This window comes from Stylophora pistillata, chromosome 1 (assembly GCF_964205215.1).
Source record: "Stylophora pistillata chromosome 1, jaStyPist1.2, whole genome shotgun sequence".
Lineage (NCBI taxonomy): Eukaryota > Metazoa > Cnidaria > Anthozoa > Scleractinia > Pocilloporidae > Stylophora > Stylophora pistillata.
In genome coordinates, this window is record NC_142519.1 from 19,141,010 (window position 1) to 19,269,741 (window position 128,732).

Below are 128,732 nucleotides of genomic sequence, written 5' to 3' on the forward strand. Positions count from 1 at the left end.
AGATGAGTGAATGATTGAGTGTAACAATAGAATTCCCATAACAATAGTTTCCCGGTGCTTATTGTTTCTTTATTCGGAGTATCCTAGAAGTTCGACATTCGAACTCCATACACAGTTGAGTTCTCTCCTTCGTGATTTCTGGTCGAGTGCCACCAGCACATTATGTTTCCTGTTCTTGCCGTGGCACTAATGAAGGCAGCTGAACGCGATAATCATCCCTCAATCATTTTAGAATTCCGCGCGATTTAAAACTCACAAGAGTTTTCCTTGTAGAAAATCTTGATAGGTGTGATCGGCAGGTCATAAAACTTAAGGGAAATTTTTTTTCTTTGAAGAGAGAGCATTTTACCGTTTAAATCAGCATATTATGTAGACCCGAAGTTTCTGCCGTACGTAAAACTTCGGTTTCCTTGCAGAAAAGATATGATCTGCACATCGTGGAAGGTTTAGGGACTTTTTTTTTTTCTTTGAAAAGAATGCATTTTACTGTTTGAATCAGCGACTTATACCTAATCGGGTTGCTAAATTTGCGAAGCGAGGAAGCTGCGAAAAACAATACCTTGAGTTATTCAACAGAATGAAAGAATAGATGAACGGTGGATCGGCGGAATAACGGGAAAAGGGAATATCCTAAAAAGCAAAATGCCTTTACTGTATGAAACAAAAGCCTTGTAGTAAGATAGGAAAACTATCGACAGTTAACAGACGAAATTAAAAGAAGCATCGGGAATCATGCATTGTTGGAGCCCAGAGGATAGGGGAACCTTGAGGCTTCCGACCTAGCTCCTTCAAATCATTATTTTATTACTGTTGTAATCATTGTTAATATTATTAAAAAACGGCATGCTACGGTGAAATAGGATACCTGTCGAAGTCGGTCTCGTGAAAGGTCACGAACGAATTTGTCAGCGTATCTAACAGTCATAATAGGCCTTTTGCAGCTGGGGTCACGTGATCAACTTTAGATATATATTATGGGATACAACTTGAAGAATACCAGAGATGGAAAGAGCATATCGAAAATACGAAAACGGCCAAGTTTGGGCCCCGGGAATTACAGAGCTTTGTTTTTACAGCGGTTTGAACTTTCGGAAAATTTAGAGGATTTGTATGGCAAAATGTTGCTAGAGAGCAAGGCCTTGCTCTCCAGCAACTTTTTCCATATAAACCTTCTTATTTATTAAAAAATTCAGAGTGTCATCAAATCTCATTTTTGAATAATGGAGGCCTCAAACTTGGCCATCTTGTTAGTTTCGAAATGCTTTTTCCTTTCTGAATTCGGCTAAGTTATAGCCCATAATTTCATGAAAAGTAGGTCACGAGATGGCTTAGCTGCAAAAGGCCTATTCTTCGTAATTCGTAATACGTAATTGCTACATCAATTTTCCACCGGTTAAGATTTGCGTTTACTTCATCGGTTAAGACAGCTCGCAAGGAGTCCCACACTAGCAGCGACTATTCATTGTGAGGGTTCTAAGCAAACACTGGCGAATCCACTCCTTCACCCTTGACTCATCCATCCACCTTTTCTTGTGGCAGGAAAATGGATATCCTAAAGCGGACTCCATAAGCTGTGAATAAAGGCTGATAGTTTCTAAAGAAACTGTTTGGCACTGCGTCGGTGGGGATAACGAAATAATTTGAATATATCAACAAAGTTGAAATGGTGGCCAATTTACCATTTCAACTTTGTTGATATATTCAAATTATTCCATAGGCTGTGGTGGTGTTTACCGTCGGAATATTACCTATATTACCTATAATACAGCATCAGTAATTTTCGGCGCGGCAGTAAAAAAATCAGAAATTTAGTTTTACCTCTTTGCCCTTCTGGCCGACAGCTCTTAATTTAATAATAATAAGTTCTTATATAGCGCATTAAAATTGAACTCTATGCGCTGGTTTCCCGCATCTTGCGATGGGTTTGCTAAAAATCAGATAGATAGATAGATAGATAGCTTTATTAGGAAGTAAAATCATTGCAGCTTCCGGGCCGGCTGAAATACGACTTACTTTACAATGGGAATAAATTATCTCTTACTCTAAGATAACTACAATAAGAACCGCAAAGTGTAATCTACAATAAAATACAATAAGAGAAGTATAAAAAACCAAAATACAATTAATTAAGATAGCCACTAATAATTAAAACTGTTCGCCATGATAAAGGTGTTTTTGAACCTAGTTGTCTTACAAATCGGTAGCTTGAAGTATCTCTGGCTGCGGGTGTGATAGGTGGACTCGTTGCGTTGAGGCAGCAGATCATGGAGCTTGTGGTTTTCGTCCCTTACAATCTGATCAAATAGAGCATCACACAGGATCTTCCTCCTCTCGTACAGTGACGTAATGTCAAGAGCTACTAGAGCTCAGCAACTTGATCACAAAATAAGAATAAATTCCTTATTCTTTCTGACAAGTTTCATTCCTATTTCTGTCGTAAAAGTAATATCAGTTATTGAGCCAGGCGTAAAAAAAAACAAAAACTCTCTTTGAGTGTTCTCCCAACATCCCGTCTAGTTAATGACGCCGATGAATCGATAGAAAATGCAGTTTTTCCTAAAATGATATATGCCAGACTCAACAAGCGCTCTGATTGGTCAAAAGATGTATCAAAAAACTAAAATACCTTCCTTTCCTGAGGAATGGCGTCGCGTGCTTAGCTTTCTCGGAAAGCCGCAAAACTCTTGAACAAAATTTTCTCTTTCAAATCGGCACTCTTAAACCCATAATTATTAACGAACGCTTTTTATGAGGGCCCGTTCTGGTCAAAATGGTGCATATAATTTTTAACTGTGCATAAATTAATTTTACACATTGATAGAACTAATATTTTGCGTTTCTAAAATATTTTATTTAACCGCCAAATTAATTTTATGATTCCTATTAATTACATTTTTAGAAGACGAATATTTTGTGTTTCTAATTAATTGTTTGTGTGTTTGGAATTAATTTTGTATGTTTCTCAAAATTCCTTTACCCATAACACCTTGCGGTAGTTCTCTACCTGTGCTGCCAAACAAAGATGGCGACGGCCCCTTCGATTCCCGAGCAAGTGAAAGAAATCGCACAAGCTGCAGTAGACAGTATTAATCAGCTAAGCTCGTTAATTGAGCACGGGCCGTTAACGACAAGATTTTCTAGTAACGAACGTCAACAAACAACATCGGAGATGACTTTCGTTCGCCAAACCCAGCCAGCTAATAGCGCACTAACAGAATTGCAGGGGAGGTTTCCGACAGTTTCAAGAGGAAGATACAGAAGGCCTTCTAATTCTAGCTCGCGGCCGTATCCAGTCCTTTAGAATGCAAGGCGTCCTGCTGGTCGATCGTTAACATCTGAGATAGTTTCTAAGGATGTTATGATACTAGAAATGGGAGGAGAGAAAATACCCACGAAAGCAGAAAAGCCTGATTTAGAGAGAAGTGGACGAATTATATCAGGCGTTGACATTGATAGAAAGTGGGATGCCGCAAAAATTCACAAAGAGTTAGCGCAACTATTGACAGGTGAAATGGAGGGCTTGTATTTCGAAATAGTAAAGAACTCTGGTGGTACTTTGCTAACACCAAACATCCAGGCAGGAAAAGAAATTGATTCAAAGCTGCTGCTGAAATCGATTGCTCCATCTGGCTGGATCTATTTCAGACTCCTGGAGGAATTGCTATCCATGATTGATCCCAGTCATAAATAACTAGAAGTTCCTGTGTTTGAATTCCCTGAATCTGACATGCTCTCAAGTGATGCTAGTGGTAGAGACGACTTCTCTCGACATATGTCTGACACCATTGCTGATAACTCTAATACAAATGTAGGATCAGTGTTCAGTACAAGTAAGAGTCAGCCACCCTCGAGTTCATTTGATATCCAGTCAGTAATCAAAGGTGCTAAAGATCAGGGTTTGACTGACCCTGTAGAAGTGCTTAAATTTCTGCAAAAACAGATTGTAACTGGCCGAGCCCTAGAAATTACAAGCTGCGAAGAAACCATTGAGGGAGAAACAAATTACATTACTTTTGACAGGGCAAATATATTAGAAACAACAATTAGTGAACTAGAATACATTACAAATTATAGACCCACATTTCAGGTGGACTTCATGGGAGAGGAATGTGTAGATCAGGGTGGGCCACGTAAGGAATGGATAAGACTAATGAATCAAGCCATTAAAGAAAAGTACTTTGGCCATGGCTTGAGGACATTATTAGCGCAAGATTACTATTTTGTTGGAGTGATGATGGCAGTTGCCATGCTTCAAAATGGACAGTTGCCTGTATTTGTAGAAGAAATCATTCTGCAGCAAATTGTTTCTTTAGGAGAGTGTTTTGACCCTTGTGTTTGTCAAATTAGGCATGGACTAGAAGAGCTTGGAATGTTGTCAGCTCTTCAGGAACTGCCAATGTTGGCTCATCTCCTGAGACCCCAAGCACAAGGTAAGTTGAGTGTACAAATGTTACTTCAGATTTTGAAGCCTAACTTTTCAGATGAGGGTTCTAATACCCTGAAAAAGGAAAAAGAAGTTCATCAACTCTTTGTCAAGTATGTTCGAGAAGTGGCAGCTTCTAGGAGGGTGTGTGGGCCGACTACCCTTAATTTGAGTCACATACTTCAATCTGCAACTGGTACAGCAGAGCAGCCTGTCCTTGGTTTCCGCCTTCCACCATCACTGGAGTTTATACTACCCTCAGAAATCGTGAAAGGTGCAAGTCAGGAAGGACTGAATGATGAGCAGAAGAAAGGAGAGAGTGATAAGCAGCAGGGATATCAAAGGGAAGAGCAGCACCCACCGGTGGAGGGTGGCTTCCTCCCTTTAGCTCATACCTGTACCAACTTGCTTGAAATTCCAAGGCCAACTGAGAAAGTTCCTCTGCCTCCTAGGGATAGATATTTTGCTCTGTATGACTTAGCATTTTCACAGTGTTACTTTGGCAAGAAGTAAATGGCCTACAGTCTATTGTTGATGTTGCCAGTTTTGACTTTAAAGTTGTAAGACTGCTAATGAGGTGCTGTTTTCCTTGACAAACATTGAGTTATGCAGGTTGAGTTCTTTTGGTCTTCATGGGTTTTTTTCAAATATATATTGATGGGTCTGTATACAAGCAATGTTGTCTTTCTTGTTGCCAGTTTGAGTTGTTAGGTTTGATTGACCTCAGTGCAATAATTACTCAAACTGAATGACGTTATTCATTTTATGTTGCTGTTAATAAAAGAAGATAACTAAATTAATGCAATAAATCAGTTCTGAGTTTTCTATGACTGATACTGTTATAATTTACGGATGAAAGCAATGATCTATCAAAATCAATTTAACAGAGCATCACCACTCAATTTTGTTGAAATCTATACCAGGGAAAGCCTGTGACTAGGGATAGTTAAACTTAATATTCCAATGATATAGATCGATTCTATCTATGATTTATAGATCTATCTATCTATGAACGATGTCGATAGCAAAAAAAGAGAAAGATATTAACAAAGTGAAGCATAAGTATGATGCAGATCCTTCGCAGTAGATAGCGCTATTAATGTAATAGCGAAAATCAGACATGAAAAAATCAGTCCTGTACGGGATTCGAACCACTGACCTCTGCGATACTAGTGCAGCGCTCTACCAATTGAGCTAACAAGCCGACTGGGAGCAGGCCGTTAAGTTGATTCGTAATAAACCCGTGACGATAAATCAGATAACGTCAATGAATATATGAAGTTCATATATTTTGAACTGCGGTATTAAATAGGTATGATGCACGATCCTTCGCAGTAGATAGCGCTATTTATGCAATAGCGAAAATCAGACCTGAAAAAAATCAGGCCTGTACGGGATTCGAACCACTGACCTCTGCGATACTAGTGCAGCGCTCTACCAATTGAGCTAACAAGCCAACTGGGAGAAGGCCGTTAAGTTGATTCGTAATGAACCCGTGATGATAATAATGGATACAACTTGATTTGAAACTCTTGTTTGTTGTCAATAAAATTCATGTTTGGCTAGTTTGCACACAGAAAACTGCCTCACCTTTGTGGCAGATCCAATGGTTAATCTACTTAACCACGGGAAAACTGCTTCCACAGCTTTCCTTTAAAAAACCTATTGGGGATAAACCTTTCTATGGGGGCAGGCAGGAAGGCAAATACCCCCCTCTGCTCTAAAAAAAACTGTGCAAAGCAAAACATCTTGCATGTCAAAATGTTTCAATTTTAATGATCAAGTAAAGAAGTTAAGGGAGAAACTGGTGAATTTGTTGTCCAGGATATCTGTTCCTATGGATGAGAAAACAATTTTTATTATAGTGGCACAGTTTCGTTCTTCCTTTTAGGCCTCAAGAGACTTCACTCGAGGTCAGAAACATGTTAACGACATCAATACATTGCAGGAAGAGATCTGCTTTCGTCGGTATTTTCTCTCTTCCCATTTCTAGTATTATAACATCCTTTGAGACTATCTCAGATGCTAACGGTCGACCAGCAGGACACCTTACATTCTGAAGTACTGGATACGGCCGCGAGCTAGAATTAGAAGGTCTTCTGTATCTTCCCCTTGAAACTGTCGGAAACCTCCTCTGCAATTCTGTTAGTGCGCTATTAGCTGGCTGAGTTTGGCGAACGAAAGTCGTCTCCGATGTTGTTGGTTGACGTTCGTTACTAGGAAATCTTGTCGTTGACGGTCCGTGCTCAATTAACGAGCTTAGCTGATTAATACTGTCTACTGCAGCTTGTGCGATTTCTTTCACTTGCCCGGGAATCGAAGGGGCCGTCGCCATCTTTGTTTGGCAGCACAGGTAGAGAACTACCGCAAGGTGTTATGGGTAAAGGAATTTTGAGAAACATACAAAACTAATTCCAAACACACACAAAATTAATTACAAACACACAAAAAATTAATTCCAAACACACACACAATTAATTACAAACACACAAAATATTCGTCTTCTAAAACTATAATTAATAGGAATCGTAAAATTAATTTGGCGGTTTAATAAAATATTTTAGAAACGCAGAATATTAATTCTATCAATGTGTAAAATTAATTCACACACAGTAAAAATTATATGCACCATTTTGACCAGAGCGGGCCCTCATACTTTTCACTCTACTAATTTATTCTTGTTTTTCCCGTCACCATGTTTCAACCAATAGTATAGCTCAACTTTCTGCATCTAAACCCACACACAACTCACAATTCCTTCATTCGCCCTGACTAACGCTCGAAACGTCAGCTTTTTAACACTTTACAGTGGCCAATTTACGATTTCAACCTAGTTGATATAACCAATATACCTTGTTACCTCCACCGACGCAGCACCACAGTTTCTCTAGAGACTTACTCCCTTTATTTAGATACAGGATCATTGTGCATCATTGTTAACAGTTGCCAAATTTGTTTTCAAAAATTTATTTTAAAAAGTAAACTTACAGTTTATATTCTCTTAAGCTAACCAACCACGTTTTACGACTTAAAATGGTGAAGTAAATCAATTTCTTTCAAGCTGCTATTGTGAGTGGTCACGAATTCTGTGATTCTTTAAAGTCCTATTAATAAAATAGCGTCCATATTACCTCAGATAACGGAGCTGAGGAACCACATCCGATAGAGGAGCGATTAGAACGTAGGCCAGACAAAAACCTGCCCAAAAATCCTCACGAGGAAAAAAGGGTAGGAAATCTGGGTAGGAACCATGTCTCTGGCCCATCTTACGGAGGCTTTACTAAGTCAAAACTAGACGATAGTAAAGTGAGATATAGCTGAATTATTAAAATTGAAAGAAACGGAGCTCTGAATCGTTTGATTCAGAGGACTAGATGACTACAGCGTGCTACACCCCTTCTTATCATACAACCTCGTTCCCAGGGCTTTTTCCCTCAGCTGGGGTGGGGTGGGGGTGGGACCTGGGAAAAGGTCCTGGGAACGAGGTTGCTTATCATATAGTACCTCTGAATAAACTTCAATGATACACCGGCCTGGGACCCAGGCTCTGTAGTGTCTCGTGCCGACAAAATACTAATTTCTCTTCTTCACAAGCTCATTCGTCAAAAATAGCATGTTACTTCCAGGGCAAATTTTATCATTCTCTAGGGATGAAATTAATCTTAGAAGTCAGCCGATTTCTCTCCAGAAGGTGTTTGTACATTCTTGTCCAATTGTGGATCGGCAACACCGTTGTGTTGGGAAACTTGTGAATGCAGGACTGCTCCATTGGTCTGAGGAAACAAATACTATTAAATATGAATTCATGGAAACGCTGTCCAACAAAAAAATGTTTAAACGAAAACGAAGACAGACCGCTAGGTAAAGTCTTCGTATAACACATTTTCTATTTAACAATTATTCCACGAGCGCGCGTTGGATATATATGAGATTATAGATAGCCAACGAGGCGCGTAGCGCCTCGTTGGCTATAATCATCTCATATCCAACAAGCGCGAATGGAATAATTGTTTTATTAAAAATAACGCCTCCAAGATATTAGACAAATCTTCTCGACTTTATTTTGTAAGAAGAAACCGGATGTTACAATGTACAGATATTAGATTATGGTATATTGGTTCATATACCATAATGGCTAAGCCAATAAAAAGTCTTTAATTGCATTATCCAATGATCCAGTTTTTAATAAAAAATTATTACTACTGAAGTTCTTTTTTGATTGAAGAAGCAAATAATTTCTAACCTGTACAGCATGATATATTTTTTCCATCGTCTCCAATATTTTCTCCCTCGTTTGTTCTTGTTGGTCAATTTTGTCGCGAAGCTGGTCAAATTTATCAGCTAGTTGGTCAATTTTTTCCTCACCTGCAAATAGAACAGATTCTGGCGTTATTGTATATAAAGATCTAATTGGGAAAGCCTTGGTGAAAGTAATGTGGTGTGAAGATGAAATAATTTCGTTCGGCCTCTATATCTTATAGCAGGAAAACGGATATCCTATATGGGACTCCATAAGCTGTGATGGTGTTTACCGTCGGAATATTACCTAAAAAGTTCTATATTGTCTTTTGTTCGTGTCTCTCAGATTCATTTTGGCAAACACACATAAGAAGCACAAGGAATCTGGTCAGACCGAATGAGTGATTTTTATCACAAAAATGAACAGCGACGTCTACTGCAGGGGCGGATCCAGGATTTTTTTGAGGAGGGGGTGCACCGCTAAAGAATGGCGTATCTGACTGGTGACCGGACGTAACCAAATTGTAATAGCAAATACGAAGAAGCCTTTTGCCCAGGCAATAACGTAATATGAACTGCTGAGAATATTTACGCCGTTTAAGATAAATTCTTCAACCTCGTCTCTTGCTCTACTTCAACACAATAAACCACATAGTTTTTGTTTTGCAGAGCACCACTTGTATCAGAAAGCCGCAGGTCATCTCAGGGGGGGTGCGCACCCCCTGCACCCTCCCCCTAGATCCGCCCCTGTACTGTCTTATTTTCGATAGAAACTTCGAGGTTTGAGTGAGCCAGCAAAGATATAAAGGAATCATCTTCTCTTGAGTCAGTTGAAGCCTTCATAGAAGCTCTTCGTATTATCAAGAATAATAAAGTTCTAAAACGTCACTCAGCTTATAATCTCTGCTAAATCTGGAAGCGGATATCATATCTCACTTACTTGACAATGGAAATGAGGCTCCATGTTTATTAAGGTATCGCCTTGTGAGTGCAGGGAAGAGTTCTACTCTGCAGTGGTCTTCGTGCCTTCTTTGACGTTCTTCAGCTCTCTGAGATCAGAATTGAGATCATTATAACACAGGACTAAAATAATTAAAGTCAGCTACGCCGCCATGGATAAACCTTTACACAAAAGACAGTTTGGACTGCCAGCAGAAATTCCTGAAAATCAGACAGCCTTATTTGAGATGAGAATATATACACCGCTACATAGTTTGTCTTACAGACAGCTTCTCGAAAAAAATTAAAAGAATGGTGGGAAGGTTTACGTATACCTGGCACTGTAATGGACTAATATCTCATCCAAGTGAAATAGGAGTACTCTCAATTCGTACTGATGCTATAGGCTTGTATTTCATCTCTGATTAGCATACTCTCTAATATACTTTGTCTTGAAGAAGTTGACTATGGAAATTAAAAAAAGGAAATTTTTAACATTATGACATCAATCATACCTTTGCCCAGTTGTCTCCATACTTTTTGGTGTAGAAGAAACATACCGGTAGGGAAATGATATTGAACGGAACAACAATGGGATGATATCTTCCGTATTCTTCTGCAACTACCGCACGAGAAAATTTCCATTCCAGGTCCGCATTAGTCTGAAAAAACAAAAGACAGTTGCGTTAGGAATTGTAAATTTGAATAGGGATCAAGAATAGAAATCATCCTGAAGTGCTGAGCCTTTTCATTTCATTTATCTTTGATTAGCAGTGAAATTTCCTGTCAAGCTCGCACTGAAAGTTACATGCATTCAAAGGGTGTTGAGCATGTCTTCATTGGATATTTCTAGCCGGATAGCTCGGTACCTTAGCTCTCCTTTCCACGAATGCAGTTTGGCATTTGAGCCACTGACAATTTGAAAACGCGCTTCAAAAGCAACCTTTAGTTTAAAATTAGTGACAAATTAATAAGTTTAAAATTAAATTTTGGACGCACTACTTTATTTTAAGCTGAAATAAAGGGTGGTTGGTGGATGCAAGGATGAATATTTTTTACCTCGACCTTGTTGTAAGTATTCGTGAGCAAGGCAATCAGGATGTTGACCAGCATAATCACTGAGATGATTAAGAAGGAAATGAACAGGATACCAACAACATAATCGGACCAATCGTCGTGAGCCTCCATCGTATCCAATTCGGTCAGACCAAAAACAGACCATACAAGATATTTAGCTGTCTGGAGTAAACTGCAAGATAAGGGAGGTACAATAGAATTTCCGTCACAAAAAAGTTAGAAAATATCTTAAAAATGCATTTGCAGTATTTGATTGGAAATCGTTCCAATTTCCCTCATTTGTGTTTTCCTCGTTGCTGGCGCTCGAATTGATATATTGGTTAAGAAGTCTTCTTGGCAAAATTTATCATTTCTGTTTTGATAGGAAAAGACAGTGAATAGTCCAAAGAAATAAAGAGTAGGAGTATAATTATGCCATATATAACAGTGGTACATATTCAAATCCAGATCGAAGTGTTCCGATGAACTTCACCTACCAGGCTGATTTTCCTTCAGTACAAAACCTGAAAACGAACAAGAATATTAAGATGACTTATACAACAGAAATAGAAAGCAAAATATGCAGACAAAAATTCGGTCAAACGGGAATACTAAAGGTTACGCACTAGAGGTATAATGAACTTGCAAAGGCTCTTTTCTTAGTAAAAGTAACAATTTAAAAAGCGTATGAGCCCTGTATACCTACATACTAGAATTTTATAATAATTCATTTATTTGCTACCGGAACTTTTTTCAGAAAATGAGCAAAAACAAAAGGGGAAGCTTTCATGAATAGAGAAAGCATCCCCAAGGTCTACTTGGTACATGCTATTAAACACTTCTCCTACAGTTGAAATTCTTTCTACAGACCCTCCTATCTGACCGGATCCGCTGAATTCTTTAATTTGACTCGTCTCGTTTGACTCCTTTCGGTGTGGAGGCGTCCAAAAGGAAATCTCGGCAATGTATACCTTCGTGATAGCTGCAGAAAAAGCCATTATGACGAAAGAGAATTGCGTCAAAATGATCAGTAAGTCGATACACATTCGGAACAGAGCAAGCTGAAGAGGTCCAACTGTTTTGTTCACCTCCAGAATGCTTGAGAACCTTAGTGTTAGAAGAAGAGTGCTGATGCCAAAAAGGAAGTTGACCAGTTGTAGTAATCGACTTTGATGTGCGTCTGCTTCGCTAAGAGTAACGCATCGAAGAACGAACATCATAAAGAACAAAACCAGGATTATCAAATCAACGTAATTCCACATATTTCTGCAAAGAAAGAAACAAGTAGATTATTCTTCACTCCCTAAATATTTTGAATGAGATCCTGGGTGGACGACCTGTAAAAAAATATAGAAGTACTTGTCAGCAAAGAGAAAGTGAGTCTGTAAGACCGCGTATTGGATGGTTGTAATTTTCAGGCGATCGTTTGGTATTATCCTCTGATGTAAGGCAAGCTATGGGTGTGTGTCGGGGGGGGGGGGGGAGGGGAGGTTTCATTGATGATTAATTCAATCGCTTTAAAGATCCAAAGATATTGAGCAAGTAGAAGACTACCCCGATTATCTTACTAACCGTAGGTAAACCCGAACTCTTTTTTCTTTACAACTCCGGTATTGCTGAAGTTCGGATAACATGAAGCCTATGTAGAATATCAGTATTAGGTATTCCTCTGTTCTCACTGAGACAGACGAGGCAAGAACGCATAATCTAAAGTGCAGCACTAAAAGAACAACTTGACTGAGCCGGTCTTTTATAGAAATTACGAACGGTGTTCTCAAGTAATTCAAGTACAAATCTGCAAGAGGAAAACACAAACGTTTTTTCTGATAGTCATTGTATGCGACAAAAGTGATCGATCACACAAAGAATCATTTGGGAGATAGTTTAAAGCCTTCTATCTACAGCATAAATTTAAATAAATTGGTTGAAAAGAAATAGTGTGAAGTACAGCTACCAATAATATCGATCCCAGTGAAGTATCTATTTTAAGTTAGGTACCAGGGGGTCTAAACAGTTTCCTCAGGTATTGCCTGAAAGATGCAAATGAAAAAAGAAGGAACATAGAAATATAAATCGTTTCATAAATGGGAATCGATATCGTTTCTAGTATGATGCAAATACATAGGTTTAAAAACTTACGACCAACGAATAAGTCGAAAAGAACAGGTATGAATATAAGTTACGAAATTGGTCTGGTTAGTTGCGTGGTAAACAGTTGTCATGACGACTGCCATCCGGCATTAGATAAAACCCTGAGTTAAGAGGAGCATTTGCAAAACTAAATAATTTGGATATATCAGCAAAGTTGAAATGGTAAATTGGCCACCGTAACGATTACAAAAGCTGACGTTTCGAGCGTTAGCCCTATTATTCGACAATATTCACCGAGACGAAGGGCTACCGCTCGAAACGTCAGCTGTTGTAATCGTTACGGTGGCCAATTTACCATTTCAACTTTGCTGATATATCCAAATTATTTCGTTACTCCCACCGACGCAGCCCCAAACAGTTTCTTTCGAAACTATCAGCCTTTATGCATTTGCAAAATTGCTCATCCTTGAAAAAGATTTTTGCATTCTTAGATAATTGTTGAACTCTTATCTACACAAGAATAGTTATCTGATACCAGCCAATATTCCGGTATTTTCACTTAACTCAGAGTATTGCATGATCTTTCAAGAAGTGTTTGTAAGAAAAAAAAAAGGAAACAAGAAATGATATGTGTGCAAAGGCCCTGACCTCTTGACCTTCTGGAGTTGCGCAATGGCTGTTTTCGAAAGAAGTTCCCATACCTCTGAGTAGTTTTTTCTCGAAAGATTGTTCCATGTAGAAAAAAAAGGCGATGAGGGGAAGTAAAATGGGAGTCAAAATCGTCTCCAGTATGGTAAATAAAATCACCATCAATCTCGCCTTCATTCCTTGTCGATATTTGGATGGCAAACCATGCTTCCATCTATTTTTAAACACCCTGTACACCAGACGATGGGAAATGAACTGCAAGTAATTAGATGCGAGGGAATTAATAAGGTATATGTTAGAGTAGTGCAAAGACGTCATGGGGGTAAATTAGGGCTGCAATCCCCTGCCCCCTCTGCTAGGATTGGATTAACCAGCTAATTGCCTATCCACGGCGGAAGATCGCCCTGCCCAGGCTAGCACTCTACCCCTTGGATATATTGTTAGTCTTCTTCGACCCTCTACGGAAGAACAGCAAGGTCAATCCGTTTTCCGCGCGAATGAGTAGAATGTATGAACAAGAATACTTAATAATACTTAAAAAATGGTATCCGGTCGTTTCGTATCCACGGTCGTTTCGTACCCAAATGCAGTCGATTCGTATCTAAATTTGAAACAGTTCGTGTCGCTTCGTAGCCAATGCCAACTGCTGGTAGGTTCGTACCCAAACCACCCATCGATTCTCACCCGTCCCATGCCAATATACATTTATTCGAAATACCTCACTCGAGAGCATGCGAACAGATGCCAGTTGTTGCATACGACAAGTTGGTAGGGTCAAGTGAGTAAAACAAAAACAAAATTATGTTTTTTATATCTGTAATCTTCTTAACAAGAACGGTTTTTAAAATAACATAAAGATAAGGTTGCATAAAAGTTTCTGGTGGAGATTTTCTATATACCTGTCTTATGACTCCCAGATCCCGCATTTCCGTTCCAGTCCTTACACCATTTGGCCGTATTTCAGAAAGGATACCATACTAACAGAACTTATTTAACGAAAGTACTATTGTTACTCATAATAAGAAACCGACCTTACTTAAAATGGAAAACACGACTTAATTGATTGAGAAAGAAACGACCGGTAACCGAATAAATAGAACCTCAATAACATATCTAGGTAAATGACCCGTTTTCAGGTGAATTTTAGAACTAGTTCCTAAGTTACTAATCCCGCTGGCTTTATTTGAAGTGTGCAGTTTGTAAATCGGTAGTAAATGTGACTTAATACGTTCAATTAATTTCAATTTTCTTTTTTTGTCTCCTTTGCTTTAATCCTCTCAGCCTCAGTACTGTGCTTTATTTTTCCAGTGTCTGTTTGGGCAGATGGTGGAAATACCATTGCCCTCGAAAAAAGAACTACTGACATTAACAGGTAAAGGTAAAGTTTGTTTACGAGCCTAGTGGCCCATTAGGACGATGCTTAACTCCGGTTTCTGTAGCATGAAGCGACCAGGAGTATTTCTACTCCCCCTTGGATGGGATGCTAGTCCATCGCAGGGTTACCCCCAGCATTAAATTGCCGGTACCCATTTATACACCTGGGTGAAGAGAGGCACTGTGAGAGTAAAGTGTCTTGCCTAAGAACACAACACAATGTCCCGGCCGGGGCTCGAACCGGACCACTCGATCCGGAGTCGAGCGCACTAACCATGGGGCAACCGCGCCTCCACACTGACATTAACATCAACCAACCAACAAGATAACTGCAACAATAATCACAACAATGCTTGAAAAAATAACTATAAAAATCATAAATATGATAATAATAACTGACAATATTAAGAAAAGTAAATTTATCCCACCTTCTTCTGTTGGTAGTAAATTGCTGGCTGAGTTATACTATCAAGTAGAGATGCACTGTTTATAATGGATTTTTCTTCTGCTGGGGTTACTTGGTCCATCAACGCAACAGAGAAGTCTTGAACCTTTCTCGCCAGATTGTGGAAGATTTCCGCACTTTCGTCTCGTTCTTGAGCAACTTTCTTAAGCTTTGCATTACACTATTGTTAAGATGGCAAAAAGTTATACTTTAGAGTTTTGCCTCTTTAAACTTGCAATTTAACTTGGAGTGGGGCCCCTCGAGATAGTCCTCTCTTTCGATTGGATGCTTTAACTGCTACTGACATATCCAAGTCTGGTCTTACAACACTCGGTGCGTATACCGCTCTATGATTTGTTATCACCAGTCCCCTTTTACCTCCGTGTTAAATCTACTAGTACTCTGGGATAATTAGCTTGATACCTGTTTGGTTCTTAAATACTTCCTTATTTCTGTGATCAAAAAAAGAAGTTGGAGCCCTATTGGAAACACTTCTTAGCAGACAGCTCCAGAAACGGACACTGTCTTCACATCGTACGGGACCTTCCTTTTTATTTCAAGGATTTTAAGACAACGAATAACTACTGAAACGAACAAAACTTTCCCAACCCAAACTGTGATCTACTTGATATGTATAAACACACACGTACGGATAAAAAAATATGACATCGAACTCAATTCTGTTTAACTGTCACTGAATGACATTGAGACAACTTCAGTAATGTTATACCTCTTCCGTATGTTTTTTCTTAACAACCTCGTACTTAGCAGTCATTCAATGGATTTACAAACCTGAAAGGATGTTTCTAAGGGGTTTTGACAGGAGCACAAGTTCTCGGCTGTAATGACATCTTTAATCTCTGCAACCGTTTTTGGAAATTGTTTAAGGAGGCCTTCGATTTTTTCCTCACCTGCACGTTGAGACATGAAGTTTGTTAGTAAGAATTAGACTAAAAATTTGAAAAGAGAGGGAATAGATGGATGGAAATGTAACTTCACGAAACTGAAACTCACGTGAATCGATATTACCTCTATGAATAACAACATCATCGCCCAAAAACCAAGTACTAGTTTTTCAGTCTGTTATTATTAAATGCTTTCACCGAATAAGGAAGCTTTTCCCTACAAGGTAATTTTTGTTTATCAGCTGAGGCAATAATGTGCATTGGCCACCGTAAGGAGTTTCAAAGCTGACGTTTCGGGCGTTAGCTCTTCGTCAGAGCGAATGTTACTCTTCACTGAACTCAGTTGATAAAACTAAAATTACCCTGCTGCTCCCACCGACGCAGCACCACAGTTTCTTTAGAAAACTACTCCCTTTATTCATTTACCTTTTTCCTACAACCAAGTACTAGTTTGTCGGTTTCCTCTCGGAATTTGTAATTGAAAAAATTCAGAAACGTCTGGTTTCAATTCATAAGGGTTTTTTTTAAAGCTGTATGACTACTGTATAACAAAATTACCCTACTTATCACGATCATAACCCTTCAATGGTGCACGCTGTTTGCCCTAGGAGACATGCATGCACATACCGTGTAATGCTAACAAATATTGGACGACTTTTACAATGCGTCGTTGGTGAATTCATCGTCTATGATGCTGACAAAGACAGATTAAATTACCGTACCGTAAGTTTGATAAGATGGAGGTTTGTTTATATTTTAGTACATTTCTTGAACGGTTTTCGTCAGATGTAACTTGATCGAACAAACACAAAGCGTGTTTCTTTGAAGAATTGATAAACGCTCTCTCAGTTTTTCAAAATTTCCTTTACTCTTGATGTTTCTTCTTTTCCTTGATGCCCTCTTACTAGGTAGTTTAGCTTTAGCGGCTTTCTTTCATTAACAAGACCGTCTTTTAAAACGGGTGGCACTAATTACAGCCTGAGGGGATATCCATTAGCTACTTGTACTTTTACATCAATGAATCAAATACCACGCATATCGTTGCCTGAATTCGGCAACCGGGCTGTCTCAATGATATGGTGATGCATGACACGAGTGCCGTGCCGGAATTGCATAGTATTCAAGCCTTTTTGAACGAAAAAAAAAATCAAAAAACATGCAAACAGACAAACAAACAAATAGACAAACAAACGTACGAATCAAGTCACAGCCACGAAAATAATAATTAGAAAAAAGCATCTGTAACATATTCGATGACTTTCATTCATGACAGGCGCAAATAGTTTTACCTTCTTTCGGCCTTGTTGGTATCCTGAGGGGCTCACTTGCGCTTCCATCTTCTTCGTTTATCACTGTTGAACAAATCAGTTCAGTCATCTCCCCGTTGTGTACGCGCTGGATCAATGAAAAGTTTAAAATCTCTTCAGTATCGACACAAATTACATAACGTGATCATAGCTAGCGTAATCTGTCGACTGGTACATCAGCAGGATGCAAGCATGCATAACGTCTTTGTTACCGAACAATCGAGCAAACCATATATGACATAATTAGCCGAATATATCCAGTATGGGCTATATATATATCTTATTAACCAAGTGCGAGGGTCGTACTGGGAGAATATCGGCCCGAGGTCTTGACAGTACGGACCGAGCGCAGCGAGGTCCGTACAAAAAAGACCGAGGGCCGATATTCTTCCAGTACGGTCCCGAGTAAGCTTGGTTAATAAGAGATTTACTACACGACTGAAGTGCGAAGGGACACAAGTGCGGTATCATTCGGGTCCATTCGGGACAGTGCCCGGTCCAATACTGAGAGAATATTGACCGGCAATAGAGCATTTTGATTGGTTGATTTTAGTTATTGGCCCTCTGACTGCCCGAGTCGTGTAATAAGAATGAATCAGTCATGACACGGTGCACTAACCTGTGAAAGGTTTAACCTTTCGTAATCTAATGTCGGAGATTTTCAGGTTGGAAGAAGTGTAAAAACTGCTCGTGCAAATAGGTGTACACAGCGATTCTGCTCGAACTCTTCTTGTCCACGCGAATGATTGAATGAATGGGTCAGTATGACCATCTATCGGTAGATAATAGGGACCTTAAGAAACCACGACGGCGACGCCAAGGAAGACTTCGATTAAAAAATGAATTTCTACTCTTAGTTAGAATTTCAAAAACGGCTGCAGGAGCTTACTGTCTCATACAGCGCCACAGCTCAACTTCAGCATGACGTATAAAGTAGCCGTTAAGTTCCAAATGGAAATTAAAATAATTTGCCGTCGCGGTTTAGGTTCGCAGACGACGCAAATTTTGGCGATTTCACGTTGTTGTTTTGCATAGGACGGCTAAGAAATGTACAAAGTTTCAAAAAGGACGTGCTGAGCTATTGTTCTGCAAATTAGATCTCTCGTTTTTCCACGTCCTCGTTGCTGTCGCCGTCGTGCTTTCTTAAGGTCCCTAATCACATCACAAAGGGGGAGGGGGTTCTACTATGTCGATTTTTCATTTACTTTAGTCGTTTCATAAAACAAGTAGCTAGACTTCATTTAGCCTTGCTGCTGTGTATCATGATCTAGAATGAACTAAAACAGTGGATGGCGGTAAAAGCGCTCTGATTGGCTACTCTAACTCTGAATATCCTTTGCTATTTGCCTCTGAGAAACTCGCGCGGGATTTGCACCCGAAAATATCGTAATCATTGCAAGAATAAATCATCTTTTTGTGCCATATTATCTAACTGGGGAATATTTACCTCGCTGCCTCGTCGTCAGGTAAATATCGACCACTCATCGATTCTTCGGTGAATAGTTATTAAGTAACGTCATTTTGATCGCTCATCCATTATCAGGTCGATCTATGGCAGCGAGGAACTGAAACTCTTACCCATACGGCGAAATTAACTATCCGATCCGTTTTGCTTCGTCCAGATGACAGTCAGGCAGCAGGCGATTGTGTTACTAATGCCCAAAATTCTTATAGCGAAATTCAAGTCACTCTTCGTAATATGATCAAACGAAAGGGAGTTCAATTTGCCATATTGAACCAACTCTAGGACCTATATTTATTTTCAAGTTTGAAAATCAGCCTTCAGCTTCTATATACCGTAACGATGTATCAGGTGGAAATTTTACTGGTCATGGTAATAAAAGAACAATTTTTGTAAACTGATGAGTGAGCTCATTAAAATATCTAACAGCGGCCACTAAATTTCAAGATTTGTTTTGCAAACGTGTGGCGTATGTGCGTTCTTATTAACCAAAGCTTTCGTCTCAGTATACACGTGCGAAGGGACAAAGCTGAATAACGTCAAAGGTATGCGGTCAACAACGCGGGCTCAAGCGTGCGAGGTTTGAAATTTAGCGAATTTTGCGAAACAATAAGGAGCTGGTATTTAAAAACGAGGCATTTTGTTGTTGTCGAAGGCATTTTCCTATTTCCGAAGTTTTTAAAGAGAAAATAAATTTTCGAAAATATCTAGGCGCTGTACAAAGTTTTTGGAAGTTGTTCTGCAAAAGAAAAGCGGCAAGGAAAAGAACGCCTCGAAACAACAGAATAGAAATTAACTGTGCAAACGACTCAAAAATCCGTGTTTCCGCACCAAAACCTGGCGCGTGGCATACGTTATTCAGCTCTGTCGTGCGAAGGTTTCTATAGAATCTGAAGAACGTTCTTTTCTCCCCTTCCTTTGCCATGATTACACCTGCTGGTGAAATAATATCTTCAACAAATGTTCCTTTATACTTGTATCACTGAGTTTTTCTTAGCATGCATTACAGTGATACTTATTTACCTAAGATAAGAAACCACATTCGCGATAATTGTTTTAATACTAATAGCATTGTATTAAAAAAAGATGACAAAATATTTCATTTCATCTGACTCTCCACTAATTGACAACAGCCTCAAAATCCCATTCAGTTCGAAAATGCTCGTTCTTACATACAAGGCTTGAAGAATTCTTTTCAGAAGTTTCGAAAACGCTTCCAAGACTCTTCCGAGGTACAAATCACACGTGTATTGTTTATTAAAGAAAGCAAAAGGAAACAACTCGTTTTAACTCCCGAAGTTTTCGGGTTATTTTAAAGGGTCTTTTCTAGGTTTGAAAAATCTTAAAAAGGTTTGAAAGATCAAAAATGACACTATTACAGTTATGACACACTTTACACCTAGAGATACACGACTAGTTTCGTCGGTGATCACTTTTTAACCTAAACATGTTCAAGATACAAGTTGCATCAAGAATCCTCCTTCGTGAAAATCACTCTTGAATCTCAGATGCTTCTACATAATCACAAAAAATCACTCTTGAATCTCAGATGCTTCTACATAATCACAAAAAATCACTCTTGAATCTCAGATGCTTCTACATAATCACAAAAAATCACTCTTGAATCTCAGATGCTTCTACATAATCACAAAAAATCACTCTTGAATCTCAAATGCTTCTACATAATCACAAAAAATCACTCTTGAATCTCAGATGCTTCCACATAATCACAATCTTCGTCTCTCGCTGGTCAAATTGCGGACTGGTAGCACGTGTGCTCTCTTTGGGAAACATCTGTTGTTTGGACCTGACACGGAGTCTGCACACGTTAATAAGATGTATTGGAAATAAAATAAAAGAAAAAAAGAGAAAAGACAATGTTAGAACATTTAATTTACCATTTGTACCAAGTTAACTGCATAAAACATTGATCGTTACACTTTGTTTTTTGACCAAAGGCTTTAAATCAGTGGGAATACAAATTTCTTTGCATATAGAACAAACAAAACAACAAACAACCACGAAAAAGAAAAAATTATGAAATTAAACCAAAATAACCAAACAAACATATCAACAAAATCGATTTAAAACAAACAAGAGCAGAGTTAACGCTGGAAAAAGAGAGGAAAACAGCGAGGACAAACAAGAAAATATGAAATAATCAAAAAAGCAATAACAACAGGAAAACGAAAAACAGGGCCTTTTGAAATGTTTTTAAATCAAAGCATGGATTACTTCTAACCTGACTTCCAGATTGATCGGCTTTGACCACTATAAAGGTCTGCAAATGCTCGATCATTTTCTGCATGTCGTTTTGAAGCTTGTCAATTTTTTCTTCAGCTGCAGATAGAATGTATTTTAGTATTATACCTGAATGGAAGAGGGACGCAAAAGATAAGATGCATGTAAATATGGACAGACTTCAAGGGAAATGGGAGAGATTAAGGAGGTACCAGATGGAATTTTAGGCAATAGTATATTCTAAATATAGGTAATCATTAGTAATAATGACAATAACAATAAGGAAAATTCATATATTTAATTCAATAGAACCAACTTACGAGTAACATTTATTTCAGTTTTAGAAAAATCTACTGCCTGACGAGGGCATCCCGTGTTAAATTGCACGTGAAAACCGCTATAGCACGAATCGCGAGACAAAAGATTACTGAGTTTGGCATAACTATGATGATGTCCTCACTCTCGAAATAGTACAGTTAAACATCCATTCGTTGAAATCATGGTGAATATTAGATTGTGAGCTGTGTTCTAAATTTCTTATCAATCAAAACCGCACTTAAATATATTTAACAATTATTCGCCGAAGGCGAGGTGAGTATCGTCGAATAATCCCCTCGACTTCGTCTCGGGATTATTCGAAAATATTCACCGAACCTTAGGCGAATAATTGTTTTAGTATAATTTCAGAGCTGAACAACAGAGAAATTTCCAAAATCATAACATTTTAGTAACATTTATTAACATTTTATTTTGACATTTTATATAAAACGCGTGGAGCGGTTTATATAGCGTTTTAGTATAATTTCAAAGCTGAGCAAAGAGTTTCCAGCAATCTGATTGGTCGAGCGGTTCCTTATATTTAACAACTATTCGCCGAAGGCGAGGTGAATATCGTCGAATAATCCCGCTCGGTTAATAAGAATTAAATTTTGACGGAGGTCGCCAGTACAGATCGAACGCAGTGAGGTCTGTACCAGCGACCGAGGTCAAGATTCTCCCATACAGACCGACCTAGCTCGGTTAATTAATAAGATGTTTATTATATGGCTGTGTCTTATATGCCAATTTTTATATTCTTTGTACCTTTTTGTTTCTAGACCGGTCTAGATGCCGGTCTAGATGGGAAAATCTACACCGCTTTCAATAATGATTTCAGCCAACCAAATTCGTGAATTCGGTAATGTCCAGTCCTTGTGAGGCACAGCCATATAATAATTAACATTTATTCGCCGAAGACGAAGTGAATATCGTCTAATAATTCCCGAGACGAAGTCGAGGAGATTATTCGACAATATTTACCATGAATATTGTCGGTGGCCTCATGGTTAGTGCGCTCGACTCCGGATCGAGTGGTCCGGGTTCGAGCCCCGGCCGGGACATTGTGTTGTGTTCTTAGGCAAGACACTTTACTCTCACAGTGCCTCTCTTCACCCAGGTTTATAAATGGGTACCGGTAATTTAATGCTGGGGGTAACCCTGCGATGGACTGGCATCCCATCCAGGGGGGAGTAGAAATACTCCTGGTCGCTTCATGCAACAGAAACCGGAGTTAAGCACCGGCCTAATGGGCCACTAGGCTCGTAAACAGACTTTACTTTACTTTACTATACGGCTGTGTCTGGTATGCCAATTTTTTATATTCTTTGTACCTTTTTTCTAGACCGGTCTAGATGCCGTCTAAATGGGAAAATCTAGACCGCTTTCAATATTGATTTCAGGTGAATTCGGTAGTTCCCAGTCCTTGTGAGACACTGCCATATAATAATCTCCCATACAGACCTCCCGCTCGGTTAATACGAACTAAATACAAGGAACCGCTCCACCAACCAAATTGCTGGAAACTCTTTGCTCAGCTATGAAAGTACACTAATTAACAATTACTCGCCGAAGGCAAGGTGAATATCGTCGAATAATGCCCGAGGCGAAGTCGAGTTGATTATTCGACATATTCACCGAACCTGAGGCGAATACTTGTTTTAGTATCATTTCAGAGCTGGACAACAGAAAAATTTCTAAAATCATAACATTTTAGTAACTTTTATTAACATTTAATTTTAACATTTTATATAAACCGCGTGGAGCGGTTTGTATAGCTTCATATAAGGGACCGCTTGACCAATTAGATTGCTGGAAACTCTTTGCTCAGCTCTGAAATTATACTAAATAGATATATATAAATGCAGACAGTACTGTTTCGGCCTACTGGGCCCCATCAGTGCACTGCTGATGGGGGAGAACCAATATGGTCACCCCAAATGATCCCACATTTGTGGTATCGTCTAAGCCATGTCAGAGTGCTCAAACTAGGAAAGCCTAGTGAGCTATGCGCAATGCTAGCAGCAATGACTCATCCCACAGTGTTCAATTTGGACATGAAAGCAGAGCTTTGTATGCCAAAGAGCTATATCTAACTGCAGACAGTACTGCAATTTCGGCCTTCTGAGCTTCATCAGTGCAGTGCTCTCATATCCAACACGAGCGCGCATTGGATGGTTATAATCATCTCATATCCAACAAGCGCGAGTGGAATAATTGTTTTATTAAAAACGTTAATTTTTAATTTTAAGCTGACGCGTACGCTTACCATATTTGTAGATTATGGTATATTGGCTCATATACCATAATGGCTATACCAATAAAAAGTCTTGAATTGCATTATCCAATGATTCAGTTTTAATAAATTCTGTATGCGAGGGAAACCCTGACCCCAAGTAATCATACTTAAATAGAATAAATGTTTGAAAAGAAAATTTAAAGATACCTTCAGTCCTGACAGCATCTATATTTATTTAGGAAGGGATTTCTCTTTCCTCGTTCCCTTACTTACTTGACATTGGAAACGAAAGGCCGTGTTTTTCCTGGTAGCGCTTCTTGATGGCAGGGAAAAGTTGTTTATTATAAAACTCGTTATAATATTTGCGTCGATCTTCAGCCATCTGAAGTCAGAGACAAAACCACAAAAGTTTTACTCATGTTTTGAAAATAAATCTCCGATTAGCTTTCCCGCAAAGTTTAAAGCAGTTATTGACTGGAATCCACAAGCATTACGATCTTCATTTTGAACTTGTGCAACTACGTATGGAAGACTGGTAATTACGACGCCTTACTGAGGAAGAGAGAAGATACGTGGTTACATTCTAGAAGTGAGGAACATCAGCAAAAAAGGGGCAAATTTGATACTCAGGTGAACCATCTCGCCATAGTTTCAACGAGACTCGAATCTCCTACTTTACGTAGACGGTGTACTTAAAGACCCTTCCTGATCATTTGCATTTTGGAAAGTAAGTTAAAAGGTAATATTGTCGAAGTGAAGTTGTTTTGTATTTTGATCTGGTGGTCCATAAAGAGAAATGGCAACCTTAAGAATTAGAATTAAGAGGATAGCGTAAAAGTCAGTTTAGAAGATGTGGAAAAGTAAGTTGATCCTTTTAGCATTAGTTTGTGTAAAAAATTATTCATAATAAGCGAACGAAGTTCACGTGATCTCAGTTCGAAGAGTAGTCGCTTAGCCTCTACTCCCCTCCCCACAGGAGTCTATATCTAAACCTTGAGTTATTTCATTGATAAACATCTTGATGCTTTCTATAAACACCCTAAATGCCTTGGCTTATTAAAAAGGCGAGGCAAACATTTGGCTTTTCTTCGTTCAAACCTTTGCTCGGCGATCACCACATTTCTCGATATAGCAGTGGCAAAGAGGAAGAGAAATTATATTGAAGGGAGCTACAATCGGATGAAATCTTCTGTACTCATCTGCTACCACTGCACGTGAAAACTTCCATTCTACGTCAGCATTAGTCTGAAAAGAAAGCGACACGCATTCTATAGTTAATCTCCTTCAATTTTAGGAGAAAAGATCAGAGTACTCGAATTCGAATCAAATGTTAAGTGGGCGATGATTAGTATAGAATAATTATTTAAACATCGTTTAAGAAAATCTTGCAAGTCACAATTCTCTTTTTCGGAAAAAAGATCACTAACCTAAACTACATAGTGTTGTTTGGGTAGTCTATATCTTACTTTAAGTATCTTGACAAAGGAAATACAAGGTCTTCAAAGTTTAACGCTAAAGAATAATAAGAAAGTTTACTATAAAAATAATACGAGTAAATTAATGCATCGAAGTACTGCAAAAAAAAATGTCTTGTTCAAGCATCCTGTAATACTCCAAAGCAACTTTTATTTTTCTTGAGATTACTTCACTTTATGATATGCGACAAAGAGACAGTTACACTGAAATTAACACAACCAATTAGGCAATATCAAAGAAATTAAAAATGTTGCTTCTGAAACAACCAAAAGAATGGCATACCTCGACCTTCTGGTAGGTGTTTGTAAGCAATGCCACAAGCATGTTTACCAACATAATAACTGAGAGAATCAAGAACAAGACGTACAGAACACCAACTACGGCTGAAGACAACTCCCCGTGAGATTCCATGGTCTCAAGATTAGTGAGGCCAAAGACGGACCATACAAGATGTGTGGAGGCTTTGACTAAGCTGAAAAAATAAAATAGAGCACCTAGATTTTCGGCCACTTTTCTACTTAATTTTCCAAATAGAAGGACACTTCAGCTATTGCTTGTAAGTGAATTTTTTTTTTTTTTAATTTGTATCAGCGAATGGTTTTTACTTTAGAGCGGGAAGTGGTAGACGGACCATACAAGATGCGTGGAGGCTTTGAATAAGCTGAAAAAATAAAATAGAGCACCTAGATTTTCGGCCACTTTTCTACTTAATTTTCAAAATAAAAGGACACTTCAGCTATTGTTTGTAAGGGAATTCTTTTTTAAATTTGTATCAGCGAATTGTTTTTACTTTAGAACGGGAAGTGGTATCTTCATGCTCCCTTGGAAGCTTACATTTGATGTTGAAATGAACCAGAAGACTGTCGCATCTTTGAATTCTGAGTATTCGCAGTGGCAGTAGCTTTGATCTTTAATGTGCACATTTTGATTCCTAAAGATCATAACTTACCAAGCTGCTCGTCCTTCTGCGCAAAAGCTGTCATAGAGAGAAACCAAGTAATTAGAATTGAGAAAAATTGATTTAAATGACGAGGATTAACTTGAAAAGATACAAAATGTTCTGTCGTTTGTTTGGTTGATATTTCAAAATTGACAGGGAGTGATTTGGAAACGGTAGTACAAATGATCTTAAAAAGCAACCCGACATAGGGAAAAATCATAATCAACTAACGAGGCAGTGGAGTTCACTAACCCGTCAAAGTGAGTCCCGTTGATCTTGTTTTCGCCTGTGGGAATTAGGTAGGACATCTCCGCAGTGTAGATCATGGTGATAGCCACAGAAAATGCCACAATAACGAAAAAGAATTGGATTAAAATAATTGCTAAGTCGATGCACATTCGAAACAGAGCCAGTTGAAGAGGTCCGACTGTTTTGTTTACTTCCAGAATACTGGAGAACCTTAGTACAAGGAGCAGGGTGGTAATACCATAAAAGTAGTTGACGACTTCCAGTAGTCGGTTATGGTACGGATCTCCTCCGCGGCTAATCGAAATGATTCGGAGAACCAATATTAGTGCGTGGAGGGAGAGAGTCATTACATCCACGTAATTCCACATATTCCTGGAAAGAGAAAAACAATTGATGGCCACGTTTTGTTTTCGTCGAATATAAACATATATTTGCAATGAAATTGTCAACGAAAGAAAGGAGAGTTACGGAAAAGCGAAAAGCCGTTTAGCGACAACGTTTTAGAGATGTTGCTTCCAAATCGGCTTTCCATCTGTTTTCGTTATATCGGTAAATAAACATAAAAGAAAAATAAAAGAAAACCTGCTGCCTTATGGATGACGTTATGTCTTCGAATCAATATATAGCATTTTCAATCCATCTGCAACATCTTCATTGGACAGCTTAAGTGAATGTCGCATGGTGTTTGATTACCAATTTGAAACTTTTTTAACAGATGCTCGTTTTACAAACTTTGCAAAAGAGTTGTTAACATGCATTGACAAGACAAAGTAAAGAATATAAAAAATGAAAACAGAAGGAAAGCAAAGAAACGAAGAAATAAAGGAAAAAAAGTAATAAAAACAAAAAAAAAAGAATTTTTGTTACCGTAGATACACTTTAGATTGAGATGTTCTGTACTGTTGGAACTCTGTGAGCAAAGAGCCAACATAAAATATCAGAATTAGGTATTCCTCTGTCCTTGGCGAAACAGAAGATGGTAGGATGGAAATTCTAACGTGCAGCACTATGAAGACCGACTGACTGAGCTTGTCCTTCAAAAAGATTACGAAAGGTGTCGTCAAGTAGCTTAAGTACTTATCTGCAAGAAAGAAGAACAATTTGGAAAGATATTTTCATTCTGCGAAAGACTGGATTCTTGGAAGTTAAATAAAGCCTTCCCAAAGCCTTCAATTCTTAGTTTTGAATATGAATTAAAAAGATTTCCAGGGACACATATAAGTAGCGGCGGAATCTACGTTTAGTCACGCATTTGTACCACTGCAGAATTGTTAAGTATCCGCATTTCATCCTCAGGAATAATCACAATAATTTCGATCACTTTACTTTAATCTCCAGTTTCAAACAAACCAATAAACAAAGGATTTCTATGACTGTTTATCATTTCTAGAGAAGGCAGACTCAACACAAGTTCATTCCCTCCATCAACTAAACTCTTGAGTTACTTTCTTTTACGGTTATCACTGTATAAAGAACATACAAACCTGGAAGTGTCTTTACGGCTTTTCCTCTTCTCGTAGTCTTAGTGCCAGATTTCTGATCCATGTAGAATACATATGTGATGAGTGGACTTAGAAAAGGAGTCAAAGTCGTCTCAAGAATGGTGAAAATGTACAGAAAAACAAGCTTCCATCCTTCAAGGTACTGCGACGGCAAACCATAGTTCCATCTCTGGTTCACCAATCTGTACGTCAGTGGATGCGAGACAAACTGCCAAACATTGAGATTTATAAAATTAGATAATGCGCTGTTTTCAGTTGAAAGAAAACTAAGAGTCATTTGGGATGTTCTTCTACACCTTTCCATTTCTTTAGGAGCACGACTGCTTTTCTTTGCGGCAATCTCAAGCCTGAACTCAGTTATTTATCAAAATTCTGAATTGAAAAATTGGCATTAGATATTGCTCGCATATACTCAACAGTACTAACACCACGCCGGATGAAAGAAACTGCAGCTTGGATAATAACAAGGAAAACACATCAATGAAAAGATTTCATTAACCTTCTTCTGTTCGTGGCCTATTGCTGACTCTGTTATACCATCAAGTAGACATGCATATGTATCCATATTTTCTTTTTCCTGAATATCAATTTTTATTTCTTCCTCAGTGTTGACCTGGTCCATTAGTGTAACAGAAAAGTCCTCGACCTTTCCTGCCAAATTGTTGAGAAGAACCACGTTTTCATTGCGCGTTTTGGCAAGTTCCCGCAGCTTTGCAGAAACCTGTTGTATTAAAAAACAAACAGTATTTCAACTTTTATTAATGCAAGTGTTCAAAACCATTTTTACGTCGAAAGATTGACTGTGTATAATACACTCACCTCAAAAGCTTTTGTGACGGGATTTTGACACTGAAAAAGATTTTCGACTGTGATGGCTTTCTTGATCTTGTCAGCGGTCTCATGAAAGATGCGTGTAATTGTTATCTCAGCTGTTAGTAAATGAAATGCCATGCTTAGATTTTGAGCAACAATTTTTTTACTTGACTGTACCTACTGCTTTTATGCTTTTAAATTATTCAAATCCTCTCAAGTTTTTAAATCAAGAGATCATTTCAGCCTTTATACATTTCTTCCCATTGGTGATATCATTGGAGGAAATCAATGCGAACAATTTTCAGTAATTTTCGCCTGAAACAAAGATTGATCATACGCCAGACCACTTTCGTTGGATAGATTCTGGTTCCATCCCAAAGGACTTAATGTACGGCAAACTCTGCCAAAGTGCTCATCCTTTGGGACTGCCATGGCTCCGCCATTGAGATTTTTACAAACGGGATAAGAAGCTACGAAGAGCCATAATTGGGACAATTATGGCTCTTGAAAGCTACCCGAGAAAGCCGGCACAATAAACAGTCGCGAATCCTGGAGTAAGGATTTGCCTTCAGAAGGCTGAGACCTCCAGAATTGAGCAACTCGCCGACAAGAGAGCTAGGACAAAGACTAAATAAACATCTGCCAAGACGCCATCCTCTCTCCTCTCTAAAATCTGAGCAAGAGACTGCCTTAGTAGAGTGGACCTTGATAACCACGACAGAAGGTGTACTGGCCACTAGACTGAACACCTTGTAATCATATAATCAGTGCTTCACAATCAGCTCCTGAGATGGACGCCCTATTAAAGGAGCATCTCTAGAGATATTCAAACTGACATTCAAACTAGATCCTAACACAACTATTGGGTGAGACTGATTTATGATTTATCGTAACTAGTGTCACTGTACACTCATTAATTATGAATTCACCTATTTCTCTGTTCTTGCTCATTTTTGGCCTCACAATTGGAAAGGGAACATTGATGAACCCGAGTGATTATCTTCCTTTCCAAACCAGAAAGAATCCATGAGACTTATCGAGGATTATACCTGGTCTGCAATGAGCAATAAACGTACGATACCAAAACGGTCTATCAGTTTAACATGATATGAAAGCCGCAACCTGGTCACCCAATCGCCACCTTGGAATACATTCATCTAAGAGACTGCTCTTTAAGAACATTTAAGTACCTTCACTTTTCTCGGCTTCCCGACCATCTGGAAATTCTATTCCCGTGTTATAATTAGGTGGATTTATTACAATGTCCTCATCTCCTACAATAAACGATAAAAGGCTTTTTTGACATTAAACTTTCTCTCTATGCGAGCCACCAGGGCATGGGTTGGAAGCTGGATTCTTGGAAGTTAAATTTTAGGTTCATTTTTAGTCTTCAGTTTTAATGCTCTCATGCTCCGATTTTTTTAATGTAGGTCTTGGGAGGTATCTCAGTTTTGCAAAGACAAACTCTTTGTTGTAGGCTAGAATTTAGAATGCAAAAATTGGTTTTGAGTAAAGGTTGGGATCGTTTCTGATTGAAAAGCAATTAACAGACACTTTTTGCGAAGGATACGAATATATGGTTGTTTTGTGCAGCATCTAACTTTTTTGTTTACTTTTTGTTTGTTCATTTGTGTTTGTTTGACATGTCTACTCCTTTTTAAAGCAGGGTAGTTGCAGGGAGGAATCAGTTCTCCACGTATTCTTTCGGTTCTTTAAATTTATAATGGACTATTTCAGAAAGACCCAAAATCCGATTTTCAAAACAAATGTAAGTACAAAGCCTTTGAATTAAAATATTTTATTTTGTTACTCACTTAAAACTCACCTTCCATATTAAGGTTTTGTACTTGACCTCATTTTAAAAGTTAAGTTTTGAGTCGATAGATCAAAATTCAGATATGATCTATGAGCTATATCATTCTCTTTACAAATTCAAACATTTTTGAGTGAAAGGCAGATTGTCAGTTAAGTGTCATACTGATTTATAACCATTCTCTTCATAACTTACAGTTAAACTTTAACCAGCTACAAAGGAAAATGAGATCATTACGTGAAATATCAGGTAAAAAGCTCAATATAAAAAGAAGGAAAACGCTAACCTTTTTCTGACGGATTTTCCTCTCGTCCATGAAAATGACGGCTCATGAATTCTTGAGCGCTTAGTGGGGAATAATAAACCACGATTAACATTGACACCATTTTATCAATTTGTGGAGATCCTCGTGAGGTTCTCACTATACCATAAACAGCCTGCGTTGTCGCAAACCCATATCCTTCTTTGCTATGGATTGTGAAGGATTGCAGAGGATGTTACTTTGTTACCAGGCGGTGCGCGCACTCTGATTGCGTTGCATCATGGTCGTAAAACAAAAATTGAGTCATTTGCACCTTGACGCGTTGGAGTGAACATCTCTGGCGGCAGGGAGATACGGCGTGAATATACGTGGATTGTAATGGGGATTCACTGTCTGTTGCTATTCCTTCGAAAGTTAAAGCGCAGCTCCTATCATTCCTCCGTGACAAATTCGTTCTTAGGAGGCAACTGACGTTATTTAGAATGATTCGAAACTGCAATCTGCCTAAGAATCTCGACATAAATGGCAACAGTTGCACTCAACCCATGGCGGGATAAATAATTCCAAAGTCAGTAATTATATTCCTAGACGCGAGTTATTCAACTGTGAATTGACCCTTGACATACAAACGCATATTAGAGAGAAAGACCTTGTAATAGACGAACTTTTTCCACCGAGCGTAAATACAGGATTTATAAAAGGATAAGCCACACGCCTCCTACGAACGAATTTGTCGCGCTCCACGTTTAGTAAAAACGTACATAGTTTTAAAATACCCTTCGAGAATAGAGGAAACCTCTATGAGGGTTTTGAGAAACGTATCTGTGAAGTTATTACTTCAGGAGAGAAGTATACTCTGAAACAAAGAAAATAGCGCGCACAGAAGAAAATATTGCCTTTTGTAACACAATCTCATCTGGCTTTGCCAAACATGAAGAACATACAGATGAAGAATTATGACACCTCAAAACTGACCCTAGTTATCAGATCACAAAGGAAAGTCATCTAAAGATATCCTAATAAGAGCAAAAGTTTGAGTGTAGAAGATTCAAAAGTCGCGCTAGCGAATGGTAGGAGACGCACAGGCCTATCAACACCTTTCAACGGTCGACTGCCTTTTGCTTTCCGGCTTTCCGGTGTGTCGCCTCACGCAAGGTAGAGGTTTTCATGGATCAAGTGACTCTTTTCATTGCTCTAATTAAACTGTCCTTCATTCAATGATCAAGATAGAAGATTTACCACACAAAACTTGCGATTGTTTAATTTTCCTTCACTTAGGAGAGTAGATTTACACGACTGATCAATGTCCTTGCAGTAGTAACGCTATGTAACGCAGCACACTAAACACAACAATGGGCCTTTTCGCTCCACAAAAGGGTCTCAAACACTGTCACTTAAAATGCTTAAAACATTTGTACCATTGGAGCGCGTTTGAGCGCGTTTGGTCAGAGCTGTTGAAGAAGGATCAAAGTGGCCATAAAAATCTTTAAAAGGCTTCAAACTACGACGTGCAACGAATTTGACCTGCTCGAAAACCAGTCTCAAATTACATGCTAAAATACGGTGCTTGCGTTTGTCCTTGCGAACGATATAATACGTGACAAATACGCCCGAAAAATACTTCTACACTTTCAGAATATATCAAATTATATATTTACCTATAGTGAAAGGAAAAAGAAACGGCCTAACGTTTACAGAATATTCAGTCAAACTCTACCATTTCTACCGCTTTTACAGCCATATTAAAAATAACGCTACCACAATGCAATGCAATCGGAGTGCGCACACCGCCTGCTTGGTTACCATGCTCGTCTTACCTTCGTGAAGCCCTTGTGACATTTCTACTGACAAAGGTACTCATACGAGTAAAGACATCTTCTCTACTGCTACATTCCTCGACCTCCATCGTGATCTAGTTGTTTTATCTCAAAAGTGTTAGTGCCGAATTGTATGGAAAGGCTTGAACAGGTCGTCTTTTGCTTAAAGTTTACAAGGATGTCAAACGTTGAGTGTACATCAATGATGCGTCAAGTTTCCTCTGCACCCTGAAGCATGAAAATTGCAAGGATTAGGGTTACCACAAACCTCAGCGAGACTACGCTTGCTGAAAAAAGTGTTTCTTTTTTCGATGAAATTTACAATTGAATTAAATGAAGTGTGTAATGCAAAACCGTTTTTTTTTAACCAACTTGTATTGAAGGATTTGTTTCCTTCAAGGGTTATTAAACGATTAGCTATCAAGGTCACGTGGAATGCAGGATTGTTTCTCAGTATGTTTTGACAAGGAAGGAAAATTATCTCTAGGTTTCGAACATATCTAATAGGCACATTCCAGAAGACTGTTTATGAATTTGAACAACGGGACGTGCAAGTTTTAAGTTTTATTTTCCTGGAGCTTAAAAATTCTCGTCAGCTTCTATTGTTCTTTTGGATGATTGTTGTAAGCACAGGTGTCCCAAGTTCACGTCTCGAGCAAAAGCGAAGGATTATTTCTTGAAAGCGTCACGCGTTGTATGATAACAAGAAAAACCGTGATGGCAAAGCAAGCCCAAAACAGCAGAAATCGCCAAAAAACACGATGGAAACACAAGGAATGAGCAAGTTTTATTATTCTAACGGGTAAAATACTCACATTTCGGAATATTTAGTGTTTTAACTGGACCATATTTGGCTAAACTTCAGAATACCCGGCCACTGAAAAATCATTCATCAAATCCTGCCACCGCAGTACCGCAGTCGACATACTTTACCTAATATCTGCATTATATTAAACATCGTAGTTAGTACTGAGGTTCGTCTCTCGATACGAACGGATGCCGACGATATTAAACATCACAAAATATACCGCTTGCATATCCTTTACCTAATATCTGCATTATATTAAACATCGTAGTAAGTGTTGAGGTTCGTCTCTCGATACGAACTGATGCCGACGATATTAAACATCACAAAATATTCCGCTTGCATCATACGAGTTGGTGTTCATCTTGTTCTTCCTTGCTACCGTAGTCCCGCAGTCGATAGAGGTTTCCCGCATGACGCCACGTTTCCATAGAAACGCATTGACGGCCATCTTGAAGGTCAACCTCTCGCGGAAAACATAAGACGAACCGAAGGGCTGAAGTAAAGATGGTCAATTTTTGCTTTGTTGTCGGTTGCTCCAACCGCTCAAATCGCGACAAGAAGGGATATTATTGTTTCCAAAGTGTTATCGTCCATCAAGGAGAAAAAGCGCTCGATCTTTCGTCTAAAAGACTCAAATCGAAATCCTAAGTAGTCCTTATTAAAGCACGGAAGGCTTTCTCAATGTTAAGTCTTGCCAATCAGGACTTATCTGTTGTTCAAAGTGAGTAATATTTCATTTGTGGCTTTCCTGAAATTGTAGTTTCTGGTATTGTAAACCAGAATAGTTTACATGCAAACTGTTTCTCTGGAGTAAGCAGCTGGCAAAATGGCACATCTTGCCAGTCAGTGCTTCTCTGGTGTTCGGAAGTGAGTAATGTTTCATTTGTGGCTTTCTCGAAATTGAACTTTCTAGTATGGGAAACCAGAATAGTTTGCATGCAAACTTTTTCACTGGAATAAGTTTGACTTTTAAGGTTAATTGAGATTGATAAACCTTGAAATTACTAGTTAATTGGAGCATATACCCATGGAAGCACATTGCATTGCAGTGTCGTGGGGACTTGTATACAAGTCAATGCATATTAGAATTAAAAATTTATATAGCTTTGGGAGGGAGTGAGCCCTGCCCCTCTTGTGTCTGGTCTATTTCATTTTCAGGGGCAGAATTTTTTGTACCAGAATATCACCTGTTTTGTTTTGTTTTCTATTTGGGGTTGTGTTTCCATGCATTTCCCATAAACATCAATGCACTGATTGTGTACTTTACTGTAAAATTTAATTATTGGGAGTGAATGAATTATTATTGTTATTTGGAGCAGTATTGATGAGTGTGACTTCTATTTTTTAGGGACTGTGTAATTTGGGCACCAGCAAATGGTGGTGTAACCCAGTGTTTTCTTAGAGGCAACACAAAGGCTGCCAAAAATAAAAAATAAAAAAAAAACCTACTAGTAGTGCTCCTTGAGCTGTTGCAAAGTGGCTGCTCTTAATGTGACACACATGAATGCAGTGTAGCCCTATTTTTCTAGGTAATTACAGTAAGGGTCCAACTATTTTGTTCTTTGGGGAAGGGGTTGGCAATTCATTTTGGCAAGGATTTTTTACCTGAACCACTTGGTGGGTCATTTTGGGTTGTTGTGTAACCCAATGTTTCCTAATAGACCTGATATATTAAGGGTCTACCCATCAGTGTATTACACCCGAGTGATTTCCTAGAGCTGGCTCATCACTTATAGTGATGTATCTGGTCTACAAACATTAATATCAAATTTCTTTTGATGTTCCATCAAATTTTTCCAACCTTTGAACAAAAGAAATCATTGTTTCAAGAGCCAACTATGTGGTAAACCAATGAGAAAAATTACTGTAAGAGTTAACGTCGCTGTATCAAGGAAAACCAGTTCAGTTGAAAATATACCCATTTCGAGGGAGAAAAACCATCAAACATTTTTGGATTGTAGGTTGTCAAAGCGCTCTAAACTTACAATTGATCTTCTAAAGGATTTGCAGCCACTCAGCTAGCATTATTGGGAAGCAATACAAAGTACCCTTTGGCTAGAATTCATGGCCTAAAATTTCGTTTGCAAAATCTAAAGAGAAGAAATTTTTTTTTTAAACTGTCTTCATATACATCCTAATTTTTTCGTCCAATGAATTTAGGACTAGATGGTTCACGAGGTCCACGTAAGTTATCGGTGGAAAATCTCTAACATTTGACGATCATTCCTTATTTGCGATCTCAAACGGATCAATGTTGTCTATTCAAGCTATTTTTTTGCAAATAGTTCTCTTTATCGCGCGGATCGAGCGTTGAAAAGTAAGTTTTTTTCGCAGACATGGTCAGAATTGCTTGTTAACATTGGAAGACCTGACCTTCAAGATGGCGACCAACATGGTTGCTACGGCATACGTGACGTCAGCGGGAAACCTCTATTGGCTAATTTTCCTGTATTTCATATCTTTTAAGCTTCCACATAGTTAATTACAATGCTTTATTTCAGGATATTTTGAAACACTCATAACCCTCGGGTTAGGGTTAGGGTTTTGGGTTAGGGTTAGGTTTTAGGCTTTTAACGTATTTCCTTTTAGGGTTTTAGCGTATGGCAATTTAGTTTAGAGCTCACTTTATTACTTATTCAAGGACTGCGGTACTGCGGACCGCGGTAGCAGTTCATTTTAACTCCTAGTTTAATACTTATTCATCTACGGCGGGAGTGCGGACCGCGGTAGCACGTCAGTTTAAAAATTAGTTAATACTTATTCATCGACTGCGGAAGTGCAGACCGTAGCACTTGAGTTTAAAAATTACATTACTACATATTCATCTACTTCGGTACTGCGGATAGCGGTAGCACTTCATTTTAAAGCTTCATTTCATACATATTCATCCACTTCGGTACTGCGGACCGTGGTAGCACTTCAGTTTAAAAATTAGTTTAGTACTTATTCATCCACTGCGGGAGTGCGGACCGCGGTAGCACTTGAGTTTAAAAATTACATTACTACATATTCATCTACTTCAGTACTGCGGATAGCGGTAGCACTTCATTTTAAAGCTTCATTTCATACATATTCATCCACTTCGGTATTGCGGACCGCGGTAGCACATCGGTTTAAAAATTAGTTTAATATTTATTCATCCACTGCGGGAGTGCGGACCGCGGTAGCACTTGAGTTTAAATATTACTTTACTACTTATTTATCGACTTCGGTAGTGCGGACCGCATTATCACTTGACTTTATAAATTAGTTTACTACTTATTTATCGACTTCGGTAGGGCGGACAGCGGTAGCACTTCATTCTTTATCTTAGCAAGTACATTTTATTTGTTAGCCGACTTCGGACTGCGGACCACGGGAGCACTCGATTTATAAAGGGCGTGAGTGGCCGGGTATTCTGAAGTTGCTCCTCATATTTTATTTCCCATACTATTCCTTATAACGCATTTAAATTCTCAAACGGTTTCTCGCGTAACTTAACACCGCGTGACGATTTCAATAAATAATCCTTCACGTGTGCTCGAGAAGTGAACTTGGGACGCCTTTGTTGTGAGTAGAAATTTTCAAGCGTTGTGATTTTTTAACAATCAAGTGATCGGAGATCATGATTTGCATCCTTTATACTTTCATGAACTTGAACCTAGCTTAGCTTGAGCATGAAGTATTGATATATTTTTAAAATACCTTTGCATTAACAAATGTTAACAAAAGGCACGAACGTAACTTCTAAGGATGTCATCTTGTCACTGTTAATAACGATAATTGAACTAAGTGGAGTGCAATTTGGACTGAAATCATATGCATGATTTCAAAATCGAACGAGCGCGCAGCGCAAGTTCGATTTGAAATCACAAGACTTTTTTTTCGGTTAGTATGATCAGACCAAAATTGCACGACACGAGCAATTACCACTTTATTACATCCATTTTGAAATCGCCCAAATACAGGACTTGGTCAATTCAAATATTTTATTGATGCAGTACTGAGCCAGTTTTTAAATAAAAAGTGGAACCTGAAACGCTTTTACATCTTTTTTTGTGCAGTAAATGGCTTGAACCCGGGGGTAACATGTGAAGGTGTAGTCTGATCGTCCGGGTGAGTGTAGTCCTGAGAAGGACTGTTGTCGGTGGTAGTGACTGACGTTTCGAAAACCTGTGCGGAAGTCATCATCAGAGTCAAGTGAATGATTGTTGTCAGTAGAATGTTCTTATTCCAGTTTGTGTGAAATGATCGGTTGGTTTTGCCGTGATGTTATTGGCTGTAAGACTCAAGTGACGTAAGTCGGTCGTGATTGGTGGTGATCACGGCCTTGTTCCGGCCGGGCTCAAACTTAAGCCCCCGTTGAACACACAAGAGGCCATCTACATCGTCAAAGCCACCTGCAGACGACTGGTCAAAGCGCGGATAAATGATGGCCACAGAAGACTCAAACGCCACAGAAACAAACTACGACAACTACACGACCAACTGAAACAACTGATACCAACTTGACACCGTTACGACAATTGCCGACAAACGAGCCAACAAGACGACTGAACGCGCCCGCACTGGACATCAACAAAAATTAACACGACTGCTACGAGACAAAGAAGAGCGACGAAGCAAACCGGACGACAACTGGGTAAGTAACATTTCTTCTCGTTCCTTAGACAAGACTGAAACTCGGGTACTATCATACGGACTAAAACACTCAGTAACACCTAAACGCATACCGACCGAGGCTATTGTATCTAGTGTTGAGGCGGCCCTGTCTCGGCAACGAGAGCTATCTGAGCTGACCAAGGATAACATCAGAAGCAGAATTGCCTCCACTATACAATCAACGTCACTACATGACAGCAACTTGACTAAAGACGAACAACGCGCACTGAAACGACTGAGAAACGACGAGAACATAGTCATCCTACCAGCCGACAAAGGACGAGTTACTGTTGTTATGGACAAAACTGACTATCACGACAAAATGGACGCACTAGTTAACGACGAACGAACCTACGAAGAACTCAAACGTGACCCAACTCCTGCACTTCAACGTAAACTCAACAGTAAACTACTGACACTCAAGAAAACGAACGCCTTTGACACCAAACGGCACTATCGACTGAGGTGCTCGGTACCACAGCCACCGAAACTACGGTTTCCCGAAACTACACAAACCTGGTTTCCCGATGCGACCTATTGTTTCTTTCTGTGGCTCTCCCACATACCAACTATCCAAGTACCTGACGACAATACTACAACCGCTAACCGACAAATCCAGACATAAACTACAATCCACTGAAGATTTTATTAACGCTACCAAGACTGTTCAGATACCTGACGACTACAAACTAGTGTCATTTGATGTGAAATCACTGTTCACAAGTATTCCACTCCAATTAGTATTACAATGCACTGAGACTGCAATCCGACAATCTACCGACCCACTACCGCTACCGACAGACGACATCATGGACTTGCTAAACATTTGCCTAACGTCTACTTACTTTCAGTACAACGGTAAACACTACAAACAGTTACACGGCACTGCCATGGGGTCTCCAGTTTCTGTTGCTATAGCAGAAATTGTGATGCAGAACATCGAGGAACGCGCCCTTTCGACTTGCCGACAAACAATACCGCTTTGGTTACGTTACGTTGACGACACATTCACCGCCGTTCGACACGACGAAATTGACGCATTCCACAACCACCTTAACGAACAAAACACTGACATACAGTTTACCAGAGAAGTCGAAGAAAATGGCAAACTTCCTTTTCTAGACTGCCTGGTAAGCCACAACGACAACTCATTACGAACGACAGTTTACAGGAAACTGACACACACCGACAGATTACTAGACGAGTCATCCTACAACCCTACATCACACAAAGCCACAACTATCAGAACTCTAACACGACGCGCACAACTAGTATGTGACTCGACAGACAGCTTATCCGACGAGAACAAATACCTTTACCGTGTTTTTACGAAGAACAACTGCATCAACGACTTCATCCGACGAAACACTCACCGACCCACTACCACTACCAAAACAAACGACACCGCAACCCCTACGACTACAGCAACCATACCGTACATAAAAGGCATGTCTGAAAACATCTCGCGCATCTTACTACCCTTCAATATCCGCGTCGCCCACAAACCCATCACCGCACTACGTCAGTTACTAACCAACGTTAAAGACAAAGACGAACCGAGGAACAGACAGGGAACGATTTATAAGATCAATTGTTCCGACTGCAAAGCCTCCTACATCGGTGAGACTGGCAGAAACCTCACAACAAGACTGACTGAACACAGACGGGCGACGAGGAAAGGTGATGTCAGCAATCACATTGCTGAACACCATCGACTTACCAACCATAACATTGACTGGGACTCTGCGCAATGCCTAACCTACAGCACTGACTATTTTCAACGACTGACTCTGGAAAGCTGGTTTACTAACTTAGAACAGACTCCCCTAAACAGATGTCAACAACTACCCGCCCCATACAAACGACTCATTCACGACATAAACATCACAAACGACCGAAAAAGAACGACCTAACTTTACCGACAGATCGAAACAGACCAATCACGACCGACTTCCGTCACTTGAGTCTTACAGCCAATAACATCACGGCAAAACCAACCGATCATTTCACACGAACTGGAATAAGAACATTCTACTGACGATTATCATTCAAGTATAGATGGGAAACTGCTTGGTGACAAATTTCAAACTGTGCGATCCCAGCTAATCAAAATTAGGACAAAATCACTTCAAAATATAATACATATTAGATACAATGAAATATATGAAGTTCATACATTTTCAACTGCGGTATTAGATACGTATGATGCACGATCCTCGTAGTAGATAGCGCCATTTAAGCAATAGCGAAAATCAGACCTGAAAAAATCAGGCCTGTACGGGATTCGAACCACTGACCTCTGCGATACTAGTGCAGCGCTCTTCCAATTGAGCTAACAAGGCAACTTGGAGCAGGCCGTTAAGTTGATTCGTAATAAACCCGTGAAAGTGATAAATCAGATACAATGAAATATATGAATACGTATGATGCACGATCCTCGCAGTAGATAGCGCTATTTATGCAATAGCGAAAATCAGACCTGAAAAAAATCAGGCCTGTACGGGACTCGAATCACTCACCTCTGCGATACTAGTGCAGCGCTCTACCAATTGAGCTAACAAGCCAACTGGGAGCAGGCCGTTAAGTTGATTCGTAATAAACCAGTGAAAGTGAGAAATGAGATAGAATAAATATATGAAGTTCATATTTTTTGAACTGCGATATTAGATACGTATGATGCACGATCCTCGCAGTAGATAGCGCTATTTAAGCAATAGCGAAAATCAGACCTGAAAAAAATCAGGCCTGTACGACACTTTCACGGGTTTATTACGAATCAACTTAACGGCCTGCTCCCAGTTGGTTTGTTAGCTCAATTGGTAGAGCGCTGCACTAGTATCGCAGTGGTTCGAATCCCGTAGAGGCCTGATTTTTTTCAGGTCTGATTTTCGCTATTGCTTAAATAGCGTTATCTACTGCGAGGATCGTGCATCATACGCATCTAATACCGCAGTTCAAAATATATGAACTTCATATATTTCATTGTATCTGATTTATCACTTTCACGGGTTTATTACGAATCAACTTAACGGCCTGCTCCCAGTTGGCTTATTAGCTCAATTGGTAGAGCGCTGCACTAGTATCGCAGAGGTCAGTGGTTCGAATCCCGTACAGGCCTGATTTTTTTCAGGTCTGATTTTCGCTATTGCTTAAAGTGCACCTAGACCCAAAACTTTTTTTTCGCTTAACGAAATAAGCGTATTTTTTGGAGTATTTCTGTGCAAACATTTTTTTATTTGCTCAAATCTTCAATTGTCTGTGCCAAGTCAAAATATGGAAAATCGGCCGCCATCTTGCCCCACGGCCGAGTCTAAAGAGGAATGGCTCTAGCAGGTAATGTGACGTCAAATAGAGAACACGAAAGTCTGCATTTCACACATTTTCGCTTGTTTGGGAAGGTTGTAGTTGATTTTGTCCGAAAATATGCCGACTAAGTGTGTTGTAGGAGGATGTAGCAACGTGCGAAATTTGCAAGAGGGTATCACGCTTCATGCATTCCTCATACAACACAACTGGTCGGCATATTTCGGACAATATCGACCACAACCTTCCCAAACAAGTGAAAATGTGTGAAAAGCAGACTTTCGTGTTCTTGATTTGACGTCACATAATCCGCTAGAGCCATTCCTCTTTAAACTCGGTCGTGGGGCAAGATGGCAGCCGATTTTCCGTATTTTGACTAGGCACAGAAAATTTAAGATTTAAGCAAATTGAAAAATTTTTGCACAGAAATACTCCAAAAAATAAGCTTATTTCGTTAAGCGAAAAAAAATTTTTGGGTTTAGGTGCACTTTAAATAGCGCTATCTACTTCGAGGATCGTACATCATACGTATAATACATATTCCCAACAAGAAATTGTCTAGGTTTTTCTATTTATTATGTAAAATACGCTCAATGTTCTGAACAAAAAACGATGTCTCGAAATTATCCGTCTCAGATCAGCCGCCTTCATGCCGGCGCATGTGAGATCACTTGTTCAGCTCGGCTTGTTTATTATTTGCCGAAAACATTTAGTTCACTCACTTATCATCATAGATAGTTGTAACAAGGCATCATTTGGTCCCATAGTTATTTTCAATGGTTGTGTGTGTATTTCCTATTGTTTTCATTGCCGTTTGAGTCCTTTGTGTGGTCGTTGTCTGCAAAGTTTCTTCGTCAGGCAACGTGGAGCTTGCTGTAGAAGGTGTTAGTTAGTCTTCATCTCCCACAATCGATCCGAACAAGTTCTAAAATGTGCCTTACTGGGCTGCTATTTCGAATTGTTTTCCAATATCTTCCACTTCGCCCTAAATTATTCTCTCTCTGAAATAGTACTTCAGCTGGCCTCGCATCATTGCACGTGCCATCGATGCTTGCTTGAATTGTTGTATCAAACTATATTCATACGTCATAACTTGTCAATACCAAAGGAAGGAACACAAAAAGTTTTTCTCGAGATAACGTTTCGATGTTAACGGATTTTAAAAGGTTATGGATTGGTGGTGATCTCAGCCGTTTTGGCGCCTTAAATCGTTAAATACCGACATATTTAAATAAAAAATTATCAAATACTACGCAGATTGCTCAACTTAGGTATGAACAGGGTCTTTTCTAGCTGTGAAATAACGCTTGAAAGGTCAAGATCTGTAAATCCTTACCTTAAGCAATCCTTCGACTTCAAATTCAGAAGTTTGAAACCTGTGCGCTCAGCATTCGATAGCGGCTACCTATTGTAAAAGTTCTTGGCTTTCCTTAGAACTTTTTCTCTCAACTCTCTCTGCATCGACACCACGTTTAAAACAACTCTTCGTGTTTTCCGTTTGAAAATTCCTTTTTACACGACTGGCCGGCTGCTATTTGCATAATCGAGGTTTTGTCTATCATCAATCTCGGAACAGGAAAAAATTCATCGACCGTGATTAACTACAGTCAAATAACTACTGCGTCATATCCGTTACTGAAGTGGCTAGGCTTAGAAAATATTAACTTCCCGTTCCTGTTTTTCAAATACAGTATGTTTGTAAAAGGTAAAAGCACCAAACTTCATATAATAATACTCTATTAGCCTGCTTTTCCCGCGGCTTTAACCGATGAATAACGGTCTGAATTGATTTTTGAACATTCATCCGAATGATCCGCATCAATCAAAAATTTCTAGTACTCAGAAAGGAGAGTTGTCAGTCATGAAGCCTGTGTTAGTTTAAGTTTTAGTTTAAGTTTAAGTTTAATTCATTCGCCACAGGAATGGCAGGAGAAAGGAACAGAACCTTCGTTCCAATTGACACCTAACCTCTTTTTTACCAACCCATCCCACCGCGGGGAGGACATCCATCACACAGTAATCTCGTATGTGGGAAATTAACATCTCCTACCCCAACCCTGCAGGAGACGGGACCTCCATTTATTCGTCCCTATCCGAGAAGACTAGAAAGTCTAACCATTTGCAGATATTATTACAAAGGCAGCACTTTCTTCTCAGTTAATTAAAGACCCTGAGTGTTGGTCCGGCCGGATTTGAACTCACGACCTCCCGCACAACAGTCCAGCCCTCTAATACCGCAGTTCAAAATATATGAACTTCATATATTTATTCTATCTCATCTATCACTTTCACGGGTTTATTACGAATCAACTTAACGGCCTGCTCCCAGTTGGCTTGTTAGCTTAATTGGTAGAGCGCTGCACTAGTATCGCAGAGGTCAGTGGTTCGAGTCCCGTACAGGCCTGATTTTTTCAGGTCTGATTTTCGCTATTGCTTAAATAGCGCTATCTACTGCGAGGATCGTGCATCATACGTATCTAATACCGCAGTTCAAAATATATGAACTTCATATATTTATTCTATCTGAAATATATGAAGTTCACATATTTTGAACTGCGGTATTAGATACGTATGATGCACGATCCTCGTAGTAGATAGCGCTATTTAAGCAATAGCGAAAATCAGACCTGAAAAAAATCGGGCCTGTACGGCACTTTCACGGGTTTATTACGAATCAACTTAACGGCCTGCTCCCAGTTGGTTTGTTAGCTCAATTGGTAGAGCGCTGCACTAGTATCGCAGTGGTCAGTGGTTCGAATCCCGTAGAGGCCTGATTTTTTTCAGGTCTGATTTTCGCTATTGCTTAAATAGCGTTATCTACTGCGAGGATCGTGCATCATACGTATCTAATACCGCAGTTCAAAATATATGAACTTCATATATTTATTCTATCTGAAATATATGAAGTTCACATATTTTGAACTGCGGTATTAGATACGTATGATGCACGATCCTCGTAGTAGATAGCGCTATTTAAGCAATAGCGAAAATCAGACCTGAAAAAAATCGGGCCTGTACGGCACTTTCACGGGTTTATTACGAATCAACTTAACGGCCTGCTCCCAGTTGGTTTGTTAGCTCAATTGGTAGAGCGCTGCACTAGTATCGCAGTGGTCAGTGGTTCGAATCCCGTAGAGGCCTGATTTTTTTCAGGTCTGATTTTCGCTATTGCTTAAATAGCGTTATCTACTGCGAGGATCGTGCATCATACGTATCTAATACCGCAGTTCAAAATATATGAACTTCATATATTTATTCTATCTGAAATATATGAAGTTCACATATTTTGAACTGCGGTATTAGATACGTATGATGCACGATCCTCGTAGTAGATAGCGCTATTTAAGCAATAGCGAAAATCAGACCTGAAAAAAATCGGGCCTGTACGGCACTTTCACGGGTTTATTACGAATCAACTTAACGGCCTGCTCCCAGTTGGTTTGTTAGCTCAATTGGTAGAGCGCTGCACTAGTATCGCAGAGGTCAGTGGTTCGAATCCCGTAGAGGCCTGATTTTTTTCAGGTCTGATTTTCGCTATTGCTTAAATAGCGTTATCTACTGCGAGGATCGTGCATCATACGTATCTAATACCGCAGTTCAAAATATATGAACTTCATATATTTCATTGTATCTGATTTATCACTTTCACGGGTTTATTACGAATCAACTTAACGGCCTGCTCCCAGTTGGCTTGTTAGCTCAATTGGTAGAGCGCTGCACTAGTATCGCAGAGGTCAGTGGTTCGAATCTCGTACAGGCCTGATTTTTTTCAGGTCTGATTTTCGCTATTGCTTAAATAGCGCTATCTACTTCGAGGATCGTACATCATACGTATAATACATATTCCCAACAAGAAATTGTCTAGGTTTTTCTATTTATTATGTAAAATACGCTCAATGTTCTGAACAAAAAACGATGTCTCGAAATTATCCGTCTCAGATCAGCCGCCTTCATGCCGGCGCATGTGAGATCACTTGTTCAGCTCGGCTTGTTTATTATTTGCCGAAAACATTTAGTTCACTCACTTATCATCATAGATAGTTGTAACAAGGCATCATTTGGTCCCATAGTTATTTTCAATGGTTGTGTGTGTATTTCCTATTGTTTTCATTGCCGTTTGAGTCCTTTGTGTGGTCGTTGTCTGCAAAGTTTCTTCGTCAGGCAACGTGGAGCTTGCTGTAGAAGGTGTTAGTTAGTCTTCATCTCCCACAATCGATCCGAACAAGTTCTAAAATGTGCCTTACTGGGCTGCTATTTCGAATTGTTTTCCAATATCTTCCACTTCGCCCTAAATTATTCTCTCTCTGAAATAGTACTTCAGCTGGCCTCGCATCATTGCACGTGCCATCGATGCTTGCTTGAATTGTTGTATCAAACTATATTCATACGTCATAACTTGTCAATACCAAAGGAAGGAACACAAAAAGTTTTTCTCGAGATAACGTTTCGATGTTAACGGATTTTAAAAGGTTATGGATTGGTGGTGATCTCAGCCGTTTTGGCGCCTTAAATCGTTAAATACCGACATATTTAAATAAAAAATTATCAAATACTACGCAGATTGCTCAACTTAGGTATGAACAGGGTCTTTTCTAGCTGTGAAATAACGCTTGAAAGGTCAAGATCTGTAAATCCTTACCTTAAGCAATCCTTCGACTTCAAATTCAGAAGTTTGAAACCTGTGCGCTCAGAATTCGATAGCGGCTACCTATTGTAAAAGTTCTTGGCTTTCCTTAGAACTTTTTCTCTCAACTCTCTCTGCATCGACACCACGTTTAAAACAACTCCTCATGTTTTCCGTTTGAAAATTCCTTTTTACACGACTGGCCGGCTGCTATTTGCATAATCGAGGTTTTGTCTATCATTAATCTCGGAACAGGAAAGAATTCATCGACCGTGATTAACTACAGTCAAATAACTGCTACGTCAAATCCGTTACTGAAGTGGCTAGTCTTAGAAAATATTAACTTCCCGTTCCTGTTTTTCAAATACAGTATGTTTGTAAAAGGTAAAAGCACCAAACTTCATATAATAATACTCTATTAGCCTGCTTTTCCCGCGGCTTTAACCGATGAATAACGGTCTGAATTGATTTTTGAACATTCATCCGAATGATCCGCATCAATCAAAAATTTCTAGTACTCAGAAAGGAGAGTTGTCAGTCATGAAGCCTGTGTTAGTTTAAGTTTTAGTTTAAGTTTAAGTTTAATTCATTCGCCACAGGAATGGCAGGAGAAAGGAACAGAACCTTCGTTCCAGTGAACACCTAACCTCTTTTTTACCAACCCATCCCACCTCGGGGAGGACATCCATTACACAGTAATCTCGTGTGTGGGAAATTAACATCTCCTACCCCAACCCTGCAGGAGACGGGACCTCCATTTATTCGTCCCTATCCGAGAAGACTAGAAAGTCTAACCATTTGCAGATATTATTACAAAGGCAGCACTTTCTTCTCAGTTAATTAAAGACCCTGAGTGTTGGTCCGGCCGGATTTGAACTCACGACCTCCCGCACAACAGTCCAGCCCTCTACCAATTGAGCTAACCGGGAGGTTGCATCTCCATTGCCTCTACCTTTGTCGTTTAATCGCCTACCTCTCTTAGCGATATTTGTCCTTTTCAGAACTATCCTCACACGGACGATCGTCTCCCAGGATTTAACGGGCTTGAGCATTTGCATCATTGTAGTGGTATCGGTTGAACCTGGAAGACACGGAAGGACCAGGATAAAAATACAGCGTCAAACTGTGTTTGCAAATTATTAAAATAAAGAAGTCAAAAGGCTTTGCGTTCACGCTAGATAGCAAAGAACGACAATCTGACAGCATCGACAAGAACTTTAAAATATTCCTTAGAGATTGCCTTAAAGCACTATAAGATTTAGTGCAGCAAAAGACTTGAAAGGAATTTCTCATTTTGAATCCTACTCTCTGCAATACGTTCCCATAAGGTTTGGTCGAAATATCTTTCCAGATAATAAAGCTTAATGAGGGCAGATGTCATGATTTCTCATTGCATTATGATGGCAAAAGATTTATTTAGTAGGGGAAAAACAAATTCCTCGAACACCATCATCACGGGAGTCAGTGAAGCAATTATGTTTGTAAACAAGAAACCGCATCATGAAACGAGGAATTTAAACATTGAACAGCAGACATCCGCAAGCTTGAGATGGTAAATAAGAGTTCTTGTTTTCATAGATTGCCCAGCACATAGAAGTTTGAAGGGTAAAGTAAGGTCTTCAGCGAAATATATATTATGTGGAAGTTTGAAAGTGCCCTTCCCAATGGAAGTAAAGCCAAGAAATGTATCGCTCAAAATAAAGACAGTAAAGAACATATGTCATTTAAAGGGATATTAAAACAAAACAAATAAAACCGAAATTGAACATTTTTCTTTTACTTCTAATCTGTTTCACGTGCAAGGAACGCGAATATAGAGAAATTTCATCAAAGGAAACGAAACTAAGTGAAGAGTCACTTAAGTTACCAAAGGCACCTCTTAATTGATTAGTTAATAAATGCTGTTGTTATATCATAGTGATTTGACTCTAAAAAGATACTACTGACATTCTCAGTATAAATAGCTACATCTGTTTGCGAGGATTATAATAGTGATGATGAACATGCTAATATTCGGATGAGATGAAAATCATGATGGTATTTTTTCAGGCATGATGCTCTTCTCGGTAGAAGAAAGAACTGAGGCAGGCATATTAAGACCTGTACTGTGGGAGAATCGATCAGTCCTTTTCCCTGAACTTCTAATGATGTGAATTTCAATTTTTTTTCTGCGTAGGCATAGCTGGTTTAGCTTAGTTAAGTAAAATCATGTAGTTTCGCATGTTTCATCTTTCTATTCTACCAGAAGTGGTATAACTACAAGATCAGTCCTATGGACCAACTGTAATGACCAGTGGAAACATTTATTGTCTTCGAAAAGTAATAGCTTATCGCAACATCAAAACTGCTATAGCTACGTAAATGGCTCGTCTGTTAACATTTTTAGAAAGAACTTTTTTCTAAAAATGTTAACAGACAATGAATGGGGTGAAATTAGCGGAAGAAGTGGTGGTGAAACTCTTAAACTTTCAATCTTTCAAACTTTCGACACAATTTACAAAGGAAACCTCTTAATCACTGACTTTTTGTAGGCTTGCTTAAGTGCTACAATACGCATTGACGGTTATTTGCTTACCTATGTTGGTCGAGAAATTTGCAAAATCTTCAATTTCGAGCAGAAAGATTTTCACGGGGCCAGGCACAAGCAACCTTTCTCAAGGGGCTTTACAAAAATTGAAGTGAATTTACTAGTTGCATACTTGTTATTAATTTGATATATGTTTGGAAAATAGGCAAATTAGGCTTTTAATTCAACCAGAATTACTAACTTGAAGGCATCTGTGTAGCAAACAGTTACCTTCCATGAAGAACTCCCTTTCTTCGCCTAGAGATTATTCTTACGTTGCGGTTCTTAATTGGTATATGTACCTCTGGCATTACCGTCTTCTTCCTTAAGCTTTGTAATTAAGGAAAAACATTTTTTTTCCACAGGTTCAGCTTATAAACGAAGGTATCAAATACGAGATTTTTATCGGTATCGTGCGGATTAAGCACAATTTGTATGAGCCAACCGGCCAATCAAGTGGTTCGGTTGGCTATGGAGCCATCGACGGTTGCATTCGGTTTTCTGAAGAGAATTAAGGTGACGGGAGCTGTCAAATTGGTCGAGGGTAAATGGTGTTTGAAGTGTTTTATGATTAAAAAAAAGCACTTTAGTATAAATAAGGATGATCCTTGAGTTAGCTGAAAAGGAATAATTTAGACGACTGTCTTCCAAGCTTCTTGTCTTCAATCCAAAGATTCTATAATTTTTTCGGATAAGGGGAAGCCGGAGAAAAGACTTCCAATTCTATTCGATACCATATGCCCTTAGGGAATGAGTCAGGCTTTCTCGTGGTCTGCATTCCAAGTTAATCATCTCCCTCCCAAATGATCATCTTCCTTCTCTCTTTACACCGCCTCCTGGTTAGCTCAATTGGTAGAGCGCCGGACTGTTGTGCGGGAGGTCGAGTGTTCATGTCCCGGCCGGACCAACACTAAGGGTCTTAAAATAACTGAGGAGAATGTGCTACCTTTCCATAATATCAAGAAATGGATAGATATTCTAGTCTTCTCGGATAAGGACGAATAAACCGTAGGTCCCGTCTCTTGCAGGGTTAGGGGTAGGAGACATTAATTTCCCGCGCACGAGATTACTGTGTGGTGGATGTCCTCCCCTGGGATGGGATTGGTGGGAAGATAGCAGGTCCACATCAGCAAAATAGCTGCCATAAAACTCAACCTCCTCAAATAAATAAAGATGAGATGAGATAAGTTTATCTCTTAGCCTCCTGCCTATTGGTGTTTTTTGTTTCATCTTGTTAAATGATAATCTATGGTTTGTTTCATGTCGAGGGAAGATTTTCCTATCTAAAAGCAAGGATAGTACTGTGGTTTTATGGTGACGTAACTCCGCATAAGGGTCTCAAGTGAACACTTTATTGTTAATCATTTTGTAGAGAAGATGGCTTTCCAAGGGGATTCAATACCTTGTATGGTGGATTTTGAAAAGTCCACAGCTGACGGACGTGTTCCAGTTCCATTCACGAAGAAGTGATTTACAAGTCCTCATCGAGGTGCAAGAACCTTCAGGAGAACCTTTGTCAATTTATTGGAATGGGTCATGAAGGAATTCGCGTTCTTGCTAAGGTAAGAAGCACTGCAGTGTAATGAATTTAACTCAGAATTGGCAAACGCAACTAGTGGCCAAAATCGCCAATCAGCCACCAGTGGCCAAAATCGCAAAACGGCCACTAGTGGACAAATTCGCAAATCGACGTAACGTAAATTCCAAAACGGCTACTGGTGGCTCCTTCAGGATAACCTTTATCGATTTATTGGTATGGGTCATGGAGGAATTCGCGTTTTCCTAAAGTAAGGAGCGCGCAGTTGTGTGATCATTTAACTCAGAATTAGTTAAAGTAACTAGTGGCCAAAACCACCAAACTGCTACCAGTGGCAAAAGTCAGAAAACGGCCACTAGTAGCCAAAATGACAAATCCGCCATTAGTGGCCAACATCAGAAAACGGCCACTAGTGGCCAAAATCACATGTCGGCCACTAGTAACCAAAGTTGCAAAACGGCCGCTAATGGCCAAAAAAGCAAGTCGGCCACTAGTGACCAAAATCACATGTTTGGCACTAGTGGTCAAAATTGCAAAACGGTCACTATAAGGGCCAAAATCGCAATACAGCCACAAGTGCCCAAAATTGCAAGACGGCCACTAATGGCCAAAATTGCAAAGCAGCCACTCGTGACCAAAATCGCAAATCGCCCGGCTCACTAGTGGCCAAAATCGCAAAACAGCCACTGGTGGCCAAAATCGCAAATCGGCCACTAATGGCCAAAATCGCAAAAGGGCCACTAGTGGCTTAAAATGCAAAACGGCCACTAGGGGCAATCGAAAATTGCCAATCGGCCACCAGTGGCCTAAGTCGCAAAGCGGCCACTAGTGACCAAAATGGCAAAACAGCCACTAGTGGCCAAAATTGCAAAGCAGCCACTAGCGGCTAGTTGCAAATCGGCCACTAGTTTCCAAAATCGCAAAACATCCACTAGTGGCCAGAATAGCAAAACGGCCACTAGTGGCCAACATCGGAAATCGGCAACTAGTGGGCAAAATTGCAAAACGGCGACTAGTGGCCAAAATTGCAAATCGGCCACTAGTGGCCAAAATTGCAAAACGGGTACTTGTCATCAAAATTACATATCGGCCACTAGAGGCCAAAACTGCAAAACGACCACTAGCCGCTAAAATCGAAAAACAGCCATTAGTGGCCAAAATGGTAAATCAGCCACTGGTGGCCAAAGTAGCTAAAACGGCCACTAGAGGCCAAAATTGCAAATCGGCCACTGGTGGCCAAAATCACAAAACAGCCACTAAAGGCTAAAATCCCAAAACGACTTCTAGTGGCCAAAGTTGCAAAACGGCCACTAGTGGCCAAAATCACAAATCGGCCACTAGTGGCCAAAATCGCAAAACGGCCACTAAAGGCTAAAATCCCAAAACGACTGCTTGTGGCCAAAATCGGAAAGCGGCTACTAATGATTAAAATTTCCAAAAAAAAGGTTTGTCGGTTATTGGTAAATCAGGATGAACTTTGCTGGTGTGGGCAACTTATCTCTTTTTTGTTTTAAGTTCGCTATTCCTGATAATTTTGCGATAATTTTAGATTATTTATGTGAACAATATACTGTAACATACAACGCTCGAGTTTAATTAGCCTTTAATTACACTTTTTTTGTGTATGCGATTACAAAAATTATGAGTCGAGCCAAATAACATGATTTTGTGCACCAGATGAAGCGTGGCAAATTGACCCAACTCAATCCTCATCTTCATCGTCATCATCATCATCATCGTTATCGTCATCATCGTTATCGTCTTCATCATCGTGTTCGTTCTTGTCGTGATCATTATCGGTGTCCGTAGCATTATCTGCTGCTTCATGGTTTTCTGATTGATCTTCCTCCCCAGAGGACGCTTTGTCTCCTCTAGGGGACTCTTCCTCATCTTCTTCCTCGTCCTCCTCTGGTTCTTTAACATAACTTTCGTCACCCCTTTCACTGGAGTGAATGCCTTCATCTGCTTGAAACATGATTAAGGGATAAATTGAGTTACTAGCAATGCTTCATTAGTACTTAATCTCAATACCAAAGTACCGTCTGAAGCAGAAATTAACTCAGAAATAAAACACGTAAAAACACGACAAGTAAAAAATAACAAGATAGGTAGAGCATCAAATAATTTGAAAACAAAATTAAAAAAAACTCATTTTGTATAATAAAAAAGCTGCGGCTAAGAGAAGAACGAGCAGCGCAAGTAACCACAGTAATTGGCTATCGCTGTTGTGGTTGCCTGCCCGTTATCGTTATTGTAATTTATCCGTGTTCTATATTGTATGTATTGTTGGCAAAGCTGATAAATTTAATTTTTAATTTACCTCTCATGACCAATATAGAATCTTTCTCTGGATCATTTCGCTTGGATACATGTTTCTCGTCCAGTAGTTCAAAAGGGCGCCCAAAAGCTTGAAAAGGTATAGCAGATATTAAGGATACAGTAAGATCAAGTAAAAGGGTTTTAGAGTACTGCTGAATTAAGACTCGCCGATATTTGATTCATCCGTGCGTTAGTCCTGAGACTTGTAGCATGAAGATATCAGACACTAAACAAAATACACCTTAAATCCTGCATCAGGAAGACCAATTTGTATATCATTCACAGATCTGTTTTTTTTTTATTGCTTTTTCAACAACAAGCCAATGCATAATTCAGTAACTCTTGTGAATGAAGGGAGGCGCTATTGTTTTCTTTGATACAATGAAAGAACTTGTAAGAATTGCTGATCCTCCTATAATAATAATAATAAAAATAATAATTTAGTTCCTATATAGCGCGCTTTCCATGAAATGATCAAGCACACATTACATCTCAAATATACTATGATAAAATTAAAGCATACAACATATGTTAAGATACTAGCAACTATCATGATAAAATTTTAATAAAAATTAATAAAAAGCTTCCTTAAAGAGGCGCGTTTTCAGGTGGCACTTAAAAAGCTCAGATCTGTACTAGAACGAATCTCACGCGGTAATGCATTCCAAAGTGCTGGAGCTGCGACCTGAAATCGGATCTGTCTCCTAATGTAACCCTACTTCTATAAGTTAGCGTTGCAAGCAACAAACCATTCAAGGGGGATCTTAATTTATAAATTCCTGGTCTTTTAATTGACAAAAGTTCTCTTAAATACGTTGGCGCAATTCCATGGATGGCCTTAAAAACAAATAGCAGAATCTTAAAACTAATGCGTTGCCTAACCTGTACCCAGTGCAGCTCGTGTAGCAACGGCGTTATGCGACAGTAGCATGGCGCGCGACAAACTAGTCTTGCTGCGGCATTTAAAACGCGCTGAATCTTATTCAGGTTAGAAGCTGGCAAGCCATATAAAAGACTATTGCAATAATCTACGCGCGAGATAACAACCGCATGAATGAGGGCTTTAGTGGTATCTGTACTTAATAACCTACGGATTCGACTTATATTATGCAAATGATAGAATGCCGCGGCGCATTTTTTACATATATGGAATGACATATCCAGATTACGATCAAACCATGACCCAAGATTTCGACTCTACGACTGTGTCACCTACAGTAATATCATTCCAGTTGACTTTCTCTAACTGTTGCCTAGTACCCACAAACATTAGTTCAGTCTGATTTCACCTCTACGACTGTGTCACCTACATTAATATCATTCAAGTTGACTTTCTCTAACTGTTGCCTAGTACCTATAAGCATTAGTTCAGTCTGATTTCACCTCTACGACTGTGTCACCTACAGTAATATCATTCAAGTTGACTTTCTCTAACTGTTGCCTAGTACCTATAAGCAGTAGTTCAGTGTTATCATCATTTAACATCAGTCGGTCTTCAATCATCCAGTTCCTCAAGTCATGTGTGCAGTCGCGCATAGCATTTAGCGCGGCCTCGTCCTCCCCTTGCACAGCAGGACTAAATGCCAAATACAGCTGTGTATCATCTGAGTAGCAGTGTACACCTAGGAGGTGCTTACTGACGATATCAAACAGCTTACTGGTGTAAACCGTAAACAGGAGAGGCTCCTCTCATGAACTCAACTTGATTCTCAAATATTTCTGTAGGAGAGAGGCTTTCTGAACATAAAATGACTTATGCATAAGATCTACTCGGACTCGAATCCCAGATGCAAGGAGAAACTAAAGAAAAGGAAAAAGCGACTGTGTTCTTTGTCAGTGAAACTTTAAGGAATTTTTTTTTAAGTAACAAAGTTAAAATTTGCACCTTTGGTCTTACCGTTCATGACAGCACAGCACAGTATTAACGCGGATATTACAACTCTCATGGTTCCCTGAGAATCAGAACGTGTTCATTCAATTTCCATATGGATTAAAGAAAAAGGAAATAGTTAGTAACTTTTAAAGAAGTGTAAATGATCAACTAACCGGAGTGTGACTCGTACATTTTAGCAGACTGATTAATGTAGTTTCGATAGCGTGACTTGAGCGTTTAAATGCTACTCCTATCCCCTTGGACGGTTAAAAAACCATTCCATCTCCAACACTTTTTCAGTTTTTTGATACTATTCATTTGTACTTCTGACCGAAAGAGATTGTTATCGTAAGGAAATATTTATATGGTACGTAACTTTTGTCCCAAATTTTAGATCACGAGAAGGAAAAACGTCGCTGGAAAAAGATCATCTTGTGGAAATCATCACAACCAATCGAGGTATTTTAAGATACACAAGTGAACTTACCAGCTTGTAGTGTCAGATATCTGATACCTTAAAATGTGATCTCTTACGATATTACTTATAGTTAGCCTTGAACTAAGAATAAAGGATATGGACCTGTTTCTGTCAGAGCAACCAATGAATTGCAACCACGGATAAGACCGTGACAAGATTTTCAACTGTCTAAGCATAACGGGTGAATAACCTCCATAAAATAACGATTGGTCGACAAGTCAGAAACCTTTCATGTATGAATGTCCAAATTCTCCTCACATTAGTTAAACATCAGTTTTATCAAAACATAACTGAGAGCCTTTAACGCACTATGGAAGTATATTTTAAACCGAAAGGAGAAAAATATTATCAGTTTGCTTCCTTCGGCTTCCGGTCATGATAAAGTTTCAAGTAAGGAATATAGTTCTTCATAGGTGCAAATACAGGAAAGTCTTCATGACTAGCGTTTGAGGAAAGCAAGGAACTCAGTTAGGGGAATGTTTAATTTCACCACGCGGGTTGAGATAACAAGCAAGCAAGCATATTTCATACATGAATAGTTATGCCTTGTCATAGTATGTTTGTTTAGCGAGAGTGGCCTATTCTTGTGTCCGTTAAATATTCAATGAAAGGTTACTTAGTATCTATGGACAGAGAGAACCTTTCACACTGATTTCTGGTGGTACCTTTTGTTCTGCTGAGTACTTACCTGTTGGTTACTTCCCTGCTCTCCTTATCGACATTTTTTATCACTTATTTGGAGTTGGTGCAATCTGATTGCTCCGAATGCCTTTGGGACCGATTAAGAATATAAGAAGTTTTTAGTGTTACGAAGCTGTCATTTCAACTCAATGCAAGATTCGTTTACTTAAATGAAGTTATCGCACAACTCCGTAAGGATTAGAACATCTTTTACACATCTTGGCTACAAAAGAGTTCGCATATTCCTTCATTACCATCGAGTTACTTTTATTTGTGAAGAACTCTCTAGCAACCTGGCAGTTTCAATGGGTGATGCTAACAACTCTGCACTGGTTAAAATCCACACGCTCGGGTCATATAATCGGAATCCAAAGATTCACATTTACTTTATCATGAGTCGCATGCGAGGTTTTTCTTTTTAAGCCAGAATTTCATTAGTGTTTCTATAAAAAGTTTGAATAAGATCCTAAAGTGATCTTTGATCAGCCTAGCCCTTTTAGGTCTTCTTTTTATATCTAGGGCTACTGAGAAACAAAAAATTATGTCAGTTTTCAGAAATTCCAAAAATCTTCTGCCCTCAGGAACTGTGTGTTAAGCTGTCCAAAGTCGGGCAAACTAAAATGGTAGTCGAATTACAAATCCGTCATTTCCCAGAATTGTCTTACTGTCAAGAAGTTTTATTGATTTGTGGAAAATTATCTTCTTTCCAGGAAAATATGATTATTTGGATCATTTGAGAAGGTGCGAACAATATCGTGGTAATTTCATTGGATATAAAACTGCGCCAAGCATTGCCGTCACGCCAGCATCTGACGAAACTATCCAATCCGCTTTGACCACAAATGTTAACTAATCCAAATATGGTAATACATGCCGGAATAATTAATATCAATAGCATCCAGAACTTCTCAAAAACACCAAGTCGTTCGTTTGCGCTGTTGTTGAACAAAGGATCGAATTAAGGGTAAAGCTTGGGTAAGTCCGATGAAGTTCACTTCTAGTAATGTATGTTAGGATAGAGGCTGATAGTTTCGAAAGAAACTGTTTGGGGCTGCGTCGGTGGGAGTAACGAAATAATTTGGATATATCAACAAAGTTGAAGTGGTAAATTGGCCACCGTAACGATTCCAAAAGCTGACGTTTCGAGAGTTAGCCCTAGTTTTTCTCGTTGCCATGTTCCCACCAATAATGTAGCTCCATTTTCTGCCTTTAGAAGCACACACAACCCACAATTCCTCTATTCGCTCCGAAGAAGGGCTAACGCTCGAAACGTCAGCTTTTGGAATCGTTACGGTGGCCAATTTACCACTTCAACTTTGTTGATATATCCAAATTATTATGTTAGGATAGGCTTTGCGTCTATAAAATTATTTTGTGTCTCTCTCCAAGGTCAGTGATGAATATGTCGCATAAAAGTGGAGAAATTATTCTCCCCACCACTCCCACTTTTGTAGCCAATTGCTTTTTTAATAGACGGCGACTTATTTTTTGAATATAACCAGTTCTCTTACTTAACTGAAGAAATTGCATCATGTGTATTATGACATTAAAGCATCTTGCAAAGAGCATCTTCATCAAACAAAGATGCTAAAAGAGCCAAGCCGTGGCAAGTCTTGCTTCCGCTTTGACGACTATTTCATTGTAATGCAATCAAACGGCTGAAGCACCAGACAGTTTACGTGAGAAAATCGAGTGCAAGCTATTCATACAGATATTTGTGAAAATCGTGGATGGTTGTCAAGTCAATTGGCATCGGTGATGTTCGAAATTTATCCTATGCCGAATAGGTAACGCTATGCCGAATAGGTAACGCTATGCCGAATAGGTAACGCTATGCCGAATAGGTAACGCTATGCCGAATAGGTAACGCTATGCCGAATAGGTAGCGCTATGCCGAATAGGTAACGCTATGCCGAATAGGTAACGCTATGCCGAATAGGTAACGCTATGCCGAATAGGTAACGCTATGCCGAATAGGTAACGCTTACTAACAACATATTCATTTGAAATTTTATTATCGCAAGCATCGGAGAGGAGAGTCGTGGTGCGTCGAATGCAAATACTCAACGCTGCCGTCGCTGCTGATAAACCTCTATTCGTTCTGAATTGAATCCATGTTGAACAACTTATGAAGTCTAAATTATGTGGCATGAGAGATAAGAACTGAAAACCGTAATACCAAGCTATGGTGGGTGATTACCGTCATAATTCAATTTTTGATTTTCTGACATAGTATTACATTTTGCATAGTAAAGAATTTTTTGTCTGTTTGAATTTTATGTTGGTTTCATCAATTTTCTGACAGAATTCAGAAATTTTCGTCTGATCAAATTTTCGGATAACCTAAACTTTCAATTTTTGGGCTGTGTCAGGTTTCGGGGAGCTTTTCGAATTTTCGACTAGTTTAGAATACTTCACAACTCCGATTCGTTTCTGGTGAATTTTCTGCCAGTATTTCTAATTTTCGGACACATTCAATTTTCTGCTACAACTTTTTCTCCAGTTGGCCTGGTGACTACGAGAAACCAGATCGAGGTAATGTTATTGTTGATCCAAGATGGCGGATAGAGTGATGGCGCTTTCTCAAGAAGAGCTGCAATCGTTCAGATACTTGCGAGAGCTTTGATTATTCGGGAAATTGAAGGAGGAGGGCTTGACCCAAATATAGTGGACGTCTTACACTTTAGGCTGGATTGGCTGCATGGTTTAATAGCTCGTCTTGTTCATTTGTATGAAATCGATGAACAAATTGTGTTAACCTAATTGGGGGTGCACGGGATTGCCTTATTGGAAGTCAAAATATTTTTGATGTTTCATCACTTGCTACTGCCTTTTGTGGGCAACGTGGACGTCCAAGAAATTCAATTCCCAGAGATCAGCTTGATTTTCTGATCGGTAGAAGCTTTACTGTTGTCGATATCGCAACTTTGCTAGGTATCAGTGTTCGGACTGTTGGAAGACGCTTGGTCGAGTTTGGGTTGAGTGTGAGATTAACATACTCCAACACAGACAACGAAGAACTCGACCAGCTGATTCAAAACATGCTAACTATGTTACCTCGATCTGATTTAATTATGACGGTAATCACCCACCAAAGAAGAGAGCATGAATATCATGTATCACGTGAATCCCCACATCCTCTGCGTCTTCCGTTTCAGTAGCGTATCATCTCGAAACTGAAAATTGTGATGCGAGCGTCATCAAGGTTCATCGGTCATATCACGCCACATCATCGATCGACCAATCATTTTTCATTAAGGTCAGTTACAAAACGGGAAAGGAAACAAAATTATTTTAATTTGTTCCGGCTTGCGAAGGAGAATAGAGGAAGCTACCAGACAAGCTAGTGGTAAGATGAATTTTATGTTTAAGTGAGCAAATATAGTGTCACTCGATAACAAGCGAATTGAAATAGAATTATTTTTGTGAGATTTCTGTTCGTTCTTTAACTTGGACTTGGACATAAATCCAAGTACAGACCCCCTCATGTTTGAACGACGAGTTAGTTATTTTTTCCATCGGTCTTCAAACGGTAGCATAAACATTCGAGCACCGTAATTAAAATTAGATTTGGCCTCGAAACAATGTACAGAGCGAGCGATACAGACGACATCCTTGTCTGCGAATTCCGCTCAGAAAAATTACCTTCAGCATTGTGATTTACGAAAAGCAATAATCTATTAAAGCTTCTTCATTTGCTGACTAATGATCACATTCTGCAAAAAGTAATTTGGAAACGATGTCTACATTATCACGATTTATAGCCATGGTGGGAGAATCCATTTAAAAGCTAATTTAAATGAACGCCTTTACAAAACATATGAAGACTTCCATGTATGTCGATTATAAACAATTTATGTTCTCTTGAGAGTGACTGACTTTCGAAACTTCTTAATCATTAAAATTTTAACTTCTATGTGCCTCTGCTTGCGAAACTATGATGTCATGCAAAACAGAAACAACTTCGAAAGCGAAAGATAACGAAGTTATTGATGACGAAGTTTGATCTCCGGGGTTCGATGTCAATTTTATCATTAGACTCTCAACTATTAATTTAATTTTTTCTATCCAAGAGTGGATCACATGAACCACTTCACTGGACACTGCTGCTCATCTCCACTACACCCTTGCCGCTGATCTCATCTCTTTTTCATTCCTTACACACTCTTTCTCAGGAACATGCTTTTGACGGTCATAGTCTTCGGTGTTCTTGCCCACTGTTTTTCAAGCTGTGAAGCTGATACTCCTTACACACCAAAAGGAAAAGGAAGCGATGTGGTTGCCGATGTTGTACAGATGATCAGTGACTTGGATATATTTCCAACCGATCACAAATTCCTTTGTCGTGTGGCCTGGGTCGAGTCCAAATATGGAACTGCGTCTGGAACGTACAGGCGGTTTTATTACGGAGGAATTTGGCAGGTAAAGAACTTGGTCGGGGAAGTTGCATATGTACCCACCCTGATAACAGACTCGATTGGGTAATAATGGAGGCGGGAGGGAGGGGGTATAGTGGGATTCATTTAATTTCCAGAGAGGAATACAAGGGGAGTGGGCATGTGGCATATCAACTCAATTATGATGCTTACTGCTCTCTCCAATAGTTTTAAACAAATTGACTTTTCTCATACGCTCCCAATATTCAGGAAGGACTATCACAGTAACAAACTGACTGAAGGTGCAGTCTTTTGTACCCCCTTACCCCTCCAAATAGAAATAAAATTAGAAACTCAGGAAATGAAGCACCCCTAAACAGTTACCAATTTAGAAATGAGAGTACTGAAATACATAGTGTATTGCTGTAAACATGTGAGTGAGTAGCAAGGGCATGATATCAGGTCGAGTTAACAGAACTGACAAATATGTACTTCATTATTTTGATTGGTTGGTCATTCTTGTTATGCCTCCATGTTGTAGACTCTCGCTGGTGCGGGGTAATGAGAGGCGAAGCCAGAGGGTTTAAGTTGGCATGCAATATGAGCACACGGAACCCCACGCAGACTCACATGCTTGCCAGCTCGAATCTCCCGTGCCTCGCCACCCATGACTCAGCGTTGAGGAAAACCTCGCAGGTTATGGCTAACATTTAGGCGCCACCTTTTCGATAATCCCATTCAAGATACCTTTGTCATAGGTGGACTTCATTGGCTATCGCGAAACAGTTACGCAGCAAGGCCTGAGGAAGTACTGGGACCGAATTAGGGAGCGACTGCACATAGACTGGCAAAAAACTTCATGGTCAGATTTGCAAAAGCCACTATACTCTGGACTGGCTGCCCGATTATTTCTTGCCAGAATTCCTGCTCCTATTCCAGCTGATGTTAAATCGCAAGCTCTGTACTGGAAGGAATATTACAACACCTCAGCTGGGAAAGGAACTGTACAAAAGTTCATTTCTGATGTTAGACAAGCAAGAGGGTGTGCTGCACAACCTCAAAGAGGTTAACACTATCATTAAAGATAAAACATGTTCACGTCAGTAAATGGCTCTAGATGGAATTCTCTAATTTTTTTAATACATTTATTTTTTCCTAATTAAGTTTGGATTTAAGTGTACACCTAATGTTTTTGCCTGGCAATTAGATATTAAACAGTTTTGAAATTTAACTATGGCCTATTTGCTCACAAGTTCAACTGAAATTTTCTTCAGTTAAGAGCCTCAGCATGCTTGTGTCCAGTGAGCATTGATCATACTTCATTGAAATCTCAATTTCCTGTTGCTTACATTCTTCCATATTATAGGAATCTTTGTGTCTCATAACAGATTAGACAAACTCTCTTTTATCATTACACACTTATTTTAAATCCCCTCTCCAAAAGCTGGAAAGACCAGAAGCACAAAGGAAGAGTACATTAATTGATAATTTTATATTTTTTACCCCATCAAGTGTGGAAGATGAGACACTAATTCTCTAGTAGTCTTGCACACATTTTGAAACGTCTGAATTAAGTGAATGTTGAAATTCAAACTTGCCATTGAAGATTCACATCAAAAATAAAACTTAAGATCAGGGATCATAGAGTACCTTGAGTAATTAAGAGTGGGAAGCCAGAAAAGAGCCAAAGTTTTATCTTACACCAAATTTTATTTTTCAAAACATTGAAACCTGTGCTAAAAGGGCATGAACTGGACTCCTGGAAGTGTTCATGGAGTGTTAACCAAGTACACATTTTTCTACATTTGTACAACAGTAAGTCAGATAAGTTGATCATAATCCCAAATACAGCAGAGGGACTGGTCAACATTTTAAGTTTGACCAACTCAGATAGACAAAAATAATTACTTACAGGAATACAAGTTTTCAAAAGTATGCAAACTAAAACTCAAATTTAAGCCATCTGTTTAACATTGGTTTCATGTAAAAAAAAAAAATTAATTTGGTTTCTACCTTCATTAATAAAAGTTTCAACTTAAAGGAGAGGTATATGCTATAGTCCCTGAAGACAAACCCTGGTAGTGATTGATAATTACCGCCATTTAAAACTCACCAATAATCAGCAAAAATGCAGTGGTCAAACAACAGTTAACTGACAACCTATAATTGGACCAATCAATTTTCTCTTTCTCATATCATACATTTGAATCTGTAAATATAATTATTTTCTTAAGGAATTAATAAGTTAGAATGTTGGTATCTCGTAAACAATCAGAGACTTCACTCCTTACGGCAGTGCCCTAATTGACGAAAGAATACTCACTGACATCTCATCATGAACTTTCCACCCCCTTGTGCTTCCTTGAAATGATGGGGTCCTTTTCTTTAAAGTTCACATTGAGAATTCAACAAATCTTCAGTAGAAAAAATGGTAGAAAAAATTTAGATAGCAGGGCAGGCACTCTATGTGCTCTTGTCAAGTGTTGCTCTGTCATGCTTCTGTATACCTTCCACTCATTGTCATTATCAGATCTTCCATTATGTTAAAACCCTGCAAAAAGAAAAAAAACAGAGCTGGGTAGAAGAAAAGAAACCTGGAGCAAATATGTGAGTCAATGATAGGTGATAAGAGAGCAAATGTGATTTTTTTTTCTTAATTAAAACTGATCTGTTTATACCTTGTTTGCTCCATGTTGAAGAAACGATTGTCCAAAAGCTTCCATCATTCCTCCAAGTAATGAACCAACACCATAAACATTGATACTACCTCGCTGCTCAAATGATGTCCTACCAAGTGACACAATAAAACATGGTTGGAGAGGGTGATCTTTATTACTTAACACCACAGAAAATGCCCTTCTGATCAATGATTCTTCAATGATTCTTAAATGATTATTCAATGATTCTTTAATGATTTTTCAATGATTCTTTAATGATAATTCAATGATTCTTTAATGATTTTTCAATGATTCTTCAATGATTTTTCAATGATTCTTTAATGATTCTTCAATGATTCTGCCATGATTTTTCAATGATTCTGCCATGATTTTTCAATGATTATTCGATGATTCTTTAATGATTCTTCAATGACTATTCAATGATTCTTCGATGATTTTTCAATGATTCTTTTAAATTAATGATTCTTCGATGATTATTCAATGATTCTTCAATGATTTTTCAATCATTGTGATTAATCAATGATTCTTCAATGATTTTCTGATGATTTTTCAATGATTCTTCAATAACTCTTTGAACAATAACTTTTCAGTGATTGATCAATGATTCTTCAATGGTTTTCCAATGATTCTTCAGTGATCCTTCTTAAGACTTTTCCAAGACTTTTCCATGATTCTCCGAGACATACAGGATGAAGAATACTGGCAAAATCAAGAGTGAGGGCAAACAAAAGCAAAATTTTTCACCATTAATTTTGTTTAATCTATGCAATTGGGTTTCACTCATCAAGTAGTTTTAAATATGTATCACTATTTAACTTGGGAAACCAAGTCATCAAGAGAATGATAAAATGGTGGTTTTGGCTGCACTTTTGCATCCAACAGAAAGTGCCATTTCCTTCTACCTCTTGCATGGTTATTTGCTTCTGAGTACCAGAGAAATTCTATTGTTTAAGAAGTAAAGTGACATACCAGTTTGGATTGTTTTCACATGCTTTAAAAGTGCTGAACTCTTCTAAGGACGCATATTTGGACCATGTAAGGTTATAACAGTGAAGACGAAGACATCTTTCTTTACTATTGAGCCATGCTTCCTCTTCTACTTGAATAGCTGGGAATGGACACAACTAGAAATAAAACATTTAACAATTTTAAGTTTTACCACAAAGGAATTTATTTTTATTGGTGTCTGAAATATTACTTACCATTTGCTTATTCAAAAAGTGCACAACAAAAGCCACAAAAAAATAGTCTGAAGCACTGTCCCTTTATATCTAATGGTAACAGGACTGAATGAAGTCCAATTTGGCCTGTAATCATACGTTACAAGTGATTAACAAAGTTGGACAACCGCAAAAATGTCTACTTTAACCATCAGCAAATGCAGAGGCAAATTGCTTTTGATTTTTTAATGAATAAAAATGACAAAATATTTAAAATGTTGTATATGCCAAACCTAGACTTGCAGTGAGGTGCGAGTTCAGACCTAAGAGCCCTGTTTATGAGGAGTATCACATTTGTTGAGATAAAAAATTTTTGTGCAGTTAACCACACAAGATCAATGGTCAACATACAATTGTACTGTTCATGTCTAGCTATAAGTACATACCTTTTTAAAGAAACCTGGCAAAACATTCACACATTCTCCTCTTCTCAATAAATATTCTTCTCCAGTTTCTGGGTCTTCAAGACCACAAAAATGTAAAAAAGAAAATCAGAACAAAACCAAATTAATCACAGTAAAAACAAAAAAAAAAGTGAAATTAAGAAATGTAAAATATTACAATCCTCCATTATACAGTTCTCTATACATTTGCTAAAAGTGCTGACAAGGAGAATTTGTTTAACAATCAAGAGCCTCTTTAGTTGGTGTTGATTATTTCCTATAAATGCCACAACCAGGACAGATAATTATTGTAAGGGAAATTGATATAATTCTGTTGGTCACCCTCAGGTGTATAAGGATTAACAGTACAAGGCTTTTGTAAAATGTAACGACGACGAACTACCATCAGTTGCATGTGATCGAGATCTTTAATCAGGAAAACATATCGATTGGGTATGGCTGGTACATGTATTCAAAGAAATCCTTTTCTCGTTTGTAACTTTTTGCTCCGTGATACTATGTAGAAAATTTATTTAACAAGTCTTCAATGATGGTACCAATAGAAATTTGTTAACTTTATAGAATAAAATCAGTTTTGGCCATTTGTGATAAACCAGTTTATTTTGAAATTCCTGAGGCAGTATCACTATCAAGATGACACACACTCAATCAAATGAACTACAGTCGTTTATTAAAAGGTATTTCAATGTTTGCCCTGATACCAAAGGATATGAAAAATTAATTGCATACATATTGTTCAAAGTAAACAGCCCTATTGGAGACTTCAGAAAAGTGGACTACAGCAACCTCTAGTTCACCACTAAATTTTCTCCGATACTTATTGGTTAAAATTGATCATGTGATGCAATAGTGTTCATCCGTGGAGAGACACTATCAGCCCATAGTGCCCATCTGCAGAAAAAACCCGGATGGATAGTACTCATCCATGAAAAAATTTGAATGGTTTGACTGCTGCGAAGTTAGGCAGATCGGTAAAACAGTGACTTGTCAATTCTGACATGTATAACATATTATTTAGCCAATGTACAGTTACGAATTACTGACATTTGTGACAGGCTGTATGCATGAATAAATATTTGATTGATCTGCATTTAGTGGGTTTTGACTGTTTTTCAACTGGCACGCAAAAGAAAATTTAGTGGTGAGCAATAAAGACAATAGAGCGTTTAGGTCTCGGAACTATCGGTCTGATAGTTGCCCTTTGGACATTTGATGTTCTTAAAACTAGCATAATTATTTGCCTTCTCAGGCAAATATTTGTTTTAAGAACATCAAATTTCCACGGGGCAACTATCAGCCGATAGTTCCTCAACAGAAACACTCTATTGTTTAAATAGATTACAGCTGTTACCTGTTTTGTGTTGCAACACTGTTATAGACGTCACATTGGAATCTTTACCACAAGTGTACTATTGTTGTGCGTACATGTAAGCACAAGTGTGCACAATAGTGAAAAAAACAGAAAAAGAAGCAGTCACTATCAACTCCTTGTTTTCATGTAGTTGTTCGAAATTCGTTACGTTTGAGGTCTTATAAGTATTGAAATGTGTACAAAAGTACAGAAATCACAATCTTCAAACACAACATACATGTTGTGCAACGATTTACCTTTTTAGCCATATTCTAGAATTGATCTTGGAAAGATTTCCGTATAACCCCATACATTAATTATGCATCCATTTCTTAAAGACTAAATGTAAAGGTTTCTTTGCAACACTCGATGCATAATTAATGTATGGGGTTACATGGAAATCTTGCCTTTACTTTTACATCTACATTCTTCTGCTAGGAGAAAAAAAAAAACCCCTAAAATTGTGCTCTTGTATTTAATAACTGAAATCTGTGCACATGTATGTACGGAAGCGTATTTGAAACAAACCTTTTGGAAGTAAGCATGTATCACTTTCTCGAATGGATGTTTGAAGGTATGGCTAATTTCAACATGCCGGACCATTACCACAGAGGATCGCTTCCGCCATGAAACAAGAGAGACAAAAAGTCGTGCGATAAGGCACTCACAACAGACCCTTAGCTAACACCACGACGGTTTTCGTCTTTGTCAACTGAAGCATTAATATATAAACAGCTGTGTAATTGGTCCATTCACCCACACAACAAATCATTCACCAATCACAACAAAGCTTATGTCTGTTCCAATATGGCGGATGAAAATGATTGATTCTCGTGTTTCAGCCCTGCCGAGGACTATAACTCGAAAAGGAACTGGATTAGAAACACCGAATTATGGATCATCTTGTCATAGTGAGGGTTTGAGTCAAATTTTACGCTTTATTTATTTCTTTTGCAATGTTAAATTGTCTATCGATTTCTTTAACGAATAGTTATGCTTCATTGCAGTCAAACTGAAGATTTTTCCTCCGGATGGTACAGTCCTTCACAATGCTCAGAAGAAAGTCGTTATAGGTGAAGGTAATTAATCAACTTATAAATTTGATTTCTTTGCATGTTCTAGCGTATTTGCAACTCACGAATCGCCATTATCATCATCCAAAACACTGCATTACAAGCTAAAGATCGATCTTTCTGGATTGATTAATGTTAGCTGTTCCCAAAATACCACTATTTCTGTAAATTCTTTTAAATACATAAAATGGCGATGGCTCAAATTTAGTAATTTACTTGTAACTAACAAAGAGAGAGAAGGATCATGCCGAAGCATGCATTTATTGATCATCTATTCCTTTTTTGTTTTTTTGCTTACTTTAAAGGTGACAGTGAAGTATCTGAGACCTTGGACAAATGCCTTGAGTGTATGCATGCTCAGGAAATCTGCTTGATACCTTTTGACAACGAGGATTTGTGCCAAGAGCTGGGTATTGTCTATGAAAGGGATCTTAAATGTGAAATTGAGCTTCTTTCCTTCTCCAAGGTACAGTGTGCTGTACATATTGATTCATATCTACAGCAATCATCTTAGCTGGTTTTTATCTTATAGAGATACAGCTTGTGAAAAAAATTCAGGCTTGTATTGGAGTTAAACCCATGACCTCTGTAATAAGTAGATGTAGTGCCTCAACAACTGAGCAAACAGTTGAGCTCACAGCCAACAAAGCCATTCCAGCCTGAATTTTTCCATCTCATCTTCATTTCAGTAATCCTCACTTCACATATAATTATACAGTTATACCTTGCTTATCTGGACTCGTAGGGACTTGGGTAGATATAGTTCGGATAATCAAAAGTCTGAATAATAGAAAATATGAATATTAATTGACAACATTGTAAGCCAAAGAAATAAAGATAACACATTAATTTTTAATTCTAAAAGTCCACTTCGATGACTACCAATACACGTACATCTATGAATTGCACCTATACTCATGTGCATGCAAGCTTTAGCGACTTTCGCCTCAATCCTTTGCTGGTCTCAATGTTGTCGGTGAATTTCAGGATGTTATCCCTGTTCTTGCGCATATCAGAGATCTGTTGCTTGCTGATGCCAAATTCAAGCACTAAATTTGTTCCTTTTTCTCCTTTATGAAATAACTATTTATTTATCCTTTATCAAGAGAACAGATCGCTTTCACTTTAAAGGCATGTCATTTTTAGTTATGATCATTCACCTGTGTTTACATAACCCACACTTATCGAACTGATCAAGCATGACATTCCCTTACAAAACAATAATATTGAACCAATTAAAACTCAGCTGAGTGCATCAGAATGCTTTTTGTCTCCAAGTGCTCAATGTTTTTAAAGTGGAGGAGGTAGTGCACTGCTTTAAATGCACTTTTCCTGGCTTTAAACATTATCTCTGAATTTGTTACCTCTTAGTTTTGGAGATCAAAGCTTATTAATATTCATTAAAAAAATGGGGCTAGAGAAAAAGTTTGCATAAACAAAAAGTCCGGATAATTGATGTTCAGATAATCAAGGTTTGACTGTATGTATAAATCGAAAGTTGTTCATTCATTGCTACACAGATTTATTATGAAGCGACAAAATGACCAGCTCCCAGTTATTTCAACTACTGCTTAATGAGTGTTACTACAATGATCACTGTCATCTTCACTCTGTTTTGTTTACTCATGTCAGCTCTGAAGGGATTTATTCCCAGCTTTATATTTTGTGCATAATTTAAAGAAATGCATGTGACAGAGTAAGAAGAAATCTGAAAGAGAAAGTTGTTTAGGGTATTATCACACTACCTGATATGGGTAAACAAAACATACAAGCTTGAGAGGTATCTATAGTATAATTTTGTATCCAGAACAATTGGTATCATAATTATGGAAAATCTTAACACATGCGCTTTACATTTCTCAATTTTTTTTTTCTCTTGCAGGCAAAAGAGCCTTGGGAAACTATCCCAGAGGATAAAATGTCCCTTGCCAAACATCACAAAGAAAAAGGAACAGATTGTTTTAAGGTTACCTTTCATTTCTTAGTTCATTTTTAAAAAAATTGACATACATCTGTACCTCATTTTTTGCAGGCTTTTCTCAGTTCACTCCCTAACTGCCCTAAAGAGTTGTTGAAGGGTAAATCTCTCTACTCACATTCTAATACTAAATCATTTTCATGTGATGTCATCAAATTCCAAAATTTAAAACTATAAAGAGCCACGAAAAAATTAATTCTCACCAGGCATAAAGGGGTTTAAATTCATATCTGTTTTCAACTTTTCAGCCCAATAGACTGTGCTTGCTTGGTTTGGAAACCAGTGCAGTTTGAAGTTCACAGTGGTGGCGTTGCATGACATACAGCTCTGATGGTGTCTGTCATCCATTCACATTATGTTATTGCCAAGTCACGAGCCTTCTCCTTCGTAGTTTGCTTATAAAATGTTTTTACATATGTATGTCCCCTGCCAATTATGTCCTTCAGTGGTGCACCCCCTTTTTAGAAAAATTCTGTATCAACCTCTGGTGTGGCTGCCTTCAAAACATTTTCCTAATGATCCTTTTTGATTGGTATCCTTTAAGTCTGGAAACTGGACCAGCGCTGCAAGACGTTATAGCCAAGCCCTCAAGCAGTTGATCCTAATAGAAGATAAATTGTCTGAACGAAAAGAAGATCAAGAACAACTGAGAGCTACTTGTCTTCTCAACTTATCTGCATGCCAAGGAAAGCTTGGGCAGTATGACTTTGTAGCACTAAACTGCACAAAGGTTAGAAATGACTACATTTCAGTTGTGCACTTTATAAGTGTAATAATTTTGAATATGTAGTTACATTGCTTGATGGCTTTCCACATAGAAAACCATTGTCATAATTATTTTAATATTGAGCCCATTGAATTACATGTTACAGCATTGTATGGTTAGGACTTTTTTCTTTCCCTATCAATCACAAATTTAGTTGAACTTATAGAGTCAAAACAAGGTAAACATTGTTATCAAGACAAATTGGCAAATAGTTAGCGAGCATTTCTACACTTGGCTACTGGTGGTTATTTTTTCAGTTGATCTTGTAGTTGAAATGTTTTTTTTTTTATGATTGATTATAAGCAGTAAGTCGCAGCCCTTTGCTCCTTCAGGGGGTGTTTGATTTATTTTGATTTTTTTCAAGTCTCCTTCCTTAAAATGTAACTTTATATCATAGCTTCATTTGGGAGCTTTTAAAACACTGATTTGTTTGTCAGAAAGAATGAAACAGAATGTAAGGGGTTTCTTCCTAGGGATTGCAACAGATTTTTGATCAACACTGTTTGGTCTAGAATATTAGAATAAGAGCTTCCTAGTTTGACTGTTTGACATCAAGCACATGTTCCAGTTGCCTTCAGTCCCTCAGAAACGTCAGTTAATTATTTTTATTATAGCTAGGTGTACTACACGTAGTGGTATTATTTTAGTTTTCATGTTTCTTTGAATACCTACTGTAGGTACTAAGTCTGTGGCCTACAAACGTTAAAGCTCTCTTCAGACGAGGACAGGTGAGACGATTTGATATAAAGATATTTTTTTCCACCTTAAAATCGTTTATTTACTTGTTAACGAAAGGTTACCGTATTTGAGATGTTGTTAAAAATTGACCGTGAGAGCAATAAGCGGTGTTACGTGATTAAACTGTATCGTCCAGAGGCGGATATATTCCTTATTTACGTGTTTTTCATACCAAAGCTAAGTTTCAAATTTATTTTTAGTTGTAATGTGAATAGTTGTACTTGATTTACTTTGATGAATAGTGTCGTAATTCTTCACAGGCATTTGTTATCTTGAATGAATTCGAAAAGGCAAGAGAGGATTTAGAGAAGGTACTAGCTTTCGTTTACATTAACATGGGGGAGGTCGCAGGCAAGTTAATTAATTTTAAGAGTGCCATTCCATCTCGAAAAGCGGTCAGTAAGGATCAAGAATCCTGGTTTCAACCGTGATATGTTGGTCCTAGTGTACTACACGTAATCGTGAGAACGTATTTTACTTTCCCTAACCCAATGAAACACTTTATGTCAGCAAATCTCAAAATAAAATTATACGGAATGGTGATAATTTCAATTTTTTTTTATGGGCTTTCTTTACAGGCAAAAATCTAGAAAGGAGAAGGAGGCATGAAAACCATTGCAATTCCTCAGTTTGATGTCAGTAAATTTGAGTTCAGTTAACGAGTCAGGATATCACCCGCAATAAGCTATTTTTCTTCTTCAGGCTCTAACATATGACCCGTCCAACAGAGCAGTAAAAGATCAATTAAGAATTCTCAAGCAGAAGGAACAGAAACACGATGAAAAGTTATCCAATGCACTAGGTGTGATGTTTGGACGCAACATGTAACTGTCGATTGGCAGGACTTTTTCCCACAAGATTGGGAGAGTCCCTGAGAACACTACAGTTTGATTTTCACTATCCTTACCTACGCTGAAACGCATTGCATAGTAAAGATCTGTAGTAACGCACAACATTGTAATTTACTGTCCAACTTTCTGGTCTATATCAGGACCCCTAACATCAGTCAACGGCCAGCGAAGATCTTTTTTTAGGCAAACTCTGTCTCCGTTTCAAAGCTGCAGACGAACCTCAGACCTTCCTATTTTGTGGTCGGATTCTCCACCAACTTAACAGAGCTATAGGGAATAAGTTTTAACTCCCAGAAAAGATTTACTTAAAATGTACCTTTCCCCTATAATATCTGTACATTATCCAGCAAACAAATGATGGAAATCTTTTAGCTCAAACTCATCAAGTAGAAGTTGTTATCTTAACCAATAACTGAATTCTGTAAACAATTTACAAGGAAATGTGAAGCAGCTTCAGAGTAAAATTAACCATCAGGCCCCGGTTTTTTGAAGGTTGGACAACGCTATCCGATGGATAAAACTCTATCCAGTGGATAACGCCTGGGGCGGTTCCTGGGGTGGTTCGGTCGAACCCCCTAAATTTTCTCTCAAAACGCTGGAAATCATGTTTCCGAAGACATAATTTTCAAAATCTTGGACCCCTCAGAAGGGGAACAATTCTCCGAACCCCCCTTGACTAAATCCTGGATCCGTGCCAGAACGCTATACGCTTTCCTATCACTAATCCGCCGGGTAGCGATTTATCCGTAGGATACCCTAACCCGCCCTTCATACAACTGGGCCCAGACATTGTGAGTGAAGGGGTTATCCAGCTAGACCACACCCTACAAATGGATGTTATGTGAGAAATTCCCTGTGTATGGCTAAAATCAGCCATAACGAAAGTTTCCTGTGTATATGTTGAGCACGAAAACTTTGAGCTCAGTTATACAGTTGTGACTCGCCTCTGGTGCCACCCTCACGTTTACATCATTATTCTGCGCGACTGAAATGAACGCAATAAAAGATTAACGTCAAACAGAACATCATGTCGACCTGGCCCAAACCTTTGATACTTTGAGTGAGAAAAATCATAAACTTTAATTTTCTAACAATCACTAAAATATTTACAAAAATTATGATAAAATACTTAAAAATCGAAAAATGGTACCTTGAGTGAGAAAATGACGAATCTGAACATATCAGGAAACATGTAACTTTGTCGGTCAAGAGCAAAATGTCATTGACGTCATCTGGATCACTCTTTTTTTGTCAGAAAAGTTGCCAAAAAATGTGATTTCTAATCCTGTTGTAAGTCACTATTGCTTGTGAAATGTACCAACAATGTTTTCATAATCGATCTACTTTTCTAGTGTTGACCTCCGTATCCAAGTACAGATTAACTCTCTCATTCACGTTTCTCATCCTTTCCTTAGAAAGAAAAATTACCTACACAGGAATTTTTATGTCAACCAATTTTCTGTCTGGGATAGTTTAATCTTTTTCTCGTCTTTCGCATGTTGTGCCTGACACCTGGACGTGGTAATCTCTATTTTAAAAGGTCACCATTCAGGATGTCCATAACCCGGAAATGAACATTTTTTTACCGTGATAAACCCCACGTGGAATACTGGGTGGAAATAGAGACGCGCCCGCAGTATAATTGCGGCTTTTCGCCTTAATGCGTCCTCTCTCTCTTCGTCTGCTCGCCGAGTTTAGCAATATGAGGTAAAGGCTTGTGCAATCTTCAATTTTTTTACTTGTTATTGGCCATCCAAAGCCAAATCATGCGGGAATAAACTGAAAAGGTGTTGATAAGTTTGATTTGGGAAGTATACGACTCCAACCATTTCATCAAGATTAAATGTGAGGAGATTGTCGAACGAGGAGTTTGAGGCAACATGGCGATCGATCAGTATGGCCATGAAAAATAGTCGAGTACTGTCAATTCCCTGAAGTATTGAACAACGAAATTGACTGTGACCCAAACACGCTTTTGGTGATTGGAATATCTCTTGGTCACCTGATATCAAGTTGGAAGGAGTTGTATTATTTCGAGATTCGAGTTATACAGTGTACTCCAGACTTCTATCTTTAATTCGCCTCTCTTTGTTATTTGAAGAAATTCCTAACCACTTGAAATTGATCTTCAGTTTCTCAGAAAGGAAACACCGGTTTATTTACTGTCGTCATCAAGGTTACAGCGAATCGCGCACTGTTTCTTGATCATCCTGATTATGTATTATTTTACTTGCTTGTAACGCATCTAAATGTAACTTAACAAAACTTGCCCACTACAAAGTTTAAAAGATCATTGAAAACTGACGTAAGTACGTAACTAAAGAAAATTAAAATTCTTTTGTACTCTCTTACCAGTAAGCTCCACCGTGATACACTTTACGAGTGCTGTGGTGCTGTCCTTCAAGGAGCCAAGGACAAGAAAAGAAAGTTTACTGAAACTGTTGAGCTCCAAATCAGTTTAAAGAATTATGATCCTCAGAAGGACAAGCGTTTCAGTGGAACTGTGAAGCTTAAGAATATTCCTCGACCTAAACTCAAGGTCTGTATCCTTGGTGATGCTTCACATTGTGATGAGGCGAAGGCAAATGACATCCCCTGTATGGATGCGGAAGCTTTGAAAAAGTTAAACAAGAACAAGAAACTTGTTAAGAAGCTGGGTGAGTCTTTCAATTTGGTATACATTTCAATTGACAGCGCTGCCATGTCTTTGAGTTTTTTTTTTTTTTTTTTTTTTTTTTTTTCTCTCATATGTTTCTCTTGTGTTGTCTTTGAACTCAAAGATTCTCATATTCTCATTTTGATATCTTAATTTTCAGCCAAAAAGTATGATGCTTTCCTGGCCTCTGACAGTCTCATCAGACAGATTCCTCGCATCCTGGGACCTGGTCTGAACAAGGCTGGCAAGTTTCCCACAGCATTGACCCACAATGACAACATGGTGCAGAAAGTCGAGGAAGTGCGCTCCACAATCAAGTTTCAAATGAAGAAGGTAGGATGTTCACCAGAAATAAGGCACAGTGCTCATGGTAACTTAATGGGAAATTAAATCAACTAGGGCTATGCATAGGGTTATTGTCTACGCATGTACAGTTCACCTAAGAGATGGTACATTTTCTTGAAACTCCAAAAACTCGCGTAGTAATCATTCCTGGTGAGTAACCGTTTTATGTTAATTAATCACAGAACTTACATTGGTGATGGACAAACATGTTTAGGGGAGAGTAAGTCAGCAGAAAAGATTTTCTTTGAGCACTGGTAAGGCCTTATATTCTGGAAGACCAGGAAACATTTTCTGGTCGGACCTGCACCCAGGGTCTTAAATCTGTGGGGAGACCGTTTGGTCGATAAATATCAAATCACACAATGACTTTAAGTCATCAAAGTGTAACTGTAATGCACATTAAATGTATTTTGGAAGCCGGGGAGGGGGGAATCCTTGGGATGGGATGTGTAAACTTCAATTCATGTCCACTGTGTAGAGCTCTTTTTGATTGAGTATTTCAAACAAAAACTGAGTAATCACAGTGCCAGATCAGAATAAGAACCTTGACATTCAAAGTAAAGAAAAAACAAGCAAACTGGCCACAGCACAGGAAATTTGACTAATCAAGTGATGATTGGTTTCCATGGGGCACCTGATCAGTTTGAAAGAAACAAGTAGTGCACATTTTCAGTCCAATTACAATGCAAGGCTAAGTAAAACTTATGCAATCTTAGATTTCTTTTCACCACTCAAGTGAAGACAGCTCTATGCCATATGCTGACTTATGTTTAAAACAACACTAATGCCTGCCATCTTCACAATAATTGTTTTGCATTACTTATGGTCCATAGGTTCTCTGTCTTGCTGTGGCTATTGGTCATGTTGACATGGCTGATGAGGAACTTGCGGCAAATGTCTATTTAGCTGTCAATTTCTTGGTGTCCTTACTGAAGAAGAACTGGCAAAATGTACGTGCACTCTATATCAAGAGCACCATGGGAAAACCCCAACGTCTGTATTAGGCACTTGTGCGGTACATGTACTTTTAGCCGTACTATGAGCAGTCAATAAAGTGCATTGATATGTTAACCTTTGTCATTTGTTTCAATGGAGAGTGGGATTGAGGCTACAGTTGGAAATGCAGATCAATCAGCCTCTCCAAAACGTATTCCTTTTTTTTATCGTTTTTTTTTTTTTTTATGTGCAATGTGCTGGAGGCAATTGTATGTACATAGGCTGTCGAAGCGGCTAAGTTGAAATTGTGTCTCTATATTGATTGTTATCCAACACTTCACACCTGGTAATACATATTGATTGTTATCCAACTTCACACCTGGTTATACATAGGTATTGATTTTTATCCAACTTCACACCTGGTTGAGGTCATTGGGGTTTTCTGTAAAGTTAGGTGCTAATTAGAGACAAGAATAACCTGAGCTGGGTTGTTCAAAAGTAGGTTAAGATAACCCAGGGTTAGTGTGAAATTAATTTCAGATCTGAAAGCTTTAAAAGAAAATTCAGCTTGATTCCTTTTGTCTACAATTTGATGATTAAATGCCCTAAAATAAATTGGGAAAATTATCCCGAAACGGCTTTTTATCAGAGAAATATAGAAACCTGGATTAAGATTTAACCCTGGGTTAGTGCTAATCGGCCTTCAAACAACTGGGCCCTAGTCTTCTGTAATTACAGTAAACTGGTAAATATTCTTTATCCTGTTTTCCTTCTTTCACTTAAACGGAGACCTCGTTTGTTTGATAAAGTAACTCAATGCTAGAAAAAGGTATAGAATGGTCGCACAAGTCATAACTGTCCGTCATGGAATTCCCTCCTTACTGACTCTACTTGTATCTCTAAAAGTTCCAAGTAATGACCTCATCAAGAAAGCTTATTTGTAATATTTTATGTAAGTATAGCAAGAAACAAGTCACAAAAGTATCTTTGACATGTCTCATTATTTTAATGTGTAGATTGCACCTGAGGATAGGGTCTCTCCATTCCTAAGCCTTTGATCACCAACTGAAGAAGTTCTTGATTGCTCAACAAATTCTCATTGTCAGCGCTTTAATTAGGAAATGTATGGAGAAAAGGTAGAATATTCATACTGTTGTTAGAGGAATAGAGATTGTGATAAGGCCCTGCAGTATTTTTTTCCTGCCTCCCTTTCCTAAGAGGGTTGTACTTTATTAGACAGGGCATACATTCTGGTCATTGATAAATGGATGAGCTCAAGTCTTGCAATGTGCGTTCTTAGCTTTATTTAGTTACATCATGGTAAAATCCAAATCATCTTTTGTTTGACTCTACGAATACTCTACAACCTAAATGGCTTCCCTTAATAATGGAAATCCTTAAATGTGGGTATGGTAAACAACTCGAAAGAGTCCATCAGGCCATAGTTAATCGGGCTTTCGCATTTAATGGAGTGTTAATTTGCCTAGAATGCTAACACTTACATTTTGACATTTAGCCTGTCGGCCCTAAGCTAAGGGTAGACATTCACTGTTTTTAGCACGTAGATCTATCTTTGATTTATGTCATATTGAATTCATTGATTGCCATTACAAAAGTGATTATCAAGAAATCCAGAAGGAAAATGAATAAAACTTGGGACTCAAAATTAAGTGGCAAAGATGACAAAAGGATGAGTGTTGGCAGACCACATCTTCCAAAAAAAAAAAAAATTGCCCATTATGCGTTGGCCACTCGTGCACATGATTGGGATATAATTAAACTCCGCACTGGTCTGATAAGTTGAAAGTTAACTTGATAATTTCTTTTTTCAACTGACTTATCTTTGCGTTCTACAATCAGCAAGAGTACTTGGATAGAAAAGAACACCATCCCTGTCAGTTTATCTTTTCCCCGGTAGAACTTATCTTATTCTTGAATTTGTTTCCACTATTAGTATGCACCCTTAAAAGCTTCTTAATCATGAAAGGACTGTTATCTCACACTAGCTCTTGAAATTCACTGAATCGTGAGGTGTTTGTGCGTCACCCGATCTTTCGAGCACTTATACATATTTTTGTTGATTTCAGTTAAAACGAGCACAGTACCTAGAACCTACGTATTTTTTATGACGCTGTAAGTCGATTATCAGTTTACTTTCAGAGGTGAGAAAACACAGATTCAAAGGCAGGTGTTGCAGCCATGCCCTCGAGGGACCATAAGAAGAAAATTTCTAATTGCAGGAAATGTCACTGCTGACGTCAAATGTGCCGTCTGTTCTAAGGTTGTTTTGGTGCAAATCACGGTTATTCGCTCAAAAATCATCAAGGCCGGAAAAACCGCAGACAATGGGCACAATGTTTTTGCAGGAGTATTCTAGGTCTATTTCAGTGCATGGAGCGGCAGTTAAGTGGACGTTGTTTGGATCATGAAATCCTCTTCAAGCTGCCCATCAATTCCATATGTTACTAAAGAAACCAAACATCTTTTTGATTATAAGTGTAAATGGCCTGGGTTGAGTTGAGGCAATTTGTTGATGGATAAATAACCAATAGGGCGGAAACCACAGACGTTGACCCAACTTTTTGTCGGAATAATCTACGTTAAATTATTGAGTAAACGAGATTGAATGGAATTTTTATGATCCGGCTCAGTTTGAAAGATTCAGTGGTTTCTTATTGATTTCACATTTTAATCACTCTGTTAATCATAAGCACGAACAAGTTACATTAGGAAGGCAAATTTGTCCAATCACTTCTTACACCGAACATTCACTGGACCAGGTGTGGTTCACGGCACTCGAATGCTCTTGATTCATTTCCGTTCGCTCCCATTTTTTTTCTGATCATTTTCTCATACGGTAGATTGGTACTTTTTTAGAGCTGATTCGATCAAAATTTCCAACTATACCTTCGAAGCTGAATGGCTGCTTTTAGCCAGAGAAAGAAGGCTTTAATTGTTCAACGAGTAAGGAATGAAAGAAAGCAAAGGAATAGTCATTTGTCAATGCAAATTCTTATGCATTTGCGCCATGAAAAATAATAACTTGCCTTTTTCTTTCAGTCTTTAAATTCAACGCCTCGTTGGAAAGAGGCGTGTCGAGTACCAGCACAGGAAAGGTTCTGCCTCAAAATTGAAACGTATCTCGATCTTAGCGAATCTCATACATGGAATGATGAGGAGAGAGAGGGTTTGGGCATTGGCTATTCATTTTAATTTAAGAAAAAACTAGCAAGATACTAATAATTCCCTCTTTAAGTTAGTCTAGAATAAAACTAATTCTATCCATGTGGATCTGTGTATATATTCCTAGTATCTTCTTTTCATTATTTATTCTTCTTATTATTTTATTTTTATTTAAATGTACCCGCCCTGATAATACATTTGTTTTGTCTGAAAATAGTTAATAACAACCATACCAACGCGAATCTCTATAGCTCTTTGAGAACTGCAATGAAGTTTGAAATGTACCTGTTGAAAGAATTTATTTTTCATGGTAGTCTAAAGAAGCTAGGAAAAAAACACACACACCATTGCATTTCTTTCAGTTCTATCTTTGAAATCACAGAAGTACTGAAGGTCCTCACTGACTGCAGCACACTGTTATTGTCTCTCTAATTAGTGCGTTTCGTATAAATCTCTTATTAGACGTTTTGTTGTGTAGTATCGCTGAGTATTTTTACGAGTTGTACCGTATTTTGATGAGCCCGTATGGCGAGTCAAAATACAAATAACGAGTAAAAATACTCAGCGATACTACACAACAAAACGTCTAATAAGTTATTTATTATCCAACACGCCAAACTTTTGTTTCAGCGGGCGAATTTCGCGGATATTTATTTACGGGGAGTGCGTGACAGAACTTGATGCGAAGCGGAACTTATATTTGTGCTGTACACTGAAATCCTTGACAAAACCGTTTGGAAACGTACATAAACGTACATAGACGAAATCTCCTCGCTATGGAGTACAAACAAAGCAACAATAGAACGTTTCATTGAAAAAGCAAACAATCATCATCCAACAATAAAATTTGCGGCTGAAATTTCCGATAAGGAAACAACATTCCTAGACACCTACATCTATAAAGGCGAACGATTCGAAAAGGACGCAATCCTTGATGTGCCGTACTCATTTTAAACAAACTGAGACATTTCAGTATGCACACTGTAGTTCCTGTCACCCACAAGGAGTTAAGAAAGGCTTAATAAAAGGAAAGGCCCTTAGACTTCTCAGAACGAACTCCTCTCAAACAATGTTCGAGGAGAAAATTGCAAATTTCAAAGCGCATTTGCTAAAGAGAGGCTACCCAGAGGCCCTCATTAACACAACCCTCTCAGAGATGAATTTCAAAAACAGGAAACAAGCTCTTCAACAGAAACCGAAGACGAACCAACAAATCTTGCCTTTTATTACACAATACCAACCATCAGTGCCAAACCTAAAGCAAATTCTCATGAAACAATGGCATTTAATAGAAACACAACCAGTACTGAGCGAACTATACAAAAATCTGCCACTCGTGTCTTAAAAAAGAGGGCGATCGCTCAAAGACATACTCGTGAGGGCCAAACTTTGAATAGGCTATTCTAAACACGCGCTGGGGAGTCGTGTAGGCCTGTCAACTCCCTTTTTACATTGAACTGTTAGATCCTTAAGTTTCACGCTATCGACTTTACTTTCCTTTAGTATCTTCGCCTGAAGCCATATCCCAACATCTATACTTAAATCAAGTTCATGATGTTTTCCCGACTTGAGGCAGTCACAAACACGTGCGATGAGGTCTGCTCGTTTTCCGCTTAATTTCAAGCCTGTACACTTTAGCCAAGGCTTCAATTGTGTGTTTGTATAGTTCTCTTCGTCTTGCTCTAACTTTGAGCCAGGAACACCGTCGTTTTGATTTAGAATACGAGCTTTAGAGGCGTTTGAACTAGAGATGTGCGCATCATCGCCCATATTAATTTACTCGAGAAGCCTGTTTGTTTGTCCTAATCACTCTAGGGGATCAAAAGTTCATGACGTCACAAACGCGCAGCGCCATTGGCGCGTTGTTGTGTTGCTGTTTCTATTTTCTTCATAAAAGGAAGAAATTTTCTGGTTGTCAAGGTGTTTTTCTTAGTTCGATTCATCTAATAAACTTGGATCTATATTTGCCAGCCATTTTGACTCTTCGTCGTCGGAAATATGATTCAAATTGTCCGCCACTTTTTTTTTTTTCGTAACTACAATCCAATTCTTCGCTTGCGCGATGCGAGAAAACCTGTTTAACCGGTACTCTACAATAGACGAGTACAAATACCGCGTGATATTTGTACTCATCTAGGGCGTTATTTGTACTCGTCTAAGTGTAGTTAGATAATAAAAGAATATATGCACTCAAACTAACTTCTCAAATAATTTATTCAAGGTACTATTACCCTCAGGCTTTGTATTTAATGAATTGTTGATAGACGTAGGTTACTAATTCTTACGTTTTTACATTTGGGCTGTCAGCCCCAGGCTAAGGGTAGACATTTGTTGTTTTTAGCACATAGTTCGCCTACAAGCATAATGTCTCATCAAATTGATTGATTACCATTAAAAAATTGATTATCAAGAAATTTGTTCATTTTAAACAGAAGGAAAATGAACAAAACTTGGGACTTGGGAATAGATGGACAAAGATGACAAAGAGCGAGTGCCGCCAGACCGTATCTTCCTACACCATCCTAAATCAAGTGCTCATTATGTGTTGGCGACTCATGCATTTGATTAAAGAAAGGGCATGTAAACCCAAAAATCGTACATTCTCTTTTCGCATTGCTGTTTAGCAAATATATCTAGTACACCAAAAGTACAATTCGTTTTTTCTCAAAAGTCCATTTTCACCTTGTAAAAGCTCTTCCAAATTCGAAACATTCGCCATTTTGAATTACGCCATCTTTCCTGTGACGTCATGGGTGGAACCCTCCGGTACTGGAGGTCAAAAGCGCATGAGATACCTATAAGTCTCCTTCGCATCCCTTGTTTGCCGGTCTCGTCACGATTTTTACACTTACAATTTGGTTGAATATATTCAATTTTTTCATAATGGTAAAGCGTTGTGTTGTCCAGTTTTGTAGTAATTCAAACAAAACCGGGCATACAATGCATAAATTTCCCGTCCAAAAGAACCATATTTGAAGCGGCGACAAAGGGTTAAATTTGTTGAAAAGAGCCGACTCGCCGAACCGTCCAAACATTCTGTTATTTTTAGCAGTCATTTTTCACCCGCTTATTTTGAGAAAAGCTACATGGTGGAAGTGTGCCTTAAAAAAGTTGCTGGTCACTGTGTTGTACCGACGATTCAGGCCCCACCAAAAACAAATTCTTCTGAAGTAAAAAAGCGACCCGTGCAGTCAGCAGATAGCGAGGATGCGGAGGTGGCCGACCGAACTGAGAAACGACCGAGGAGAACTAGAGCTCTCCAAACGTTAAGGAAAAGAAAGGGAGACAAATAAGAAATTCCTAAAAACCTCGCAAACTGTCAACATTTTGATAGCCATGAAAGGGTCTCAAATTCATCCCAACACCCGTGACAAACGAATGTAAAACCAGACCAACTCTTGCTAGATTTATTCGCATGGTGAGTGCATGCGCCTCCAAAACACCTTTCATGGACAAAACAAAGAACCACATCCGTCTCATATCAAACTGGATGCCACCGTTTCAGCCTTTTCTTGCCTTTTAGAGCTATTGGGAAAATTTCATGGCACAACCTGCAGAGATTATTTATCTAAGCCATAAAAGAATTTGTAACGCAATGAGGTAACAGCTCTAACTCGGAGTTAAAAAACAACTTTGCTTTAAACCTCACAAAAGCAACACAACAACAGTCACGAAGAAGACAGACTAACTTAAGAGGCCAAAGTGCAACTTGACAACGGAGTTCACTTCAAACTTTTCAAAGCACCGATGGTAAAAAACACGCAGGAAAGGAGGGCTTATGAGATCATTGATCAAATGCATCGAGGTAAACGCTTTGATGGCATGACTAAGAAATGGTTTCAACAAACTCCCAATCCGCCTATATACACAGTCTGCCCTTGCTAAAAACAATTTTCATATATCATCCGTTTATCTCTGAAAACTTAAACGGAAAAATCTATAAGGACACGCTTGTGAGAGCAAAACAAAAAGGATTATTTGAAGGCGATAATGCGACGCGACCACAAAAGCCACATGGTGAGTCTGTACCGTCCTTTGTTCTTACTCGTTTCGGGTGTGACTATTTGTGCCATACTGCTGCATATACGCGCAATAGCCCGTCTACAGCACCCGGACATCGAGGCAGGTTGCTTGAAAACCTGAATGTTCAGTAATTCATTTTTGGTTTCAGGCCCTTGTTTCTTCACGTTTCGCCACACTTGCCTGATTTCCATACAACAGACGCTTTCATGTATTTTCGGCATTGACTGACAAGTTTCATACCCCCACCTTAAATAATTTTATATCAAACAACCACGGGAGCTCACATTAAAGAATTCTCTTGCATTTGTTTAGATTTTAAACTTACTTTATTGTAGGTTTTCATGACAAATGAAAATAAATGACACAATGAATTAAATACCAGCCTGTGTTTCCGAGAAGTTCGGTATCGCTGTCGGTTTTGTGCTTCCTTCGTGCGGATCGTTTGGTGAACCCTACGCGGCTTGTATCGATAAAGACGTGGCCCAGACTCTCCTAAAGGTTCTAAACTATCCCCGTCGCTGTCATATAAGTTTAAGGCATTCGAGTCACTCTCTTCTGAAGAAACATCGTGCGAACTATTGCTACTTACACGAGCTGCCCTATCTACTGTGGAGACCGTGTTGCGCAATATTTGAGTTCCACCGATTACTTTACGACTTCTTGCTATTGTTTTCATCAGAAGTAGGATTTCGGTTAAAAATGCCGATTTTCTCCCTAAAAGAAGTCGAATTGGGCAAAACGAATTGCAAATTCGTATTCTTAGCCACTTACAACTGAGTATAAGAAAAACATGTCTTTTTGGGTTACAAGCCCTTTAAGATATGATTAACCTCCGCACTAGCATGACAAGCTGAAAGGTAAATCGCTGAGATATTATCACATTTCAACCTTACTATTTGCAAAAGCCAATTAACAAGAGTACTTCAAGAAAAAAACACCAACATTCTTGTCAGTTTCTTCCCCTGTCGAACTTAAACTAATTCTTTAATTTATTTACGCCGGGAATATGCACCCTTGAAAGCTTCTTCATCCGATGAAGAAGCCTTTTTAATGGTATTAATATTATGCTAGCTCTCGAAATTCACTGAGTCGGGAGGTGTTTGTACGTGTTTCGAGCACTTATACACTTTTTCGCTGAGACAGAGAACCTAAACTGACGCCCTTACAGCCGGTGAGTCGATTATTAGAACATCAAAAAGTACGTAAAGAGGTTAGAAACCCTAGATTAAAAAGCAGGTTTTCAGCCATACAGTCAAGTGACTCATAAAAAAAAGGTATCCGCTGAATGGAAATGTAATTGGTCGCACAATTTTTTCCGGAGTATTCTAGGCTTATTTCAGTGCATGGAGCGGCATTTAAATGGACATTTGTGATTTGAAGGATGAAATCCTTTTCAATTTGGTCATTAATTTCACATGTATCTACAGAAAGCAAACATCCTTTTGATAATAAGTGTAAATGGCATAGAAAAAATAAACGGGAACCCGCCGACCTCGTTACAAACCGTAAGTTATCTGGTGTCACGCGCGAGCAGTAACTTTTTTAACCCTACAGTATGCTAGTTAAAAGTCTCTTTAACATGGGGTTTGTAAACTTAAGCTAAATCTTGAAATTCACGGACTTGTGGGGTAGTTATACGCGACCAGATCTAGATCCCATACACATGAAAGACGCTCCAAATATCATTTAAAACTTTTGTAAACCCAATCCTATATTTGATGAAATTACCAGGGAGCAACAAATCCACATAAATTCATTAAGAAGTAAGAATTTAAAAACTGCAAAGTAGGATTTTGTCAGTTGCCTTGAGGCGACCATAAACGTCTATCTATTGTCGGAAAAGCCATCTAACGTTCAAAGTCACGTACTATCTTGGGTTGAGTTGATGCAAATTGCTATTAGTTAAATAATCAATAGGGCGACAAAACCACAAAGTTGACACAACTTTTTGCCGGAACGATCTAGAGTGGGTAAAGAAGTTGAGAGGAATCTTGGTTGGAAAGATTCAGTGGCAGCTTATCGATTTCACATTTTCATTTGTTGATCATATGCACGAGCAACCTACGTAAAATAAACAAATTCGTCCATTCACCCCTCCCACCAAATATTCCCAAGTGTGGCTCAGGCACTCGAATTTTCTTCATATCCTTTCGCTCCCGTTTTTGTTCAGACTTTCTCAATCTGTCCGGTTGGTGCATTTTCAGAGCTGATTCTAACAAAATTTTCAATTATACCTTCCGAGTTTAACAGCTGCTTTTAGCCCGAGACAGAAACTGCTTAACTATTCAAATGGATTCAGGAATGAAAATGTGCACTTAAATTTATATAACAAAAGAGAGAAGGCAAAGGAATAGTCATTTATGAATATGTGCCATTCAGACGGAAATGTACATAAATGGCTTGAGGTAATAATTACTTTTGACAGGAGCCCATCCTGCTTTTGACTGAAGGACTTCCATCCGGAGACCTTCCCAGGTTATGAAGACATTTGTTCAAATTGATCCTAGTTTCGTTTACCATCGTGGAAAGGAAAAACGGCCAAGAAAGAAAAAAAAAATTACAAATAATCAATGCCGAGCTAAAATGAGTTTATATTTACTTTCCTTTGGCCGCTCGTTGACTCAGTCATAGCTCACAGCGGAAATCTGAAATGCGATGGGAAATGATGAGAACAAAGAACAGGAACACAGGTCTAGCCAGGTCAATTTTCCAATGACGTCAGCCTCGTGTTAGGTGGTCAGACAGCTTCGTCATCGCCAAAGGCCAATCAAATAGAGCCTAGTGTTCTCTTCATGTTATAAGCACAAATCTTTTCTTTCCCCTTCATTCTCAATCCAACTTCAGATATGAAGTTTCTTAAATTGTGCAGAGGAGATTCAGAAGATTCTGAAGATTCAAACTCGGAGACTCGCACTCCTATGATTCAACGGTTTTCCTATGGAGTGGGAAACTCAGTGATTGAGGTTAATAGACAGATACTTCTGTCGTTCCGATTGGTCTTCCTTTTGAAAGTACTCGGTCTGTCTCCAGCTAATGCTGGATGGCTAGTGCTCTTCGCGTTTTCTTCGTTGGTAGTGACGTCCCCGTTGAGTGCATTCTTGGTTGACCGAGTCAAGATCCCAGTTTTGTCCATGAAACTTGGTAGAAAGAAATCCTGGCATCTTATTGGATCCATTTTAGGGGCAGTCACCATTCCGCTTTTTTTCACACCTTGTTTTTTTTGTCAAGGTGGTCAATTGGAGACAATGCTGTACATTGCTGTACTTAACTTTTTTATAGCACTATCTTACACTATTGTAGACGTCAGCCACCTATCACTGCTTCCCTCGATTGCTAAGAATCAAAAGGAAGCTTTTGGATTGAACGCTTTAAGGTTGGTCGCCATTTGTTTATTGTTATAAATGTTTTCTTTATCTCGCAATTCGTGAATAAGACTATTGTCCTTTACTTCGGCTCTAGTCCCCGCATTTTCATTGATTGTTTTCTTCGACCCAATGTATTATTTCATATCTTACCAAATCGATATTTTGTGGTTTCCTGAAGGTTGATAACCAGCTTCTGTTCTGGAATAGGCCCCCTGCCTATTCCTTGGAAGGCTCTTCTCTGGGAGGAACAAGGATATGACTCGAGATAACGACCGAAGTGGGGCTTAATTATAGTTTGCCTTACTGAGGGTTAAGTCCCACTAGCCGAAAGCAACTTGAAATAATTTCACTTGGACCAGTAGTCATTGCGCATTGAGGCGAGAAACATTATATGTCGATTGAAAGAAATAAAGCAGTTTCATTGTTTTTTTCCTTTCAAAGAACTGGCTTCACATTCTTTATTGGAGTGGTGATCTACCTTGTGACATGGGTAATATTTGGACAAGACCGCAGCAAACAACTATCCAGTGAAAGTTCCATGGATTTCACGGTAAAAAAGATTTTTGGCAACTATAAAAAATCTTTCATTTTAGTCACCAATATTTTGCTTTTTTCAAAAGAAAAAAAAAATGATGAACAATAATGGGTAACTCTTAAGGATCCTCAACAATATCCTGATCAAAAGAATTCTACTATTATAGGGTCTTTCTTTATACTACCTGAACGTAGCTAGTGTCAAGATTAAGAAATGAAAGGAACGCAGATTGGCTGAAGTTAAGTCGAGTTATTCTAACTATTTTTTGTCCTGTATTTCAAGGTCATAACTTCAATCTTGGTCGGAATGGCCTTGGTTTTCTTCCTTATCTTTCAAACTGTGACAAAGGAGCCCACAGTTAATTCAGCCCTGGCTAAGAAGTTTTCAAACAGCGTGGCAGAACTGATGGTAAGCTAACTGTTCACACCGTTTTAATCCATTATGTGCTTAGACATAAACCCAGAATAGATTCATACTTCGAAGCCATATCAATTGAATTTTAATTGCATTTGTTCCCTCTTTATCAGAGAAAAACTTCCTTCATTCCATCAAATGGTGTTCTACAATCGATGATGTATGAAGTGGTACAGGAGGCACGAGGTAGGACTCGGATGAACGTTTATGTTTATTACTGAGATTACCGTCTCTTGGAACGCCAACATTATTTTTTGTTTCTTGCAGATCGGCAGCAAAGCAAAGAAAGAATGCGCGACTGGTTCGTAGAGAGTCTAAAGTCAAAGGGGGAAGCTACAGTCCAAGCCACAGAGAATTGTGAAAGTAGGATTAGAAAGAGAGCCTTCTCGATGCGTTTCGTTGACGTATTGTTTTCTGACGAAGATGAAGATAAATGTAAGCAAGAATCGCCCTCTAACAACCATACTTTGACAGAAAAGGCATCAACGAAGCGTCAAGAGGTTGAAGTGTATGGAGAATCAAAGCCAGGCATTGAGAATGAAGAGGAAGCGTTTAAGAAGCTTAGCATGCTGCCACCGGAGCGAAAAATAAGCCTCCTTGTTAGCGTTTTGGACAAACTCACAGATGCCTCTGGTGGAAATGATCAGCATTTACCAGATGTACCTGAAGAGATAAAGGAAATCGATGCGACTGTTGATGAGAACTGTCAAGCGGTCTCTCCCTTATCAAGTAACACTGAACGTTGTTCACCCTTAGATAAAGAACGAATGCAGGAAACGTCTCTCAAAAATCGTAAAGATAGCAAAGAGATTTCGCCGTCTACTGTGACACTTGGTACTGCGAATGAAGGCTTCGACTGCAACGAGTCAGAGCTGATAGAGCCATGTGAGCATCCAGTTTCAACCACCATGGAAAATATGGATGAGGCGGACGACTGCAAAATTAAATCTGGGCCGCTGAAGATTGAGGATGTTGAAAGTGGTTGTCAATCAGGAAAAGAGATGTGTGTACGAGCCTGGTTAAAGAATCCTCATCTATACAAGGTAAAGCAGCCGAGGGAAAAAAGGCATTACCGTGGTTCTCGGTAAATTCTTCCTTTGCTACATTGTTGTTATTGGGCTTCTTATCCAATATTACTCATTACTATACGTATTCCCTTTTATGACATCGTAAATGAGATGTTAATTTTCTTTTCTTTTTTCGCTAATTTCGACAGGTCGCAGTCATTTATGCATGCTCGAGAGTCACACAAGATCTTTCGTACGCCTATTTACCATTATTCCTTACTGACACACTGAAGTTTGGAAAGGTATGAATAACATCTTCATTTAGGGGTGAAAGTCGATTAAAGGGTTCTTTCAACATGAAAAAAGTCTTCATGTGGTGCGTAAAGGCGATTGGTGTTCCAATGGTTCACTCACAGGTTAAGAAATTTGGGTGAATTTTTATTCTCTGATGTTAATTTTGGGCTTTCCACAACTTTGCCAGCTTTCGAATTTGCGAAGACTTTCTATTGGTTTGGTAATGATCCTTCGCTCTAAGCTGCAAACCATTCTGTTTATAAGTAAAATAACTTACGTCTAGGTGAAAGATTCAAAGCATGGAAGTTGTTTTTCTTTCAGGTAGCCATGGCCTATCTTCCACTTATAATGTTACTAAGCGCAATTGTTTCCCCGGGATTGTCAAGAAAACTTGTCGGAAAGCTGGGAGGCAAGGTATGGCAAGCTAAGTAGAACTTAACATTGAATGTTGAATATGTCAAGCAACTTTCGAATTTGGCATTTTTGCTCATACAATTGTTCACTATGAAACATCATATCGTCTCATCTAATACAGTAGTATTAGATGAGATAATATATACAGTAGTATATATTCGCACATCTTTTCATATCCATCGCTGTTAAAAGGGTTTTACACCAGAATTGTGCTGACAAAATCAAGTTATGTGGGTAAAACTGGCTTCAAGGACCTGAGTCATATAATGGTAAATGACTAATTAAAGACAGCGATAGCGTAATTATAAAAAGAGCCTTGAACATAACTGAATTCTTATCAGGAAACTTCTAAAAGTGTAGTGAGAGATTAACGATCTATATTTCTGATTTTGCAAATCTGCAAAAGGCCAATGAGTAAGTGACGAGGATCACGGGGTCACTGGGATCATGTTTTATGTGGAAAAGAAGATCATAGAGAGGTAGTGAGTGACTGTGTTAATAGGTAGCCAAAGTAAATAATGCACATGAATGGCTGAGAAATTGCTTCGGTGGGAAAGGGGAGCCAGCGATTAAACTCGAAGCAAAGCTATATTCAAAAGTGATTCCTCTTGTGGCTTAACGAGTAGGTAGACAAATACTAGAGTTGAAAAATAAATGGCACACAGCACCATCTAAGAAAACGTTTTCTTTGCAGATCCTGTTTATTATTGCTGCTCTACTCGTTATTGGAGCGTCACTGTGGTTTTACTTCATTACTCCGTCCACAAAAGTATTAACTTACCCGGCAGTTGCTTTATTGGGTCTTGGTTTCTCTACCATGTTTGTTAATGCACTCAGCTTTGGGGCAGACCTCATTGGAGACAACCAAGTAAGTAGAGTTACCAGATAATTATTTTTCAAACAAAGGAGTTATTGGTTTCTCTACCATGTTTGTTAATGCACTCAGCTTTGGAGCAGACCTCATTGGAGACAACCAAGTAAGTAGAGTTACCAGATAATTATTTTTCAAACAAAGGAGTTATTGATTTTAAGCTATGAATTTATGTGGTGATATTCGTCTACAATGAAGGATCAAGAGAGGATCAAACAAAGATATTTGATCTCGTTTAGAAGCCTTTTTTTGTTGTTGTTGACTAATCCCTCCTATTAAGTTCTTTTAGTGCAATTTAGACTAGAAAGTATTTCGGGGTTTCTTTAGGTTGGTTTATTTCGCTCGTGGATATGTCCAGAAAACTTCCGGAAAACCAATCATACTCAACACTAAAACAACCACGACTTGGTCGCTAGCTCGCGTTTTCACCATCAACTCTGGTTCAGGCTTGTTTTTAATATGCGTTCTTCTTGTTTGTTTCTATTTGTTTGTTCTGATTGTTTACTTTTTTTGTGATACTGAATCGAAGCGTTCTCTACAGAATATATAGAGTTATATCATCCAGTTATGTCTGACGGAGCTAGATTTGATACACTCGGCACCTAAAGATGAACCATGTATCATTGTTGTTTTACTCCTCTCCTTTCAGGGCACTTCTGGTTTCGTATTTGCTTTTATGGGTGACACGGCCTATTTGATGGGAGGAAGCGTTTTCGCCATCGTCCAAAACCTCTTTCCTGAAGGAAGGTATCGTCATAAAAACACTATTAAAATATCATCAGGCATTAGCAATTAGAAACGTATCAAAATCAAGGATTGTCTACTACAGTCTTAAAAGGAAAATACCACTGTTGAAACAAAACCAGGTTCCATTTCATCGAAAAGTATTGCTCGAGGAGACTGGCAATGCGGTGCGAGAGTTCTGCACACTGTTGGACACTGATTGATATCGAAAGTGTCCTGTGTGTTACCATGTAGGTATAACCTGCAATTAAAACCTGTTGTCTCTCAAAAATCCTTTGAAAAGTTTTCTACCGATTTACAAGGGACAATGGGAGGTACTTACAGTGCGCGCGGTTTCCGTCCTGTCATGTGTTGCTGAGAGTGTTGAGTAGTTCCACTAGATAAGCGTTCAGTATCATGGAATAAGTTTTAAGCTTCTTAAACAAATTTATTTACGTTCCTCTAAAACTTAGTCTCACTTGATGAATACATCTCTATCAAAAGAGAGAAAATACATTAATGAAAGGTCACTAACAGGTCACCAGCAGATTTCTATATTGCGAAAACAATTAATGTATAATCATCTGTTTTCGTAATTGCAGTTCGTCTGGAGATTGCCCGGAGTGTGGCACCTATCTACGATACGTGTTTTCAATCGTTCCAGGGTCATTTGCCTTAATCAGTCTGCTGATTGCTTTATTCTTTCAGTCTTCAAAATCAACGCGTCATTGAAATGATGAGTCAAGCACCAGCTAGCACGGAAAAAGGTTCTGCCTCAAAATCGAAACTCTATCGAATATTCAGTTGTTATAAGGTCCTAACAGCTTGTTGCAGGCGATGTTTCTGGTATTAATAATCTGAAACTACTTAACTCGAAAAAAATTTTCTCAAGGTCCACTTCGACTTTAAGGGCCACTTCTGTTTGTTAGTACAAACGATGCTTAGAGTGAGTTCGTATTGTAATTGATTTACTGCGGTTTTCAATGGAGATGCTACCTTAGAGGATAATGAAAAGACCGTGTCTCGATAACGATTTTCTGGACATCTGCAGAAGGAGAGGATACTTTTCAGACAGTCCTCAAGAAAATCATAGAAACAGAAAAAATCTAGCCATGTTTATATTATATGAACCTTCCAAGATTATGATACCAGTTGAATAACACTGAGGAGTGGTGGTAATATGGAAATTTCCCGCTTATTTATCCAAATATACCGCAGGAAGCCCAAGCTCGCGCATTAGGCCCCTTATAGATTGTCTAAATAAGCAAATAAGTTTACGTTGCGCAGTGAGTGCAATACGGAGTAATCTATATTAAGCGGTTACCGACGGGGAATGTCGTTTAATGCAAGTTGACTGCTCAATACAGGGTCCACAGAGTAGGGGTGTTATAAAAAACGCCATTTCATCCCATAATTCTCTTAATGTACAAAAAGCTCGTTCAATAATACTTCTGACATTGCTAGGAAAAAATATGGATAAAATTTTTTTACTTGAAAGATTATTGTTAGTTTGTTTGAGTGGTCCCGCTTTACGTGACCGTTCAATAAAGGTAGAAGACAATACAAAAAGGCCGTGGGGACTAATTAAAAGGAATAAGAGGTGAAAATTACAGTAAAAAAGGGGAAAAAATTCGCAAAAACTTTGACAACCGAAGGATGACAGGTTAAAATCGTTGGACTGTATTAGCGGATTGGTATGGGCATGAAAGGTGGCACTCTGGCACTCTGGCACTCTGGCACTCTTAACCTCAAAATCTGAATTATAGTGTTGGATAAAAGCAAGTACTTACGTGTTGTACTTTTGCATCGTGTGAGGTTTCTGAGCTACCTAAGACAGTTTAGCTTAGTTTTCATTTGGTTTCTCCCTCCATAGTACATGGATTATCATTCCCATACAAATCCTTATACTCCTCATGCCCAACGGAAACAAATTTATATATTTACAGAGGCTTATTGTGCGAGCCTGGGTTAACACGACAAAGAGACGATGGAAGACTTTTGTGTCATTAGAAAGGTTTAAAAAGTGAATTTTTGTTATTTGTAGCAATCATAGTTCAAGTTATTTGCGTAGGGAAGGTTAGGACATACTAGTACTTATAATTTCCTGTTCGTGCTTTTCTAGAATAAAATAAATTGTAACCTCATGGCTTTGGGCAGAATCCATTCATCGTAAGTTAGACTAGAGAAACTTAAAAAACTAAACAAACTATTTTAATTTTGTGTTATACTCATATCACACGAAGGTAATGATCTCCTTGGCACAAGTTATGTTTTCTACTTGCCTCACTTAACTTAATTAATATACCCTGCCTCCCTGAAAATCGCGAAAAATAGAGACCCTCTAGTAACTTGCTTTCTCAGAAACACTCTATTAAGTGAACTAAAAGGTCAACTATAACTTAGCCTAGGATCGCTGACGTAATTCCGGTTTCTTGCATTTCTTATGCGAAAACCACAAATACATCTACATTAAGCTTTAAGAGCGAATGTTTGAATTGACCGGGTGAAAATCGAAAAATGTGGCACATGATCGAAAAATCGAAAACCTTCATATTTTGCCCAGAGATGCCTTATAGTGAACCTAGAAACGTGGTAAGGTTTTTTTTTTCCCAGACTTGCTTCTTTATCCTAGAAAATTCACGAGAATTGAAACGAGCGTCGGTAGCCGTAAAATGGCGGAGATCAGTGCCCCGAGTAGTGGCAAATGAGCTTTGCTCATGAAAAGCGCAAAAGAAAGCAAGCTCGTATCAATTTGATAGATTTGTTTAGGAGGCATTGAGGTATGACTTAAGTCTAAAACGGGACCCTTTCATTTAGTTTTGACATCACGGAACGCTTTTAAAGATCACCAATATTTCAAAATCCAAATATCGCATTTCGTAGCAAATTTTCAATTATCATTTTCCCCATGCGGTATGACTCAGATTCGGTTCAGGTTAAGCTGATGAGAAGTGGAAATAGTGTTGTTTTCGAGGATATAAAAATTAGTTTGGGACTTTTCATTTCTGCACGGAAAAACCAGACTGAACTTTGTGAAAATCACAACATCGTCATTTACATCACGACATGATCTAATTGTTGAGGGGTTTTTACCACTCGCTTGGACGAATTAACGAAAGGTAGCAAGACTCTATACTTTTCTTCTTTTATTCTCTTCTCTTCTATTGTTGCTGCTACCTTCTACTACCGCAGCTATTTCTCTTCTAACTTCAGCAAGGAGTGCCCTCGCATTTAATGTAAAAATCACAGACATGTTTGGGTTAGCTGACCGTGGGAATTTCCAAAACAGGATATTCAGACTAGGTTTACACTAGAGGAAATTGTTCCGGATTCATGATGAATCCGAAACGTTTTAGTACCGGATTCATTCTGCCGTTTACACGAAAGTGGACGAATCCGAAATAAAAACTTCCTGGTTTGGCCGTGTCTCCGGAGATTTTGAATCCGGAATTTAAAGTGGGAACTTTGAATCCGGAAAGTTTTGTCGTGTAAACGCTTTTTTTCTCGAATCCGGATATTATTTCCACCTGCAATCTTTTGAGTTTGCGGTGAAACCAAAATGGATCTGGTGCTAACATTGCTGGCGGTCTCCGGTTGCCTAATCTTGTAGCAGGTTCAGGCGATAAATTTTATCATGTGTACCGCAGTATTTCTAAAGAAACGCAAATTATTATTGCAAGGAAGTTTAACGTCAGCCACACTTAATCGCCGACGACGTAGACTGCTTGGCATCTGTCCAACTCAAATTTGCCTCAGTGGCATCTGCATCTACTCTAGCCTTTTTTGGGGGAGGCATTTTCACTTTGTCGATCGAACGACGAAACAACACTGGGCTTGGTAACCATTCCATTTCGAATGTTCTCGGAGTTGTCGTTGTGTGTAAACGGTCAGGAATCCGAATATCCTTTCAGTGTAAACGCCTACGAATCCGAATACTCCAAAATTGATGAATCCGGAAACATTTACGAATCCGGAAAACTCTCCTCTAGTGTAAACCTAGTCTCAGTGTGGGTAAAACTCAAGGTCAGTTTTACCAGAACCCAAACATGACCACCTAGCAAACTAATTATTCTCAACCATAACAAGCGATTAAAATGTCTAGCATGGTAAGAACTGAGCCAAGTTCAAGCTCACACTAAAAATAAATGATCAAAACTATAGATCTACCAAAATAACAACGTAGACGCAAAAAGGCGAGACTCATCAAAACAAAAGGTAAACCTAAAAATACTCAAAATAGCAATCCTTTAAAATACTCTATAACATAATTAGGCACCCCGTGGTTAAATCCGGAATTTCAAGCACATTTTTAGAAGTTAGCACCGCGTTCGATCAAGAAATCAATACAGTAAGCTAGCCTTGCGTAGCTAACCTCGGTAGATTGGTTTTTATCCCTGCTTTCGTTTGAAATCCTCATCCATTTCCCAAGGCGAAACTGTTCACAATAACACATTCCGTAAGTTAGCAGAGGGCGTGTCTGTTTTTCTTTGCGTATTCGAACACCTATAAGTCTTAAGAAAGTTTCCGGGTTAACTTGAGCTTCATTGTGGATTTGAAAGGGGACAATTCAATCATTTATAATGGTAGGTCAAATGGTCTTCGCTGAAGACGTTGAAGACGGGAAGCAATCTAATATTACTAGGAATTCAACATACTCAAGCGTTTGTCACGCAAGGTCGAAAAATTTCCAATCACAAAAACACATTTGATTGTTCCCTTCCTGCGATGTTTTTCGGCCGGCCAAGAGAATAACACTTTTAAAAAACTTGCCCTTTAGATAATATAGAAGAATTTACCTTGGAAGAGTGTTTTATTGAAAAGCAGAGATACAACTGTAGGAGGACTCACCCCCACCCTGTTGAAAACCCCTTATGGTAACTACACGGAAAATCATTAGACTCAGTCGTGGGTGAAAGTAGACATTGTGGCATGGTTTTTCTCGGTGATTATCAAACAGATGACAGGTGGAGGGCCTCAACATCGTCTCCCCTCAGGAATTTTAACTTTTGAGGATTGGTTCCAGCCCCCCTGGGCCAAAATCATGTTCGAATGCCCTGCCCAGGCGCTAGATCTTAGTGGTTCTCAGTGGGGTTGACTATTAGCTGTAAAACGGCGAAAACTTAGCCGTTAGCCGTGAAATTGACAAATTTTAATCGCGAGTCCTAAAAATAATGTAACCGTATAAAGTGGCCAAAAAAATGTAACCGTTAACCCGGTTAGCTCAATGGATAGAGCGCTGGACTGTTGTGCGGAAGGTCGAGGGTTCGAGCCACGGCCGGACCAACACTCAGGGTCTTAAAATAATTTAGAAGAATATGCTACCTTTCTATAACATCAAGAAATGGTTAGATATTCTAGTCTTCTCGGAGAGGGACGAATAAATGGAGGTCCCGTCTTCTGCAGGGTTAGGGGCTGGAGACGTTAATTTCCCACGCACGAGATTACTGTGTGATGGATGTCCTCCCATGGGGTGGGATGGGTGGTTAACAGGACCCCCGTTGATACCAGTGTTTACTAAACTGAAGGGGCTATCCTGTATAAATATAGATGTCTTAACCGCGAAAGCCATCTTTCCATTGAGACCCTCGTTTCATTGTCACATCTTTTGTGAAACGCACGACCAGCAATTGATTTGACTACTAAAGCTACAAAACCTAAACCTTATAGACCCTATATTCAGAGCCATCCGCTTTAAGTACCTCCATATTAAAAGGTAAACCACCAGTATTCCACTGGAAAGACCTGACACCTCCGGTTGAAATTCCCTACCCCACCCAGGTAAGGTTCAAAGGATGACAGTCAAAAACCTGTGAGTTGCCCCGGATGTTGAAGCTGCGATTAATCGGTGCATAACGTCACTGACACCAATTCAACATTTTTTGAACGTCAAAATCTGAAAAGAGGAGGGTCATTTAGCCGCTAAGCAAAACTAATTCGATTGGGTTAACGACCACACCTTTAAAAAATAAAACATGCTATGTCGGGCATGCCGGCCCGCGGTATGTGTCACATATGCGCACGCATGCCATGTGCGTACCTTGTAGATTTGAGAACCGCCATGTTGAAAATATAGACGTTGAGTTTGTATTGAGTTGTAGTTTTTCGTCTGACTTAAATCCGCGAAACACAACAGATTGGCGACGAGATTTTCAGAGCCCACAAAAGAGAAGTTCAGGCCTAGGACAATATGCCGATTGGAAAGATAGAAGCCTTCGATGAAACTAACGACGACTGGCTTGCCTACGTTGAACGAGTAGAGCAATACTTTCTCGCCAACGACATTAAATAAGACAAACAAGTGGCAGTGATGCTCAGCCTAATGGGAAACAAAACGTATGGGCTATTATGAAACCTCTCTGCCCCAGAGAAACTATCCAGCCTGTCTCTCAAAACAATCGCGGAAACTCTACAGAAACATCTTTCTCCGAAACCACTGCTCATCGCAAAGCGATTTCGCTTTCACAAGAGAAACCAACTGGAAGGTGAAACCGTAAGTACTTAAATTGCTGAATTAAGAAGTTGACACCGTATTGTTAATTTGGAGCGAGACTAAATGATGCATTGAAGGATAGACTCGTATGTGGATTACACAATGAACTTATCCAGAAACGTTTACTCTCCGAACCAGAGTTGACCTTAGCAAAGGCGACGGAAATTGCATTTGCCATGGAAGCTGCGGCAAAAGATATCTTAGAGTTACAGGGTAGTAAAGAATCTGACGTTAAGAAAATAAACACTGAAAACGAACGAGTACATAATGTGAAGCCGAAGCCCCGTGGTAATCGTTATCGATGCGGTGGCACTACACATGAATCATCTGAGTGTTACTTCAAGCATGAAACATGCCGGAAATGTGGAAAACTGCGCCACATCCAACGAGTTTGCCGCTCTGAATGAAATCAGAAGACTACCCGACGAAGAAAGGTTGATAAACCCAATCTACATTCTTTTGAGATGAGTGATGAACGTGATGACAACAGTTTTGGGGCATCACTAGAAGTAAACAATGTCAACCAAGTAACAGCTGGTGAGGTCAGCTGGGTTACCCCAAAGATCAACGGACACACCCTGAAAATGGAACTCGATACGGGCTCGGCAATATCCACACTTCCATTGCAGAAATACAAGGAAATGTTCGCAGACACACCACTGGTGGACACCAAAGCCATTTTGAAAACCTACTCAGGAGAGAAGATGAAACCAGAAGGAAAACTCCTTGTTCGTGTGGAACACAACAATCAGGTTAAGAACTTAACATTGTACGTGGTAGAGACACAAGGCCCAGCCTGGTTTGGAAGAGATTGGCTACACCAGATACAACTCGAATGGAAACAGATCTGCGCCATTTCAAAAGAGAAGCCACCACAAGAAAACCCAAAATTAATTAGAGAAACTCCTGAATGAGTACAGTGAGGTGTTTCAAAACGAAATTGGCACACTCAAGTCCACCAAAGCAAAACTAACACTTAAGGAAAACAATCAAACCAAGTTTTACAAAGCAAGACCTGTTCCATATGCCTTGAAACCCAAAGTTGAAGTTGAGCTGAAATGTTTAGAAGAAGAAGGAATACTGAGCAAAGTCAACTTCAGCAACTGGGCGACGCCTATTGTACCCATTGTCAAACCAAACGGTACAGTAAGGATCTGTGGTGACTATAAGATCACAGTAAACCCCCAACTGCAGTCAGAGGAGCCTCTCCGTCGCTTTGACGACATTTTTGCTAAGCTGGCAGGGGGGAAGAAGTTCACCAAAATCGACCTTAGACAGGCATACCACCAGATGGAAGTGGAAGAAGAGTCACAAGAGTACCTGACAGTCAACACCCGTCAAGTACTGTACCGATACAATCGCCTGGTATTTGAGATAACGTCAGCCCCAGCCATTTGGCAGAGATCAATGCATCAAATCTTAGAAGGAATAGAAGGAACAAGCTGCATCTTAGACGATATGATAATCACAGGAAAAGATGACGAAGAGCATCTCGCCCACCTGGAGGAAACACTGAAACGCTGTCAACTCACCCAGAACAATCCTAAGACCGCCCCACTTCATACATTGGAGTGGCCAGCACGCCCATGGCAACGTATCCACATAGATTTTGCGGGAAAATTCTTGGGAACAATGTTTCTCATTGTCGTGGATAGCCACTCAAAATGGCCCGAAGTAATACCAATGACTACTACAAACGCTGCAAGAATAATTGAGGAACTAAGAAAGCTGTTTGCGACACACGGATTACCACAACAACTGGTCAGTGATAACGGCCCACAATTCACATCAGACGAATTCAGAACATTCCTGAGGAATAATGGTATCAAACACAGAAGGTCAGCACCGTATCACCCAGCTACAAATGGAAGCGCTGAACGTTTTGCACAGAAATTCAAACAAGCTCTACCCGCAGCACTGACTGAGAAGAAAACCCTCTCCTGGAAGCTGGCAAACTTCTTGCTAGCCTACAGAACGATACCACATGCGCTGACTGGAGAGGCACCAGCGGTACTCCTCATGGGAAGAAACCTAAGAATGAAAATCGACATACTGAAGCCTAACATACGGAAGCGAGTGGAAGAAAAGCAGCAAGACCAAGAGTTACGATCCAGCCACAACCCTACCCGTAAGTTACCCGTAGGTCAAGCTGTCGTTGCCCGAAACTACCAAAGCGGAGATAAGTGGGTTCCTGGTATCATCACAGCTCACCCTGGACCCTTATCCTACGAAGTCAGAGTCGGACCAAATACAGTATGGCGACGACATATTGATCAACTCAAGGAGACTGCGGTAACTCCGAGTGTTAATAAGGAGTACTTCACCCCACACCTAGACCTAGCTGTGTTAGTAGGAATTCCACCAGCGACATGCAGCGCCGAAAGAGAAGAACCACAACCTCCTTCTGCGAATGATATGGAGAAATTACCAACCATAGACATAGATGTGACCAACCAACCGAGTAACTCTCCTAGCAGCCAGAACGAGATCATGACTAGCAGTTCAGCAACACCACCACCCAGGCGCTATCTCCGTCGCCTGCGGAAACCCCCTGAAAAACTAAACCTATGAACTGAACTGAACTGAACTCATATATTTTAGATTTGTTCTGAATTATAACGGGGGGGAGGAATGCTATGTCGGGCATGCCGGCCCGCGGTATCTGTCACATATGCGCACGCATGCCATGTGCGTACCTTGTAGATTTGAGAAGCGCCATGTTGAAAGTATAGACGTTGAGTTTGTATTGAGTTATAGTTTTTCGTCTAAGTTAAATCCGCGAAACACAACAAAACAAACTTGCGATCATCAGGTGTGACTCTTTCTCTTCAATGAATTTCTAACAGAAGAGTGCAAGCACGAGGTAAAAAGTTACGAGGACATGTATTTTCAAAAAAGCTCAGTTAGAAAATAAACTATTCATGAAAATAACTCGAGCTTGAAGGCTATAACAACTTACTATATGGCAGGACAGTCTTGGAGTAAATCCGAGCGTTCTGATTAGTTCTTACTTAGTTTTCCCGAATGCCAAGATAAAGTACTTAGTAACATCACTCGCTCAAGCAGTATTGGGAAATATTGGCCCTCGTTCATTTTTGTACGGACCTCGCTGCGCTCGCTCCGTACTACCATGATTTTGGGCCAATAATCCTTAGTACGGCCCTCACGCTTGGTTAGTAAAAAGTTATTCTTTGTGGCAACTGCTCATCTGCCTTCGCACAGCCTCTGTAATTAAGAAGGCTGACACATTAAGCCTCTGTAAGCAAACCACAAATTTGAAGAAAATCCGGAACAACGTGCCGCACTATTTTGGCAGTACGACTAGACCAGCGCTTTGCAACATTTTGGCAATCTTTCTCGAAATGATCATTTTTAACAACGAAAACCTGAAAAAAGGGTTAGCTGGAGAATTGTTCGTAGAAATGCCTTACTAACTCTGCGATTAGGCCTGCGCGTTTTTCCTTTGGTATGGCTGGATAACTCTTCTAAAATGCACGGCATCTTTGTGACCCTCTCCTTCATCCAACGCCTAAAACACAGGGATGTCTGGAACAGGTGATCTAGTCTGATTGCTGGAAGGTGTGTTAAGAATTGGTGTTCGATCTAGAATTAAATCTATTTCGGGCTCATTATCGGTATTACTGACAGCCTTTAGTGTTCAGAAATGACTTTACGGCACGACATAAGCTGAAATAGTATTAGCTGAAATATCAAAAGAATTACCTAATTCTCAACCTAGTTGTCTTAATTTGCGAACAGTTTCCAGCCCAATCAATTTCCGTGAGTTTTGTAACTAAAGCTCTCAATTTGGGAAGAACGTTCTTAATTCAGCTAAGATTCTTTGGTTTGTAGTAGTGATCTCAAATGGCACATCGTTTGTCATACATTTATCCTCAGGTCTAGTTCACCCTATCTATTTCATTCTGTTTCTAGCTCCATACTTGGTATTCTTGTCCTCTTTCAGTCATTTTGTATTTTGCCTCTTTTTCGCCTTTACTCTCACTTTTGATCCCTTCCCTAATCTTTTTTCGATAGCTATTTGTTGTTTTGTGTTCCGCTTATTGGCTCTTCTTGGTAATGTCACTATTACTTTCAACTCAGTCTGCATGAGATCCCCGCTGCGAAGTTAACAAGTCTCACAGCGCTAGCAATGACTAACTGACAATTAACAATTATTCCACGAGTGCGCGTTGGATATGAGATGATAGATAGCCAACGAGGCGCGTATGGAATAATTGTTTTATTAAAAAAAAACGCCCCCAAGATATTAGACAAACCTTCTTGACTTTATTTTGTAAGAAGAAACCGGATGTTACAATGTACATCCGGTTTCTTAGCCATTATTGTATATTGGCCCATATACCATAATGGCTAAGCCAATAAAAAGTTTAAAAAAAGCTTTTCATGGCCGATATTCGTGGCCGTACACGAAATAATTTCAGCCTTGCGTGACAAATGCTTAAGTGTGTGTCATATCTACACACAGATTGCTTCCCGTCTTCAACGTCTTCGGCAAAGAACACTCGACCTGCCGTTATAAATGATTGAATTGTCCCCTTTCAAGTCCTCAATGAAGCTCAAGTTTACCCTGAAACTTTCTTAAGACTTAAGTTTTAAGACTAAGGAAAGTACATATACTGCGGGACTTTTCAAAAGCCTTCAGCTGCCAATGTTCTTGAGTTCAGGTTATCACTTTCGATTTCTTTCAACATAATGTCCACCACAGCTTGTGGTATATTTTGGAAGACGCTGAGGCGAAATTAAAATACAATGTCCTATGTATTGAGAAGAAAATGCAAAGAATACGCCTTTACCCGCTATCGATTGACGGGTTGTATCCTTCAATGTAGGCAATGTTGAAGTTTATGTAAATTCTGTTTGGAAACAGTTTCTGCTTCAGTTTTTTTCACATATCCTAGATTGTTCCCAGTCTGAATGGGTAAACAACACTAGTGGCAATATTAAATTATCTACATCGTTCGTTTACAACTGCTACAGTGCTTCCGCAAATTCGGATTTGTCTTCTCATAAATTTCTTTGGGATCCCAAGGTTAAGAGTTTTCAGTTTTCATGCGATGATTTTCCAACAACTAGTCGCAGGTTTTTGTCTTTTAAATCTGCATTATAATTAGTAAATGGTCAGACAAATAATTTTGCCTCGTCCGTCTCGTCTCTATGTCTAAATGTAAATGTGGGGGTTTTCAGTGAAACGTGATTGGCTGTTGTTAATTGCCGTGACTCGTGATTGTAAAGAGTTAAGAGCCGTGAATTGTGAATGATATGCCAGTCGCGATACATAAAACAAACATACTATTTTCCGTTATCCGTTATTACTAAGAAGAAAACGCATTTTTTTCCGTGAAAAATTACTTGCCGAAAATGTCAAATCTCTTGACCATGCCTGTTCGGTCAAGATGGCCGGATTGGTCAGCGTTCTATTGATTTGGGATCTGTCAATTTGATGCCAAAAGCACATCAGTATGAAGGTTTGTAGCCAATGCTTCACGGCCTACATCGCAAGCAAAAAAACGACTTGATTAAAATCAGCGAGAGAGCCCATAATACGCTATGAATTTTGGTCAGAGAATTCTCTGGTGCAACAGTTGTCACATTAACATCTCAACATGGATCCACAAGCACAGTTCAACTATTGCAATGGAGGGTTATTACGTTTAGGACCAAATGTTATTACATTTAGGACTTTATTACATTTAGGATCAAGTGTTATTACATAATAATAATAATAATAATAATAATAATAACACCTTTATTTAGACACGATAATGTTTAAAGCCGAACAGCCTGTGGGGTCGTGTGTAAATCCAAATAAACTCTAAATTAAATAAATTCAAATGATGATGGTTTTTGAAGAGAGGGGAAAACCGGAGTACCCGGAGAAAAACCCGCTCGGAGGAGAGTAGAGACCAAACAAACTCGATCCACTTATGACGCCGGGTCCGGGAATCGAACACGGGACACAGTGGTGCCTAATTAGATTATGTCGTGACGTAAATGATGAGGTTGTGATTTTCACAAAGTTCAACCTGGTTTTTCCGTGCGGAAATGAAAAGTCCCAAACTAATTTTTCAATATCCTCGAAAACAACACTATTTCTACTCATTATGAGCTTAGCCTGAACCGAATCTAAGTTATACCGTGTTTCGTTTGGTAAATAGGCGCTGCCTTTAATGACAGATATATTTTACTTAATACAACTCGTGGTTAACATTAATTCCTTAAAATGATTTAAAAGTATTAGCTTGTCGTGTTTTAAACCAGTTTTTTTCAGAAGAATCACTAAGAGAGAGAAGTCGGTTTTTATATCTGTTCGCTTACCCGAATCTGCTAACCTGAAGTGAGAAACCTGTTTAATACGACCCACCACAGAAGTAAGTTTCCAATCATATTTTTCTTGAATTTTACTACGAGTATAAGACTTAATTTTTGTTTTACTGATTTCCAATTACAAATGTATTTCTCTTAGATCGAATAATTATTAAATATTGGATAATATTATACAGTTTGTGGTGGTCGTCTGAGCTGACCAGTTCCGAGTAAGGAAACATACCGCATGGGGAAAATGATAATTGAAAATTTGCTACGAAATGCGATATTTGGATTTTGAAATATTTTTTAAAAGCGTTCCGTGCTGTCAAAATTAAATGAAATGGTCCCGCTTTATACTTAAGTCACACCTCATCCCTCCTAAACAAATCTTTCAAATTGATACGATCTTGCCTCCTTTTGCGCTTCTCATGAGCAGAGCTCATTTGCCACTACTCGGGGCACTGATTTCTGCCATTTTACGGCTACCGACGCTCGTTTCAGTTTTCGTGAATTTTCTAGGATAAAGAAGTAAGTCTGGGAAAAAAACCTTACCACGTTTGTAAGTTCACTATAAGGTGTCTCTGACTGAAATATGAGGATAGTCATTTTTCGGTCGATGTGCCACCTCTCACGCGGTCTTGAAAAAAAGTCGCTCTTGATGACTCTTTTGACTTTTATTTTCCTGAACGTGAGCACCCACCCTTAAGGACCCCTTATATGTTTCAAAGCATTATTGATGCTTCCTCTCGAAAATCACCGAGCCGTGGTATGTGCATGCATCACTATTTCCTGAGATGTTTCCCACTCTGCCATAACATCTAACTCCTTAATTATAAACATTTGTAAAACAGTTTGAAATAACCACGGTAACTAGGAAACGCTTAACGTTCGTGGTATAACATGCAGCGAACTTTGCATCATCCTAAGTAGGCCATGAAGCTGAAGAAAACTAAAATGTTTGCAAAACTGTCGAGTTACCTATACAAACTTATCTTTACTGGGTGGATCTGTCTCGCTGTGGTTTCTATTAATGTTAATTCTTTCCTGAAATAGCTCAATAATAGACTGAGACAACCAATTTCTTTATTTTGTACTCCACTTAAACTTTTAGCCTCTGGCTAGAAACGACCATCGCGCGCTCATCTGGGAGCATATCAGTTCCATGCAAGAGATTGATTTCTTGGTTCCATGGGTGTATTGTGATAATCTTTGGGTCAGCTGAACAGACCGTAAGTGACATTCTCAGCTAGAAGCTCGACATGAACTTTCAAAAGGTGGTGGACAAGACAAAGATTAACAAATAACTTTCATTTTGCCGTGCGTCTATTTAGTTATAGATCATAAATGAGGTCAGGTGTGGTAGGAAATTAAGAGTGGTGCACGAGGAGCAGGCAAGTGTATTCTTTTGTTCTTACCTCACTTTGACGTCTTCTGTGATGTATTTTGAACAGACCCATCAAAACAATAAATTTTTACTGTTCTATATGATAAAAATAAAAGGTAAACGCTATCTGTGTGTCCTCACTTTGACGTCTTCCGTGATTTATTTTTGGACAGACCCATGGCAACATGAAATTAAAATTATTCTATTTGATAAAAATAAAAGATGGCGTTATCTATGTGTCCATCCTTCAATAAAGGAAAGACGTAATCAAAACTGCGCGCGTGACTCAGCTCACTGTATGAAATTCAGCTCATCAAATAAAATCATTCTTCTAAACACGGTAACTAGAAAACGCTTAACGTTCGTGGTAGAACATGCAGCGAACTTTGCATCATTTTAAGTAGGCCATGAAGTTGAAGAAAACTAAAATGTTTGCAAAGCTGTCGAGTTACCTATACAAACTTATCTTTACTGGGTGGATCTGTCTCGCTGTGGTTTTTATTAATGGTAACTCTTTCCTAAAATAGCTCAATAATAGACTGAGACAACCAATTTCTTTATTATGTACTCCACTTAAACTTTCAGCCTCTGGCTAGAAACGACCATCGCGCGCTCATCTGGGAGCATATCAGTTCCATGCAAGAGATTGATTTCTTGGTTCCATGGGTGTATTGTGATAATCTTTGGGTCGGCTGAACAGACCGCAAGTGATATTCTCAGCTAGAAGCTCAACATGAACTTTCAAAAGGTGGTGGACAGAACAAAGATTAACAAATAACTTTCATTTTGCCGTGCGTCTATTTAGTTATAGATCATAAATGAGGTCAGGTGTGGTAGGAAATTAAGAGTGGTGCACGAGGAGCAGGCAAGTGTATTCTTTTGTTCTTACCTCACTTTGACGTCTTCTGTGATGTATTTTGAACAGACCCATCAAAACAATAAATTTTTACTGTTCTATATGATAAAAATAAAAGGTAAACGCTATCTGTGTGTCCTCACTTTGACGTCTTCCGTGATTTATTTTTGGACAGACCCATGGCAACATGAAATTAAAATTGTTCTATTTGATAAAAATAAAAGATGGCGTTATCTATGTGTCCATCCTTCAATAGAGGAAAGACATAATTAAAACTGCGCGCGTGATTCAGCTCACTATATGAAATTCAGCTCATCAAATAAAATCATTCTTCTAGTGTTGCACGGAACACGAAGATGCCAAAATTGCGCCGTGGAGATTTTGGAAAAAGTCCCGAGAATCGCACTCCTGGAATTCAACGTTTTTCCTATGGAGTGGGACACGCATTAGGTGAAGTCATAAGGCAGCTTGTTAACTCGTTTAGATTGGTTTTCTTCTTGAAAGTACTAGGCCTGTCTGCGGCTAATGCTGGATGGATGAAACTTTTTTGCTATTGTTGTTTAATTGTGCTATCGCCAATTGGAGCGTTCTTGGTGGACCGGGTCAAGATTCCCATTTTGTCCCTGAAGCTTGGTAGAAAGAAGTCGTGGCATCTTCTTGGAACCATTATAGGAGCAATCACTACGCCTCTTTTTTACAGCTCTTGTAAATTTTGTCATGGTAGTCAATGGTTGGCCTTGACGTACACTGCCATACTATACACATTTATGGCGCTCGCTTTAGTTCTCATAAATATCAGTCACCTTTCACTGGTTCCTGCGATTGCTAAGAATAAAAAAGAAGTATCTGGGTTAAGCGCACTAAGGTATGTTATTATTTGTCACGTAAGACGACTTTTCCATTGATCACAGTAGATCGATTTCAATAAGAACAATCAGAAATTCATTTATTTGCTGCACTCTTGGGATTGTAGATATGCATGACTGCTGCTTACTGCGCACGTCTCTAGCTCCCGTATTCAAAGTCGATTTATTCGTCCATTTGCAACGTTTTCTTTCGTGTGGAACTGCGATTAAAAAAAAAAAACAGTTTGGTTATCTCCTACGTACTTTCCCAGAAGGCATTTCTCAGAAAGGGAAGAAGAGCTGTCTCTTCATAGAGGTGTTTCCAGATCGAGCCATGGTTTAGCGCACAATCAAGATCTGTGTGCAAACTTTTTTGAACGAGTTCCCTTAATTGAGTTAACCGCAACCTGAGGCACAAATTCACACTGACTGTGAACCCTCTCCTGGACAAAGACTCCAAAGAATTTCATCTATTTACTAATTTAGTTTTATATTTGTTATTTTTCAAAGAACCGGCTTTACATTCGTAATTGGAGTTATTATTTACCTTGTGACATGGGCGATACTAGGACAAGACAACAGAGATCGTCTATCACCTGAAAATTCCATGGCTTTCACGGTAAACAGAACTTACTGACACCGGAATTAGTTTTTCCTCGTCTGTTACAAGCTATCTTGTACATGGCCAGGTTATTCTTATTAAATTTCGCCTTCTTTCCAAGGTCGCCACGGTGATTCTGGTCGGAGTAGCCCTCGTTTTTGGTCTTATTTTTCACATTGTTACAGTAGAGCCCTCCGGAAATTCAGAACCAACGGGGAAGTTGCCGGCTAGCGTGGTAGAGCGCATGGTAAAGAAATTGTTTAATATACTGTCTAAATGAGTATAAATAGTTGATATCACGTGGCCTCTGACGAGGATATGAATTTTGTCCTCGGGGGTGAACGAAGATATTTCAAAAAAGACAATTTCAAGCACAATTCAAGTCTTAGATTAGAGAAAGCAGGGATAACTTGCAACTAAGTTCAACTTGACGAAATGCTTCTTCATTTTCCGACAAAAAAATTATCAGTTGAAAGTAAATTCTCTTTGCAAGGGAAACATTCCTCTCTTGCCAAAAAATGAACCCCTGGTATTATTGTTGGGCCAAAAAAGCCTTTCCAGAAAGGTGAAACCGGCATGTGGTGTTTTAGCCCGGTTACCATGGCGCCTTTTCACTCTTGCATGTGGAAATTTTGAGGGAGCGTTCAGTGTGCGTGATGTTTTGAACCTGGGGAAACTTTGGTATATCACCAATATCTAATACTTAAACACCTTTTTAAACCGACTTGAGTGCTTTGAATAACCGTGCTTGGAAGCTTCTATGATTAAATTTGTTCACTCTTTCTTTGCAGAGAAAAAATTCCTTTGTTCCATCGGATGGTGCTCTACCATCGATGATGTGCGAAGTAGTAGATAAGGCACGAGGTAACGAGTACGTTCAGATGAATTGAGGATTTAAGTTTATCACTCGAGATATTCAAGTGACACTGACTCAGGATATCTTTATTTGTTGTTTCTTTAAGATCAAAAACGCAAGGAACGAATGTGCGACTTATTCGTAGACGCTCTGAAGACAAAGGGAGAAGTTATTACAGTCCAAGCCGCTGACAATGTTGAAAGAAAGAGAAGCATGGACATGTTCCCAATGCGTTTTCTTACGGCCTTGTTTTCTAACAAAGAAGGTAAACATAAAACGCAAACACCACCTTCCGACGATATTGTTTTGACGGAAAAGCCATCAGCAAAATGCAAAGGGCGTGAATTGTTTCTAACGCCAGAAGAGGAAGTGTGCGAGAACGTCAGCAAGCTGCCTCAGGAGCGAAAAATAAGCCTCATCATGAGTATTTTAGACAAACTCACGGGAGACGGTAATGAAAATAACAAGCGTTTACCAAATTTGCCAAAAGAGATAGAACACATTGCGGTGAATTTTGATTCCGATTCCCCCAAGAATTGTGAAGAAATCTCTTGCTCGTCAAATAACAATGAAGATGGTTCAACGTCGTATGAAGCCCATGTACAACAATTATCTTTCCAAAACTGTAAAGAGAAGAGAAAGACTTCCGCTCCAACTGCGACATTCGCTACAGAAAATGAAGGCTTTGATTACAATGAGACAAGGCTGACATTAAATGAGTCTCCAGCGCCAAGCACGCTGTTGAGAAAAACGGACATTGCAGAAACTGGCAAAATGACCTCTGCAATAGCGGAGACTGACGTTGACGAAAATGGTGGTCAAATAGTAGAACAAATGAGTGTACGAGCCTGGTTAAAGAATCCTCACTTGTACAAGGTAATTAATAGGTATTTTTACCAGCCGTTTTTGATAAATAATCTTACTGTTATAGCATCATCTTAATTGTGGGCATATTCTTTTAACGAGGAGTCCATCTCTCTCGAAAGGTGGGTAACAGATCGGTTCATTTTGGACGTAGTCAATGCGGCTTTGGTCATTTTCATTTCCCATAAGTAAATACTTTTTCTGCGGGTTCATGAACTCTTTTCTCGTGTCACCATTCACTTTCGTAGGCACCGTGGAAATCAATATTAATTTTTTCCCTTATTCTCGACAGGTCGCTATCATTTTCGGGTGCGCAAAGGTTGCACAAAATGTTTCTTACTCCTATTTACCACTATTTCTTACCGACACACTAAAGTTTGAAAAGGTATGATAACACCTACAATAACAGGTAATCAATCCGTCGGTCAGTCAGTCAGTCTGTCTGTCTAAAGGCTGATAGCTTCTAAAGAAACTGTTAGGGGCTGCGTCGGTGGGGGTAACAAAATAATTTGGATATATCAACAAAGTTGAAATGGTAAATTGGCCACCGTAACGATTACAAAAGCTGACGTTTCGAGCGTCAGCCCTTCGTCGGAGCGAGTAGAGGAATTGTGGGCTGTGTGTGCTTTTAAAGGCAGAAAATGGAGCTACGTTATTGGAGGGAACATGGCAGCGAGAAAAACGCGAATTAATTCTGTCTGTCTGTCTGTCTGCTAGTCCATCAGTCACTCAGTCAGTCGGTCAGTTAACCTGTCTGTCAGTCAGTCAACCTGTTTGTCAGTTAGTCAACCTGTCAGTTAGTCAACCTGTCAGTTAGTCAACCTGTCAGTTAGTCATTCAACCTGTCTGCCAGTTATTCAGACAGACAGACATTCAAGTTTAATTTATCGCCTTCTCTGTTTATGTCAATACGGTTCAAGTCATCTTCGATGTAACTCTGTTCAACTTGGTAATCTGATTTCTTAATTGTTACAAACTTAAAGACCTTTACTGATTTTCCTTTCTGGAAGCAATTGCTTATCTGCCTCTCGTTATATTACTAAGTTCAATTGTTTCCAGTGGGATATCTAAGAAACTTGACGGAAAAATAGGAAGAAAAGTAAGGCACGTTTTTTTCATGCTAATAATAATTTCTTTTTAGTCTCGTAACCTACCTTGATCTCGACGATAGTGAGAAGGGTAGTCTTTATTGATTGATGTTAGGATCCAACAGAAATGGCGATAGTAGTGAGCGAAAGTTTTGGAATTGTCCCACTGACAGTAGCCTTTATACAGTAAATGGACATTGCTGTTAAATTGTTAAAAAAATAAAAATAAAATAAAAACAGCGGTAAGATTCACAGAAAGGAAATGCTAGCTGAGCATTTTTTTTATATATATGCTAGATGTTACTATTATAATTTTAGATTTGATGCGCGTTCGTATCGCACATTTACTTCACCACTTCAGTTGCCTTCCAAGTTCTTAGACATCACAGTTCAAAACCAAAATGATTGAAATAAAAGCATATCAACTTGGTAAAACGTCAAAGTCACACACGTCAAATAAAAATTGAGGGAACAACTAAGGAGGCCATGAGCCTTCAGACTTATATTTAAGGCCCTTGCGGTCTTCATTTCTCTCTTTCTCTCTCTCCGGAATTGGCTCTTTTGTTCGGAAATTGTACGTCAGTGGAATCAGCGGAGTTCCATTAACTTGTTGCCAAAATTACTGTGAGAAGTTTTGTAAACACGGAGAGTGAACTATTGGAAACCGTAAGGTAGGCTATCTTCAAAGTGATTCCTCTTGTTGTTTAGTGAATGGTTTCGTATATAAACTTATGACTCTAAAAAGACCAAAAATATCATCTAAAGTCGCCATTTCCTTTATAGGGGTCATCCCTTTTTGCTGCTCTTTTAGTGATTGGAGCCTCTTTCTGGTTTTACTTCATTACTCCTTCCATCAGAGTACAGATCTACCCGGCTGCTGCTTTACTGGGTGCTGGCTTCTCCGCTATGTTTGTCAATTCCCTTTGCTTCACAACAGAACTTATTGGAGACAATCAAGTGAGTCGAGTAATCTATACTGAGAAGTTTTGATTGTTTTCACTAATTGATTTAGGCACGGTTATACCAGGCTATGAAACAAAAAACAAAACGAAAACAAAAAAAAAACAAAACACAAAACTCTTAAAATAGAAATTAATTTCCCAATGAAAGAGAATGAGTGTTAAGGCGTCGGAGACCTCATTCTAAGTGTAACCCCCCTCAAGTTATTATTATTATTATTATTTATTTATTATTATTTTTTTTTATTTATTTATTTTTTGTTATTTTGAGATCCAATTGTATTTTCTGTCTCTCATCACAACCAGCGCTCGCGGCCAGGTACAGCAGCCGTAACGGTGTAAAGCTTGCCAGTAGTTTGTTTTTGGAATAAGTCCCATACGGGTACTCAGTCTTGGCGTTGCACCACAGCTGCATTACCATGTGACGGTGTGTTGACATGTACGATGCACTAGAGAAATATAGAAGAATCTATGTCCTACATGACAACATTCTCGCCGGGTACACCGCCTATAGTAAAACTTTACTCTTGCTCTCGTTTTTGATAAACTGTTAGCTACGAGACCGATATCTATTAAGATCAACACTCTCGAACTTGAGCGTATGTACATTTCGCACACCTTTATACTGTACTATTCTCATTTTAGAAAACCTCTGGTTTCGTATTTGCCTTCGTAGCTGACATGTCGTATCTAATGCAAGGAGCCACATTCGCCATTGCGCAAAAGCTCTTTCCAGAAGGGAGGTAATGATTAAGGTCGCCATCTTCACTACTTTTACATACCGATAGAACATTATCGACTTGGAACTGATCAAACACTGATGAGAACTTACATGCGCGATACAAGCCTAAATGAAATAATTTCTCAAATATTCTTGAAATTTAGTGGTGATTAATTCCTCTGAAAGATTTGTCTCCCACAACCAACACTCTCCTACTCAAGGTATCTATGAAGCAGGTTTCAAGACTACTAAAGACACCCAGATTTTCCCACAAACGCCAGGCAATATCATTAAAATCTTTTGTTTTTGCTTGCAGTTCGTCTGAAGACTGCCAAGAGTGTAGCGACTATGTGCGACACGTATTTTCAATCCTTCCAGGATCATTTGCCTTACTCAGTCTTCTGACCGTTTTATTCTTTCAGTCTTCAGAAGCAAAACGCGAGGGAAAGGGTAGGTGAAGTTCAGATGATGAATTAAAACTCGCATAGAAAAAAACTGACAAATTTCGTTATTAAGGAAATTTTTCGCCAGTCTAAAATGTGTCGGTTGTACCAAACAATATGATATTAGTGCTATTCCTGGTCTATAAGTTTTAGAAACGAGCTGTGGTTTCTTTTCGTCTTGAAAAAAGATAAGCCACCTCTCGATTTCTTTGGCGCATAATTGTCCACCAGCGGTTGCAATTGGATTCAATTTGCTTAAACGTGAGATAAAACAACTTGAGATAAGATAGAAAACAAATCTAGAACCGACTCATGGCCATGATCTGTACTGACAGCACTGAAAAAACCATTTTTGAGTTGAACCACGGCACCAGCTTATTTTTGTTTGGAGTTTAGACCGCGCTAAAACCTTTGTAAAATTTATCATTGCTGTTTTTTTGTTTGTTTTTTTGTAAATTAATCTATTTAGTTAGTTATTTGCTTATCGTCTGTGCTTACAAATTGAGATATGCCTTGTTATTGCAGCGATGGAAGAAAATGCCACTTCAAAAAGTGACGAAGCGACATAGAGAGCGTTGATCTCCCTAACGCCGGTGAACATACTCCCTGGATTTTGTGTTCGTTTTTGAGCTTTGCATTGCATTAGCCACGAAATAAATCCTTTATATTTATTTACCAAGCCTATTCGTAGTAGATGACTGGCGGGGTATCACACTCGTCCTTTTTTGTCGATTCCATGTAAACGCTGATAGAAATGATATCCAGCCTTTCTTGCCTCACGCTTGTTACATAACATATAGTGTTGCAATGCAATGAAACAGTAAAAGGTTCTGCGCGGCCACTATTTAGTGCTTTTCCTTCTACTTGTGTTAGGTCCTAAAGGCTTTCGATTCCGGCTTTTATTTAAAAATTATTTTCGTTTTGTTACAGCTTGCAGTCTCAAGTTTTTTGATAAGGCGTCCACATTAAAGCTGTATTTCGTCGCCGACTTTCTCAATCGTGTTCTATTCAAAGTGAGTGTTATGTTCAGTATTTCCTTTTAGTAAAATTAGCGAAAGAATTGGCCATTCAAGTTCATGCAAGTGGGGAAGGTCAATGCGAAAAAAAAAAATTGACGGTAAGAATTCAATAAATGTGACATTGCCTGTACGTCATACTGCTTGACAGATTAGCGTGGAAGGTCCTATAAATATAGATTACATAGAATTGTAGTTCATCGCATTACTCGGCCATTAGATACTCGATATCTCCTCTAAAAGCGGAAAGCGTGGGCCAAATAGAAAGCAAGGATAAGATGAATTTGGTCCAGACACTGTTTTGTTTGCTATCTTTAGAGTGCCTTCCTGTACGCAATGTCTATTTTTTCTTCTTTCATAGATTCACTACTAAAACAAGATAAGTGTGCAGGTGGACATAGATTGAGTGTTATATCTAAGTGCCACTTCTATGATGATGCTACGATAAATAACCGTCGCTCGTCGCAGGTAGCATAATTGTTTAGAACTTTTTCGTGGGAAAAACCGATTAAATCCATATTTTACTTTTGTACACAGAGTCATAGCTTATCATTTCTGGAATAGACGGTGCGTTAAAACAGCCATGGCATGTTATATAAACCTTTTTATTTGTGATTTGTGCAAGTACCTTTACGCTCGCATACAAGCCTCTAAAAGGGTAGACGTAAATCCCAAATGACGAACTTTGAAAGTTTTGACTTAATCTAAGAAGACGAGCAAGTCATGGCACAGCATCAACTTTTTATCTTTCCATGGGACACATAAGACGTCTTACATGTAGATTCATCCATAAGTGGAAGTTCATACATTTTTCAGAGTACCGAAAACCAATCAGTTTCCTTTGTCTAAACTTTCTAGAAAAAAAAAGCCTAAAACTCTCTGCTAATTGCACTTAGAGCCCAACTGTACAAAGTTTTATTTGTTAATTACTGAATTTTTTGCAAGAAAAACCGGCGACATCAATGAGATTTCTATCGCGCAACATTACACCTGTTTACATACTAATCATTTACCATGGGATGTCGGCGAAATCTAGCTCTAGCGGAAAGCGCTGGAAGTGTGTACGAAATAGGACTCTGCAAAGCTAATTCATCATCATTCGCTTCCTTTCTAGTTCTCGATTTTACACCCCTCCATTTGCTCTAAAATCCTATTCGAAATTAAAAAAATAAAATTTGAAAATTGGGTAGGTTTCGATAGCTGCGGGTAAAAAAATTTGACTTGTACCGATGTCATTTGGATTCCTTTTTCGGTAAATAGGATCATTGGCAGAATGAAATCTTCATCGAAACAGGAGGAGCAGGTGCATCCATTTGTTTACCTGTTTATGTCTAAAGTAGGAAGACACATTCAAAATAAATGTAATGTGGCCAAGATCTTCCAATGACCGCCACTGGGTGTATGGTCTGGGGAAGAGATAAGATAACGAAAGTGGCGAGCCTTAAGAGTCATTGTCTGACCACAAAAAGCTATCGTCGCGGAAAACCCTATGGTGAATTGATACATAGGTTTTAGGTGACGCATCCACTGAGAGAATAATTGTCTGAACAAAATCCGCATCTCCTTGATCTTGAAAGGATTAGTCGAGGCTAGGGACGTAGGCGAAGAAAGTTTCCAGAATAAGCACTGGGCCTAAAACAATTCATCTCAACCTCTATCATCGCTGCAAGAGCTCCGGCTGGCACAATATAGAATATTTGTCCCATGAACCTAGTTCCATAGCTCATGCACCATCAGTCTTCTACAGCTATGAGCTAGAGGGACCGGCTAACAAAAATAAATCGTACTTTCAGTTTGTATTAAGAGTAAGTTATGACTCAAATGTTTTCTCCCATGAATGATGCCCTCGATCTCAATCAAGTACACAGATATTTTTCACGTCACCATTTGCTTGAATTTGATTTTTTCGGGTTGGCCTATATAAGGACATCTCTCTTGGTCCTACCATCACGTATCTAAAAGTAAAACAGCTTACGCATATACTAGTTTTAGCCGGATTGTTGCAGTTAACTTGGGCAAAAGACCGACATACGCAGAAGTCAAGAACGCGCTCCATCAATCAATTCCCCCCGTGCAGCATCATGGGATCCATCGTCATAGCACATTTCTTGATTTCTTTCTTACCTTTTTATCAAAGTATCACATTCAGTCTTATTATTGTCCTTGCCCCTCACGTCATTCGGCGAAAGTGTCTTTGTCAGGTATTGTATGCTCTTCGCTAGTGGGTGACTCCCTGCACTATGGGTAATGTCTCAGTAATTTACTGCGGTGTATTCTGTTTACTTGTTAGCTATTGCACTTTTCACCTGTTCTCCATAAAGAGCTTCTATCCTGTTACAAAGACACCTTATTTGAACCTACTTGCTTTTCAGTTTTCATAAATTCACTCTGAAAAGATCTTAGGGCCTGCAGGTGTGCTTCTTTCAGTCTTCCTTTTAATGTACTTTCATGGTTGAGCGACAGGGAATATATATCGCCTATTTGTTAATTTTAAAACTTTGGATTACGGGCCCATGTGTCGCATATGCATATACTAAAATTTCAATTTAAACATGAAAATCTCTGAGAAGTCTGATATGCAAGGGCAGTCGTCCCAAAAGAAAATGCTCATTAAGTTATCGATGACTTGTTCATGGGGTATTTCCTGCAAAATTACTTTAACTTTAACATCGAGACGATCAGCTGCCTAGCATCTTGTAACATCGATACCTCTGTTAAGTAAAAAAATCAAAATAAGGAGAAATACGAGTAAAAGTCTTTCTGAAAACCTACGGTGGACCCTCTGTTGTGCAGGACCGCTGTTTTTCTCTAGATCTACCAATGAAAGTTTATTTGTGAAAAATAAAGCTTCAAGTTTTGCCCATACCGTCACCAATCCTTTCCAATCTATTTTGAATCCCCCGCCTCTGTGATCCTCTAAGAGGCACTCCAAAAACCGATTCTACCCCTGCCGTGAACTTTTAACAATGGAAGAAATTGCAGATTCAGGGCACACGCCCGATAAGCTCGCCTATTTAAAAAATGATCCAACTACAATATTTCCATCAAAAAATATCCGTTAATACTAAATTTTCCTTCATGAAGTTTCTTTATGGATTTTTAATCAGAATATGTGGTTTTAGCTAATCCGATAATCCAAGTCTTTTTTAATCATCTCTTGGATGGAGTTAGTTTTGCCCAACATAAAGACGACTCTCTAACTCAGTTTTGCATGAAAATAATCGAGTTTGTACTCCATAATTCGATGCTGAGGTTCAAAGCTGTTATGAAAAAGATATAAGCGTAAACATAATAAGAAATAAACGTATCGAGCTAACGAAACCTTGCCAAACACAATATGAAAACAACCGCATTGTCAAACGGCTCACATCAATAATAAATGACTGTCTCAAATAACACTGACGACCTAACTGTGCCGCTCGGGCAATTTTTCTTTTTTTTTTCGCTATCTGTTTTGCACTAGTGAGAGTTTAGTCTACGTCATGTTCGCCAATTTTGCGCTTCGCGCTCGCGACACTTGGGAGCAAGGATAGAATTGGAGTTTAAACTCATATTTAGTCACAGGCTCAACAAGAGGGTACTTGTTTGCTTTTCCGGCATCTACATATATCGGGAAAGTGTCATATTTTCTGAGCAGCAGTTTCTATTGAGCAAATTAACTTTGTCCTTGACAGAAACAGAAAGATACACTGTATGGGGATACAAAACTGAACGAAGGTTTGGAAAAAATACCTGAAAAGACTGACAATACTCAGTACTTTCTCAAAGGCTGCCTAATGAAAGTTTCTGACAGATAAGCTCTACAGTGGACCTAATGTTATGTAAATGAGGACAACGAAAAGCTTTACATCGCTCATAGATATTGAGCGGAATCATTTCAGGGATACAAATGAAACTTGGAAGAATATTAGACTAGATTTATCTGAAAAAATCGCAGCGGGAGAAAAAAAGACCATCTAATGGTTTAGTCACGGAAGGAGAGACTATTTCAGTGACAGCAGTCAGTCACTAAGGATTAATCTCTTCACCAAATTTGTTTCAGGTTGAAACTGTAACAAATTAAAAAGTGAACTCATGTAAAGAGAAAGATGTCATGGCAATAATTTCGATGTCTTTTGTGTATGTTTCTTGTGTTTATTTTCTATTTGGGATATTACGTGGCTGAGTTTAATTTAATTAGTGGGTTTCCGAAGAACTTTTTAATTTCGAACTGTGGCTATCATAAAAAAACTATAGTCAAACCTAGAGAAATATATTTCCGATTTATTTCCTCAGAATTTTCTCTATAGATGTATAGCGAAATTGCATCGGTGCAGTTCCTTTTTTTTATGATCTTTTCCCTTCCTGCAGTTTGGTCTTCCTGAACGTTCAGGTTACGTAAGAAATAAAATTGAAATATATGTCAATTTTGTGGGGCTTTTTGTTGCATTAGCGCCTTTCCTGCAACATGACATCGAAGCCACACTTTGATAAAGGCTAAAATACACAGATATTCAATTTATGGTAATCACTTTAAATCGAGCGAAAGGAGCTCGTGACAGTTAATGAAAAATGTCTTCGATCACTCAAAAGCGGTTGCATATTGCGCGGCGCTGTTTTAATGAAAACCGCAACTGAGAAGGCCACATGTTGTAAACGACTGAACATTAAGGAAAAGGCTTCATGGTGAGAGCTACCATAGTGCCAATGAACCTGTTGTAGATGGTGACCCGCGATACACAGCAGAGGGAAGACCTTGGCATTAATATTTTCGAAAAATTGTGTAGCTGTTTGAAATCCACTTTGTTCACCGATCGTGGGATAATTCATGCTGCGGTTCCACGATGCGATTGAGCAAGAATTCAAAGACTGTAATTAAAAAATTGAAAAAATTCAATTATGTTATAGGAAGCAAGCATAGGGTGAGTCCGAGCTATTGGGGATGTAGAAGTGCGTTGAGGAACGATATCTTTACTCGTCGAGCTTCAGCTATGTGACAACGAAAATCATTTTAGCTGAACAGCCTTTAGTATCCCTTTTGTGGACACGGAGCAAACAAAAAACCGTCTTTCTGGAATAAGTAGACATTTCTTCCCTCAATAAACCAATTGAAAAAAAAGTTCTAGATCTTGGACAGACAGAATACAGCGATTGGCATAAAGATTGATCAATTAGGCTTGTTGCTAAAAGTCATAAGTGGCTAAGTCGCACCTCCTGTGTGGCGACAATTCTTATCCTAGAGTGTCAATAAATTTAATGCAAAGTTTATCTTCCTTTCCGAATAAATATTTCAGTAACGTCAATTGAACTTATTTCATTTACCGGCCACAACAGAGAGACCTCTAGCGAAGACTAAAACATTGAAATGAAATGTATTTTTTTTTTATTTTTGAAAAGAGAGAATTACTCAAAAATCCGAAATTTGAGCAGTATTTCAAAGAAATGCAATTAATCCACGCAATTACAACGGCGAAATTATGGGAGAACTTCAAGCTGAGTAAAAGGATCCTCGCGACAAAAACAGAGGGAAAACACGAAAAATTAATAAGAATAAAATTCAATATTAGTTGAATCGTTGTGTTTCCCAAAATATTAGCTCGAGACAGAGATAAGCCTTGAACGAGATGAAATTCATTTAAACTGAATTGATTTGATTACACCACTGTCATGCGGATGGTTATGCATAATTCATCGTCTTCTGTCGGCTAGTCATTAAGTTTATTCAATTAATTTTTCCTAAACGCGTAGCTTTTCGTAAAATTACATCACGATCGCAACTTCTATGAAGAGTTTGCCGTAAATGTTTCCTTATATTCAAAGCGGTTGGAAACTCAAAACTCTTAATCAAAGCGCTTAAATACAAACATTAATCTTTTATTGAGCCCTTCGCTAGATATCCAATGCGGAAACACGAGGGAAATAGCCTAAAAAGATGACGTTGAAGAAAATCGAATGCAGCCTTCAGATTGGCTGAAGCTGAAGCTGCAAAATCTCATTGGCTATTGTCTTGAGTGCTTGTCAATTGTAAAAGAACAGTTGTCCTTTGCAAGCGAAAGAGATTACAAGCGATTATAAGGACCTCAGGGAAGCCAGCGAAATTTCAATTGTTCTGATGTTCTAAGCCAGGTGAAAGACAAAGTAAACATCGCAGTTGGAGAGCTTATTCGCTTAAAATCTGTGGTTTTAAAAGTCCACCCTCATACAGAAACACCTTGGTATGCGGTGAGACCATAGAATATTAAGGCGATCTGGCCGTTCGTTTAAGAAGATTGCTTCAAGGTTTAAGAAAACTAACACTGCGTAAGTAAACTTGGATTGGCAGTAACTGGCAGTATTGGATACAATGTCTGCAGCTAATCAAAACACATCGAACATAGACAGAGCAAACAGCGGTTTAAATGCTTCATCAAATGATTCCGATCCTATTCTTGAAGAGTTGTTTCCCGTCATTGGTTTTTTGATGTGTACTGTTGGTTCAATTGGCAATTTCGCTATTCTCTTCGCCTTCTTAACGCAGCGTAAACTGAGGACAAAACTCAACTGCTTTCTAGCAAGTTTAGCATTTTCGGATCTCTTGCTCATGGGTATAACTGTGCCTTTGGAATTGGAGTACCATATTCAAAAGAAGTTTATTCACGGCGTAGTTATTTGCGAGCTTATGTACACCATTCATTTTCTCGCATTGTCCTCTTCATCGCTCAATCTATTAGCGGTCAGTGTATACCGCTATATCACTATTGCATTCCCGTTTTCAGCAAGATTAGTTCGGCCAATTCATATTGTAGCCACGATAGCTGTTCTTTGGCTGTACGCTGTGATGACGGCGCTTCTACCGCTGATGGGCTGGCGGCTGAGACCATCCTTGATTAAATACAACCTCTGCGTGTTTTCCATTGAACCAGAATACGTAATGTTCATCCTCACAGTCAACTGGGTGATACCGGCGTTGATTGTTGTTATCCTTTACGTCATGATCTTCCGCATCGCCAGAATTCATGCTATCAAAATAGCAAGACAGCAAGTCCTCAGAGAGTATGAAAGAATTCGCAGTCCTCTTTTCAAATGCGCTAAAACATTGGGGAAAATAGCGATCGTGTGCTTGATATGCTGGCTTCCATATGTTACGGAGACGATCCTTTTGTTATCACATGGCTCCAGCTTGGTTCCAAGAGCGGTACACCTGATTTTCATTCTATGCTATTACGCAAACTCAGCAATCAATCCTTTTCTCTACGCTGGGCTTTGTACAGATTTCCGTGAGGTGTTTACCAAATGCGCAAGCAAGGTGTACAATAAACTCTCTCTACTTTGCCGACGGGTCTCGGCATTTTTTCACTCAGTGGTGTCATCTCTCTGTTCCGATTCCAGTCGCACCGGAGCACATGCAACAGAGCGTTCTCGACTCCGACGTTCTCGGAAACGTGCTCGCACACGATCTGGAAGTTCATCTCAGCAACCGTCTGTTGCGACTTTCGTTTAAAAAGGCGGACACCACTACGCCTCTACCTTTATACCAACAGATGATTCAATTCGTGAAAAAAGAAAAAAAGATTAGGCCTATAGCAAACATGGTTTCGTGAAAAATTTCTTATAATAATTTCGAAGGAACAGACTGCTCTTTTTTCAGTTTTGTTGTGTAAGTTGAATCTTGTTTGTTAAAAAAAAAATATATATATATATATCAACGCGCACATGATCGGCTTTTACGGAAAAAAAAACGAGAAATGGGAGATATGACCGTTTTGGATACCTAGTTGTGTTGCAAAACCGTTCAATATCAGAAATCACCATAAAAGCCCAAAAGATTAAGTTCCAAAAGAACTGACTTTAAAATCACAACCAAGCATTCTATATTATGTGGATCATTTTAATAGTAATTGTATTTATGAGTTATTTTATGTTTGTAGTCGATATCAACCGTTTAGGATATTCTCTGGGGCTGGTCCGCAGCCAGTTTGGTGTTACTGTCTTCTAACTCATATTTAATCAGGTGTCTGAGTATTAGCTTCGAATATAATATTTAGTTATAGGTACTCGGTCACAAACAGCAATAACCTTGACTGATGAAGTTAGGCCCCAGAAATTAAACGATATAGTGTGAGGAGTTCTTGATTCATAGAAGAAGCAGGAAACTATTAGCGGCTTGGAATGAATTCGTGAATGCGTTGGTTACGGCAGTTTGATAGACGCGTATCGTCTGATCGGCTCTCAAAGCATTAGAGCATTTTTATCTTATTGCGCAGTTTTAACAATTTTGAAAACAGATTTATCATCATACTTTTATTTTACGTCAAAATAAATGAAAGCGTCGATTTCCACCCACATTTTGAGCCGTGAAAGGCACGCAAAGCGGTGGCCATTTTGATCGAAACATGCCGAGTTTATGCAAATGTAGAGAAGGTAATCTTGACTCAGCTGATATAGGATGAACCTGTGTAATTTGCAAAGATTCCAGCAAGATATTCCTCACGGTAAGACAATAGCCTAGGGAGTGATAGATAAAAGGTAGAGGAAAGTATGACCTACACGTTTCCTTCCCCGATGATGTAATCAGATCTTACTTAGAACAGACAAAATAAATAGCACGTAACAGTCTATTTTTTAAATATATACCAAAGTTCTTCTTATCTCATGTACACACGGTATACTTTTGCAGCGAAAGCTCGCTTTCAAAACGTTACAAACAATGATACGATCGGCGTATATTTTTTTTACTTGCAATTGCTTATGAAAAACAACGACAGGAAAATACGTGAACTAATCGGAGGTAATACATCATTGTGAAATTGAGCACGTCTGACAACACATCGCTTTGAAAGCTCAGGTGCGCTTTGGAGAGATCTCTACTTTTGACTTCAGTGTCACTTTGTCCCTAATGTAAATCAATTTTTTTTCCACTTTGCTCAAGGTGAAATGGAAAAGAATGAAACAAACTATCGTCAATAGGACTATCTCAGATGGAGAAGTATTAAAAACTTATGTATTTCCGAGAAAAAAAAGCGTAAAAGTATTAACACAACTGGCACCCTTAACGATATTCGAAGCGAATGTAGCACGTATGAATAATGGAATAAATGGCTCTGATAAATAGGCAACCTGCACGTAAATCTTGTTTGTTTGTAAATCGGTTACTATAAGAAAAAAACCAAATATCCCTGTGAAATATCCCTATCCCTGGTTATTGGAACGAATGAAACATAAAATTAAAAACAGATTACTTTATCCCAAAAAACTCTTTTGCAAAATAAAGCCTATCATTTATATTTGATTGTTGATCGCGTTGCGGAAAGGGAGACAAGGATCTCACCGTCCTGTGCATAACACGGTAAATGAGAGTTAGAGCGGTTCATTTAGCGTATTACGGAAGACAAACGTGCTCTTTTTGCTGTTTCCGTGTTTTCATTATTATATTGTAGTTTCAAAGAAAATATTATATTCGAAGTGAAGGCTGTAAGAACTGGTCGTTATTTGCTCTTGAGGGGGAGGAAACAAGTATATGAAAATTGATTTTTTGTTTGGTCCGAAGAAATAAAAGCAAGAGCACAGGAAACATTAGTGCAGCGTTCTTGATAGAATCAAACGATTTTATGTTCAATAGGCGCTTTTTGTCTCTTTATACCGGAATCAGTACCTGTTCACCCCAGTAATGGCCTCTGAAACATACTTTGACAAACAAAACAAGGTGTTGGTAGAGTTCACGAGACAGGCCGCTCAAGCACTAACAAAAATGTGATGTGAACTGATAAATTCCTAGTTTACGTGCGGTTTGTCTGATGGTTTAAGTTACAGAACAAGAAAAAGCGTTAAACGTCATAGTTTCTTAAGTGTCTCAAATTGGACTAGTGCCCCTGACCGTATAACGACATTTCTTTCCGTTGTTCGAAAAAACATTTAGAAGGATTGTTTGTTCAGCGTAGCCACTGCGACAGCTTCGCTAACACGTTGTTAGTTCTTCATTTTTTTTCCATCTCGTGTAGAGTACTCAGTTTGTCTATGTTGTTTCAAAGTTTTTAAGTGCGCTCCTTTCCTATCCGTGGGTACCTATATGTATCCTCAGTCCCAAAAGAAATTCTCTTGAAGTCTGTTTTGAAAACAGATCACCAAGAAAGGAGACACAATGTTCAGCGTATATATTAAAGTAGAACTTTGGTGCCGTTTTGATGTTTAAATATCATTGTCTCCATTTTGTGTCCTTGGCTTCTTTGCCTTAGATGTGTTTATATTCAAAGAATCGCACTGGTATGATAGGGATCTAACGTCAAAAGTAGAAATGTTTAAGGTGAGATCGCGATCGAGAGTTTGGAAAGCGTTCCAGATTCGTTTTGCTCTGCGCAGAATTAAAGCTAAAATGTACTGTGAGTGTTTTTCGGTATACAACGCTCAAATATTTATTTAGAGGAGCAAAAGTTATCCAATGGTGAGTATGACTGATGTGAACGTGTTTCCCCCTACCGAGTCCTTGGTTCGAATGCCTCAATTGGCTTCACGTGTGGGCTTTGTTGTTGTTGATTCCCGTCCTTGTATCTAGGGTTTTCCGCATGTTCAAATTCCACGAGACCTGGAAATAGTTATGAGTACAGAAAGCACGAAATGTCCACTGTTACGGGAAGTTTACCTGTGCACTGATGTCATACAGAAAATGCATATGTATAACTGTGGCTAATAATAATAATAATAATAATAATAACAATAATAATAATAAGTGTCAGTTTTAACTTTTAAACCTTTACAAATCGAAGAAGCTCAGTCTGTAAATTTTAGCGAAGTAGGAAAGAGTTTTTTAAAAGTAAAGAACTTTATGGTCATAGTTTCTGCGGCTGATAAGACTCACACACCCCAGATTTAACCAAAACAATAAAGGCGGACAGCAACAAGAATGGGCGTTAGACTAGGCTTCCGGTCGAGGGGTCTGGGTTCTAACCCCTATCAGGAGGCTATGTTGCGTACCCAGCCTTGCACAAGACACTTACTCTTCGAGAACTTCCCAGTCGGTTCATGCAACGGGAATCGATTGACCCGAATTGTTTAGTTTTTAATCTCGCCAAAGTTATGTTTTAGTCAAGTGTTGTAAACGTTTCGTTGGTCAGTTAGTTCTGCTCTGGTCATAACGTCAAAAGAATTAGTCTACTTCTTCCGATAATACTGGAAAAAAATGTCATAAATGTGACCCGCTTTGACTCGCTTTCTGCTCCATGTTGTTTCTCTTATTATGATTCACTATTACATGGTTATCCAGAATTTTGCATACCTGCTCGCAATTTTCGACCTACTTTCATTTCCACGAGAACATTGGCCACTCACTGCAGATATTTCAAGGTCCTTTGCGCTACTTTAGTGTCGGCCTCAATTCAGTTAGTTCCGGTGTAGCCTCAATCGACATTCTCTTTGTTATTTTTAGACCTCTTCGGTTCCTCTTCCCCCTAAGGTGTCTCTTAAAAGACGTGGCTCATATGAATGCTCAGTCACTCTGGCAAACTACTTTTTCAAGGTATGGTCCGACCTGCTACATTTTGTAAAGCTGACTAGCTGGTGTTGATCACTTCACGTGTACCTCCGCCAACGTCATCTGTTGCATAACTTGCATTTATTGCAAAAAGATATACATCGCCGAAACAGGAAGACGACTAGATGACCGATTTCGAGAACACCTTCGTGACGTAGGAAGGAATGACAAGGATGCATCAAAACCAATCGCTAGACACTTTAATCTACCTAATCATTCCAAGCAACATGCGGCAATCTGCGATCTTTCCTTACATTTAGGTAGCTCGGAAAGCCGCAAAACTCTTGAACAAAAGTTTATCTTTCAAGTCGGCACTCTTAACCCCATAGGTATCAACGAACGCTTTTCATTCTACTAATTTATTCGTGTTTTTCTCGTCACCGTGTTCCCACCAATAGCACGAACGGATAGAAAGTAATTTCTGAACTTGGTCTCCATGTGCCAGAGCCAGCAGCATGCTCGGATTCATAACTACATACAGCAAACCTCTGCACGGTCCGACTCCTCTCAAATCTTTTCGAGGCTGGAGAAATAAGCTTCCTACAGCACTTAAAACAAGGGCCTGCTCGCGGGCTTACAAGAATATGTCTCTTAATACAGGCAGCTACGAGGTTATGAAAATGTTACTGGGTTTGGTAAGGAGTGGATGGTGATAATGAACAATCAATTTTTTTGACCCGTGTGATCAGTCAGACAGAAGGAAAGGCTCCTCGATTTAATTTTGGAACGCATGCACAGTCCACAGACCAGACTAATCTGGCTAACATCACGCTATACACCGAATGCAAATATGGCGTCCAATTTGAGTTTCCATTATTCTGGACTGACTAGCCTCTCACACATTTAAGAATCCTTTTGTATTTCCACGTGAAGACGAGGCTAGTCAGTCCAGAACAATGGCAATTCAAATTGGACGCCATATTTGCATTCGGTGTATTTTTTGTTTTTTTTTAGTATTCAAGAGGCTAAGTCCACACCAATCAGTGCAGTTAGAAAAAATTGAAAAAAACCGCTAAAACGTTCTTTATATGCAATGTTGTGTTTTCAGTATTTGTGGTTTGAACACAAACGCTTCTGAGCCTCTGCATCCGGTAAATTTGCGAAAAGCAAAAATACAAAAGCGAAAAAAAAAAAAAAAACAAAACAAAACAACCTAAGCCCTGGTACTGGAAAGCTCCAGTTCCAATTTCTACAGCTTCCTTCTTAAAAATCGACGCTTTTGAAGACCGAGCGAAAACATCGACCGGGTTTGGATGAAAGCCCAACAAAAACGGGGTAAAGAATATGGTTATTTATGTATATAAGAACGATCCTTCGCAGCAAAGCACTATTTGAGCAATAGTGGAAATCAAACCTGAAAAAAAAAAAAAAAAAAAAAAAAAAAAAATTTCAGGCCTGTACGGGATTCGAACCACTGACCTCTGCGATACTAGTGCAGCGCTCTACCAATTGAGCTAACAAGCCAACTGGGAGCAGGCCATCAAATTAATTCTTTATAAACCCGTAGATGATAAATCGAACAACAACAAACATATGAAACATATGAGTGAACTGCGGTTATGAGACGTATATAAGAACGATCCTTCGCAGTAAAGCACTATTTGAGCAATAGTGGAAATCAAACCTGAAAAAAATTTCAGGCCTGTACGGGATTCGAACCACTGACCTCTGCGATACTAGTGCAGCGCTCTACCAATTGAGCTAACAAGCCAACTGGGAGCAGGCCAAATATGGTTATTTGTTCAGATTAGTGTGGGCGAAACTTACTTCGATAAAAGATTAGTTATTTTTGAGATTTTAGTGGCCATTTTAGCCCTACTCAAACAGTCAACCTATTTACGGAAGAGATTAGAATCTCTTGCCCTTGAACTAATAGTCCTCTTTAAGTGGACGTAATGGATGAAAGTTCGTCCTTTGTTTTCACTGCTCCAATGGAAGAAGAATTAAGCTCTAGACCACTTGGTGATTAGCTTATTGATAGCAACGTGTTGTAAAGAGCTTAAGTAGAAACTATAATTTGACGACGTTTCGACGCCCGAAGATTTTAAGACAATTTTGTTTTCCTATATCTTCGTTTTTTCCAAGGCTTAGTTTATGTAAAACACATTGTGAATTTATTTTCCTTGTTTGGCGTAGAGAGAATTAGAGACCCTACGCCTACTCTATTTGCTTTTGTCTAAAATGTTCCACAACGACTACACTCGTTGTACGGCTCTTGTTCCATTGTTTCCTTGCGACAAATACATGCTGCCGACGCGCTGACAATGAGTGTTTTTTCAAATGACATCATTAACGTCAGCCATGTTTTTGGCTCTAACCACGCACAGGCTGTTAATACTGACCTTCTTAACAAACTGATCAGTGAACTGTGAGATGTAATTCATGCAGTTAAAGTTATTACTAAGTATAGTGAATAACAACGAGGAGACCTCTTGCAATACAAGTGCATTTGTAACAGTAAAAATCATGGAACATTTAAGACACAGTTTGATCGCATGATTAGCATTGCAGGTGCGGAGTGAGTTTGCATGGAAGAATCTTTATGGGGTCCGAGTCTTCAATTTTTCCAGAACAGCGCGGAACAGAAACGCCGAATTCTGGTTGTTCTTAACATACTTTGCTTTTGTTAAAACTGTCAGAATAAAGTGGTGGCAGGATTTACGCGGGAGGGTCATTTATTAGTTTATCAAGTTGACAGCTAAACATGGCACATCATTTATAGAAGCTGGTTTCTAAAAATACACAGACGTCAATAGAAGTGGTTCCGTGGAATACATTTTAATTTTAATTATTGGTCAGTGGCTTGTTTTAGGCAGGTTTGATCCCATGCCAGCAGAGCAGGAGGTTCTGAAGAAGACGGTTTAATTGAGAAGAATAACAAAACCAGCCTTTTAAAAAGGTGGACTCTCTACTTTGGCGATAATGCATAAATGAACTCCAAATATGACATCTTGGTCGTCATGTCTAGTTTGAATTTACTCAAGCTCGTGCTCAGATGTTTATTCAATAGAGTTAGCATCGATCTATAGACTTTGTTTTGGAGAGATCTTGGAAATTACTCGAGCAAAATGGTTGAAAAATAAATGCAAACAAATCCACGGTTGTCAAAGCAATGAGGTGAATGGGGTAATCATCGATCTTAATGATGACAATAAAAAAATCCCTTGTTTGAAAAGAACAAACTGTAGTGAGTCGGTGTTTTACGGGTTAAGGATGAGTGAGTTGTTTTGTTGTTAGTAAAAATAAAATGTTTATATATATGTGGCAAAACCGCTGAGTTTCTGATCGAGAATTGCTTGAGTGTTACCAGAAGAAAGGAATTTTTTTAGAAGATTGTTAAAAGCGAAAATATGAATCACAATGCCGGACGAATATTAATAACAACAGGAATATTCAAATATCAGTTGAGTCGAATATTAATTGTCAGATCCTGTCAGCTCCTCTCAGTTAATGGATAGCTGCAGCATACGTGGTTGCTGTTAGTTTTATTATTGGAAAAAAGCTGTCTGTGAACTTTTTCCTTGTTCTCTTATATAAGACAGCCTGTCTCCCTCTCAACAAGAAACACGAAAACAAAGCACATGTACACACAAAAAAACCGCACTCTTGTATTTCACTCGATTGAATTCATAAAACTACGTCAACCGGAGTGATTGCGTGTTGCCATCGCGTGTGTTATTGTTCCAAGCAACACCGTTAAGGCTTGTCAACTGAGCATGAATAAGAGGTTTTTCAAACGAAATAGATATTACACCTTTGTATTTCGTTCTTTTTAATATCGTACCCACACGTCACATCCGGGCTAGTTCACCTTTCGCGCGGTCTCCCGGATGCGACCATATGTTTTGGGCCCCTTGGCGGGAAGGACAATTGAAAATGTGCATTTTATAAAGAATAACGAAAATAAGCGGCGCACGGTGTGTGTGATGAGTGGCGCTAGGAAACACAACCACGCGGGAGTAGAGACAGTTAAAACAACGCTAGTCGTAAAAAATTCCGCTAGGACTTGAATCATATCGAATGGATTTCAAAGCTCATGACGCTCTTGGGAGATTTCATGTACTTCCCGGCGGTGATTCGCTCGAAGAGACGCGAAGAACCTAAAGAAATTTCGTTCATCTTAAGGGGGTGAGTGCTCTTAAGCTTCATTTAAAGTAATTTCAAAGCCAAAATGTGCGTCGGTTAGGTCCCGAAAGATCGCTAAAATACTGCGGGAGGAAATTGCAGTTCAGTTACAAAAGGTGACACTTACGGTCGTCAACCTGAAATCGTACTTGAAAATTTTCGTATTTATGCCGAACGGAAATAGTATATTGAATTAGGAAGCGTTGGAGAAACTTCTAGAGTGTTCCGCTTCGAAAGCGTGGGGTTCAAAACCAGGCTTAGATCTGGATATTTTTTCACTCCGTCTCGTAATTTTTCTTTCAAAGTTGGCACATTTGTACCATTAACGAAATATCTTTTTATGCCCGTTTCGCCAAATGATAATTTATACAATCAGGAAATACTAGTATCGAAACAGACAGGGTTGAACTATATAATCAATACACAGTGCGTGCATTTATTATCTCCTTTGCCTCACACGTTTGAGTGAGAAGTGGGATATCGTTTTCTTACATGCAGAGTGATTTCGCGTGATTTATGTTGCTTAGCAAAGTTCTGCAATAGAGAGGCTCCCGGCACGTTTTCCTAAGTGCATTTACGACCTAACATAAAAGGCCTTACATGAAAAGTGGCCCTATTTAATTCTCCTTGCTCTGGTGATCGCATTGAATAAGTTACGTTTGCCTGTATTTGCTTTTTTTACCTGTTCCGTCTTCTGCTGTTTATTTTCTATTGGCTATTTCTGAACATTGAGCGAGAGTGAGCCGCAAGCTGCACTGATCAGTTCTTCGCCTAACGGTCAGCTTGGCGCCGCCTAAAATCACACGATGGAGGAAAAAAAACAAGCCATCTCGATTTTCAATTTACTGTGTTAAAGTTCGCATGTTGTTAGCCCCTTTTCAAGAATATGATGTGTTGATTGAGTAAAATAATTTGGCATAAGGCTTTTCAACAGCAGAGCGACATAAAGTCAAACAGATGCGATGATAGGGAATGAAATTATGGACAGAGTCGGCCTTTAAAATAGACTTAATGTGACAGAATATTATAAGACTTACCTTCGCTTTACGATCTCGAGTTTTTACAATTAAATTCTATTCAGTTGATGT

General features: G+C 38.9%; 12 protein-coding genes and 4 long non-coding RNA genes across 25 annotated transcripts in view; 10 read left to right on the plus strand and 6 right to left on the minus strand.

Moving 5' to 3' along the window:
- Positions 1–3,727: 3,727 nt before the first annotated feature.
- Positions 3,728–5,337, plus strand: LOC148741551 (uncharacterized). Its single transcript, XM_088733904.1, has one exon. It carries the CDS (start codon positions 3,728–3,730, stop codon positions 4,934–4,936), a length of 1,209 nt encoding a protein of 402 aa, XP_088590030.1. The 3' UTR covers positions 4,937–5,337.
- A 1,198-nt stretch (positions 5,338–6,535) lies between these two features.
- Positions 6,536–17,583, minus strand: LOC148741552 (short transient receptor potential channel 5-like). 2 transcript variants are annotated; one of them, XM_088744034.1, is made up of 12 exons: positions 17,410–17,583; positions 16,008–16,126; positions 15,199–15,396; positions 13,450–13,651; positions 12,230–12,452; positions 11,528–11,923; positions 11,155–11,181; positions 10,661–10,850; positions 10,117–10,263; positions 9,603–9,711; positions 8,667–8,788; positions 6,767–8,196 (listed from the first exon to the last, which is right to left on the minus strand). In XM_088744034.1, the coding sequence occupies exons 1-12, from the start codon at positions 17,495–17,497 to the stop codon at positions 8,086–8,088; spliced, it is 1,932 nt and encodes a 643-aa protein (XP_088600160.1). In that variant the 5' UTR covers positions 17,498–17,583; the 3' UTR covers positions 6,767–8,085. The 2 variants fall into 2 exon arrangements, 1 of the variants encoding a protein (XP_088600160.1); XR_015994981.1 differs by lacking the exons at positions 13,450–13,651; positions 15,199–15,396; positions 16,008–16,126; positions 17,410–17,583 and adding an exon at positions 6,536–6,758 and having other exon boundaries at positions 7,555–8,196; positions 12,230–12,998.
- Positions 17,584–19,930: 2,347 nt separating this feature from the next.
- LOC111343010 (short transient receptor potential channel 5) lies at positions 19,931–42,828 on the minus strand. The gene is made up of 15 exons (XM_088742114.1): positions 42,645–42,828; positions 32,557–32,784; positions 30,764–30,822; positions 29,855–29,938; positions 28,671–28,780; positions 28,351–28,572; positions 27,834–28,059; positions 27,217–27,430; positions 26,353–26,721; positions 26,110–26,136; positions 25,443–25,632; positions 24,783–24,929; positions 23,958–24,066; positions 21,132–21,229; positions 19,931–20,708 (listed from the first exon to the last, which is right to left on the minus strand). The coding sequence occupies exons 2-15, from the start codon at positions 32,643–32,645 to the stop codon at positions 20,640–20,642; spliced, it is 2,013 nt and encodes a 670-aa protein (XP_088598240.1). The 5' UTR covers positions 32,646–32,784; positions 42,645–42,828; the 3' UTR covers positions 19,931–20,639.
- On the plus strand, positions 37,854–54,687 carry LOC148741553 (uncharacterized). Its single transcript, XR_015994376.1, has 3 exons — positions 37,854–37,985; positions 49,871–50,060; positions 54,622–54,687. It is a non-coding gene; the product is annotated as an uncharacterized LOC148741553 (long non-coding RNA).
- LOC111343020 (uncharacterized) lies at positions 51,622–58,559 on the minus strand. 4 transcript variants are annotated; one of them, XM_022950152.2, is made up of 5 exons: positions 58,479–58,556; positions 55,394–55,474; positions 54,252–54,306; positions 52,356–52,442; positions 51,622–52,000 (listed from the first exon to the last, which is right to left on the minus strand). In XM_022950152.2, the coding sequence occupies exons 3-5, from the start codon at positions 54,298–54,300 to the stop codon at positions 51,738–51,740; spliced, it is 399 nt and encodes a 132-aa protein (XP_022805887.1). In that variant the 5' UTR covers positions 54,301–54,306; positions 55,394–55,474; positions 58,479–58,556; the 3' UTR covers positions 51,622–51,737. The 4 variants fall into 4 exon arrangements, with proteins under 4 accessions (XP_022805887.1, XP_022805885.1, XP_022805883.1 ...); XM_022950150.2 differs by lacking the exon at positions 55,394–55,474 and having other exon boundaries at positions 51,622–51,997; positions 58,479–58,559; XM_022950148.2 differs by lacking the exon at positions 55,394–55,474 and having other exon boundaries at positions 58,479–58,559.
- A 1,006-nt stretch (positions 58,560–59,565) lies between these two features.
- Positions 59,566–60,991, plus strand: LOC111343018 (uncharacterized). The gene is made up of 2 exons (XM_022950146.2): positions 59,566–59,808; positions 60,521–60,991. The coding sequence occupies exons 1-2, from the start codon at positions 59,566–59,568 to the stop codon at positions 60,830–60,832; spliced, it is 555 nt and encodes a 184-aa protein (XP_022805881.1). The 3' UTR covers positions 60,833–60,991.
- A 461-nt stretch (positions 60,992–61,452) lies between these two features.
- LOC111343019 (PRELI domain-containing protein 2) lies at positions 61,453–66,131 on the minus strand. The gene is made up of 6 exons (XM_022950147.2): positions 65,944–66,131; positions 65,416–65,473; positions 64,047–64,120; positions 63,410–63,564; positions 62,441–62,549; positions 61,453–62,313 (listed from the first exon to the last, which is right to left on the minus strand). The coding sequence occupies exons 1-6, from the start codon at positions 66,016–66,018 to the stop codon at positions 62,254–62,256; spliced, it is 531 nt and encodes a 176-aa protein (XP_022805882.2). The 5' UTR covers positions 66,019–66,131; the 3' UTR covers positions 61,453–62,253.
- Positions 66,132–66,169: 38 nt separating this feature from the next.
- Positions 66,170–71,203, plus strand: LOC111343023 (peptidyl-prolyl cis-trans isomerase FKBP5). 3 transcript variants are annotated; one of them, XM_022950157.2, is made up of 8 exons: positions 66,170–66,326; positions 66,423–66,494; positions 66,794–66,954; positions 68,371–68,454; positions 69,011–69,196; positions 69,910–69,960; positions 70,231–70,281; positions 70,673–71,203. In XM_022950157.2, the coding sequence occupies exons 1-8, from the start codon at positions 66,209–66,211 to the stop codon at positions 70,796–70,798; spliced, it is 849 nt and encodes a 282-aa protein (XP_022805892.1). In that variant the 5' UTR covers positions 66,170–66,208; the 3' UTR covers positions 70,799–71,203. The 3 variants fall into 3 exon arrangements, with proteins under 3 accessions (XP_022805892.1, XP_088598252.1, XP_022805893.1); XM_088742126.1 differs by having other exon boundaries at positions 66,423–66,488; XM_022950158.2 differs by having other exon boundaries at positions 70,549–70,687.
- Positions 71,204–72,399: 1,196 nt separating this feature from the next.
- LOC111319941 (large ribosomal subunit protein uL1) lies at positions 72,400–74,893 on the plus strand. The gene is made up of 4 exons (XM_088742127.1): positions 72,400–72,528; positions 73,177–73,478; positions 73,638–73,810; positions 74,656–74,893. The coding sequence occupies exons 1-4, from the start codon at positions 72,482–72,484 to the stop codon at positions 74,824–74,826; spliced, it is 693 nt and encodes a 230-aa protein (XP_088598253.1). The 5' UTR covers positions 72,400–72,481; the 3' UTR covers positions 74,827–74,893.
- An 8,221-nt stretch (positions 74,894–83,114) lies between these two features.
- On the plus strand, positions 83,115–91,731 carry LOC111343008 (uncharacterized). Its single transcript, XM_022950134.2, has 10 exons — positions 83,115–85,337; positions 85,771–85,879; positions 86,147–86,272; positions 86,392–86,464; positions 86,546–87,321; positions 87,495–87,587; positions 87,901–87,993; positions 88,688–88,861; positions 89,514–89,611; positions 90,190–91,731. Exons 1-10 carry the CDS (start codon positions 84,811–84,813, stop codon positions 90,317–90,319), a joined length of 2,199 nt encoding a protein of 732 aa, XP_022805869.2. The 5' UTR covers positions 83,115–84,810; the 3' UTR covers positions 90,320–91,731.
- Positions 91,732–103,255: 11,524 nt separating this feature from the next.
- Positions 103,256–104,773, plus strand: LOC148741554 (uncharacterized). Its single transcript, XR_015994425.1, has 2 exons — positions 103,256–103,633; positions 104,374–104,773. It is a non-coding gene; the product is annotated as an uncharacterized LOC148741554 (long non-coding RNA).
- A 69-nt stretch (positions 104,774–104,842) lies between these two features.
- On the minus strand, positions 104,843–106,349 carry LOC148741555 (uncharacterized). Its single transcript, XR_015994422.1, has 2 exons — positions 106,037–106,349; positions 104,843–105,710 (listed from the first exon to the last, which is right to left on the minus strand). It is a non-coding gene; the product is annotated as an uncharacterized LOC148741555 (long non-coding RNA).
- Positions 105,001–112,569, plus strand: LOC111343022 (uncharacterized). 3 transcript variants are annotated; one of them, XM_088742165.1, is made up of 11 exons: positions 105,001–105,509; positions 106,000–106,108; positions 106,212–106,337; positions 106,882–106,954; positions 107,053–107,822; positions 108,103–108,194; positions 108,816–108,909; positions 109,682–109,855; positions 110,503–110,600; positions 110,895–111,028; positions 111,547–112,569. In XM_088742165.1, exons 1-11 carry the CDS (start codon positions 105,001–105,003, stop codon positions 111,588–111,590), a joined length of 2,223 nt encoding a protein of 740 aa, XP_088598291.1. In that variant the 3' UTR covers positions 111,591–112,569. The 3 variants fall into 3 exon arrangements, with proteins under 3 accessions (XP_088598291.1, XP_088598302.1, XP_088598297.1); XM_088742176.1 differs by lacking the exons at positions 110,503–110,600; positions 110,895–111,028; positions 111,547–112,569 and adding an exon at positions 109,482–109,569 and having other exon boundaries at positions 109,682–109,811; XM_088742171.1 differs by lacking the exons at positions 110,503–110,600; positions 110,895–111,028; positions 111,547–112,569 and having other exon boundaries at positions 109,482–109,802.
- A 57-nt stretch (positions 112,570–112,626) lies between these two features.
- LOC148741556 (uncharacterized) lies at positions 112,627–115,039 on the minus strand. The gene is made up of 2 exons (XR_015994420.1): positions 114,162–115,039; positions 112,627–113,804 (listed from the first exon to the last, which is right to left on the minus strand). It is a non-coding gene; the product is annotated as an uncharacterized LOC148741556 (long non-coding RNA).
- A 2,972-nt stretch (positions 115,040–118,011) lies between these two features.
- On the plus strand, positions 118,012–121,117 carry LOC111343009 (histamine H2 receptor-like). The gene has a single exon (XM_022950135.2). The coding sequence runs from the start codon at positions 118,360–118,362 to the stop codon at positions 119,494–119,496; it is 1,137 nt and encodes a 378-aa protein (XP_022805870.1). The 5' UTR covers positions 118,012–118,359; the 3' UTR covers positions 119,497–121,117.
- Positions 121,118–127,357: 6,240 nt separating this feature from the next.
- LOC111343014 (protein FAM149B1) overlaps positions 127,358–128,732 on the plus strand; it is an 18,868-nt gene continuing 17,493 nt past the window's right edge. The window contains exon 1 of one of the 2 annotated variants that reach the window (XM_088742183.1): positions 127,358–127,647. In XM_088742183.1, the coding sequence (XP_088598309.1) occupies positions 127,556–127,647 (92 nt within the window). In that variant the 5' untranslated portion in view covers positions 127,358–127,555. The remainder of the gene's footprint in view (positions 127,648–128,732) is intronic. The other variant, XM_088742194.1, reaches the window with a different exon arrangement.

Coding starts and splice junctions, on each gene's coding strand:
- LOC148741552 (XM_088744034.1), bottom strand. CDS start 17,497: ATGACTGAACTGATTTGTTCAACAGTGATAAACGAAGAAGATGGAAGC. Junction 12,453..13,449: donor CGAGAAAAAACTACTCAGAG/GTATGGGAACTT, acceptor TTCCTCTTGCAG/ATTTGTACTTGAATTACTTG. Junction 11,924..12,229: donor AGAGTTCGGGTTTACCTACG/GTTAGTAAGATA, acceptor CTTTCTTTGCAG/AAATATGTGGAATTACGTTG.
- LOC111343018 (XM_022950146.2), top strand. CDS start 59,566: ATGCTTTTGACGGTCATAGTCTTCGGTGTTCTTGCCCACTGTTTTTCA. Junction 59,809..60,520: donor ATTACGGAGGAATTTGGCAG/GTAAAGAACTTG, acceptor CCTTTGTCATAG/GTGGACTTCATTGGCTATCG.
- LOC111343020 (XM_022950148.2), bottom strand. CDS start 58,502: ATGATATTCATGCTCTCTTCTTTG. Junction 54,307..58,478: donor TATTCATGCTCTCTTCTTTG/GTGGGTGATTAC, acceptor TCTGATTCTCAG/GGAACCATGAGAGTTGTAAT. Junction 52,001..52,355: donor TTCTATATTGGTCATGAGAG/GTAAATTAAAAA, acceptor TCATGTTTCAAG/CAGATGAAGGCATTCACTCC.
- LOC111343023 (XM_022950157.2), top strand. CDS start 66,209: ATGTCTGTTCCAATATGGCGGATGAAAATGATTGATTCTCGTGTTTCA. Junction 66,327..66,422: donor TTATGGATCATCTTGTCATA/GTGAGGGTTTGA, acceptor GCTTCATTGCAG/TCAAACTGAAGATTTTTCCT. Junction 66,495..66,793: donor GAAAGTCGTTATAGGTGAAG/GTAATTAATCAA, acceptor CTTACTTTAAAG/GTGACAGTGAAGTATCTGAG.
- LOC111343010 (XM_088742114.1), bottom strand. CDS start 32,645: ATGGAGGTCGAGGAATGTAGCAGTAGAGAAGATGTCTTTACTCGTATG. Junction 26,137..26,352: donor AACGGGACTCACTTTGACGG/GTTAGTGAACTC, acceptor TCTCTATGACAG/CTTTTGCGCAGAAGGACGAG. Junction 24,930..25,442: donor ACACCTACCAGAAGGTCGAG/GTATGCCATTCT, acceptor CTTTCTTTTCAG/ACTAATGCTGACGTAGAATG.
- LOC111343009 (XM_022950135.2), top strand. CDS start 118,360: ATGTCTGCAGCTAATCAAAACACATCGAACATAGACAGAGCAAACAGC.
- LOC111343008 (XM_022950134.2), top strand. CDS start 84,811: ATGAAGTTTCTTAAATTGTGCAGAGGAGATTCAGAAGATTCTGAAGAT. Junction 85,338..85,770: donor TTTGGATTGAACGCTTTAAG/GTTGGTCGCCAT, acceptor TTCCTTTCAAAG/AACTGGCTTCACATTCTTTA. Junction 86,273..86,391: donor ACAGCGTGGCAGAACTGATG/GTAAGCTAACTG, acceptor CCTCTTTATCAG/AGAAAAACTTCCTTCATTCC.
- LOC111343019 (XM_022950147.2), bottom strand. CDS start 66,018: ATGGTCCGGCATGTTGAAATTAGCCATACCTTCAAACATCCATTCGAG. Junction 63,565..64,046: donor TGCCAGGTTTCTTTAAAAAG/GTATGTACTTAT, acceptor TTTTATTTCTAG/TTGTGTCCATTCCCAGCTAT. Junction 62,550..63,409: donor TGTGAAAACAATCCAAACTG/GTATGTCACTTT, acceptor GTCACTTGGTAG/GACATCATTTGAGCAGCGAG.
- LOC111343022 (XM_088742165.1), top strand. CDS start 105,001: ATGCCAAAATTGCGCCGTGGAGATTTTGGAAAAAGTCCCGAGAATCGC. Junction 108,195..108,815: donor GACACACTAAAGTTTGAAAA/GGTATGATAACA, acceptor ATTTTCCTTTCT/GGAAGCAATTGCTTATCTGC. Junction 110,601..110,894: donor AAGCTCTTTCCAGAAGGGAG/GTAATGATTAAG, acceptor TTTTGCTTGCAG/TTCGTCTGAAGACTGCCAAG.
- LOC111319941 (XM_088742127.1), top strand. CDS start 72,482: ATGCGTCCTCTCTCTCTTCGTCTGCTCGCCGAGTTTAGCAATATGAG. Junction 72,529..73,176: donor GCCGAGTTTAGCAATATGAG/GTAAAGGCTTGT, acceptor CTCTCTTACCAG/TAAGCTCCACCGTGATACAC. Junction 73,479..73,637: donor GAAACTTGTTAAGAAGCTGG/GTGAGTCTTTCA, acceptor CTTAATTTTCAG/CCAAAAAGTATGATGCTTTC.
- LOC148741551 (XM_088733904.1), top strand. CDS start 3,728: ATGCTCTCAAGTGATGCTAGTGGTAGAGACGACTTCTCTCGACATATG.